We start from the raw sequence: 120749 nt of genomic DNA on the forward strand, positions 1-120749 counted from the left end.
TGAAGCTCCAATATTTTGGCCACCTGATGCAAAGAGCCAACTCATTCGAAAAGACCCTGATGCTGGGAGAATTAAAGGCAAAAGGAGAAAAGGGTGGCAGAGAATGAGATGGTTAAATAGCATCACCAACTCAACGGACATGAATTTGAGCAAACTCCAGGAGATAGTGAAGGACAGGGAAGCCTGGCATGCTGCAGTCCACGGGGTCTCAGAGTTGGACACGACTTAGCAACTGAAAACAACAACAGTGGTCACTGATGTTAACCAGACTTACTGTGGTGATCCTTTCATAATGTATAGAAATATAAAATCATTATGTCATATACCTGGAACTAATATGACATCATATGTCAATTATTCCTAAACAACAACAAAGGGCAGTTTGCTGGGACCTATCACCAGAGTTTCTGACTCAGTAGATGTGAGGTGGGGCTCAGAATTTGCCTTTCTAACATATCTAATATTTCTCACAGGTGATGCTAGTAGTGCTGGTCTGGGGCCCACATTTTGAAAGCCACTTTTAGGTTAAAAAGGCCTGTCAAGTGCCATGAAAAATGAGCCATGCTGATAAACTGTAATCTTTTACTATATCAGGAATAACAGAGAAAGTCCTAAAAGTAGGCATGGGGGAGGTGAATTGAAAGACCTGAGAATCAAAATAGGGTGAGATTTCTCAGCTCTAAAATCAAAGTCTGCAAGATAAGGAAGGAGCATTTTCAAAATTCTGAAGGAAAATGATTTTCAACCTAAAATTCTATACCCAGCGAAAAGTAGTCATCAGGAGTAAAGGTGGGAGACTTCCCTGGTGGTTCAGTGGTGAAGACTCTGTGCTCCTAATACAGGGGGTCCAGGTTCCATCCCTGGATGGAGAACTAGATCCCAAAATGAAGATCAAAGATCCTAAGATCCTATGTGTCACAACTAAGACCCAGCATAGCCAAATAAATATAAATAAATAAATATTAAAAAAAAAAAAAAGCTCAGGCAGCACAGATGCACTAAAAAGAAGAAGAAGAAGAAGAATGAGGGTGGGATAAAGCCATTTTAGGTAAGCATTAAATCTCTAAAATATTACTTCCCAGGCATTCTTTCTCAGGAAGCTACTGGAGGATGTGCTTCATTCAAAAGGAAATAAATCGAGGAAGAGGAAGACACTGAGTCCCTGAAAGAGGAAAAGGGCAAAGTGAATTCTTAAGTACCAGTCCTGAGCAGTCCCAGGGTGACAGGTGTGCTGCAAGACTTAAGAGCAAAGCATCCATAGAAAAGCAGAAGGATGGGGTGCCACAGGACAAATGTCTCCAAGGAGAAACAAAACAGAACCAATAAGATTATATGACAGGTTTGGCCATATGCAAAATTGTACCGAGAAGGCGTTTTACAGAACCATTGAAGGGAGTGGGAAGACAGAGCCAGAGATTCAAAGAAAACGAAGCAAACAAAAAAAAATGAGGCAATTAACTCCAGGAAAAACAAGAAAGTTGTATAAGAAAGGAAATGTAAACAGAGCACACAACAAAAAGTTATATTAGAAAAGGAAATGAAACCAGCATATTTGCCTCAAAAGTAAACAACATTTTCAAAGTCAATAATGAGATCACTGAACATGGATTTAACCATAAATTGTGATATAAACATAATGGGGGTGGGTAGAGAGGAAGAGAATCAGAGCCCTCATCTACCAAGACAAGGAGTGAACAAATTAGATAAATGAACCCAGAACGGCAGTGCACATGTTATTTAGAAATAAGGAAGGAAATTCCAGAAGAAATGGCCAAACCGAGTTGAAAGTGGTTGCCCCTGGGGAGTAGGATAAAGCTTGGGAGAAAGGCCAGTAGGACTTCTGTTTTTATTACAAGCCCTTTAGAAGGATTTGGTTTGTAAGCAATGTGTATGTATTAGCTCGATAAAAATAAATATTACTTTTATAAAGCAACTGTAAAAGGAAGTGTCACATCCTCCAAGACAGAGTGCCTGAGGGACCCTGCTGTAGCCTCAGAGGACCAGGGGTCTCCTGTCCTCATCCCCCCTCCCCCACCCCGCAATGGGCATTACTCATCAGCTCAGCCCTCTTCTCCCAGAAGCGCTCCCTCCATCTCTTCCTGCTCTGCGCACCATCCACAGGGTGGCTATACTCCAGCCCTACTGAGGCTGCTTCTGGGCCTTTGTGTGCACTGTGTCCTCGATCTGGAAGGCTATTCTTTCCTATTCCACTCTCACCCACTCTCGCTGCAATAGATAAAAGGTTTTTTTTGATAGTTATTATTTGGCTGTGCCAGCTCTTGGTTGTGGCACGTGGCATCTTTTTTTTTAATTGTGACTTATGAGATCTTTAGTTGTAGCATGTGGGATCCAGCTCCCTGACCAGGAATCAAACTCCACCCCCTGCACTGGGAGTATGGAGTCTTAGCCACTGGACCACCAGGGAAGTCCCAGATTAAGGACAGTTTAAATTTCAAGTGTCAGTTGAGATAACACTTATTCCATAGCCATCCTCCTTTCCAACCTAGTCTGGGGTTAAATGCTCCCCCTCTGTGTTATCCTGCAGCTGTGTATCTGGTCCTCACTGTCACTCTTTAGTTCCCTGCACTGCAAATGCCCCCTCACTTGTTTAGCTCTCCCACTAGACTGTAAACTCAAAGAAGACAGGAACTCAGTGTTAATCCCTCCAGTTTCAGGTCAGGGCCTGTTCCTGGTAAAATAGTGAATGATCATGCAAATAGCTAAATATTAATATACATGACACATTTAGTAAGGGTTCAGATCTGAGTTATAAATATTCAAATCCAGACCTCCTGCCCCCATCCAAAACATGCCACCCTTTGGTCATATCCATTCTATCCTCTGTACTCTCCCTGTCCTATAAGATCAAACTTCCCAGGCAAGCTGGCTGTGGCCAGTGCCTCAACCTCACTCCTGCCTTGATCCCATAAAGCAATCAAGGCCCCTTCACGATGACCAGGTTCAGCTCCAGTAAAGGCAATTTCTAACCCAGTTCATACTAAAATAAAGGGAGCAGCTTAGAGACCGTCTGCCCAACCCAGGAGGAAATCAACTCCCTCTTAGTTTTCTTGTCGCAGAGCCTAAAACACAGGTCTCAGAGGTCGGCCTGCCGTGGTAAGTAGCTTCAGTCGCGTCTGACTCTGTGACTGTAGCCTGCCGGGCTCCTCTGTCTATGGGATTCTCCAGGCAAGAATTCTGGAGTGGGTTGCCATGCCTTCCTCCAGGGGATCTTCCCCACGGAGAGAGACGTCTGGGTCCCCGGTTAAACAGAGGGGACACGGTCTTCTCTTAACTTCGGCCTGACAAAGGTCTGTCTTTGCATAAACTAAGCGATTGGCTCTACCCAGTCTCTCACCCCCCCAACCCCCCACCCCCGTTCCATTCTGTCTTGTTGACTCCCAGCCAGTATTGTTCAGCCTCTCAGTCGTGTCTGACTCTCTACGACCCCATGAACTGCAGCACACCAGGCTTCCCTGTCCTTCACCATCTCCCGGTGTTAGACAAACTCCTGTCCCTCGAGTCGGTAATGCCATCCAACCATTTCATCCTCTGTCGTCCCCTTCTCCTCTTGCTCTCAATCCTTCCCGGCATCAGGGTCAGTATATCCACTGGGAAAGATGTGAGCCCCCAGCCCGGGTTCAGGAAGGCCTGGAGGTAAGAAGCGTGAGTGCTCAGCCTGGGCCAGGCACACAGTAGGTGCTGGGGAGTACAAATCCGCCTTGCCTCACTCCCGCGAGGTCTGGGGAGCAGGCTGGAGAATTCGCCTCTCTGGGAGGCCTGCAGGTCGCAGGCTTGGGTCAGGGGCGTCCTGCCGCCCCACCCCCATCATACCACGTGACCTCAAAGGGCCGCCCGGGGTTTGGAATGCGGCGACCTCAGCGTCGCCCCCGGAGGGGCCGGCGGAGCTGCGGCGGAGGGAGGGAGGGAGGGAAAAGGAAGGGGCCGCACCCGCGGCTGGGAGGACTGGAGGGGTGGGGGTGGGGCGCGCGCTGGGGGAGTGAGGCAAAGAGGTGGACGGTTTGGCTTCGTCCAGGAAACCTGTAAATACGGGCCGAGAAACTCGATCTGCTCCTGTCGCTTCCCTATTTAGAAGGGACGGAGACGGGCGATTAGTGGCTCCTGGGGGCGCAGGTCACGTGGCTTCCCAGGACTAGGTGGTGGGAGGGGGAGTGCTCCCTAGGAACCGGGATTCAGGGAGGCCGCCATCCCAGGCCTGGCGGCTCGAGCCCCAAATAGTTCCGTTTGTCCTCATCTTACACGCTCGCACCCTGCCAGTGGGGTGGGAAAGTCAAGGGTCCACCCTGCTGCGGGTTCCTGCACTCCACGAGCCCTTCTGAATGCCCTGGCGAAGTGTGTCTGTCAGTCCCACCAAGCCTCAATCGGCTCCGGGCCTCCTTTGGAAAGCCCGGATTAGATGTGACTAGACTCCCTGGTCCCAGACTCCTGTGCCTGTGGTGGCCGTCAGGCTCCGAAGCTCTGCTCTGGGTCTAGGACTCGCCATCTTGGGTGGCAGAGAAAGTGTCCAGGAGCCTGGTGTCCTGCCTCCTGGCTTCCCTGGCTTAGTGGCCGGGGAGACCCACAGTGCCCAGGGAGGAAAGTGCCCACCGGGAGTGGCTTCCAACAGAGCCCACTGTGAGGGCATGAGGGGTGTGGAGGAAAAAAGACAGCGTCTGCCCTCAAGGAGCTTACACTGGAGCAGGGACAACAGTCAAGTAAAGCAGAATGAAAATACTGGAGCACAGAGAAATACGTAAAGCACATCTAAGTCCAGCTGGGACCTGGGAAGTTTTGAGGAAGAGGTCGGACTTGAATTGTATTTTAAAAGGATGAGGCATCATTGCACCGGGGAGGGGGTAGGGCCTCCAGACAGAAAGAACCCTGGGTGCAAAAGCATGGAAGCACACAGTGCCAAAGAACCACAGGTGACCCCTTCCTCGGGACAGAAGCACCAGGGAGTGTAGGAAGGTGTGTGAGAAATGGGGCGGGTGAGCCACCAGGAGCCAGAGCCAGGCATCTGAGTTTGTTCTGAAAGTCCTGGGGAACTGCTGAATCATTTCATATAGCCAGGATCAGATTTGCATCTTCCAGGAGAACTGGGGATGGATTTGGATGCGGGCCCTAGAGCAGGAGAGAGCTTGATTAGGAGCCTGTTGCCAGCCTCCTCCCAGATAGCAGCAGTGGGAACCGGAAGAATGAAAAGGCTTGACAAATACTTGTGAGGGGAACAGCCACTTGGCTTCAGGATGGATTGGGGAGTGGGGAGGAGTGGGGAGAAGGTGTCTTGGATGACCTCAGGTTCCTGGCCTGGGGAACTGGGCAGATGATGGATGCAGAGGGCAAGGTTGATGAGGAAAGTCATATTTATTGAGCACCTCCAGTGTATCAGGCATTCAGTGCTTCCCATATTATCTCATTTAATCCTCACGGTAACCTGTGAAGTAATACTATTGGTTATTCCCATTTTAAGATGAGGAAACTAAATCAAGAGTTTCAATAACGAAGTAATAGGGTTGGGATGATGAACATACCTGTACCTTGCAGAATGCATCATCCCCATCTGAAGCTCCAGTGAAGTTCCCCAGGCTCCTTTACATAGAAAGTATACCCACTACCACTGGCTCCTCCTCCGCTCCCCAGATCCTACATGTGGCATCACCCACAACTGTTCAGTCAGTGTCACCAGATCTTTAACCCACCCCACTTCACCCCCAGGACTTTGCCCGGAATAGCCAGAGCAGGGCCAAACCTTGGGTCAGAAGGCCACAGGGCTCTGCAACCCTGGTGCCAAGATCCCACCTTCTCAGTTACAGTACAAAACGGAACTGAGACACTGCAACAAATAATCAGAGAAAGTAAGAAAATGGATATGGTCCATTTGTAGTAAAAAAAATTTTTTTTCATTTTAATGGAACATTTCAGTGACATCAGAGGGTCAAGAAAGGTCATCCTTGGCCCAACCCGGTGCTCATTTTCTGTGGGGAAAGGGGCAGAGTTCTGGAGCAAGTGTGCCCCTCCCATAGAGGAAACTTCTCCAGCGGTTTCCCTTTCCCAACCCTGGCTCAGGAACACCCAGGCCAACCCAAGAAGCCATGGGAGGCAGACAGGGCGGCACTCCTTGGAGCCCCAGCCTCACTACCCGACTCCTTGCACTTGGGGAGTTGGGAGGGGCATTAAGATCCTGTTGCTTCCGGAATGCCTCTCCCTAGCCTTCCGGTGGAAGTAAATTGAGATAAATGGAAGAAACGGGTAGGTGACCTGAGACAGTTCGCAAGCTTTCTCTTGGGAGAATTGTTAGGCCTAGACAGCCCTGGCCTCAGCTAGCATCCTTGAGCCTAATTAAACAGGGCCCACCCAAAGTCACACAGCCAGCAACTGGCCCAAGGCCTAGAGGTAGGTTATGAGACGGTTTGAGGCAAAAGTGAGGCCTCTCACCTCCCCTACACCCTTAACTGTAGGAAAGATGCTCATCATGACCTCAGAGAGCTGTCTGGGTCAGGGACCTGAAATCTGAGGACAGAGCAGTGAGAACCCCATGGCATCAAGAGTCCAGGCCCCTGCCTGTGTTAGGGTCCAGTAAAGCTGCCACTGCGTTTGTAGTTTCTGGAGGCACAAAGGTCCTTACCAGGCCTCTTGGGGACCTTTCCTCATCTAACCTCTCCACCCTGGGTTCTCTTTGCACCGTTGTGCCTCTGGTCTTAGGTCTGTATGTCTTCTTATAAATGAAACTATCTTTGACCTCAGAGCAAGAGGTATTTGAGGGCCATCTACTCTATATCCTTCAGGGACAGCTAGAGCCCTGCACTCAGAAGGCATCCTCAGCACACAGAGATGAAAGCAGTGTGCCTCCAACTGTTGGCCACAACCTGGTAATGGGTCATGAAATCATGACCAGCATCTTAAAAAAAAAAGTAGAATAAATAAAGTATCATAGTGCACATACACAGCAAGGGTAAGTATTATCCCAAGAAGCTTTTGTTTCAGTTATCTCACGGTTCAGAATATGTTTCTTGCTGTGGGTCACTGAACTCCTGGTTCAGAGCACTAGTTAAGACATAGACTCAAACAGCAAATACAGAAAGAAAGGCTGCGGGCAGCCTTTCTGTGTCGGGCACTATGCTAGATCCAAAATGAACAATACAGTTTTAATCCATCTGCTGGTGGGGAAGGCAATAAGCAAACTATCTGCAAGAAATGATGCTAAGTGCTCTGAGAGAGTAGGTAAGAGGCTATAAAGCCCTGGTGTGAAAGTAGGTATCTGGGAGGGTTTCCCAGAGGAGGTGATGCAGTCAGAGTTCTTAATAGGAAAAGACAGTGACAAGAAAAAAAAAAAAAGGAAGGAAGAAAGAAAAAGAAGAAATGGAAAAAACGGTGACTAGATTCTGGTATCTCTTCCATCCTATTGATAGGAAAAGAACGATAAAGTGATAGGTAAAGTGTTAAGATTCAAGTCTTAAAGTCTAAAGACAACTTCTAGGGAGTCACCTGGCAGTCCAGTGGTTAGGACTTGACACTTTCACTGCTCTGGACCCAGGTTCGATCCCTGGTTGGGAAACTAGGATCCTGCAAGCAGCCTGGCCAAAAAAAAAAAAAAAAAAAGACAACTTCTAGTCCTGCCTCCCCTTCTTAACAAACTGTGAGACCTTAGGTGAGTCAGTTAATCTTTCCAGACCCTGTTTCCTTGTCTACAAAATGGGCATATCTGCTCTGTCAATCTCAAAACAGTAAGAGATCAAACATGACAAAAAATGTATGTTAAAGTACTTTGTAAACTATAAAAGGGGGAGGGATTGTCTCCACGGATGAGGAAATGACAGTGTAGAGAGGTGAAGTGTCCTAACACTAGAGAGCAGGAGGAAGGGAGTGTTGGGGGGTAAGGGTGGGCAGGGCAGGTACCCTTCAATCCTCTGTCCTCAGCTTCTGCCTGCACTCCCCCTCCCCTCACTGCAGCTGAATTCCCCACAAGAGGATGGGGGCAGGGCCCCAAAAGGCCCCCTAGCAACCTATTAAAAGATTTGCCTTAAGAATCTTTTAAGGTTTTTATGAACTTTTTCACAATGGTGGGAGGTAAATACATGAGAACTCCTCCCTTTCCCCTTCTTTTAATGAATTAGGATCTACCCAAACTCAGTGTTTAAAGTTACATAAGCATCATTCAGATCTTCTGTACCAGCTTTCACTTTGGAAAAACTGCATTTCCATTAAAAGTGTTATATAAAAACGTTTTATGTATGTATGTGTAGGAACAGAAGGAACAGGTGCACATGAGCACTGTTAAGGCACACAGGCGCTTATGCATCACAAGCTCACCTGTCCTCATGGGGAGCCAGTTTAAGATGTGACCTGCTTGGCAGGCAACCCCCAGTGAGACCTGGTGCATATTGGGCAATGGGAACTACAGCAGGAAGGCCGTCAGCTGCCCCAACCTCCCAGGGGCCAGAGAAATCTTGATCTTCCAGAGAGTTTCTTCCTTGGCAGTGTAAGTTTCATTCATCATAAACTATGGAGGTTGGAAATAGCTCAGAAGTCACTCAGTGCAATCTCACTGGACATCACTCTCCCCAGCCTTGACTTGAACAGCTCCATTCCTCCTAAGGCGCCCATGTCACCTGTGGATAGCTGTAGCTCACTGGAAGAGACATATTGAACTGAAATTTGCCTTTCTGGAGTTTCCACTTCTTGGGAACAAATGTATATCCTTCACCATCTTGAGTCCAGGAGTCACAGCCAGCAGGAAAGTGCCTGGGGCCTAAAACCACGGAGGGAGGGCAGTAAGGGTCCACAGAGCTGAAGCTTTAAGCTTAGAGACTTCTATCCATCTAAATTGAGACTGGTACTGTGGGGGAGGGGGAGGGAAGCGCCCAAGGGTGGATTGAGAGGAGGGGAAGAAGGGAAGAAGCCTTAAATGGGAGTAAGGCTTTGAGCAAAGCATGGCTCCTTAGGTCTCATTTGTAGTGTGGGAGTCAGACCATCCCGAGGTCAGTTCCAGCTCTGATATTCTTAAAGTCCTCGGCCTACTCACACACCACACACACACACACACACGTATCCCTTTCTGGTTTCGGTGGTTGTACTCTTACGTGAAACGAGGGGGCCACAATTCGTGCGCCAAGCAGGAAGTAAAACAACTGCCCGAAACCTCTCTCTCATCCTGGTCCGACCTGACTTATGCTTGGAGGCTTGCTTGGCTACCCGAAGGGCGCAACCATTCCACCGTAAGCGGGTAGAGATACCCAGACAAGAACACCCCGATACAGAGCAAGGAAACGTGAGCTTTGGAGTGTCCTTTTAAGTAGTTGGGAAGGGGGGTGTGGCCGAGGAGACTGGGAGGCCGCAGCCCGACGAGGGGGGAGTGGCCCGGGGCGTGGCCTTAACGTCTGGAATGTTGTTGGGTCCTCGCACCGCATAGTAAGGAGGGGCCCCGCCCCTTTTCTCGGAGAGGGCCAATCGGAATGCCGGAGCGGTTTCAAGTCTCCCCCGCCAGCCAGCCCGCCCGCCACCCCACCCCCCTCGGGGATTCGCTTTTTCCGTAACAAAACTGCAAAGCTCCGGATGTTCCGCAGCCCCGGCGGCTCACAGGTGGAGGGGCCCGGGGCCTAGGACTGTGCTCCGAAGCGGGAAGCGCCTGCAGGCTGTAGAGAGGCCGGGTCCAGAGCCTGGAGGCGCGCGGGGGTGGGCGCTGCAGCCGCGGGTTGTTTATCTGGAGTACGGAGGGGAGGGGGGAGCCTGGAAACCGCCCCGTGTCCCATTTCCTCCTCTTGTTTTCGCTCCGGATTCTCCATGTTGGACCCAAACTGAGGAGCCCGGAGCTGCCGCCGGGGGATCGGGGCTGGGGGCACCCGGGAGAGCCGCTACCCGGGTCGCCCGCTCTCCATACAGGCCGCCTCCCTTCCCGGCTCAGGGAGGGAACAAGAGCCGGGATGTGAACAGCAGTGGGTCGGAGTCTCGGGAGCCGGAGCCTGAGCCGGAGCGGGCCCCCGCCCAGGCCCCCCAGCCCAGCCCAGCCCAGCCTGTGCGCCCGCGCGTCCTCCCGCCCAGCCAGCCCGGGCCCGCGGGATTGTTAGATGGAACACGGCTCCATCATCACCCAGGCGCGGAGGGAAGACGCCCTGGTGCTCACCAAGCAAGGTAGGGGCAGCAACTTCCCAAAACTTTGCGTCGCCCCCGGACGGGGAGAGGGCTAGCACAGCTCCGAACCCGAGTCTCGGCCCCTGACCTCCCAGGGCTCAGAGTGGGCGATTCCAACCGGTTCCCCTACTCCATCCGCCCCTGCGTCCTGGTGCGCACTCAGACCCGGCAGAGGGCTGCGCCGGGGCCCTGGCTCCCTGCGCCCTAGGGGGAGGGGCGTCATCCGCGCAGCTGTCACCCCTTCCTGCACCCCCTCTCCGGGCAGAGAGACTAAGGGGTGAGCTCTCGAAGCGCGAGTCTACTCGCGTCCATCCTCTCCAGAGTTAGGGGGTGGGGTCGTCACTTTTCCCGCACTGGAGCGCGCGGCTGCCCCAGGACTACGACTGGAGAGAGGAGGGGAAAGAGGGGGTCCCGGGCGACCTCGGGCTAGAATGGAGCCGGGACTGGAGTCCAGCACTTCCCAGCCCCACCCCCCAGCCCCTCACCCCCGCCAAAGCTCGGGGTTGCTCAGGCAGCGGGCGGTGACGGCGTCCGGCGGGACTTGGGACCAAGTTCACCGCCCGGAGGCGGGGGCGGCCGCGGTGGGGGAGGGGCTGAGCCCTGGCTGACCGGACCTGGTCCGCCCGCGGCCCTTTGCTGGGCCAGGGACCTCGGCGCGTGGGGCTCTCCCCCGGCGGCCTCCTGCCGCTTTCGCTGAGCAAACAAGCGCGACCCCAAGGCCCGACCGGAGCCCCTCCCTGCCCCGATGCGCTTCCCCCGGGCCGCAGCCACACGCACAGAGCCGCGTTTGTTTAGCCCGAGAACGGTGTCCCTGGTTACATAATTCGCCGGATGGCATCAGACCCGGCGTGTATCTGAATCGCGCTGCGAAAAAGTGCGAGTTCTCGGTGGGCAACGGCTAGCGGCCCCCGCCTTCCTGCGGGTCGCGGGGAGATACGAGGTGGGAGTCTCGGGCTCTCTCTGGGTGTGGGTTTGGGGACTGGAGCTTGATTAGGCCGAGGCCCTTCCTAGGGACGGGGAAGGTGGGGGTCCGACGGTGGGATCTTTGAGTTTGGTCCTGGAGAAGGCCCCGAAACTCTTTCCCCCTCCCCCACGTTCCTCTTCGGGCCTTGAGGAATGTGTCTGGAAGAGCGGACAGAATTTCCGCGGGGAATAAATACTAGAGCCTTTTTTTTTTTTTTTCTGGAGAACTTCCCAAACTGGGGCCACCTGGCCTGGGGAGGCTGGGGAGCTCACGCTCTTGCGACCAAATTCGGAGCGTCCCTGCTCATCCCTCGATCCCCCAGAACAGGGCAAAAAAGGCCCAGTGCCTTGTGAGGGGCCAGCCCTGGGGCCTCGGTGTAGCCCCACAGCTCCCTGTTAGGCAACATTAGTCAGCAGATCACTTATTTCGGGGTTCCTGGTCCCAAGGAGCACCCCCAACTTGCCTAGAGGCTAAAAAGCTGGGCTGGTGGTTTCACCATTCCCTAATTCCCTTGGTGGAATGCTGAGGGGCGGGAGGTAGTGCGTGCTTCCTGCATCTGCTGGCCTTACTTAAATAAACCTTGCCTACTCAGATCCCAAAGCCCCTGACTCCCTGCTCTCCTGGCCACATCACTAACCAGGCTGCAGCTTTACCCCTCCCCTGGCTGCTCAGCTATGCTGAGGGCTGAAGAGGGGAGGCTTTCTGTTTTTATAACTTCACTCCTGACTGTTCCCGCTCTCTTCCCAACCTCATCTGAGAAAAAGTGCTAGCCAAAAATGAAGAAACGTGTGGATGGAGGATTCCAGAGGGGGCAGTGTTGATGAGAAGGGGAAGAATTGCCCTGGACCCACTCTGGTCCTCCCCTCCTGTAGGGGCTCAGGAGGGTGCCCTCCCAGGGAGAGGACCACACCAGGAGTGGGGGAAAGCTGGACTGCTGAAGAGACAGCTTACCAATAAAAGCTGGAAGTTTGATCCACCAGGGCAAGTGGTGAGGAAGAGAATAGATAACAGCAGAAAGCAAGCAGCTGGCTTCTTGACAGTCTTTAGCTGCTGATGTTGGTTGAATTTTTAGAGTTACGATTTTCATTTTTGTGTGTGTGGTTTATCGTTCAAACTTATCCCTGGAGGAATCTGACTCCTCAAGCCGGCAGCTTGGGGGTCTCTCTCCTCCCCTGTAATTTGACTGCATTCCAGAGAAGACATGCTTTCTTCCTGAACTGCTTGGGCAAATGGCAACCAGCAAGCCAACTTTCTGATTCCTTCATCCTTTACAAACAAATCCTGCATCTTAAATTAAAAAAAAAAGTGGGGGTGGGGAGCAGATGTTTTCTCTCTCTTTAAGAGTTTGGCCCTGTCTCCAGTGTTCTGTCTCTACGCTTCTGCCTCCCTTTGGAAAAATGAGGAAGGAGTACTGAGACAATTTATTAATCAGTACATTTCTAGAAAAATACAAATGGCTCCTTGCTTGGGTGGTTTTTTAGTGAAGTTGTTTGCTGGGTGTTTTTTTCCTTCTTCTTTTTTAGCATTCTGCTCTCAGAGCTTTAAGGCTGGCTGGGTGTGTTGATGATTCAAAAGTAATTACAGTAGGGGAAGTAGAACAAAGTTGCTGAAAGCGTTGATGATGAAAGGACCCAAATTGGACCATCTCCCCAGACAGATGGGTGAAATGGCTCGCTGGTCCAGCAAGGCTAGGGCTGTGTGGAGTACCAAAGTGGAAAAGGAAAGTTAGTATCCCTGGTCCAGCAAGGCTAGGGCTGTGTGGAGTACCAAAGTGGAAAAGGAAAGTTAGTATCCCTGGTCCAGCAAGGCTAGGGCTGTGTGGAGTACCAAAGTGGAAAAGGAAAGTTAGTATCACTTTGGTTAGAAAAGCACCATTTGTGGCAGCCATTGAGGATGTCTCCCCATTGCTGGGAGACTGTGCCTTGGGCTTCGAGGTTAGATGGGGAGAAGCCAAGGAAATAGGTTAGCTTATAACCTCCCCGGGTGAAATGTGAGGGTGGGGCAACCTCTTCCAGAGCTTGAGTGACCCACAGCCCTTTTATGGGAGTTGGGATTGCTTCTGTTTTGTTTTGTGGGACCTGACGCCCCTTCTTTTCAGACAGTTGATGGTGATGCTTTGGATTGTCTTCTCACATGTCTTAGCAACAGGTTCTGGTAACTGACCATCCCTAAGAATAGGATCATGGCAGGTTTTTCTAACTCTTCCTTCCTCCCTACAAGGGAGAAATTCTGCCTTATTCGCTCACGTAAAAGTTCAGACACCTTTCACTGTAGTTGTAGCTAGGCCCTTAACTTGAAAAGTTTGGCTTTCGTCCTCAGCTTGCTGGGTGAGCGTCCAGGGTGTGTGTTTATAGCTGGCTCCTCCCGCCCCATGGGTTCCTCTCCCATCCTGGCCCAGCTTCAGCCTTGGCCTCTTTGTGGCCACCAAGCCTCGCTCCTGTGTCTCCTTTGGAGTTGTTGCCCCACCTTGGAGTGGGGTGGGGGCCTGGGTGGTGACTGACACTTGTGTTTGTTCCCTGCCAAAGCAGCCTAAGGGAGCCCTGCTAACTCAGCAACAATGTTTGTAAATGCCCGCCATCCTGGGCTGGGAGTTTGCAGTTCTGCTGCTGAGTCTGACTTGGACAATTTGCGGTGGAGCTGGACTCAGGCATTGCTGTGAAAACCCCTCCAGAGATGGCAGAGGTGGTCGTGTCCCTGACTCCTGTCTCCTCCCTCTCAACTATAGGGGTCTTCAGCTGAATAGAAGAGAGGTCCCTTTTCATCCTCTCAGTGGGACCTTCCAAATCCCTTATGATCACAAACTTTGTTAAAATGGTAAATAGAAGTAAGTTGATGCGCCCAGCTTTTCTGTGGAGTTAATACATGTGTTCATTACTAAGCAAGAGAAAGTATGTATTTATATATAAGTATATGTCCCTTCCCCTTCTCAACTTTTCTTCCTTCTAGCTTTTGGGTAGGTTGAGCTATTGTCTTATAGTCTCATCTTGTCTCTTGGGATGGAGAGGGGGTTGGGGAGGGGAGGGTGGAAGGCAGGGGCAGCAGTTAAATTGTTTGGGAGAATTGCTGGGGAGCAGAATTGGTTGCTTCTGGCCTGGGTGCAGATCCCTGCTTTCCCTGTTTACAGTGAGACTTGACAAATCACTTCTCTGTCCTTAGCAACTTAGTGACTTTTCTGTAAAATGGAAGTATTGGTCTCTATGCATATGTAATCCCTGGTACTTAGTAGATGATTGAAAAATGTTAACATTCTTCTTTTTTAGACAGCTAGACCGCCACTCCAGTGTTCCTCCATTCCCTGAAGGACACAGTACAAGCAGCAAAATAATCATGTGGGTTTTATTGTTAAAGACAGGTGGCTGAGGGTCAGAGGGAACACTAATGTGGGAGCTTAAGCCTTCTGGGAGGATCATAGCCTTGCTGCACAGACCCCCTCTGTGCCCCTTTGACACTGGATGGGATTTTTTGCAAGTAGAGTATGCCTTGGGCCTTTTGCTCTTTTTCTGGAGCCCAGGCATCTGGGGTGGGAGGGGGCCAGGGAGCCACACACCTCCTGTGGAGGGTCCCTGAAGTCTAAATCTTCTGAACAGTTGCTCAGTCCCTCAGAAGTGGGTACAGTGAAGACTTGAGACAACTGTATGCTACGTTCTCACTGTCTGCATTCGCTTTAAGAGTTAAAGAACCCAGTGAGATTCATATATATATACATATATATATATATATATATTTTTTTTTTTTTTTTTAGGAAATTCTGGTAACAAGGAGAGAAAAATAAACTGGGATTTTGAAGAGAAATAGATGTTCCAAAGCTATGTCTTTTTCTGTGTTTTTGGGGTAAACCTTGAGAAAGCACAAACAGCCTTAAAGTGCTTCTCACCCTGTCTCAGGCTGGCCAGCTCAGGAAGCACTGCGTTAACTCACTTGTCCTGGGGACATGGGATTGGGTGTGGCCCTGTCAGGGCTCCCTCCCTCTTCTGTAGAGGAGGAACAGTTCCCAGCTGAGATGCAGATGAGTTTATTACCTTGCACATCTTAGGAATGAACTAGTAGAAATCAAAGTGGAGAAAATGATTTAGCACTGGAAGCCTCTCTGTACCAGAGGCCAAGCAGAACAGAGTATCTTTGTCTGGCCAAGTGCCCAGCCCTTCAGGTCTTGGTGTGCCTGAACCAGGTCTGTTATGGCAGAATGGGTACTCCAGCAAGCACATGGCCTCCTGGGCAGGAGTTACAGGCATGTTCTGTTTTATTCGTCAGCTATTCTAGGGGTTAGCCTTAAACCTGATCTCTCAGCAGACCTGCTGACAGCTCCTTTTCTTTCCCAGGTGATCCTTGTCCTCCTTTCCTACCCTACCCCCTATCCCGAATCAGACTTTGCTCTTACTCCCTTTTTATTCAAAACCTCTTTTCATCTCTTTTGCATCCTGTAGAATTTCTCTTTCCCACCCACATAGATCTCAGGGAACAAATGGGGCCCCAAACCCAATGAGAGCCAAGCAGATTCATGAGAACGCTCAGAGCGTGTACCACAGATGTTCAAAAGTGTCTCCTGGGTCCGCCGAGGGGGCTTAGGCCTCCTTCTCAGGAACAAGGGCCTATAGTAAGAGATGGCAGGCTTGGGTCTTTTGACTCCGTGATAGAATAGAGCAAGTACCCCTAGAAAGGAAAATGAGGCTCTGGGGTGCAAGTCCCCTGAAGCCTGCAGAGACACTGAGGCGATGGGATGTGGTGGGGAAAGGGGCCTTGGGTTCTCTAACTGAATCACCCTCCGCTCCTGGAAGGGTTAGTCAAGGACCACTGGCAGCCTTTAGACATTGGCTCTTAGCCAGGGACACACATCAGACTCTCCTGTGACACTTACTAAAAATACAGCCTCCACCTGGGTCCTACTGAATCAGAGCATGAGCAGGTGGGCCAGGCATACGTGTGTTCCAAGTGCTCCCTGTGAGTCTGACAGGTGTCCCTGGAGAAAAGCCAGGTGAGCGCAGCAGTGGCCCAACTGCCTGTTTAGCCTTGAGCATGAAGAGTCCCTGGAGGGATCCAGTTTTGCTGTTAACCATCCTGTGGCTCCTAAAGGGGGGTCTGAAAGTTTTCTGAGTGTAAATAGAGTCATGGTCCTCGCTCACCAATAATAATCACAGATGATAGTTAGAGAGCACTTACTGTGGGGCAGGAGTGCCCCAGCCTTTATATCTAGTATCTCACTTAAGCCCCACAGTGACCTTGTGAGGTAGGAATGATCCCCTCTGGACAGGTAAGGAAATCCTCTGCCGAGAAACCAAGCACCTTGTCCATAGGAACATAGCCAATTCGGGGCAGCTAGGACTGACTGAGTCAAGCTTAACCCTGACCCACACAGCCTCTTCTCTGCATTGTGCAGGCCACCTCTCAGGGTACCGGTTCAAGCTTCAGGTGACCTGAAGCCACCTTGTAACTGTGCAGCCTGGCCTTTCCTGATTGGCCTTCAAGCAGACAATCCAGAGTGGTTGTGCCTTAGGCAGGCCCACAAGGCTGTTTGAGTGGCTGAGGTGGGGCAGGTGCCAGGTTTCCTCATGTCCAGCTTAGTGCTGTCAGTGGACATACCAAGACTGCTGGTTGGTCCCACGTGCAGCTAGGCTGTGGGGGGAGCGGGTGAGTGACCCTGTAGGTGGGACAGACTCCCTGGCAGGCTCCTTCCCGTTCATTTGCAGGGGCCAGCCACTAGAGGAAGGAAGGAAGGAAATGGTTGGCCACCCTCAATGAGAGAGAGAGAGTGTGTGTGTATGATTGGTTTTTGTGGAGTCTTGGAAAACGCCATTTCCCAAGATTGGCCCTGCCATGACCTCTGTGTGACCTCTGGAATGGGAAGAAACCTGTGGTCTCTTTCAATGTGGCCGTTTTGAGATTGAGACTGAGATAAGGGTATGAAAGTGCTTTGTGCTGAAGGCAAGCAGCTGAATTTACCAGTGTATTACTCCTAAGGACACACCCAGACCACCTTGTAATCCACACAGCTCTGTGAAATAGGTAATGTTAGTCTTCCCATTTTACAGAGGAAGAAACTGAGCCCCAAGGCCACACACCTTGTATGCAGTAGAGCCAAAATTGAAGCCTAAGTCTGTGACACCTGTGTCACCACCCTGTTGTTCACTGGTCAGAGGAGAGATGGTCGAGGTTCCCTTGCTGTATCTTGGGCCTTCCTTCTTTTTCCATCTCACTCTCATGCATGTGTCACCTAGAACAGGCTCCATAGCTGGGGAGAGAGGAGGCACTAAGTTCTTCAGGTCTTCAGCAAACCAGGAATCAGGCAGAGCGCCAAGACAAGGGCTGAAACAGCCACTGAGAGGATGTTTGTGTCCGCTGGCAGGTTTCTTTTAGCCCCTAACCTCCCACAGGGGTTGCTCAGCACCTCCTTAGGGGAAGAGGAAGGCTCAAGGTTGGGGGATGGCTTCCAGTCCCCCACGATGACATCTCTGGCCTAGCAGATGCTGCACACAATGAAACAAGGGCAGGGGCCAGCTTGTGGGTTCTCCTGGGTGGCATCTCATGTCTGTCCCTGCTGCTGTGGTGGGCCATCCGGTCACTTCCTGACATCCACCCAGAGCACCCTGGTATGGGCTGTGTCTCAGCCTGCTCCTGATGCACCTATGAGGAGATGCTCTGGTCCAGGGCCTGTTCTTTCTCCTGGGAACCCCAGCCTGTTTCTAAAATATGTTAGAGCTGCCCGGAAGGGTGTTTTGCCAATAACTCTTATAAAGGCTGACTCTGAAATTGACCCAGTTATCTTGGTCCTGTTTTAGAAGTTGCCAGGAATCCCTTGCTTCCAGGACTGAGTCGTCCTTGACGGAAGGTCCCTGAAGTTGTGGCCCCATGTTGTGATCAGTGACAAGACTGCCAAAGGGGGCCAGGGAAAAGCAGAAGGGGTTGCCGGTGACCGGGTACCCCTCTCCCACCCCACAGTGGCCTGAAGGACCCAGGACTGAAAGAAGTCCTCCTTTCTTAGAAGAGAGGGAGAGGCAGGGAGCCCTTCTGCCCTGACAAGAGCTAATGAAGGCGTCTGTGTAGGCAGGACAGCCCCACTGCTGGCCACAGGGATGGCGCTTGTACAGAACACGCTGGCATAAGCCAAACAGCATGGCTAAAACTTTTTGAAAGTCCATACCGTCAGCTTCACAGCTGCTCTTTGGAACAAGGGGACCTGGCTGAGCTGGGTGAGGCCCCGCCTGCCTTGCCACCTGGAGAGAGCAGTGTCGGCACCGAGGAGCTGGCTGCGCCCTCCCCGAGTTTCCAGTCTTTCCTGTGTGGGGGATGTCGAGGCACCTCTCACCTGGCTCCCCTGCTGACTTGCCTGATGGTCCAAGAGCCCTTCCGTCCACCTGGCGCTTCAATGCCTCTCCTCAGCCAAGGCACGGATGCCCCGTGCTGGGGACCCGGGAGGACTCCGCTCCACGGGGAGCCCCAATCAGATGCGTCTTGGCCTCAGGTCCCAGGCAGCTGGCCAGGAAAGGCCGGAAACGCTCCACACATGCTCCTTCCTCCAAACGCTGAGGGGAGGGAGGCCCCTCTGAGAGGCCATTTTATAGTGATAGCCAGGCGGCATCCTTTGCTGTGGGGGGATAAGAGATGTTGGCGAGAGAAGTACTTTTGAGGGCTGAACCAAGAAAGCATCCTTCTGCATGAATGGGCTTGTTAAAACGCGACAGCCCAAGAGCTTGCCTTCTGCCGAATCCCAGGCGGGTATGTGAGGAGTTCCTTTCCTGGGACACGAAGCTGTGTTGTTGGCAACGGTGATATCTGAGCCTGACCTTCAGAAGGAGGTTAAAAATAGTGTTGTCCTGGCAAAGCCCTTCTCCATCTGTGTGTGTGTGTGTACATGCACACATGTTTGTGCACTAGCTTCTTAAGAGGCAGAGGCAAATAGCATCCCCACCTGGTGCTTCTCTGGGGCAGACATGGTGGACACAAGGGGAGAGGCCATTCTTTGTCTCAAGTGGAATGGCTTCACCTGCTTTCCTGTTACTTGCTGATGCCAGCCAGGGAGTTTGCAACTGGAAAACAACTTTTGTAGTGAACTGAGGAGAAGGTATGGGGTGGTTTTGACTTTTTGAAGCCTGCTCAGGATTGGAGTTCCTCTGGCACCTTTCTTGCTTTCTGTTCTAGAGCTTCAACCGCATGCTGGGGTGGGAGGGCCCATGGGGTTGCCAGGGTGCAGGCGTTTTCTCCTTAGATAACGCGTTAAAACCAGGATGGATTTAGGTTTATTCCACATGGTGCGCCACTGTGCTTGGTAAGTTTTATCTGTCCTTGCAGTCAGGAGTGGTCTTGTTATCGCAGTTAACGGATAAGGAAACTAAGGCTCAAAGAAGGTGTGTGGCTGAGTCGGTAACTGGCAGGGCCTGGACCCCAGCCCTGGTGATCCTGGGGCAGGGAGAGGGGAGGGGGGGCAGTGCCTTCCCCGTTGCCCTTTCTCTTCACATCCTGCCTCAGTAGGAAGCCTGGCAGCAGTGAGTTGAACGGGTGTCTTGGCCTCCCTTTTCTCAGCAACCTGCACACTTTATTCTTAGGCCAGAGGTCCCCCCGTTAGATCAGTGCTGGTCCTTTCTGACATTCAGCCTCAGACCAGAGGTTTGGAAAAGGGGGCGCAGGCGCACATCAGTAATGGAGCTCTATGGTACCCACTGGAGTCCTGCCCTCCCTCACCGGGGAAACCGTATGCTGTGCAATCCTCCCCGGCCTGTACACCTGCTTGTGCCAGGGTTCCTCTCCTGGGGAGGGGGCGCAGTGCTGAGTGCTAGCTGAAAGGAGTCCTGTGACAGGCTCTTTGACACAAGGCTCAGATCCCACCCTGGGTGTTTCCCCTCGCCCTTAAACCCACTCAACACAGTGGATCTCTGACCAGAAGTCCTGGCTCCAGCTTCTCCCCGCCCCCCATTGTCCTCTTGATCTCCCAGAGGTGTCTGCCAGTCAGAGTAGGTGCCAGGCCGGGGTGAGGGTGAAGGGAGCCTTGGAATGGAATCCCAGAGTCTTGTACTGTTTTACCCCTGAACCCCTTTCAGGGACTGCTCAGAAGGGCAGCAAAGAAGGGGGCCAAACCCCAAATTGATCCTTCACCAGCCCAGCCTAAAGAGGAACAGAGCAAACACTTTAAAAGAGATCTTGAGAGTGCCCCACCGCTTCCCACTTGTTGCAGGAATAAATGCTCACGAAGCCTGAGCTGCTGGGGGCCCGACAGAGTAGTTAAGAGCCCTGACTCTGGATTCCGGCAGATCTGGGTTCAAATCTTTGCTATCCTACTCCCTGTGTAACCTCAAGCAGGTTGCTTAACCTCTGTGCTTCAGTTAGCCTTCTATAAAATGGGGGATTAATGCCTAGGGATGGGTTTGTAGTGAGGATTAAATGAAATCATAATGTCAGGTGTCTTATCGTGGGCCTACACATCATTGATGCTCAGTAAACATGACTGAGTTCCAGAAGGACTGAGTGGCTTGTCTCAGGTGCTCAGCTCCTCAGTCTACCCACCTCTCATAAGGGAGCTTGTTTCTAACTCTTCTGGGCCAGTTGCACAGAAGGCTTCCACAGGTCCTGGCTCTGTCGAGCTGACCAAGGCCCTGGAGGCCCCAGAGTCACTCACTCAGCCAGAGTTCTGAGCACCAGCTACTTAGAAGCTGGAGGCCATTGCAGGCTCCGTCAGGAGGCAGCCATGTTAGGGGGAGGCCGAAGAGGCCCTGCTGGATTCTCAGTGGCTTGTTTGTAAAAGTAAGGAGGACAGACAGCCTGGAGAAGGATTGAGGGAAGTGGGGCCCCAGAGGGGGAGGGGTGGGGAGGGGCGTCTGGGGCACTGACCTTGCTCTCGTGGGTCTGGGGTCCCCTCCCAAGGCTCCTCAGCTCTGTGCTCTGCTCCAAGTGCATGCCCTCAGGGTCAAGGCATTTGTGGTCTCTGAGGCCCAGGGGCTGCCTGGTCACATTGTGTTTTTGAGAAGACCCTCATCCCCTGCAGAGTCCGAACCAAGCTGAGGTGGCCCCAGCCCCTCCCCACAAGCTCCCTCTGAGGCTGAAGTGCTCCTGCCTGCTGGGCCTCCCGCAGTGAGAACCAGCGAGGCCTCTCCATGGCCCCAGCCAGCTGCCCCTTTCACCCCCCCTGCCTCCCAGGATTACTCGGCCTTCACAGCGTCTGTCACTAAGATGCTGAGTGCGTTCTTGATGGCTTCTCTTCAGGAAGGGCTTGGGCTGTGTGGCCTTTTAAGAAAGGCTCGGTGCCCAGGTTAAGCCTCTGATTGTGGTTCTGTGTGAAGAAACCATAAGCCAAAGAAAAAGTGATGGTTCAGCTTTGGTCTTAGAGCTTTGTGTCAACGTCTGCTTGAGTCCCTGGGCTTGGTATTGAACGTGGGCCATACAGACAGGTGGAGAAACTGTCCTTTCCCTCTGATTTCTGCATAGATTATTCAGAGTAGGAAAAAGTCCAAGGAACCTCTTACCTTGCGGTCTTTAAGTACTGGTCTCTGCTCACAGGTTTGTCTCCTGGACGCAGGGGCCTTGGGCAAGGTCTCCAATGCAGCTTCTTCCTTCGGACCAGGATCCCCAGTCCCTGGAAATCTTGCTTTTTCCACCAGGGCCAGGAGCTCAAAAGTGATATCCAGGTTTTTAGGCTAATCACTGGGGAAGCCTGAACATGTTCTGAAAGATTGTAAGTGGTCATACCAGTGTCAGGGGATCTGCCTGATCCAGGGAGGGGAGACGGCTAGACTGGACCGACTGGTGCCTGATCTCAGCCTCTCTGTTGAGCCAGAGCTGAGTCAATTGTTCCGGGGCGGTGCTGACTGCCACTTGACTGATGGTCAACAGCCATTTCCTCATCCTTGGTCCCAGGAACAGAGTTTGGTTTTCCCTCCTCTCCAGGGGCTCAGGCAGTCCAGGAACTGGGTGTTAAATGTCTCTTCCATCACTTATATAGGAGTGGCCTCTGAGCAGGTGCAGCATGCCCTCTGAGGACTCAGCCGAGGGAGCTTGGCCTTGCTGGGATGGCGGTTTGGGTACCACCTTGCCTCCCCTTTCCCTTCTTAAACCCAACAGCGCATGGAAGGTTGTCCTCATTACTACATTCTGTTTGTCCCCTACCCTCGCCAGAGATGGAGGTATTTCCGGTGCTTATTTTCCTGCATTAGAGTTTGCCTTAAGCCTTAAAGTGGAGTGGGGACCCAGGAGAGCAGGCCTGTGGCCGAGGACCGTTCTGGCAGCGGTGGTGCAGTGCCACCTCCTGGCCACGGTACACATCCTGACTTCCTACTCTGGCTCCAGTTGCTGGAACAGTTCATCTAAAAATAAAAGGAACTTGAAAAAGATTTTCCAAAGTCTGATTCTGGTTGATCCTGTAACACCTATAGCTTTTTGTATCAGCTTGACCTTTCTGGGGCTGCTTTACCAAGCCTCCAATTAAGATGGCTTTGTATTTCCAAAGCCCAAATTGTCAAGGCAGGACTTAGCAGTTACAGCCTAGAAGCAGGGACCTCAACCCAGAACCCAGCGCTGGATGTATGTGTCCCAAGAGAGTGACCTTCTTGTGGTCTTGGAGGAGAGGGAGTGGTAAGGAAAGTGGCTGGAATGTGGGAAGGGCATGGGGTGTGAACAAAGCATGTAAGTTCTTGAGACTGAAGCTGTTCTGCTTTCTAGTCTGGGCTTAGTGCTGCCAACTGATCGGGCATTGAAGGAAGCTGATCCAGGACAGGACAGGAGTTCTGCTAACTTGAAGGGGTCTAGCTCACTCCCTTCTCTAGAATTGGTAGTCTTCTGGGAACTGGTGATAGGGAGGATTTGGGGTTTTGTGAATTCATCTTGAGGGATCCCTTAGTGTGCTGTTACCAAAGTGGATTCTGTACCTGGCCCCATCTTTCAGTGCCCCTTCCCCCACTGTGCAATTAAGAGCAAGTTTTATGCAGCTCATTTCCCAAACCAGGGACTGGGGATTCCTGTGTTTCTACTTTACAGAGATGATGGAATAAACATGTACATTTCACTGTTGACTGTATTTGGTTGTTCACCTGGCCCGTGCCATGTGCCCCAGTGGAGCTTACAGACTAGAGGGAATACAGCATGGGAAGTGGGCATCTGTGGATGTCCTGTAGCTAATGTCTCTTATCGCTCCCTCCTTTCTAGGCCTGGTGTCCAAGTCCTCTCCTAAGAAGCCGCGTGGCCGTAACATCTTCAAGGCCCTTTTCTGCTGTTTTCGTGCCCAGCATGTTGGCCAGTCAACCTCCTCCACTGAGCTCTCCCCCTACAAGGAGGAAGCCAACACCATTGCTAAGGTAGCTGGATCCAAGGTGGTGTGGTGCCAGCAAGGATGTGACTGCCATGGGCGAGAAAGGGTCAATGTAACCATAGCAGGAGGGCAAGCCAGCCTTGCCTGCGTCAGATCTCTGACCCAGAGGAGGCCCTTCCTCTGTCCTTTCCATCGTGAGCCATCTTCTTCCTGTTGATTCCCATTTGTGGTGTGGGCCACCTGGATGTCCTTGTGGTTTCTGAGGGCCCCTGTAATCCAGATCCTTCCAAGTTCCTGGAACTGTCCAAGGCACTTTGCATATGTTGTCTCATATGACCCATAGCAGCCTTGCAAATAGACTCAAGGATTTCAGCTCACAGACATGAAAACTGAAACCCAGAGGGTATATGTAGCCCTAAAGAGTTATTGGTTGGTAAATAGTAGTATCAAGGTTTGAACTCAGATCTCTCTGGCTGTAAGTCCTGTGACTGTTGTTTTTATTTTTAACTAAGCAAAGATAACCTCCAAGTTATCTTTCAGGGAACTTTCAGGGAACCAAGGAATTGAAAGTCTGTCATATTTCTTGATAACCCCTTGCAGCACTCTGACCTGTACCTATTAGAGACATTTGGAAATATGTAGGGTGTCTTTGATTCTCCTAATTACCAGAAAATACATCTGGCACCTCAGAGGTGGGGACAGAAATTATTCTTTCCCCCTAGGCCATTGGTATTTCTTTCTGAACCACCAAGTTTTAGCTGTCCTTCCTCTCTTTCAAAGCCAGGCTATAGACATGAACTTCACTATCCAAAACAGGGAATGGTTCAGTGAAGTACAAGGTGACAGTATTAACTGAACTGTTAACTTTTACCAAGAGTTCACAACAATGTGGAAGTGTTGAGTTGCAACATTAAGTCAAAAAGCAGAAAGGAAAATTATGTATCATAAGGGGGAAAGACTGCTAAAACAAGCTTGAAGGAAATGCAGTAAAATGCCAACATTGTTTCTCTAAGTGCTTGGATTTTCATTTTTCTTCAGGGTTTCCATTAAGATCACTTATTTGCTACAACCATAACATTTTTATTATTAGCCAAAGGCAGGAAAACGGTTCTGATCTCTGCACTCTATCTCCCTTCACATTTTAGGACCACAGTATGGGTTCACATCGGCTTACTTGTGTTCTGTAGGGGCTCAACGTGTTCACACACACACACACCTGCCATCTATGCCCCCAACGGAGAACATAGGAAAAAGACAGGTTCTCAAAGAAAAGCCTGGTTTCTGGACTAAGCAAGAGGCTAAGCCTCTGTAATAAGGGGTTCTGGTTTGGATTCTGGCTCTGTGCACCTGCATCAGCTGCGTCAGTTCCCTGTTCCTCTGAGAGGCAATGGTAGCCGAGCTCAGGGACGCTGCCTTCTCCATCCTTCATCAGGCCTGGTGCGGAAGGGAGACTTCGGCCCCTTTCCTGCCCAGCTCTGAAGGAAAGTCACTTCTGTTATGTCAGGGTTTTCCAAGGGGCTGGGATCTTAGGGAGAAGATTGCCCTGCAGGGCTGAGTGGGCTTTAGACGGCCAGGAAAGGCATTAGTGGCTGGCACTGACCACCTCCTTTTCTCCCGTAGTCGGATCTGCTCCAGTGTCTCCAGTACCAGTTTTACCAGGTATGTGACTCTGACAGGGCAGGTGCTCAGAAGCCCTGAGACCCAGTGAGCCCTGCTAACCTCATGTGGTGACATCCTGAGTCCTTGTATCTTGCGGGCTAGCTCCCCACCTGGGAAGCTGTTTGTCCCAGACATTTGCTGAAGGCCCACTATGTGCAAGGCATTAGATGGTTGAGGGGACAGCTGGCCTCCACCCTGTGGAGCTGATCACCAGCCCTGGCTCCCTCTCCAGTATCTGGATCACATCACAGTCCCTGGGGAAGGCTGAAGCAGGGAGTTAGTCTCTACTTTTTCTCCTCTTGGTCTTCTAGTGTCACCTCTCTTGGGTTGAAGTGGGGGGCATCTTTCGTCTCCTCAACGGGCCTAGCTCCTCCCAGAGTTCTGTTGAGGGAAAGTAATCTTTCTTGGTGGCAGATTCAGCACCTTGGCTCTGGTTTTAGATTCCAGGGACCTGCTTGCTCCCAGAGGTGACAGAGGAAGATCAAGGAAGAATCTGCGTGGTCATTGACTTGGATGAAACCCTTGTGCATAGCTCCTTTAAGGTAACGTGGCCTCTGGAGCCCTTCCTCACCCATCTGGGGCTGTCCTGGGAACTTGACTCAGGTGCCATGAATTGGCCTAAAGTTGATGCTGGAAGAGTGATTAGAGACAGGAGGGCCGGCCTCTGGGATTTGGCCACACTGGCATCGCAGATACCTGGAGGCCACTCCAGAGAATGTTGAGCGGGAGCTCCTGCTCTCTCTGGTCACTGCCAACAGGCTGCAGCTGCCCCTTGTGGCACAGGAGCCACCAGGGCTCTGTACAGGGCGGGCCCAAAAGAGGGCTACGGGCCACGAGTCAGACTTGGGCCCTGTCCCTGTCTGTCTTATCAGGCCCAGAGACTCTCAGCTCAGGTAGAATTTGCAGGTGGTGGTAGGTAGAGAAAACCAGAAGGGATATTGCAGCCTGTACTGGGGTGAGAGCCACTTAGTGGGGCGGCAGGAGCTTTCTAGAGCCTCTGAGATCTGACCCTCCCTCCTCTTCCCAGGGGACAGGCCTTGGCCAGGACTGGGGTGTGGCTGGTCTTCTTGTCTCTTCTCATGAGCTGACTCATTAACTCCTCTGCCTTTCAGCCAATCAACAACGCTGACTTCATAGTGCCTGTAGAGATCGAAGGGACCACTCACCAGGTAAGTACTTCCAGGCCCAGGGGCCCGGGGTCCTCCGTGCCTCAGGGCTTGTGTTCCATCAGTTGATCCTTTCCTGTAACTTCAGTCTCTCCATTTTTATTGGTACCTTGCACACTCAAGGCTTTCTCATCTTAAAAAATTCAGCCCCCCAGTCGCCTCAAGTTGCCATTTTTATTCTCTTTGCAGCCAAACTTTTTAAAAAACAAGTATTATTTAATAATAGTAATAGCTATCATTTACTTACCTGCCCTGCCCCTACTGAATGTGACCAGCACTGTTAATGCCTTATTACATTTTCTCTGATCTGAAGAGTTGGTGTCTGCCTGTTACAGGCAAGGAAGCCAGTACTGGCTGTTTCCTTTCCTCCCCTGCCCACCCATTCCATCTAGCTGGTGAATTTTCTTCCTTCCCAGCTCAGGCATCTCCTCCTCTGTATCTCTTTATGCAGCTCCATCCCCTTGGGTCCCTACCCTGGATTCAGCCACAATAAATGCTCAATACACATCTATCAAAAAACACTTGATTCTGAGTAAGAGCAGACTCTGGCCCTGTATAACCGTCTCAGTCCAGGGTTAAGGATCGGTGGTGTTGATAGTCAAACAGAAGAGTTACTTGTAGGGAAATGGGGCTTGAGGTTCCCATGGGTGGTCATCACTCTCCTATGTCCATTAAAAGTTCTCTTCATCCCAAGACCCTCCTCGCAGCTGAGGTGCTCCGCCAGGCCTAGCGCCAGATTCTGCATGGCAGCCCTTTACAGTCTGCTTGAGGGCTTCCCTGGTGGCTCAGATGGTAAAGAATCAGCCCACAATGCAGGAGGCCCAGGTTCAACCCATGGGTTGGGAAGATCCTCTGGAGAAGGGAACAGCAACCCACTCCAGTATTCTTGCCTGGAGAATCCCCATGGATAGAGGAGCCTGGTGGGCTGCAAGTCCATGGGGTTGCAAAGAGTCGGACACAACTGAGCAATACACTTGAGTATATAGAGATGTACAAAACTCACAGAGAAGACAAAGGCATATCTTCAGAGAGACAAACAGTGAACTCCTGGCTAACAAGGAGAGATGTGAATAATGGAAAAGGGATGTGATTTAAATGATTTGGCGGTGGGGGTAGTAGTGGGGTGTCTACGTGCAGAAGTTGGGTTTTCAGCAAAGAGTGGTGAGAGGATGCCAAGCTTGATGAGTAACCAGGAAGGAGAGAGGACCTGTTAAAGAAACGGCAAACGAGAGGAGGCCCAGTTGTGGATACCTGGAGCAGAGGGTTCTTGCTGCAGAGCTGGGAGGGGTCTGGTGAGTGATGGCCAGTCCAAGACACCTCCAGGAGGAAGAGTCAGAGGCACATGCTCTTGAGCAGGGAGAGACGGTGGTAAAAAGAACTTTGAAGGGATGGTTCTAGGAGCACCTAAGTAGGCTGGATGGGAGGAGAACACCTGGATGGGGGCAGGGACGTAGCAGACCCATGAGGGACACGCACCCAGGGAAGCTTTCTGGCCATGATGTACAAGGTGATGAAAGGTGACACGAGGGGTGGGTGGCTGGCAGGAGCAAGCACAAATGGGTGGGAGTCACTAGGGCAAGATGCTGCGGGGTGTTGATCTGTGGTCACGGGAGGGGAACAGGCCACTTTTCCCCTGGTGCCTTTCAGAGAAGCTCTGCAAGGGAGGGCTTGAGGTTTTAGGAAAGATCTGCGACCTTGCCTAATGGGGACCTGGACTGACTATCCTGCCAGAACCAAGGATAGGAAACTCCTGCCGAGGCTGTGGCTGGATTCAAGTAATCCAGGATAGGCTGTTTCCATCTGTGAGGCCTATTCTTGATTACTTGTTTCTGGAGGCAGCTGATGGTTCACCGCCGGAAAGAGATGGCTCCTGGGACCTGAGGTGTTTTTGTTTGTTTTTGAGCTGGGTCAAGGTTGAGACCACCGAGCCAGCAGGAGCTTGGTGAGGAGGTGATGCTAGTGCCCCGGTCTGTGGGGCAGAATGCTGCTGTCCGGGTGGCCCAGAGGCGGGGCTGTGGGAGTGTGGACTGAGCCAGTTCTCCCACTTGCGCAAGTGGTGACGGGGCCTGACGCGGCGCAGCTTCCCCCTCACAGGGTCACCTCCAGCAATCTGCTCTGCTTCCCCTCAGGTGTACGTGCTCAAGAGGCCATATGTGGACGAGTTCCTGAGACGGATGGGGGAGCTCTTTGAATGTGTTCTCTTCACTGCTAGCCTGGCCAAGGTATTGGGGGCAGGAGGGGAGCAAAGAACCGGGAGCAGGGGTGGCAGCCCCTTGCGGGTCTGCAGGAGGCCACGGGGAAACTAGGACCGCATCCACACAGAAAGCCTCCTCTCTCCTCCCAGTATGCCGACCCCGTGACGGATCTGCTGGACCGGTGTGGGGTGTTCCGGGCCCGCCTGTTTCGTGAGTCCTGTGTGTTCCACCAGGGCTGCTACGTCAAGGACCTCAGCCGCCTGGGAAGGGACCTAAGGAAAACCCTCATTCTGGACAACTCGCCTGCTTCCTACATCTTCCACCCAGAGAATGCAGTGAGTGTTCCAGACACACCCACACAGCAGGGCGTGGCAGAGTCCCTGTCCTGAGAGCCGGGGGAGGGGGGAGGAGAGGGAGGGTGGTGAGCTGTGGGCTTTACTGGAGGAGCACACCAGCCCAGGTGAATGGCCAAGCTCCAGGGGGCTCCGGGACAGGGAGACTTAGGCCCCCTCTCGCTCCCCAGGTGCCTGTGCAGTCTTGGTTTGACGACATGGCGGACACTGAGTTGCTTAACCTGATCCCGATCTTTGAGGAGCTGAGCGGAGCCGAGGATGTCTACACCAGCCTGGGGCAGCTGCGGGCCCCTTAGCCTTCCCTGCTGCCAAGCCACGGGCATCCCAGTAGGGGGCTTTCCTACACTGTGCCTTTATGATCAGCTTGACAGAGTGGAAGCTGGAGCATCTCACCAAATGAGGCCTGGAAATAGACGTGATTGGAAAGAGCGTTAGGACAGGTTAGATGCCGAGTGGGCAAATATCAGACCAGTGATACCCAGAGCTCCCTGCTCCCTGAGTTGGGTTCCTGAGATGTGAGTGAGAGTCTATGTGCGCGCGCGCGTGTGTGTGTGTGTGTGTGTGTCTTGCCTTGAACTGTGGCCCCAGGATATAAGCGTTTCAGGTTGGGGGAGAAAGTGAAGGATCAAGAGTCTCCTCGAGTTAGTCTGTCTCCTCTCCCTTCACCCTGAGAGCCACCGAGCTCCAGGCATGAAGACTGTTGAAGGCTCCATTGCCAAACCTATGGCCTTTCCTCAGTCTTGTAAGGTTTATGCCAAGGAGAGAGAGGGGTCAGGGGCTGCCTTCCGGTGCCCCAGGCATGCATCTTTCTGAAGCCTTTCTCTTGCCAGCTGCTGCAGACAGAGAAACGACATTTCTGGGAAGATGAAAGCTTGTTTCCAGAACTGGTAGCCCCAGTGGCAAGTCCTGTGGCCCAACAGCTGCCCTTGCCTCCAGCTGAGTGCCTGACTCGGGTCCTGTCTGCATCTCCCCAAGGCCTGGGCACTGGGCCTGCCTTCCTCGCCACCTAGCCATAGTCTTGAACCTGTGGGGAAGGAGGTCTTCTCCCTGCCCTGGAAGAGGACAGATAACTGATTTCCGTTCTTTTGACTCTGTTTTAAAATTCTCTTTCTAAATACAGAGTGTTGAGCTGTTTTGTTTCTGACAGAGCTGCAGTCCTGGGCCTGAGGTGAATGTGGGAGGCCCCGGGGGTGCGGGGACGAGCAGAATCCCCAAAGCATGAATGTGTGTGTCTCCTTGGCTTATAGGGCAGCTGAGTTTGGGGCTGTGTCTCTCGGTCTGCTCTTCAGGGAATCTCTGCTGGTGCTGCCACAAGGACTTTGTTCCCAAGTCCGGGAAGGGCGCTCAGTGTCCCACCCTCCTGTTCCTGGGCAGGGCTCTCTCCTCTCGTGTCTTCCCCCAGGGCCTGGCCTGTGCCGAGTGTCTTCATCCCTCCTGGATGGCTGGCTGGCACTTTTTCTCTCCAGAGCCTCAGGCACACTTGCATTTCCTGGGCGGAGGGGCTGGGTGTTCTCTGCGTTTAGTTTGCCAATGTAACACACATGCGCCCTGCCAACAGTAACAGGTGTAAGTGAGCTCTTCACTCACCTGTGCTTTGCGAGTCTCTTTGCTTTCAAAGTTTCTTAATAGTGCAATGCTTTTAAAAAAAAAAAAAAAAAGCCACAAAAAGGAAGTTTCCCCAGGATGGAAAACAAAAGAGGAAGAGCTGCTGTAATCGGGAGCACAAGGGGCCCCCCAGGGGGAGCCCCACCTCAGCATCACTGCCTTAACTGTGGTCTCCCCTCCCTCCTTCAGGTGGGAGTTCCTGTCACCCCTCCCCCATTTTCCCTGGAGGCAGGCGTCACCAAGCATTTGTAAGTTGCTTCAGGTGCGAGAAGACTGCCCACTCAGGACTCTCCCCCATTGTCCCTTCCGGTTCCCACACACTAGGCCAGTCTGAGGAGCTCACCAGGACCAGGCAGCGGAGCAGCAGCTTGGGCTTCTGGCTGCCCAGTGTCTTCCTCTGGCATGGTGAGGCCTTGTCTTTCACTTTGTTGTCCCATGAGTGGAGTAGGGCCCTCAAGGCATGTATGGTCATTTCCCCAGCATCATTTCCTGGTGCCTGTGGGATCCTGCTTCATGCAGGTAGGGAAAGAGGGCCCCAGGGCTGGCCAGGAACCACATCTGAAGAGAAGTAGGAGCTTCGGATTCCAAGGCCCTGGCCTAGGCCTCTCTCCTGGTATCACAGGGGGGCCTCTCTCCTAAGCCCCACTCAAAGGGTTAGACCTCTGGCCAGATCTGCCATGGGGTCCAGCCAAGCTTTCTGACTAAACAAGCAATAAGAGGCTCTAGGCTGACCCGGTTCCAAGGATCCTTTCTGCCCTCCTTTGGGTCACCTGGTCTCCAGAAAGAGCCAGTGCCACCCACTTTCCTGTCAGGCTGGCTGAGTGTTCCGAGGGATCATGACCAGGGCCCAGGATGACCTGGTGGGAGTGTCCCGCTGCTGCTGCATGAAGCCCAGCTCCGCAGGCCTGTCTCACCAGACCCCTGCCCCGCCCCCTGCGGTTCCTACCAGAAATGCCACACCCCCTCCCCCCACCCTTCCCTGGAGAGGTAGCTCAGCCAAATATAAGTCTAAGCAGGGTCCATCCGTGTGGACCAGAGCCAGTCTGAAGTCGTTATGTGCTTTCTGGTCTCCAGTTTCAGTGTGTTAGGGGCAAGAAATGATTGAAAAACTTGCTCCTTAGAGGAATCAGGCCAGACTCAACTTGGGAAGAGGGCAAGATTGCAAGAAGGAGCCAGTTCACCCCAGGATCTGTTTCAGGGTTTACTACCAGCCCTTCCTGTTTGAGGCTGGCCTTTGGGAAGCAATAGGCCACCAGGCCTGGCCAACCCCAGTTCAAGCCATGCCAGGAATCTGCCCACCTGCCAAGTTCAGTTCTTTTAAGGTGCCTCTTCAGGGACACAGAGTGTCTCTCTGATTGGGCTTCTAAATCAAAAGCCTGATGTTCGTGTCCCTCTCATAGGGGGAGCTTTGGACACAGGACCAGTGTGGAAGGGTCAGGTAAGGGTCTCCACTCTGCACATTGTAGAGGGGACCCTTTGCGGGCCCATGGTCCCTCACTAAAGAGGTTGAGGTAACTTGCCTTCAGTTAACCTGGGACCTTCTGTTTAATTCCCTCCTGCCTCCCAAAGATTTGGACCATTTTATAAATGTATAAATTCACCTCTGTTCTCAGTGGCCCCGAAGCTTCCCTGTGCTAACAGCATGGGAAGTCTAAAGGCAGTCATTCCCTGGGAAGTGAGTCCCGCTCTGTTTTGCAACCATACCCTGTTCCTGAGGAGGCCTCATTCAGTAAGGCAACTCCCCATCCCCCGCCAAGGTTGTCTTGCATTTCCCAGCCAAGTCAAGTGTCTACAGAAGGTAAACCTGTTTTCCCCTTTAGGTCTTCATTTGGTTATTTGTTAACTGTTGTCCCTCAGTTGCCTTTTTTGTAAAATGAGGTTTTAGTTTTGTCTTCTAAAAAAAAAAAAAAACACCGGTGAATACTTGCATTCAAGCCAGGGAGGGGAGGCAGAGGTCTGGCCCCCTGCTACATTCTCTTAATGCTGTGGGGCATGCCCCTGGAGCAGACTCTCGTCTTTGGGGCCCTGAGCTTCTTTGCTTTTAGTTATCTCAGATTTGACCTGTCTCTGTTGTGCCGCTCAACCCCCTTCAAGACGCCATCTGGAGGATCAGGGAGGTCTGCCTCCCACTGTGACTGGGCGCTCGGGTTCTGACCACCTTGCTTACAAGTCCATAATTTGATAAATTTGTTGTATTCAAAAACTTGAAATGTAGGATGCCATTAAGGGTCTGTTTATATTTTTGAAATATTTGTATTACTTACAATTAATGAATAAAAGTGGGTTTAAAAAACCCATCCATGAATGGATGCTGTCTCCTGTCCCTGCTCTTGTTCATTCGTAACTTACCCCCCACCCTTTGTTCCCTCAGAACCCCTCTGTCATTACGAGGCTGGAGTGCCCAGGCTGGGAGACCAACTGTGGACTCAGCACAGGGATTCTGCCCAAGGTCACAGAACTTGGGCTCCATTAGCTCTTCCCTGGCCCCCGGGTAGAATCAACCCCCTTCCCTCCAGGTGTTTAATAAGCATAAGCTTGGTGTTCTGTTGACTTCTGGTGAGGAACTGGAAGCTCCGGAGGGACTTAGGGATGTAGAGTCTTCCTTCTGTACCCCTTACTGGTTTTCCCAGAGTAGGAGCCCTGGAACTCAACAGTGGTTCCTGGCACCTAGTAAGCACTCAGATTTTGATTGGACTGCCGTATGACCCCCCAAGGGACAAAACAGAATGACCTGATAACACACTGTGGCCCTTCACCCAGACTTCACCTCCGAGAAATGCCTAGAAACTTCTGGGGGAGGCGCTTGCCAGCCTGGACATCCCAGGGGCTCAGCGGGCGGCCCAGCCCTGCCTCCTGTCATCAGTGTAATGCATTCATATCTACAGGATGGCAAATTTCATATCCTCCCACCCTCTTTCCTGCATTATTGATGACTTCACTTTTAAAAAAATCAATTATATCAGGGCGTGGAACTGGAGTTAAAAAGAAGCCTTTAAAAGTCTGCTCTTGTTTTTGCTCTTTTGAATAGGAACAGATAAAGCTTTCCCTCTGGTTTGAATAAGTCGAGCCCAGGGCTAGGATGGCTGTGATTGGCCAGGACTAGGAAAATGCGGTTAAGATGCAAACTCAAGCAAATAAAACCCAGTATCTGCACAGCCATTACTAAGAGAAGGCAGCAGGGCCTGGAGCCTCCCGCACTGGGTGGTTCCTCAACACTGCTTACTCACTGCCAGAAAACTGGGAAGACTGGTAGAAGGCAAGGTAAGTTCTCTTTGGTTTATGGGTGCATGTCAGTCGAGCATGGACTAGAAAGAAACAAGAGATTGAAATTTCCTTGGCCTTGTCTTCTTGGATGAGGCTTAGAGGATTGAACCAGAAGCTTGTCAGTTTTGCAAACTTCCTGCTGACAAGTTGAGGTAATTTTTAAGAGCTCCCTAAACATTAAGGCATATTTTCAAAAACTAAGAAACAGAATACCCCAGCTCAAAAAGATGGTGTAGAGCAAGGCATAAATGAAAACCAGCTTCCTCTACTTCGGGTCCATTCACAGTGTTGATAGGAATTAAGGGCCACTACCTTTTAACCTGGGATTTCAAAACTGCACCCCACCCAGCGGTAGTGTCAAAGGGTACTAAGTTAATAAATTAGGAGTTGAGGAGGGATGGAGAGACGCTTTGGGAGACTTCGGTGTCAGTTTCTAGGTGTTCCAGTACGGCAGAGTTCCTTCTGTGAGCATGTCCTGTCCTGTATTTCAGGGCTCCTGGCCCAGTGAGTGTCTTGATTGCTAAGTCCCTGTTGGGAATTGGGACCGCTTTTGGCTTCTGGACTCACAGTCCTAATTAGTGACAGCTGGTTTGACTTTTAGCAGGTTTACACTTAGCTCTCTCCCAGGAACGAATTGGTCTTTATCCCCTTCCCCTAGTTGGGTCATGGCATTTGCCTTTAGTGACTGAAATCTAGGATCTGCAGGAAACCTGAACAAATATTCCCCAGCAGTTCCAAGCAGCACAGGGTGGGGCAGTGCCAGTTATCAAATTAAATCCTCAAACATTACTGCTCCGCATCATTGCTCTGCTTTAGGCCTGCTACAGCAGTAGACAAAGGGAGATTTTTGTTTGTCTTTTTTTGTTTTGCCAATGTCCACACTAGATAATGGCACATACCCAAACCTAGGTTCATCTACCAAGGCTCAAGAAAAGAATGGCCAGACGTGCTCCTCCTGACGAGGACAATATGCTTCCAAATAGCCAAACCCCAGGCTTTCCTGGTGGCTCAGATGGTAAAGAAACTGCCTGCAATGCAGAAGACCCGGGATCGATCCCTGGGTCGGGGAGATGCCCTGGAGAAGGGAATGGCTACCCACTCCAGTATTCTTGCCTGGAGAATTCCATGGATGAGGAGCCTGGTGGGCTACAGTCCATGGAGTCACAAAGAGTCAGACACGGCTGAGTGACTAATACTTTCACAAAATCCCAGCTAGACCTTTCAGGGCTTTTGGTTTTTGTTTTTCTTTTTCCTGTGTATTAATGAATCAGTCAAGCCCATCCTTTACCTTTGCCATGTGAGAGCATTCATCAGTTACTGTGTATCACGAGATTGCAAGCCCCTTGAGAGCAAGAACCGGACAGGAATTTTCATGATGCAAAAGCTATGCGACCGTGGACATGTGTAAGAGCTTGATAACCCTAGACACGCCTCGAATAGAGATGGTGCATAATGCACTTCTCTTGACCTCTCCCTGTCTCTCCACACCCTGCCTGCGGAAGGGCAGTGCACCACTGGCTGGGTCTGTGGGGGCGGGGGAGGGTCTGTCCACAGGCCACGCCCGCCTGTCCCTGCTGGCACCCTGAACTCTTAGTACTCCAACCAGAGATCAACCCACCCCCGCCCCCACCCCCCGCATTGGAAATCCAAGCCTTAAGTGGTGGACTGCCAGGGAAGTCCACACCCTGAATTCTATGTCCCAGCTCTGCCATTTTACTTTCCCTTTTCTTCTGTGAGGCACAGGGAATATATTAGTCATATGACAAAAGCAGGATGGGATAGTTTAAGGATGGTTTACTTTAAAAAGTCTGGTAAGTGAAAGCCCAAAGAGTGGACTGTGAAGAGGACCTGCCAAGCAGAGAGTCTGGGAGAACTGGAATAAGAATGAGAGAAGAAACTCAGTTTGGAAATACTCTGATGTAAGCTTTTCAGCCCATGTGCCACTGAATTTAGGTAAGTTAGGAAGAGTTGTAGTACCTCAGAGTAATTAGAACAGAGATTTTAAGATCAGGGAGGGATTTCTTTCTGGTGATACTGAGCAAATTATTTAACCTCTCTGAACCTCAATTTTCCCACAATATAAGATGAAGGAAATATATTCAGCTTATGAGAATTAAATGAGAGAAGTAAAATCAGTCAACAGAGGGTTTAACACATTTGTCACCCCTTCAGTAAATAATGATGCCTGTTAGCAGAGCTCTTAACAAGGGAAGTGGCAAGGGCAAAGCAGAACTTGCCCCCCCACCACCACCTCACCGCCAGGTCAGCCAGGCTTACGACATGAACTTGGACAAGTCATTTCCCACATCACTGTGAGACAACAGTGCAGGGATGCGCCATGAGGATGTGGCCGGATGGCTGACGAGATTGGGAAGTGACTTAGGAGGAAAGCGGGCGGGATGCCTGCTCTGAGAGGCGTCACCTCTCCACTTGCTCTGTGATGTTTCAGTCCCGGGAAGACAAGCGCCATGTCTCTGAGCAGCGCCTTCCAGGCTGTGGGCAACGACCCTGGGATCATCACCTGGAGAATAGAGGTGAGCTGGGCGGGACGGGGCACCTCCTGGGCCGCCGAAAGCCCCCAACACTGAGTTTCCTGCTAGTGGCTCGGCAGCAGTGAGAGGCAGCGCTGAAGAGCACAGTCTCCTATTCTTGCACAGAGTGGGGTGGCAGAGGGGAGGTGAGGTGGAAGAAATGCTCTTCACAAGCAAAAATAAGCTGGCCCTTTATCCAGCCATCTGCACTTCCAGTAAATGCCCTGGAGAGATGGGTGGGGCCCAGGCCACCCAGAGAGCCAAGACTACTGGCTGCTCTAGTCAGGACAATGGAACCTGTCTTCCACGGGGCACTCTGGCTCCTGCAAAGTAGGAGGAGGTTTGGGTACAGCATGGATGGGGGCCCTGCTCATCCCTTCTACTCCGGCTTGAGCCCCTCTGGCTGACCCGGAGCGCCACCGGTCTGTAGCTGGGAACCGCCCTGGCCCAGAAAGCCTTACCTCCTCCTCCCTGCTCTGAGCCCAGTGAGGGACTGCTGCATAAAACCCAGAGGAGATGCCCACCTCACTATCGTCCTCAAGAGGGGTCACAGCTGCCTAGCAAGCTGCTCAGAGCCAGGTCACTCCCACTGCTTTTAAGGCTCCCCGTGCATTTAACAACTAATAGGAACAAAAAGTTACACAAATTGTGGGGTAGTTAACATTCTCACATTTGACACACATATTTTATATAGAATATACTCACATAGGACCGCAGGTTTACCTCTTTGGAGACAGTGATGAAAGTCCCCATCAGAGGCCACATGAACGGCTCTCCTGGGACGAGCCAGACATGCTATGACAGATGCATCAGAGCTCCAATCCAGACTCCAGACAGGAGCCCTCAGCACGGAACCTGCACACAGCCAGCCCTCAGCCCCCAGAGCCTCACATAATCCGGGTACTCCACTCCGTTCTCAGACCTCGGCCGGTGCTGGGTGGATGGAGTCAGTGCTGGGTGGATGGAGTCAGTGCTGGAGACCCTGGTGCTTCGGCTCAGAGACTTGAGGCTCTTCCTTGAGGGCTTACACCCAACTGCATAGGACTGAGGGGGCTCACCAGGTTGCTCAGTGTAGTGAGATGAGACCAGGCAGGTGGTAGGAGGAGGGCAGACCCAGGGCTGTGCAGGCGGAGCTCAGCAGAAGCTGGAGGGATGTGCGCGCATCCTGGGGCTGGCCGCCATGACCCGTTGGGGACATCTCCCTACCTTTCCACCCACTCCCCAGCCCTGTCACCTGTGCCAAATAATAGCATGGAGGGAGGAGGCTTGTGGGACGAGGGGGAAGGGATGTAGCCTATCCACACCCCTTGTCCTTCCAGAAAATGGAGCTGGCGCTGGTGCCTCTGAGCGCCCACGGCAACTTCTATGAGGGAGACTGCTACGTCATCCTCTCGGTGAGCACCGTCCGCCCTCTCCCCTGATTCTCACAAGCTCCTCCCCAGAGAGCCAGCTCCGGGGCTTCCCTGGGAGATTTGCCCACAAAATTAATCAGGCCTCTGGTATCCATCTTGATTCTTCCTCGCTGTTGCATGGAACAGGCTTCCAGTTTGACTATCAAAGGCTGTGCTTAGGCCAGGGTTTTAAATTTTGCATCTGAATGGGGGAGAGGCGTGGCCGTCAGTCTGAACATCAGCTTGTGGCCCATAGCCAGGCTTCAGCCTCCTGAGCCCAGACCCCAGATTACAGTGCTGTGGAGGAAGGCCAGGTGGACACAGGGCCGTCTCTGGCCTCAAAGTGCTCACCTAGCCGAGGGAACAGTCTCCCACATGGACGGTGCCGACAGAGCCACGCTGGGAGACAGCAGCTCTATACAGCTGTGAGAGTGCAGGGGTGCAAATGAGCAACAAGAGAACTCTTGCCTGCATTCCAACCTGGCAAGATTTCCCCCTACCTCTGCTTATGTGGAGGACAGTAAGCTGTCAGCATTCCCCAAATGTAGGGAGGGACTCAGGCTGGTAGGGCTTGAGTCACGGAACAGGTCTGCCCAGGGGCCACTGTAGGGGGCAAGAGACTGCAGAGCAGGACACAGAGGCCTGAGCCTGCCGAGAATGGGACACAAGCCACCCTAGGCAGCTACCTTCCCAGGCCAGAGGGGCGAACCAGCCCCTGAGCCAATCTCTTTGACTACACCCCAGACCCGGAGAGTGGGCTGCCTCCTCTCCCAAGACATCCACTTCTGGATTGGGAAGGACTCCTCCCAGGATGAACAGAGCTGCGCAGCCATCTACACTACGCAGCTGGACGACTACTTGGGGGGCAGCCCCGTTCAGCACCGGGAGGTCCAGTACCACGAGTCCGACACCTTCCGTGGCTACTTCAAGCAGGGCATCATGTGAGTAGCTGGGCACACAGCAAGGATGTAGACGTGGTCCACCAAAGAGGAAACCCAAAGGCTAAAAAGTATGCGAAGAAAGTAATCAGAGAAATGCGAATCAAAACAAAGCTGTCCTCTCCACCAGTGTAAGTTAGAGAGCTGGGTGGTGCTGAGTGTTGGCAAGGCTGTGGGGAGATGGGCACCCGGGGGCCCTGCCGGTGGGAACGAGGACTGGCCCAGTGTTCCGGAGGGCAGTCTGCTACTGCCACAAGGGCACGGGAGCCAGAATGTTCACAGTGGTATTAGTGGTGGTGAGAAGCTGCAGGCAGTGGGGCATGTGCCTCCCCCAGGGAGACTGAACAGGAGAAACACTCCGAGACAGCAGGGAGTACCATGCCATCACATTAGAGACACATCTGACCTGTGGACACACCTTAAAAACAGTGGGCTTAAGGAACACAGGAAGAAACAGGCTTGAAATATAGAACAGAATGCCAATTCCTGTTTGTAAAAAATGACATAAGCACAAAACAACAGGCCATGTTTTATCAGAATGAAAATAGAAAGATAGATGTTAAACGGTTAGAATGGATGCCTATGGTGGGGAGGAAAAGGCAGGGAGGGGAGGGTATGCAGATAAAAGGGAACACATACACTGCAAGAGCGGGGTCTTGTAAAGGCCAGTGATGACAGCCTGCCATGAACTGAGGAGTTTGATCACCTCCAAACTTTACACTGGAGATTGACAACAAAAGGATTCCAAGGAGCTCAAGCGTTCTGAGGCTGCTTGAAGGCCAGCTTCTTGCAGGTGAGCAGTCCTCACTGAGGCCCCATTGGGCACAGAGCAGCCTGCTGAACCACCAGGGAACCCAGCAACGGAGGCCCTCTGCTCCCGGGGGCTTTCTGGGCGCCCTTCACGTGTGGGATGCCTAGAGGAGGCTGGGTTGGGGTGAGAACCAGAGGCAGGAGAGTGGTTTCCGGGAGTGAGTTGGTCTTCAGGCCACGGGAGATGGCCTGAAGAGGGCCCTGCCCCAACACACATGATGTTCAGCTTCAAGAACAAAACAAAACAAGCTCTTCCTGCCGTGGGGATTATCACTCCTCTGTCTGGAGGTCTAGTCCTCCGGTGGTTGGTTCCTACTCTTAATATCTCAACTCAAATGTCAGTCCTCCAGAGAAGACAGCCCCAAATGTTCGGTCAAAAAGCCTCCACTAGGGGCAACTCTGTGGCAGGGGTGACCAGCATCAGTGTTTGCCTTGCTCATTTACTGTCATCACCCGTGTGGGCAAAGGCTGCCTCTGTGTGGCCCACCACTCTCTCCCCAGGACCTGGCAAACAGCAGGTTCTCAGTAAATAACGCAACGGCTGTTCCCTCAGCTACAAGAAAGGGGGTGTGGCCTCTGGGATGAAGCACGTGGAGACCAACACCTACAACGTGAAGCGGCTGCTGCATGTGAAAGGGAAGAGAAACATCCGGGCCACCGAGGTCAGTCCTGCCCCCTATCTGTCCTGGGCCTGAGGCCTCTCCGCCTGGCACCCAGGAATTCCTTCTGCCCTATGTCTGTCTCTTCCCTGCAGGTGGAAATGAGCTGGGACAGTTTTAACCGAGGGGATGTCTTCCTGCTGGATCTTGGGAAGGTCATCGTCCAGTGGAACGGCCCAGAGAGCAGCAGTGGGGAGCGCCTGAAGGTGTGGCCCATGCGGTCGGCCCCTCCTTTCCCCCAGCTACTCTTTCCTTCTTTCCTGGCTGGCTCTTTCCTGCCCTTCCAGCCAGATGCCTGCCTTTGAGCAGCATCTGTTTCAGAGATAGGCCACATGACTGAGGCTGCAACTCAGCCTGGGGTTCCTCAGTATCAGGGTAACCCCTGTGTCTGGGATCCAGGCTGTTTCTCTTGGAGCTAAGGGCATCCCCGGCCTTCTTTACAGGCAATGCTTCTGGCAAAGGATATTCGGGACAGGGAGCGAGGGGGCCGTGCTGAGATAGGAGTGATCGAGGGAGACAAGGAGGCAGCCAGCCCGGAGCTGATGAAGGTCCTTCAGGACACCCTCGGCCGGCGCTCCATTATCCAACCGGCAGTCCCAGATGAGGTCATAGATCAGCAGCAGAAATCAAACATCACATTGTATCAGTGAGTAGCTAAGGCTGGCTGCTGATTGGAAGCTGGGGTCAGGGGAAGGTGGCCCCCAGAGAAACAAGCACTTCTGCTTGGCTTCATTTGGGGTGCAGGCACCTGGGTTTCTTTCAGTCTTTCTTTGAATGCAGCTTCTACAAGGAGTTTGTTGTTCCCTGAGCAGCTACTGTCTGCTCTTGTTAGCAATGATTCCTGATCTCTGGGAGAGAATGTTCCTTGACTCAAGTCTATGCATCCCAGGGGTGTGGACAGGATAATGTCAGGGGAAGGATAGAGATAATATTCAGGAAAGAGATGCACAGAAGGCTCTCCCAGACAACAGTGTCCATCACATCCCAGTCCGCACTCATGCCATGCCTGTCGCAAGAAGTCAAACTCTACCCAGAAACTCCATCCTAAGACCAAGCCAGGAAATAACAAACTGACCACATGATGCTTTGTAGAAGGGAATGTACAGGCTAACTTCTCCCCTTCTCCAGTGTCTCGGATTCATCTGGGCAGCTGGTGGTCACAGAGGTAGCGACGAGGCCTCTGGTCCAGGACTTACTGAATCCTGATGTGAGTAGCACTTGGGTGGGCTTGGCTTGGGGTAGCCGGACCTGGCTTCAGAGGCAGGCCCCACGGAGAGGCCTTCCTTATGGTTTCGGGCAGCAGTAACCACTTTTGTCCCTGGCCATCTGCTTCAGGACTGCTACATCCTGGACCAAAGTGGAACCAAGATCTATGTGTGGAAAGGAAGAGGAGCCACAAAGGTTGAGAAACAGATGGCCATGTCTAAAGCCCTGGTAGGAGCTATGGACATGCAGTATTATCTAAAAAGTCTGTTCACGAAACATCAGAGGTGCTCAGAGAGCCATATTAGGTGCTGGAGCACAAAACATCGCAGTTATATCCATGACTTCAAAGTCAGACAGACAAACTGGGATTCAAATCCAGGTCTAGTGTTACTTCCTGGGGTTGTGATGGTTAAATAACATTTGTAAAGCATTTAAACACACTGGCACACACACCTGCCCAATAAAAGGTGGCTGTTATTATTGAAGGCAATACCACACATCAACAGCCCTGTCCTCAAGGAACTTATGACATTATTGTGCAGCATCCTGCAGCTGAACCAAGCAGGATGCATCTACCAAGCAAAAAAAAAAAAAAAAAAACAAATGAAAGTGATGCAAAATCAGTAGAGTACGGAAGTGCTGAAGGAATATACTAGACAGAATTTTAAAAAAAAAATCAGTAATAATCATGACCAATGAAGGAATGCCAAAATGTTCCATTTAGTCCTTTCCTTGAGGCAGCTAGCGTGGTCCCTAGACAGAAGTGAGTTAGAATTTGACTTTGACTCCCAGAAGGGAACAATCCTACCCAGTGGCTTCAAAGGGGTAAATTACCAGTCAAGCCAAGAAACCAGTGCATTCCCTGACTGACCTGCCCTTTGGGGGTGGGGGGTACCCACAGGATTTCATCAGGATGAAGGGCTACCCCAGCAGCACCAACGTGGAGACCGTCAATGACGGTGCCGAGTCAGCCATGTTCAAGCAGCTGTTCCAGAAGTGGACGGTGAAGGAACAGACCGTGGGTCTGGGGAAAACGTTCAGCGTGGGTAAAGTTGGTAAGACTGCCCCCAGATGGTGTTCTCATTGTGGGGAGTCTCTAGAAAGATGGGCATGGATGCTTTTCATTCACCTGGCTTCTCCCAACCCCTTCTCTGCAGCGAAGGTTTTCCAGGATAAATTTGATGTAACTCTGCTGCACACCAAACCAGAGGTGGCAGCCCAGGAAAGAATGGTGGATGACGGCAACGGCAAAGTTGAGGTAATAAGCCCAGTGACCCATGTGCCAGGGCAGGCAGGGCACCGGTCTCCTGGCTGCTTTGCTGCAGAGGAGCGCACAGGATCCTGTGTCTCCTCTGTTTCCCTTGTCATCTCTGGGGCCTCGGGACTCTTCCCTAAGAGGTGTCTGCATCTTCAGGGTTCTCCCACAATTCTTCAGGGAAGGGAAAGGTAGGCATCCCAGTGTGCTGTCAACAGCTCACCTGGCAGACGCATTCAAATGACCTCTGAGCTGTGATGGGGGTGCGCCTGACCAGGGATGACCTACTTCTCCGGATTCAAATCATGCAAATGGGATAAGCCCTCAGTACTGGGAAGAAGCACCAGAGGATAAGGGGTACTGTGAATGGACCTTTGTGCCTCATCCACCTGGATTCTCTGCTCAGCATGGCCCAGTTCCCTCCAGGTGGCTGTTTGTTCAAAGAGGACTCCCCCCATCTCTGGGGAACTGTGTCTCTTCTATGCCCAGGTCTGGAGGATAGAAAACCTGGAGCTGGTCCCCATGGAGCACCAGTGGTATGGCTTCTTTTATGGGGGAGACTGCTATCTGGTTCTCTATACGTACGAGATGCATGGGAAGCCTCATTACATCCTGTATATCTGGCAGGTAGGCCTGGGGCAGGCTCTTAGCTTTGGATCCTGGTGCTTCCTCTGGCCACTGAGCTGGGGCCAGGGGTGGCAGGGACCCATTGCACCCTTCTCACCCCTGCAGGGCCGCCACGCCTCACAGGATGAGCTGGCAGCCTCGGCATATCAGGCGGTAGAGGTGGACCAGCAGTTTGAAGGGGCCCCTGTGCAGGTTCGGGTTACCATGGGAAAGGAGCCGCGCCACTTCATGGCCATCTTCAAAGGAAAGCTGGTCATCTTTGAGGTGAGAAACCTAAGGTAAAACTACACCAGAAGCAGAATGCTCAGAACCAGCAGGTCAGCAGGGAGCTACAGTAGAGGAGAGGAGGGGTGGAGAGTGGGGCTTGGGGAGGACACAGACGAGAAGGAGATGAATCTCTCTAAGACACTGAAGTGCATCCCGACTGCCTAGGGCTTCAAGTCCTCACCCCTGCCTAGTTCATGTTCAAGGTCTTGTATAATCTGACCCATATTACCTGTGCAGGTGCATCACCCTCAGCTCCCTAACCTCCACACTCCACTCCAGTCAGGTGGGTCTCCTCTTTAGACCTCACATGTGCTCTATCATTCCCTGTCTGCCTCCCCCAGCCATGTGCCCCTTCAGACTCCAGTCCCATGTCTTCCAGAAAGCCTTGGCTGAAGCACCACCAGAACTGTATGATGTCACACGCTTGATATACACAAGTCTGTGGTCAAGTCCTAGTCTTGTCATTGATTACCCAGTTTTCTGAGCCTCAGTTTCCCCACCTGCACTGTGGGATAATAATACCTACTTCACAGAGTTATTATGAGGATCAATAAAATGATATAGCTAAGGCACCAGAAAAGAGCCTGGCATATAACCCAGGTCTCAGAATGAAAGCTAACACCATTTCTTAAAAATATTTATTTATTTGGCTGCAGAGGGTCTTAGCTATGGCATGTGGGATCTAGTTCTCTGACCAGGGATTGAAGCTGGGCCCCCTGCACTGAGAGCACAGAGTCTTAGCTGCTGGACCATCAGGGAAGTCCCCTGAAAGCTAACACTGTTGGTACCATAACTCCGGCTCACCTCGACCTCTCCCAGTTGGCTGAGAAGCTCCTTGAGGGCAAAGATGGTGTCAGATACAGCCCTGTTCTCCACAGCGCTGGCCCAGTGCTCAGCGCACACTGTATACCTTAGATCTGGACTCTGCTTTTTTCTTTCTCTCTAGGGTGGGACTTCTAGGAAGGGAAATGCTGAGCCGGATCCTCCAGTAAGACTCTTCCAGATTCAAGGACATAACAAATCTAACACCAAAGCAGTGGAGGTCCCAGCCTTCACCTCCTCCCTAAACTCCAATGATGTCTTTCTGCTGAGGACGCAGGCAGAGCACTACCTATGGTTTGGCAAGGTAAGACAGCTGGCCCAGCAGTCACACCCATCCCTTGGCTCCCAGCCCTGCACCCACCCTCTGGTCAGCAAGGGCAAAGGAACTGAGAATAGGCTGGAGCAGTCCTCAAATAGAGGAGCCTTTTCCTAAAGATTCTTCAAAGGGACCAGCAATGTTCCTCACAATTAGGCCTCCAGTTACACACTCAATAATGGCACTTCGCACACCCAGGAGACCCTCCATAAACAGCTAAACACATGGAGGCTGGATGCAGGATGGAAAAGTCAATCTTTCCACACCAGTTTGGTGCACTGTAATAGGACAGGCATTAACACTGAACAAAAGAACACTAAAAATATGATTTTTGTCAATTCAGATTTCATCTGCAATGAAAAGCACTAGAACTGTTTTACAAAAGAGAATTGAATAGGAAAAGATGCTCAATATTAATAGTCATTAGGGAAATGCAAATAGAAACCCCAATGAGATACCACTACACACATATGACTAATGACTAAAAAACCTATGCTATCTAGTGCTGGTGACAAAAGCAATAGGAATTCTCACACACTGCAGGTGAAAATGCAGATACGGCCTTAGAAAACAATTTGATGGTTTCTTATAAAATATATACCTATTGTATGAGCCCATTCCTGGGTACATACATTCCTGGGTATGTACCCATGTGAAAAAACTACCTTCACACAAAAACCTATACACAAATGTTTAATAGCACCTTTATTTCTAATTGCCAAAAACTGGAAGCAAATCAACTGGAGGATGGATGAGCAAGCAGTAGTGCTTCCACACAATTGGAATGGACTACTACTCAGCTACAGAACACCCACAACTGCCAAGGAAGAATCGCAAATGCATTATGCTAAGTGAGAGAAGCTAGACTCAGAGGCCACACTATGCAGGATTCCATTTACCAGGTTCTGGAAGAGGCAAAACTGTCAGGATGGGAACAGATCCGTGGTTGCCAGAGGCTAAGGATGCATGGAGGGTTTGACTACAAAGGTGTGGGTGGTCGGAGGGAAACTTTTGCAGTGGTGAGGCAACTTCTCTCTTTTTTGTTGTGGCGGTGGTAGTGTGATTCTATGCATTTGTCAAGAGTCATAGAACTCTATGGCAGAAAGGGTGAATTTTCCTGTATATAATTTTAAAAATATTTTTCTTAAAAAAAATAATCACAAGTAAGTGCTAAAATTCCAACTGAAAGTAAAACAAAAGTGACCTCTCAATACCCACCGAGCATTTCAGAGTCTAGTCTGGTCCTTTGCTACCACACTGTTTTCCTCCTTCCCACCCACCCCCACCCCCACCCACCTCCCCCCCAGCCCCCCACCCCCCACCCCTCACCCTGCCTCCACCCTTCCCAGCACCAGAACAAACCCATCTATCTCCCTGTCCTGAGGTCTTTTGGCTTGGTAACTAATCCTGGCTGCTGCTGCTAAGTCACTTCAGTCGTGTCCAACTCTGTGTGACCCCATAGACGGCAGCCCATCAGGCTTTCCCGTCCCTGGGATTCTCCAGGCAAGAACACTGGAGTGGGTTGCCATTTCCTTCTACACTGAGTTATTAGTCTAAGCACTTTATTCCCACATCAACGTGCCTGTGTGTGACTCACATCTGTGTTCTCCCCACCCCGTTCTCAGGGGTCTAGTGGGGATGAGCGGGCGATGGCTAAGGAGCTGGCCGGACTTCTCTGTGACGGTACTGAGAACACAGTGGCTGAGGGCCAGGAGCCAGCTGAGTTCTGGGACCTGCTGGGAGGGAAAACTCCCTATGCCAGTGACAAAAGGTACAGGACCACAGCATCCCCTCCGTTTGGCTCCCCCTGCCTCCCAGACTGGTGAACTGCAGGTGATTTCCAAGCAGCTCAGCTCCTCTACATGGACTGTATTGCAGACTACAGCAGGAGATCCTAGATGTCCAGTCTCGTCTCTTTGAATGTTCCAATAAGACTGGCCGGTTCACTGTCACTGAGATCATAGACTTTACCCAGGACGACCTGAACCCAGGTGACGTGATGCTCCTGGATACCTGGGACCAGGTAAGACACAGCCGGAGAGCTTGGAACAAATGACAGACATCCTCAAGCTTTAGGCTATTTTTTTGTATAGTATCTCTCCCCCAAACCCCAGGTAAGCCAGGGTAGCCCTGGACCATCCCCAAGTCAATCAAACAATTGTCAGTGGTGACCGAAGGAAGAGCCTGCTTTTTTGCCAGGGTTGGAGAGAGTAGAATGTTGTTTAAAACTCACCATCCTGGGAATTTTCCCACTATGCTCTGGGAAAATCATGCCATCCTATCACACACTCCATTCTCTCAGGACCAAGAGCAGTAGGCTGCACACCTGGCGATATGGGCCTTTGGGGGAATAAAGGGATAAAAGGGGACATCTTCAAGGCCACCCCTCTGCCACATCCGGTTTTCTTCAATTTGGCTCAGCAAACACCTCTTCCTTTCTAATCACTGTGCTGGGCGTGGTGTCGCTAAGGCAAAGGGCCCCACCCCACTCTCAGAGTCTACAGGCTGACAGAGGGTGGAGGAGACCAGATGGAGGATCATCATTTTACTGTGATGGAGGTACATATGAAGTGCCTCAGGAGCACAAATTAGGGTATTCAACACAGTTTGGGGGCTCAGAGAAGACTCTCTGGAGGAGATGTCTCCCAGACTCCAAGGAGAAACAGGTATTAATCAGGTAAAGAGGCCATTCCAGGCAAAAGAAAAGCAGGGCAGGAAATAGTCTAGTATATAGGGAACTACAAAGAGTATTATCAGAGTATAAGACAGAGTTAAAGAGTGCCCTAGAGGTGAAGCTAAAGAAGTAGGTATGGACCTTACCAACCAAGTCAAGAAGTTTGGAACTTACCCTGGAAAGCTACTGAAATTTAAGCAGGTGAGTGACATGGTCAGATTGTGCTTTAGATCACTCACTCTAGCGAGTGTAGGAGAGGAGGGAGGGGGTGTGAGAAAAAAGAAGACTGTACGTTGGGAGGCCCGTCAGCACACATGGTCCTAGTCCAGAAAGAGCTGCTGCTGGCCCACAGAAGCAGTGGAGTAGAGCTGGATGGATGGCGACAGATTTGACAAAAGCATGAGAGGTAAACTAGCTAAGTCCTGGGGATACAGACTGCATTCAGAATGATTCCCAGGTTACTGCCTTGGGTGACTGAATGGACACCATTCCCCAAGAATGGAGACACAGATACAAGTTTAGAAAAGAGCTACATGTTGGGGGTGTTATACTTGAGGTGCTTGGAGACAGCCAAGAGGAGATGTTTTGCAAGAAGCTGGATTCAGGAAGCTGACGTTCAGAGAGTTCAGGACTGGAGATGTAGATGTGGGAGATACACAAATCAAAACAAATCTGAGAAAAACTTTACTCTGCTGAGGCTGTAAACTGCTGACGGGGAAAGACGGGGCAGCGCGTACTATCTAGCACTAGCCTCTGGCATGAGCGCAGTAACAGGTCTCTACAACAACAGGTGTTCCTGTGGATCGGGGCTGAGGCCAACGCTGCAGAGAAGAAGAGTGCTCTGTCTACCGCCCAGGAGTACCTGCACACTCACCCCAGCGGCCGAGACACCGGCACACCGATCCTGATCGTTAAACAGGGATTCGAGCCTCCCATCTTCACAGGCTGGTTCCTGGCCTGGGACCCTCACGTTTGGAGCGTAAGAACAGAGAAGCAGGGAGATGTTCTTACTGCCAGGGTGCTCAGCACTGACACCTCAGAAGGATGGCAGGGTACTCGAGGGCCGAGTCAACCCAGGACTGTACCCCCCAACTCCCTTCTCCCCTCTCCCGTTTTTACCTTCCTTCTCTTTCGCACCCTGCACAGCAGTTAAGTCTAGTCAGCAAATTCACAGCGTGCCTCAGGAACAGGCAACGTGAGAAGCAGTAAAGTTTGTGAAGTCTGTCCACACACATTACATCCTGATAGCCAGGGGAACATTGTTGCCTGTGTTACAAATGAGGAAGCTCAGAGAAGTTACTTGTCTACAGTCACAACCAGTAGGAAGAAGCCAGGTTTTCTGACTCCTAGTCAACTGCTCTTAGTATGGAATATTGAGGAGCCACCAGCAAAGAGTGCAGATCATGTTTAAGTACCTTCCAACCCTGCATAGACCTGGAAGAGGGGATTTTCCTTTCTGCTTATCTCTGAAATGTCTTCTGTCCCCTGGCTGTTTTGCTTCTCTCAAGGGTTATAGACCAGACCTGAGACGTCCCTCCACTATAAGCAGCATCTCATCCTGTTTTCTATATCTTCTTCCTAGGCAGGGAAATCATATGAACAGTTAAAAGAAGAGCTGGGAGATGCTGTTGCTATCACAAGAATCACTGCTGTAAGTTTCTTGGAGGAGCTATTCACAGGCAACCAGAGCCAGAAAGAAACAGCAGATGCTGCAGACACAGCATGGCTGAAACCCTATCATGTCCTTCTCAGTATCACTCCGATGGTCTAATGTGATGTGAAGATTGTTTTAATCGGTAGAAAAAGCAGGCTTCAGAGCCGAGTTCCTTATTTTACTGCCTTCCAGAATTTAGAACAGACTTGCTGTTACCAAATCAAATTATTCAACTCTGTCACTCAGGAGAGATTAAATTAACTAGTAGTATTTTTCAGAAATAATAAGCTTGTAACCCAGGTGACACTATTAGTTTCTGACAGTGGCATCCACAGAAACTCAGGCCATTACCCCTGTTTTAACGGCCCCCAGAAGTGGAGCTCCCGGCCGAGAACCCAGCAGCTCTTTAGCATCAGGACAGTGCACAGCACCACTGTCCAAACCATCTGGCGTTTTGCTGTTTGTGCTCTACAAACTCAAGATTTCAAAACTCATGGCAACATAGCATCTTTAAAATGTATTTAAGAGAAGTATGACTTCAATTTGAAACCATCTCAAGGCCAGAAATGTAGAGCCCAAGTAAAAGTACCAAGAGAAGGGATGTGATCACAGTATTTAAGTGAGATTTATGCAAAACATTTACGCCAACTGACTATACAGGATTTACCTTAGACTCATTGAATCAGCTTCCCAAGAACCCCCAAACTAAACTATTTTAGATTTCCAGATGACTCTGACATGCAGCCGGCGTAGGGGACCACTGTTCTAAAAGATGATTATAAAGCATGAAGTGGTAAAAAAAAAAAAAAATTTTAATGTTATAAACATAGAACTTCAATTGCACAGACCTGAGTGGTCTTTTATTGTGTCTACATTCTTATCTTCCCTAGGATATGAGAGACACAACCCTTGCCCTGAATTCTGAGCCAAAATATTACCCCCTAGAAGTTCTGTTGAAAAATCAGAATCAGGAGTTGCCAGAGGATGTGAACCCTGCCAAAAAGGAGGTGAGTGACTGACATGAGTGGAGCTCTGCAGAAGCACCATCTCGGAGTACGGCCAACAGTGTAAATACTCAGCAGACAACTGACCTACCCAGGAACTCAAGCCAGAAACCCAGGGCTCCTTCTTGATTCTTTTTCCTCACCTCCCACATCAACCCATCAGCTAGCTGCCACCCACTGCTCTCCATCTCTCTGCTACCAGTATGGTCCAGCCATCATGGACCACTGCCATAGGCCCCCAGTGAATTTTCACCTCTGTCCCTACAATCTGATCCCCATATAACAACCAGTGGGTTTTTATAGCAGATGATACTCTTCTATTTAACACACCTCGAATGGCTTCCCACTGCACTTAAAATCCAGAGTCCTCGCGATGGCCTCCAAGGCCCTATACAACCTGGCCCCTGCCCACCTGATTTCGTCTTACAGGCCAGTACTGTCTTCACTTACAGCCCTTTAGCCAGTTGCTGTTTTTCTGTTCCTCAAACATGAGCCTTTCTGCTGACTACTGCTCCTGCCTGAAAAAACATCCCTCTCCCAGATCATCAGAAAGCCAGGTCCGCCTCATTGTTTAGGTCACAGCTGCAGGGTCACCTCCCCAGGAGGGCCTTCCCTGACCACCCGACCCTGCCTCCCTCAGCCCCTACAGTCCTTTTGTACTTGGTCACTCACTGTCTCTCTGCCCCACTCCCCGACACCTTCAAAAGCAGGGAGCTTGTCTGTATTGTTCACCATCACATTCTCAGCTTTTTAGCACCTAAACGGTGACTGGCAGATCATAGGCACAACTTAAGTTTCAGCTGATTTAATTAACAGTCATGTTGAATGAATGAATTTATTTTTCCCTTGAAGGGTCTCTGGGCTTCCCTGATAGCTCAGCTGGTAAAGAATGTGCCTGCCCCCAGTTCAATTCCTGGGTAGGGAAGACCCGCTGGAGAAGGGATAGGCTATCCACTCCAGTATTCATGGGCTTCCCTGGTGGCTCAACTGGTAAAGAATCCACCTGAGATGCAGGAGACCTGGGTTCAATCCCTGGGTTGGGAAGATCACCTGGAGAAGGGAAAGGCTAAGCACTCCAGTATTCTGCCTGGAGAATTCCATGGACTATATAGTCCATGGGGTCGCAAAAAGCCGGATACAGCTGAGCAACTTTCACTTGAAGGGTCTCTAAATTTTCCACAGTGTCTTATGTAACCAATTCTTAAGTATCTGGGCAACAACTTCCTTGAAAACAGAAACCATACCTTAATAATTTTACTTGGACTGAAAATATTCATTAATCATTAATAAATAAATGTTAGAATGTTATGCTCTCAACAAGATCCACTTGATTCTGCATTGGAAAACATCTGGCTAAAAAATGGCAGATTAAAAAAAGAAAAATATTAATAAAAAATGGCAGATGAGGGCATAAGGCAAGGAAAACTGTCACTCAGTTTAGCTCTCCATTCAGCCAATGCCTAATGTTTAGCACTCATACATAATACACAACCCATTTCTTGTCCTTCTGGCAAGACTGGTGCCAGGTGGGACTGCAAGCGCCGTGAACCCAGTCAGCGCTTCCGCAGGCCACGGTGGGACTCCACCAGCTGACAAGCTCGCCAATGAATAATTTAAGTCAAACACAGACTTTCTGGAAAATTCATTCTACTTCCCCTTTCAAGAAACTACTTGGGACTATCTCTTGGCCCCTCTGCCCCCACCCCATTAACACTGACAGGTGCCAGGTCTTCTAACTAGAAACTTTGTTTTCTCTCTTAGAATTACCTCTCTGAAAAGGACTTTGTTTCTGTGTTTGGCATCACAAGAGGGCAGTTTGCTGCTCTGCCTGGCTGGAAACAGCTCCAGATGAAGAAAGAAAAGGGGCTTTTCTGAGGCAAGAAGGCATCTGCCTATTGCAAGATCCCAGAAGAGAGCAGTCAGTGCCAATGTAAGGAAAGAATTTCTCTAATTTCTGCCTAATGTCCAGCTACTTAATGGAGAGATAGTAGAGCCTGCCAATCACAGCATGTACTCCATTTTTCTCATCCCTGCATTTCTTAGTTGTCATATACCTAAAATGTTAGCTGCTCACTTTGAAATTTTTATGGTCTTCTGGCTGCAGCCTTAGCAGAAAACACTAAAACTGCAAGAAAATCTGGAGAAGTCAAAAGTAAGAGAACAGAAAAATTGTTTAAAGTGCTTAATTCTGGGGCAAGGGCCTAAGTTTGTTTTAAATTTTAAGGTTGGTATTTTCTATTTAACCCACAAATCATCAAAGTTATTCACATATATACCCTGAAGTCAAAATCTAAATGCTCAAATCTGTATGTGCCAGAAGTTTTTAAGTTTTCAAATAAAGATACCTATAAGAACAAATGGGAGTTCTTTTCAGTATTTTGGGTCTGCCCATTAGGGTAACTATTGTGTTCTATGAGAGAAATGTCTCAGGACTGGGAAGTCAAGAGGCACTGCTGGGCTTCCCTAGAGTGGCTCAGTGGTAAAGAATCCACCTGCTGATGCAGGAGACATGAGTTCAATCCCTGCTCTGGGAAGATTCCACGTGCCATGGAGCAGCTAAGCCCTTGAGACACAACTATTGAGTCTGTGCTCTAGAGCGCAGAAGCCCCAGCTACTGAGCCCACGAGCCCCAACTACGGAAGCCTGCAAACTCTATAGAGTCTGTGCTCTGCAACAAGAGGAGCCACTGCAATGAGAAGCCCGAGCACCACAACTAGAGTAAAAGCCCACAAAGCAACAAAGACCCAGCACAGCCATAAACAAATACAACTATTAAATTTTTTTTTTAAAAAGAGGCACCGCTGAGGGAGCTCTCTGGAGGGTTGGGATCCCTGTTTCTGGCACAAGAATCCCAGAATCTGCCACACAGCTGTCCAGGAAACCTCAGGCCGCACCCAGCTACACCCTACTATCCAGAAGAGAAACAAGGCCATGTGTTATTAATTTCAGGAATGAGGCCAGAACCAGTGTGTATACCACCACAGAGAGCCTTCAAAGCATGCTACAGACATCAACAAATGAACCACATTTTCCAGACAACTCTAAGTTTGAGTCAACAACTGCAGAAGAGTCCATGTGGCAAAAGTAATGTAACTGGGGAAGTTCCAGGATACAAGCGTAGTCCAAAGCATCACAAAGTAAAACTGAACAAGAGAGGCCTATGTCACAGGAGGAGGAGGAGGGGAAGACTCAGACATCTTGGGGACGCCACAATAAATGCGCGGAAGGGAGAAGCAGCACAGTTCTCCCAGACACTGTCAGCCACTTCCATGAGGCTCACCTGTTGTTTTCTAAAACGTGTCACAAGTCAGGCTCAAAAAAGCTAGACCCAGCATGACGCAAACAAGGAAAAGATTCTACTTTCTTTATTACCTAACAATTTTATTAATAGTTTTACCCACAAAGTATATAATTTCATTTATAAACTCAAATGAAAAACAAATTCTGGGTTTGAAGAGGCTTAGGAAGTAAACTTCTTTTTGTAAATGTCCAGGGTTAAGAATAAACACGTCCTCCTGGGCCCAAAATCTCTGGGATCTATTCGGCGTCTGCTGCGTCTTCACCTTCTCCACACTCAAACCGCACAAAGTCTACGACGGACACCCCATGGGGCTGCACGTACTGTCCCAGTGTGATGGAAGGGTCCAGCAAGTATGGCTGGGACAGCATCTTGGTTTCCGCCTCTCCCCCGGGCTCGTCGTCCAGGGAGCCAACAGAGAGGGGAGCCATGCCCACCACGTGCTGCCCAAGGTGGCGGCCAAGGTCTGCGAGGTTTGCCTTCAACTCTGACGTCTCGCAGATGACCAGGGCCCCATACTTCCCCAGCACCAGGTTGTGGAGTGAGGGGCTGTGCATTGCCCCATGGACATAAGAGCCAACATAGAAACCAGCTGGCACCTTCACCCATGCAGCCCGTTTCAGAATCATGTTTTCTCCCAGTTTCCCTGTGAGAGAGCAAAAACAAACAAAAAAAAACATGCTTCCAGAATACAATGCTCATGGTAGTACCAAAATATGCACAGCAGTGGCCAAACCTGGGAGACAGTCGTCTGCATTTATACTGTGGATGTGCCGTAAGATGGAAAGATACCATTTTCAGGACAAAGGAAAAGGGGTTTGGGGGGAGAAGGTGGGAGAAATGGAGCTTACTTTATGGAGCACCAATCAGGTGCCATGCTGGTATTTAGAAACACAGACTCTGGTGTCACACAGACCCTGGCCACATGACCTTAGGCAAATAACTTAATGATATAACCCCATTTACTAATTCATCAAGTCTTTTGTGTTCTCATCTGCAAAATGGAGATCATGTCACTTAACGTGAAGGCAGGGTTACTGGGAGAAATAAATAAGAGGTGTAAAAGAACTTATTACTGTATCTGGCCCTCTAATATGAGTACTCCCATCTGGCTAACATCACTACATTAAACTTAGGCTTAGAGAGCTTAAGGAACCTCTCCAAAGCTACAGAGCTAATGTATGGCACAGCTGGAATTCAAACTCAGATCTGACTCAATTCAGGATTTTTCCCCACCAAATCACCACCCCTCCCCCAAACCACCGTAACTGACACAGACTCCTGATCATCCATTATATTGGGGGGAAAATCCCAAACTAAAAGCCCTGGAAAATCTGAAACCCCATGTCATCTGGTGGTTTCAACTTCCCTTCATCAAAAATAAAAAGATAACATCTTTGGAGTTACTTGTAAGAACCAAAACCAGATTCTAGTTCCACCCCTCCCCCAACACTGTTCTCAGGATGCTATCCCCTCCTATCGGAAGCCCAAATACGTCAAAGGGTAGGAAAGGGTAGGAAAATAACGGGGTCTGGGTAAATACCCCTGAATTAGCCATTGTTACATCTAAAAGTCATAGAAGTCATAAACCAAAAGGGATCTTAAAACAGCTCTAAGCACCTACCCAACAGTCAATTCTGAGAAATTGACAAGGCTGAAACACCCAATTCTTCCAGAATTTCTTAAGAAGTTTCATACACAGCTGGCTGGCTGGCTGGTTTCTCAACCATGACTCACTGAAACATCATACATACCTCAAGACGACATGATAAAAACAGAACTGATGCCTTGACTGGAAACATCAGATGAGCAGTGACTTCCCGCAAGATCCACCCCAGCCCTGCTTCCCTCCTCCCATCAAAGTCGTACAGGAGGAAGGCAAAACCCCTGCTGCTCCCACCACAATGATCCAGATGCGGTTCCTGCAGCCAGTGGTTCTGAAAAAATGTACCTTCACAAACTCAGGATCAGATTTTTTTTTTTAAAGAGAGGACAATTTCCTAAACACCATGCCCTGAAATATTCCTGGATCCCTTCGTAAAGGTGAAACAACCTCTGATGGACTATTTCCTTCACAGTGGATAGAGAGGCAGTCAACCAGAGGTCAAAAGGCCATCTCTGCCTAAAGACATGCCTTGTTTGGTCAGCAGTGATACCTGCTAATTTTAATTAGCTGCAAACAGCTAAAAACTAAGATTTTTTTTTCATACAAATCTAAATCCGTTTAAAGGAATTAAAAAATTCTGATGACAATGGAATCCTATTTCCCTCAAAGTTATCAGGTGGCTTGGTAATGGTTTCCTTCAGTGGAATGTGAGCTTTTCAGGGTGTCCACTGCTCACCAATCTCTAACACGCAACCCACCTCTCGCATTCATATTGTCTGACCTTTGCAGGAACTTGACCTTGTAATTTCTGATCTAGATTTGGAGGAATATCAAAGATACCAGGAGATTCAGTTCTTAATTTCCAGTTTCCATATCCTTACAAATACTCACCAATTGCTAAAGCCAGCTGATCCTTGAGAGAACCCTCTCTCTCAGGTCCTGCTGGAAGTTCAGAGAGCTCAGAGGAATTCAAGAAGCCCTAAGTGTGCAAAGAAAATGAACAAGAGTCATTTTCAGTACAAATGAACATGAGTCAGTCTGTACAGTTCAAATTACCAAGAGACTAAGCAAAAATATAGGTTATAGGTTATTCCTCAGAAAGTTATTTAAGACAGTTAAGTACAAAGAATGTTTTCATTAAGCCAAGGACATTAACAATTGATAACAGCTCCACTTTTATAAATATTTTATTCTATCAACACTCCACCCCCAAATCCATCCCAATCTCTGGCCTAACTTCTTAGAATGTAGCTTCCTAGAAATCAGGAATAATATTTTCATACAATCATAAAATACTAAAGCTAAAAAGTTAGTGGATTGTTGGTAGGGAGGAAAAATGGTGCAAATCCAATGGTAGGGAATTGGATAATAGCTAACAAAACTATTACATATACTTCTATCCTTTGATCTGGCAATCCTATTTCTAGAAATTTACTGTAATACTCTTCCAATGATACAAAAGTACATACGCACACTTATTCATTGAGCAAATATTTCTAATTGTAAAATACTGTAAAGTTTAAAAGTCCAAACATAGGTGGAGACTGGCTGAATAAACCACAGTACAGTCACAGAATACTATGTAGCTGAAAAAAAAGAAAAGATGCCTCCATGAGCTGGTAAGGAGTATTTCCAGGGTATATGAAGTGAAAAAAGCAAACTAAAAGAATATATACGTATTATATCACCATTTGTGTAATAAATATTTGTATGAAAGTGTTAGCCTCTCAGTCATGTCCAACTCTGTGACTCCATGGACTGCAGCCCGCCAGGCTCCCCTGTCCATGGGATTCTTCAAGCAAGAATACTAGAGCGGATAGCCATTCCCTTCTCCAGGAGATCTTTCCAACACAGGGATCCAACCTGGGTCTCCTGCATTGTAGGCAAATTCTTTATCATCCGAGCCACCAGGATGAATTTGCTTATTTTTGCAAAAAGGATAACCAGAAACCAATGAAGCTGGTTATCTACCAAGAGTGGATAGGAATGGGGTAGAAGGGAGAAGGGGGAGTAACATTTGTGTGTGTTGGGGGGAGGTATTACAGTTTTAACTTTCAGAACTTCATTAGTTTTACATATTCAAAGATAAAATTAAGGAGGACTTGGAGTGAAAATGAACACTGACCAAAGAGAAACCAAACAGAAACAAACAGACCAAGCAGAAACAAAGATTCTAACAAAGATTCTAACACTGACCAAACAGAAACAAAGATTCAAAGGAATAACATAACTTCAAAAGGGGGAACACAACTAATCCAAGTTATTTTTGATACAGTCCTTTGACCACATAACTTCAAGGAAGGACAAAAAGAACCTCAAAGGAATCTTGAACTACTTAGTAGGTTTATTACTTGCAGTGATCAGGGATAGTAACTCTGAAACAAAGTGTGTATGCATTGTACAGCAAGTAAATAAGCAAACATACTGAAGTTGCTGGGAGCCAGTGCATTCACTATGAGAGAAGAAAGGTATAAATTACAGAATGCGGGAAGAAAAGGAAGGAGCCTGTGGTGCAGGATTAGAACTGAAACACACACACACACTTCTAGCTCTGCTGAAAGAGCAGAGCAGCAATGACATCTCAGTAGAATTAAGCATACCCAATGCCCAGATCTTCCCCAGAGGAGAGTACGGCAACCTGCTCCAGTATTTTTTTTTTTAATTTATTTATTTTTTAATTGAAGGATAATTACTTTACAGAATTTTGTTGTTTTCTGTCAAACCTCACCATGAATCGGCCATAGGTATACATATGTCCCCTCCCTTTTGAACCTCCCTCCTATCTCCCTCCGCATCCCACCCCTCTAGGTTGATACAGAGCCCCTGTTTGAGTTTCCTGAGCCACACAGCAAATTCCTGCTGGCTATCTATTTTACATATGGTAATGAAAGTTTTCATGTTACTTTCTCCATACTCCAGTATTCTTGCCTGGAGAATACCATGGACAGAGGAGCCTGGTGGGTTATGGTCCATAGGGTCGCAAAGGGTCAGACACGACTGAAGAGAGTTAGCATGTACACACGCACACAATGCCCAGATCTTTGTTTCTAAAAACCATTCCCCCACCAAAAAGGATCAAGACCCCTTGTAGAAGTGGCCAGTTCCATGGATGGGGGCAAGGAAAGTATGACATAAGCCCAGAATATTTTGTTATGCCAAAAAGTAAGGAAATACTTGGAAAATAATAAGCTATACCAAAGAGACAATGGAGACAGCTTGCACAGGCTTAGGTTATACTGGTCAAATCCAGGGATAATTTGAGCATTAAAACGACTAATGGATTATATGATGAATTGTAGCCTACCACATTCAATACACAAGAAGAATCTACAATGGAGAAGGAAATGGCAACCCACTCCACTATTCTAGCCTGGGAAATCCCATGGACAGAGGAATCTGGCGGGCTACAGTCCATGGGGTCACAAGGAGTTGGACACGATTTAGCGACTAAACAGCACAATATCAGGAGTAATTAACATTTATCACAAGATCTCAAGAGAAAGATAAATAGAAGGAAAAGGGTGGTACAAACAAAAAAATTGTTGTGAGTAGTTGGTTTTTGTTTTGACAATAAGGATGGATCAAAGGCATACGGATATGTCAATAATTTCTTCCTTGATCCTTCTACAGAAAAGAAAATGTTCGGTCTCCTCAATTGTGCCTTTCTCTAGGACCAGTATTTAGAAATCCTTTTCTCAGGACATTCTAGATTCCTAAATACAAAGTTTCACCTGATTTGATGGATTTTTATCCCACGGGCATTCATTCATTCATTCATTAACAGAGATGTAATGAGCCCCAGCCAAGTGCTGGGCCCACCCTTCATGCACCAGAGACATACTAGTGAAAAGACAAATTTCCTGTCTCATGAAACTTATAGTCTATTGTGGAAGGCAAACAAGAAATGAATAAATATAAATTTAATATATAAGCACCATAACAAAATATTTTAAATGAAGCAAAATAAGGGGACAGAGCAATGGGAGGAAAGGTACTCCTCTCCTGAGAGATAAGCAGAGACATGAAATAAGGAAGTGAGACATGAGAACATCTGAAAAAATGGAACAGCAAAGACCCTAAGAGGGGAGGAACAAACCCAGCATGCTGGCGACAACCCCAAAACTCACTTTACTGTATGTGGAGAGTTGATCCTTTAAGTTCTGACAATGCAACAGGGTTCCCAGGGCTACTTGCTGGACCAACTGTTGAAATTTTAAATTTCTGGAAACAAAATCTGTCTCACAGTTCACCTATGGGAATAAATTGATACTGTTGTATAAGCTGTTTACTAATAGTCTCCAAAAGTGTCTTAAAGCAAGGTATTGACAGAACAGGCAGCAGATCCAATAAAACAGAAACAAATGTCTGTGGGATTTTAAAGCTACAGTTGCTCCACTAGTGTGAGGCCAGAAACTTAATGAAGTGATCCCTGCTGTGCCAATGAGTCAGCACTGACCTGCACCTTCAGAGATTGGTTCCGTAATGTCCCCAAAGGATTCACTTCAAGTTCACGCCTGCCTGGGCCCGCAAGCCATAATCCTCTCATTCTCTGGGCTCCTCCAATGCCAAACCACTTTTGTGATTCTCATAAGGAGCACGCAACCTTGACCCCTCACATGCACAGTTCAGAGCAGGGTTCAAGCTCCTATGAGAATCAAATGCCACCATTGATTTGATAGAAGACAGAGCTCAGCTGGTAATACAAGCAATCAGGACACGCTGTAAATACAGAGGAAGCTTCGTTCCCTCACCTGACACTCACCTCCTGCTCTGTGGCCCAGTTCCTAAGAGGCCATGGACCGGTACCAGTCTGTAGCTTGGAGGCTGGAGACCCTCTGGGCTATCCTAATAGGCCTTCCCTCACCAACAACCTGTGCATGTCTATACTTAAATGAATTCAGAGCTAATAACTGGGGTCTCACGGGCTTAATTCTAACTAGCTTTTATGGTTCTCATACACCTCTTCTTTAAGAATGCAAAGATCTACCACAAAGCTCGCACTCAAGGAGACAGTTGCTTCTGATATCTAGAACTCTGATACTCACCTCTACTAACACAGTTGTGTCTCCTTCCTGCAGCAGCCCAATCAGACCTTCTTTGGTCTTCCTCCCATGGAGCCTAGCAGCTTTACTCCAGCCCTCCTTCTGGGCCTGCTTATGGAGCCAGCTCTCTGCCTATAAACAAAAAAGATAAAGGGCGGATGACATAAGCACAGAATTTAGAAAGGAATGGGGCTCTAAAATATCTTCAGGTTCCCCAATTCTTTCTCCTTCTCCTCTAACCTACAACAGAAACTAATCTATCATTTACTGGCAGCATACCACCAAATGCCAAACAGTAGACATTGTGCCTCATGTTTACTAAATTTTTAAAAATTATTTATTTGGCTTGTGGATCTTAGACGCAGCATGAAGGATCTTCCATCTTCATTATGGCATATAGGATCCTTAGCTGCAGCATGCAAACCTTTAGTTGCGGCAGGTGGGACCTAGTTCCCAGGCAGAGATCGAACCAGGGTCCCCTGCACTGAGAGCTTGAAGTCCTAGCCACTGGACCACCAGGGAAGTCCCATGCCTGGTATTTTGGGTAAGTTTAATCTTCACAACAACCCTATGGGGGAGATAGCAGTATTTTCTTTAAGTAAAAAAAGAATTCTTAAAGATTAAGTAAGGTATCCAAGGTCGCGGGGATTCTTGTGAGGGTACCAGGATCTGAGCGTTGGTCGTTGTTCTGACTACTATAACAGCCTTGCATGGAACAGTGTGTTAGCCCTGGGACCCTGAGTCAGTTGCTTCAAAACAGGTAAGAGTCAAAGGGTGAGATTGCCATTTAAGTCAGACTCCTGTGTAGGACTGTGTATGGGCCACTGGACAGCAAGTGTGATTTCTACGGTCCCCGGGCGCGACCTCTGGAAAGCACTGGGATCGGGCCCGAGTACCTCACCCCCGCTCCCCTCCACTTCCTTCCCCACACCTGTTTGAGATCCCCGCCACAAGTCTCCAGGGCTTTCTTGCAGTTTATAAAGGAGTAGCCCGTTTTCCTCCGCAGCTTCATGAGAAGCTCCTTGCTGGAAGCCGAGGACAGCCAGGACCCAGAGTGAAAAGTATGCCACTGCTGAGGCGACTGAAGCAGAGGGAGCCCGGCCTGGAGGGAATAAGAAGGGATGAGAAGCAGGAAGAGGCGAGGAGCTCCGGGGGAGGGAGCACGTCGGCCGGGGAACGACTTCAGGAGAGACGGGCCCAGGAGGTGGGGGGAAAGGCAGCGCCGGGACGCTGGACCACGAAGAGGCACCGAGGTGGGGAGAAGGGTGAGATGGAGCCGAACGCAGCCAGGGGAGGGGAAGGGAGCGTGCCGGGCGCACGGGAGACCTGCAAGGAAGGCAGCAAGGGACCAGGGCCAAGAGCGCTCAGCGGGCAGCTCCCGGTCCGCGCGACCAGGCAGAGACGCAGTGACCGCAGCAGCGACATCTTTCCGGTGGCCGTACAGTGCAGCCGGTCGGCGCACCTATGAAGCCACGGGCCTACGGCGTGGCAGCGGGGCCAAAACTCTGCACCAGAACGCGCCGAGCGGGGACAGCGCCACCTGCTGTCTAGGGGGCGCATTCGCCTCCCCTACTTGGTTTCCTGAGACTACATTTCACAAGAGAGTTATTCCCCAGAGGTAAAATAATGGAAAACATGAAACCGAGTTGTCACAAAATAACAACACAAGACACGTGGTAAGACTTTATGTTTATTTCCAATGCTTATTTCTGTATCTATTTATGGCTCACTGACAAACTTGTGAGGTAGGAGAGTGGGTTCAGAAGTTTGACCAAGGTCACCTAGGGAGGAGGACGGGTGTCCTTCCAACAAACCAGGTAAATTATTTGTTGAACAAGCAGAAATATTTGATGTGTGCCTGGAACCATATAGCCCTACCCTCTAAGGTGATCTGATGGTGAGAAAATAGGGAGCAAATGATCACACAAGACAAAGTACATAAAACCCCAGGAGACAAAGAGCTAAAGGGTCTCAAAGGAGAAAAATCATATTCAAACAGGAGGCTCTGATAAAGCTTTTTTCAGGAGACAGGCTAAGAGCAATGAAGATTTTCAGAGGTAGAAATATAGGCAGGGAATCATCAGAATGAAGGAAGAAGTCAGAGAATTTTGGTGTGGGTTTAGGGAACAAAGAGTAGACCTTTTTTAATTTGGCCAGAGGTTAGAACACATGTAGGAAACCAGTAGGAAATGAAATAGAAGGGTAATTTGGGATCACATGGGATACACTGAGTACCAAGCAGAAGAGCTTATTCTTGCTTCTGTTGGAAGCAGCAGAAGCTAATTGGATCTGATTGTGGAAGATTACAAGAGTTTACAAAACAGTTTGAATGGGAGTGAATGGAGGCTAGGAGGCCACAGGAGGTGATGTGTGACCCAAGGAGTAAGTCAAGAGAGGACCAATCAGAGGCCCCATAGTGGGAGAAGAAAAGAGGTGAGGGCAAAGCACATTAGGAAGGAAGGACTGACAGGGCTTGGAAAGGTACCCCCCCAAAAAATCAAAGAGAACCTGGAACTTAGCGATCAGGACTCCAACTCCAAAAAGACTGAAGGAGCTACAGTCCAAAGGTCAGCTCTGCGGCCTAACCCCAACTTCAGGGCTAGGAAGACTTGACCCAGTTAGAGCCACTGTTCCACTAGACTATCTCTAGAAGCAAGAAGTGGGTGCTCTAAGGTTTCTTGCTTCCCAGTGCCCCCCAGCAAAAGCCCATGTTCTCTGGATGCAGGAGAGATCTTTAATGCTTATTTTCCTTTAAAAAAATTTCTAATAGAATCTGGAAAAAATAATCCATTCTGTATAAAAAGACAGTGGCTGGACAGACAGGATCAGGACTATCTCTCTTCAGCCACTGTTTACATCCCACCTAACCTCCCCTTCTCCTAAAATCCTGGCTGCCCTCTCATCTTCCTCTGCTGAGAACAGGAACTGGGAATTTCCTTTGCACTCTAGCCCTCACAGCAAGGGCTCTAGTATCCCTAACAAGCGGCCCCTCCCTGCAGCTTCCCAGGAGGCTCTCAAGAAACAATGAGGGAAGGAGGAAAGACAGGCAAGGGAGATCCATCTTTTTTTGGTCCTTATGTTTATGGCTCTGGAGATATGCCAGTTCCTTCATGAGAACGAGGGGTTCAGAGGAGCAGAAGGGTGACGTCAAGCAGGTCTTGGTCCCCTGTGCCTGGCCCTATAGATGTTGACATTTTCATCCTCATCCCGCTGGGCCAGCTCCAGTTGGAAATGCTGGGGCAGGAGATGCTGAAAGAAGCTCTCTGTCCCGTGCTCCTCTCTCATCTTGGAGGCCAGATAGATGGTGCCATGGGGCCCGCACAGATGTCGGAGGGTCCCCAGCAGCAGTGGGAAGGTGGGCTCCAGGTACACGATATCAGCCCCCAGCACCAGGTCATAGTCTCCAGGGAAGACATGCTGGTCAATCCCCCAGGACAAGGCGCGGACCTGGGCCCGGCCTCCAGGGGGCACATTGGCCTGGACGTTGCCCTGGATCTGTTCTAGGACCAGGGGTAGGTCAGTGATGGTAACATCCCCCCCTGAGAGAGAGGAAGGAGGAGAAATGCAAGTCAGAGGGACCAACCAAGGGGTTTCAGCTCCTGCCTAGAAGGTCCAGAGACCTCGAGGCCTAGAGGATAATGTTTTGACTGCCCAAAGTCCACACTTTGGATTTTAGCTGCCCTAACCTCAGCTTCATCCACTGCCATCTCATTACTCTACATTCTACAACATCAACATTCTCACTGAGCTAATCTTCAACCTCTCTGCCCAACACACAACAATCATATGTCAGCAGAAGCCTGGGCAGGACTAAGCTGGAGGTGGGCTATGCACCCACCCCCTACTGACACAAACCAGCCTTCATGGATTTGGAAAGCTTCCCAGAAGACATGACCTCAACAAGCAGCCTTAAAGGGCAAGGAGGAGTTAGTCAGGTGAAGCTTCTCAAGCAGAGAACAGAGAGTACAAAGGCCTGGTGATGAGAGAGCACGGCGTATGCAAGGAAGGCTAGACCTCAAAGAAGGTGGAAGGGAAACGTGTTAAGACATGAGAGTACAGAGGAAAATCATTATGACATGCTAAGGAGATCCAGGCTTGATCCTGAGGGCAACAGGTTTAAGGGCAGAAGCAGAGGGTGACGATGATTAGATTAGGACTTCAGAAATCTTCCTTCATGCAGTAAGCACATGTATTGAGCATCTACCAAATTCTGAGGGTACAGAGGTGAGCCAGACAAGACCTTGGCTTTTTCCTTGAGATTTGTTATAGAGGCGAAGACAAGTGAGGTAATGCAAAATACTATTTAGTCATAATCATGGTGATTATTACAGAAACAGGAAATATTCAGAATTCATTCTCCCATTAATAGTCATTATGTGCCTATATGCCAGGCGCTGAGAATACAGCAGTGAACCAATCAGACAAGAATCCCTCCACTCCTAGGATTTACAGTCTAGTGGCTAAAGACAATGACAACAAAAATGAAACAAAACACACTGTAAATCAGATGGTATGCTGAAGCAGGGAAGGAGGATAAGAACTGCTTGAGGGACAGGGCAGGGAATGTCACTTTAAACGGGGTAGTTAGGGAAAGCTTCAAACTGGTAGTTAGGGAGCAGATTATGTTTGAGCAATGACCTGTACAAAGTGATGGGGCAGACTCTATGGGTCTCTCAGATTAAAAGGTACCAAATGACGGACTAACAGAAAGAAAAGAGGTCAAGGTAAAACACATTAGGAAGGAAAGACTGACAGAGCTTAGAAACCCCTCCCGCCCCCCAAAAAAACAGCCATAAACGTAAGGACCAAGAATAAGACCTTGAGGCAAGAGTTCACCTAACAAGTCTGAGGACCAGTAGGAATGCCTGTAGCTGGAGAAAAATAAGTGAGAGAAATCATCGTAGGGGTCAGATTCTAGATAGTGCCTTGAAAAGCAACCAAGAAGTTTGGTTTTTAGTCTGAGTGAGATGGGAAGCTATTGGAAAATTTGTAATGGAAGAGTGTCATAAACTTTATGGCTTTAAGAATTGAAGAATGGCTCTAAAGTGATCACTCTGGCTACTGTGATGAGGAAATACTACGGAGGGGCAAAGTCAGAACAGACCAGTTAGGAGGCGGCTACAGTTACCCAGGTGAGAAGTGATATGGCTTGAACCAGGGCAGCAGTTGGCAGATCCTGAATACATTTTGAAGGTAGAGTCAATAACGGGGTTTCTGACAAATTAGATATGCACTATCAGAGAGAGAGGCTGGTTCCAAGATATTTGGCCTGACAACCAGAAGATCAAATTGTCATTTATTTAGGTGAGGAGGGCTGCAGGAGGAGCAGGCTGGACAGGAAAATCATGCTTTTCTGGACACATTAAGTTTGACATGTTCATCAGACAACCACAGGAAGGTATCAAGTAGGCCGTAGGTTATACAAACAAGTCTGGAGATATAAGTAAGAGAGTCAGAGTCATCAGCATGGAAAGGGTATTTAGAGCTGTGAATACAGATAGAATAGGGGAGAGGTCAAAGGGCTGCTCCTGAGCCCCATTGCACTCAGACTTTCGGTTGTGAAGAGGAACAGCAACCACCAAAGGAGAATGGAAAAAGTGCCAGCAAGGTGGGTAGAACCCAGAAGCGTGGTGTCTTGGAATCCAAAGGAGTATTTCAAGGAGGGAATGACAACTGCCAAGTCCAGGAAGTTGGGCTGATACTGACTGCTGTACTTTTTTTTTTCTTTAATATTTATTTATTTGGCTGCACCAGGTCTTAGTTGCAGGATCTTCAACCTTTGTTGCAGCATTCAGGTTCTTTAGTTGCAACATGCGGACTCTTAGTTTCAGCATGTGGGATCCAGTTCCTTGATCAAGGATGGAACCGAGGCCCCCAGCATTGGGAGCTCGGAGTCTTAGCCACTGGACCGTCAGAGAAGTCTGCTGAGTGCTGTACTTAACAACATGCAGTCAAAAGTGAAGCTCACAATCTTGATGGGAGCAACGGGAATGGAGAAGGCAAGTTGGGGGTGGCGGGGGGCGTTGTGAGGGTGTGTTCTGGAACGGAATTGAAGAAACAATAGGAAGAGAGGAACGACAGTGAGTATTAACTCTTCTGAGTTTCATCACAAAGCTGAGCAGAGAAATGGAATGGTAACTGGAGGGATGTGTAGGATCTGAGATAGGAGAAATTATAGCATATTTATATGCATAATACACACAAACACACATATGGAATGATCCAGAGAGAAGTGAAAACAGATAATGCAGGAGAGGCAGGGGAGCAGGGTATCTGCTTGGACAATGTCTTTAAATAGATGAGAAGGTTTGGGGTCTCATGAGGCATGAGGGGCTTGACCTTAACTAGGAGCACAGCACGTCTACCACAGTACCAGGAGAGAAGGCAGCGCAGACAGACACAGCTGGGTGAGTAGATGCTGTGAGAGGAACTTGTGGACATTTTCCATAAGAAAAAAAGAAGCAATCAGAAGAGCTGGGGAACAAAGTCATAGGCTGGGGAGAGAGACATTTGGAGGTATGAAGGGTGAAATGGTAAGGAATAAGATGTTTGGGAGAGCAGAAGAATAATTGGATGAGGGAGAGGTAAGAGGCTAGCGGGACGTCATTTAAGGACACATCTGAGGATAATGACAACAAATTTAAAATGAAACCACTCAGCACAATTGTGTCTATAATACTAGAAGTAGCTAAGATAGCTTGGGGGTGGGAGTGCCCTGGAGGCCTTCCCTTGGAAGTGATGTTTGAGCTGAGCACTGAAGAAGGCATTTGCATTAACCAAGTGGCATGAGGGGTATACACATAGAGTATAAGTACAGCCTATGTGAAGGCTCCAAGGAAGGGGACACCGAGTTAGCTTGAGAAACTGGCAGGAGAGCACTAGGTAGCACAAGGAGTCCAAGAGGGAGAGGCACAGAAAGAAGCTACACAGGGAGGCCATGCCAAAGGGACTGGTTCCATCCTGAAAGCAGCAAGAAGCCACTGAAAGATGGGGAAGGTGTGCTGAGAAGATCACTCTGCCAGCTGGGTGCAGCGAGCAGAGGTCTAGGTGGGGGCAAGGAGTAGAAGCAGGAAGACCAGTTTGATTAACTGTAGCCATCCAAGAGAGTGATGGTGCCAAGGACTGGGGAGCCATCAGTGCAAATGGAAAAACAGGAGCTTCAAGAGATTTTTAGGAGTTCAATCAGCCAGACTTGGATAATGGAGATGGGGATGAGAAAAAGGGACATGTCAGAGGTGGGTCTAGATTCCCCACTGGTTGGATGGCAGTGTGATTCACTATGATGGGGAAGCCTGAGGGAGAAACAGGTTTGGTGGCAGAAGATCACAAGATCTACTTTGGGCATGCCAAACTTCTCCCTAGGGAAGCTCAAAGACACTCGTGAAAATCCACGGGAAAGTTGGCAGTGGCCTGAACTAGAGTTGAGGGGAAGAGGACAGACAACTGGGGACGTATTAAGGACATGTGACTCACAGGAATTGCTGACTGCCAGGATGTGAGGGGAGAGGGCAATGGATGAGAATGACACCCAGATTTCTGAGTCAGCAGCAGAACAGAAGACAAAAGAAGAAGTCAGTCTGGAAGCAAGTGAAAGGTGTTTCCCTTGATATTATACATCTTTTCTGCCATTTTAGCATAGCTGCCCACTTATCCACTCATCCTTCATGGAAAGCTGCTGGTGACATTCCTTCGGTTCTTTCTGAGCCTGCTATGTTCATACTCCTCATCTGATAGACCATCTTCTTGCTGGATTCCCAGAGAGTCAAGGGAGACATGGCTAGAGCATGTCCACTGGCTCTGCACATAGCTCTCCATAACATCCTGTAACATCTTCCCCCATCTTCAACACTAGACCATAAACTCCTTGGGGAGAGGAAATCTGTCTTACTCATTGCTGTATCCCAATACTTAGCACGATTCTTGGCACATATAGGACTCCAAATACATGTTGGTTGAATGAATAGAATAGAATAGAATGAATAGAATAAAAGAGTGAAAGCCTGCTACTGGGAAGACTTTTCTGAATGTGTTTTGTGTTATGTCCCTATGAACCAGGACATGTTAATTTGCATTCCTAGGGAGATGTCATCATAAGTGTTTTTAAAGGAATGTTTTCAGTGTGAGGTTTTGCCTGCCCATCAGATTATAAACCAAGGAACTTTTTCCTTTGTAGTTTTTGATTCTTCACAAAAATAAAGCAGAATTTTTACCTTTTTATTTCCCAAGTCGGCAGTGCCTAATTCCTACACCACTTCCCACAAAACACAGCCTAACCCTCAAAAACTCATAAGCTTGTTCCTCCCAAGCAATCAAAACCTAAAGAATCAAAAATATATTCACAGTGAAGTTATAAAGCACTCATGAGGTTTAATACCTGCAGATCGCTCCCTCTAGAGAGTAATTCCATATAGACATTTTAACAGAAGACCATATCCAAAGCAAAGATTTTTTCTGACAGCATTGTCCAGGAAATCGCAAAAAGGTAGCAAAAACTCCTACTAAGGCCTGCCCAAATTTTATTTTCTGCCCACCCCCACCCCCCAAGTCAATCACCATGGGTGCCAGAACAGCGAATCAGCACTGTCTGGCACACAGGACCAGGCAGGGGCAAAAAAAAAAAAAAATTGTTTGTTATAAAGAAAACACCGTGTTGGTCCCAAAGCACTCCCCTCCCTCTTTCAAGAATCCAGAAAGTGACAAGTTCTCTACATCCCCATTCCCCTCACCCGCTTCCACCGCAAAGCTCACGCACCCTGCAGCGCTGCCAAGATTCCCACGATACCAGTCCCCGCGCCCAGTTCGATCACTTTCTTGCCTCGGAAATCCACATTTTGACTCTCGAAATAGTTGCACAGGCTTAGAGCCTATAGGAGAAAAAACAGAAAATATAAGATTGCAGCGGGGATGGCTCCATTATGGGAGAGCGGGAGTCCGGGGTCTGACCTCCCCGCGGACCCTAGCCCAGGGCCGCCCACTCCTCACCGCATCCCACACGCGCGCTGCCACCCCGAGGCGGGACCCGAAGTTCTCCGTGATATTCAGCACGTGCCCACAGAAGCAGAACCTGCTCTTCTCCGAGTAGCAGTCGGCGAAGAGCCCGACCTCACGTGGGAACACCGAATCGGGCTCTGACTCAGGATCTGGGCGGGAATCTGCCATCTGGCCGAGAGAGTGCCCTGACACCAGCCAGCGCTCGGATCCCTGATCTGAAGCGGGGTGGGGGATGGGGGACAGCGAGCCCCACGGCTGCCCCGTGGCACCGAGCCCCGCCTCCTCAAGTTTGCCCTCCTTCCTCCAGTCTGACTTCCTGGAGGTGGGATGAGGAGCTACCTCCCTGGCTCCGGTCCCCAGCGCACACCCGACGGGATTTGCACAGGGCTTCAGGGGGTCGGACGCAATGCACTGTTCGGAAGGAGAGGAGGGGAGAGGAACGAGGATTAATTCAACTTAGGAAAGCGGGGTCCCTGGACCCCTCTCACCTGCGGGGTGCACAGGGGCCTGCAACAGGGATAGTAACCCAGACCAAACAGAAGAAGGCTAACGATAGAGGCTGGGTGCGAGTCTGGCCTTGCCAGCCCAGTTAAATACCAGCGGCGCGGAGGCACCCTCCAGCGGGGCCCCGCTGCGGTCCTCCCTGCCCAGCCCAGCCGAATTCACTCCTGGGGCTTTAAGGGGAGGCCTCTGAGCATACGTGCCTGACTGCGTCATTCTCGTGCGTCCAGAGCCTAGATCTCCACGTGGGTTCCGTAGAGAAACTCGCTCTGGACATCATGGCGGGAACCGAGACTGGGGACGCAGCAGGAACCGAGGCCCCACAGCCTCAGAAGCGCTACTATCGGCAGCGGGCTCACTCCAACCCCATGGCAGATCATACGCTGCGCTAGTGAGTGAGAGAGGCAGGGCGAGCAGGGAAACGAGAGGAGGGCAGACTTCTCGGATTAGCCCGGAAAAGCGATCGTGTTGGAATGGTTGGGAGGGTTTAGGGTACGCTTGGGAGGATCGCTGGGTGACGTCAGTTTTGTGTGTGGTGGCGCGGGGGTCTGGGTGGGTAAGGTTCGGCAGAGGGCGGAGTTTGCGGGTTGCAGGGGGCGTGGTGTTCTGGCCAACGTCTGGGTAGGATTGCTAGGCTGGGAAGATAAAGAAATTTTTCCTGAGACTACAGTGATGGAGGAAGAATGTAGTTTCCATCTTTCAGTTTCATCTGTGAAATTTAACAAAAGGCAAACTTGGAGGAAAGGATAAATTGGGAGCCTGGGATCCACATGTACACACTACTAAAGTAGATAACTAATAAGGACCTCCTGATAGCACAGGGAACTCTACTCAATCGTCTGTAATGACCTATATGGGGAAAGATTCTTAAAAAGAGTGGTTATATGTATATGTGTAACTGAGTCACTTTGCTCTATAGCATAAACTAACACAACATTGTAAATCAAGTATACTCCAATAAAATCAGTTTTTTTAAAAAAATAGGAACTTCCACACAACCCCACCCACACCTTACTCCATCCTCTTCCCGCAGAGAACTTCAGCAAAGACAAGTCCCAGTGCCTTAGGCAGCCAGTCTCTGGGACAAGGGGAACTTGAATCCCAGAAAGGAGAGATGCACAGTCACATCAACCCTGGAAAGGGAGATAGGCGGATCACAGTCATGGGCCCCATGATAGGCCGATGATTCATACCGGGGGTTAAGGGTGGTTTCCATTGTGCTCCCTAGAGGCCAAAGGGCCCACTCTTACAGAATTTTTGAGAAACCCTCCTCTCATGCATCTCCCACCCTCACCCATCCACCCACACACATAGTACCACTTCCACAGTGGCGTAACCACATTTCTCTCGTCTTCTCTCCGATAGCCCTGTGAAACCAGAGGACATGGACTGGTCTGAGCTATACCCAGAGTTCTTCGCTCCACTGCCTCAAAATCAGAGCCATGATGACCCAAAGGATAAGAAAGAAAAGAGAGCTCAGGCTCAAGTGGAGTTTGCAGACATAGGCTGTGGCTATGGCGGCCTGTTAGGTAACACTCTGGCCCTCTCTCTGGGGCAAGGAGAGGCAGTGCCTAGGTTCTGCCACCTCAGCAGGTTTGCTGGGGGCCATAGTTGGCCTTTCCCCTTCGGACCAGACACTGCTTGCTGTGACATCGTTGTGAAGAACCTCCACCTTCCCTCTACTCTGGGTCTGTGGCCTTCGCCCAGGAGAAGGGAGGGGGCTGCCTCAAAGCCTCTTAGAACTTGAGTTGTCTTGGTCTGGCCCCACTTCTGGCTCTGGTCCCTACATGAGCCGTTTCACCTGCCAGGTGCCGGGTCAGTGAGCTGGTCAGCACAAGCGTCAGAGATTAGTCGCTGTGGCCAATGATCCTGAACTGTCTTTCTCGGGGATTCCACCCCTCTCTCCCTTCCCCCTTCCTCACCAGAACTCATTCCTTCTCCAAGATACTATTTTCAGATTTCTCTTATATCGTCTGTGTTGTCCCAGCCATGCATGCTAGACCTCCTTCTCTATGTCGAGCTCTTCCATGGAAATAGCAGCATGAGAGAGAGGAAGAGCATAGTACTTGGTGGCGGGAAACCACGGTTCCAAGTTCCAGTTCTGCCTCTTCTTAGCTCTGTGGCTTCAGCCATTTCCCACACTCAGTTTTATCATCTTTGCAGTTTACCACATAATGTCATGAGAATTAAGTGAGACAATGTGTGGAAACACTGTGAAGACTTTAAAGCATGTGCGAAGACATGTGTATTGCCAGGCCTTCCCACTTCCGGTTCTGGTGACAATTTTGGGGTGTCCCTCAGCCTTTTCAGCACAGAGCTATCCATAGAGGTAGCTCTCTGGCCACACTTTCCGTTCCTGATTTGGGTAATTGCTGATTGAGGCTTCCTTTCCCATGTTGACCCCGCTGTACATCCTGTAAGGATGAGGTTGATTTTATTTCTGTGTCCAGTGGAACTGTCACCGCTGTTCCCAGACACGCTGATTCTGGGTCTGGAGATCCGGGTGAAAGTCTCAGACTATGTACAAGACCGGATCCGGGCCCTGCGAGCCGCTCCTGGAGGTGGTTTCCAGAACATCGCCTGTCTCCGCAGCAATGCCATGAAGCACCTTCCTAACTTCTTCCACAAGGGCCAGGTGGGGCCGGGCCCCAGGGGGTTAGGCTGGTAAGCAGGTGGGGTGTGGAGGCCAGGCTCTCACCATCCTGTTGGTGCTCATCTGTCTCACAGCTGACAAAGATGTTCTTCCTCTTCCCTGACCCACATTTCAAGCGGACGAAGCACAAGTGGCGAATCATCAGTCCCACACTGCTGGCAGAATATGCCTACGTGCTGAGAGTTGGGGTGAGTCGAGAGCAGGAGGGAGGACGGGGTGAGGGGTCTAATAAGGGGCCTTCCAACCGAGAATTCAGTGGGGGTTTGTTGGGGGCTCACCACCATCCCCATCACCCTGCTGCTCGACCGCTCACAGCGCCCCCTCCAGAGTGACTTTGCCTGTGCAGGGGCTGGTGTACACCATAACTGACGTGCTGGAGCTGCATGAGTGGATGTGCACCCACTTTGAAGGGCACCCCTTGTTTGAGCGTGTGCCTCTGGAGGAGCTGGTAAGTAGGGAGCCTAAGAGAAACTGTGGAGAGTTACGGAAAGATCCTTGCCAGAGTGGTTCTGTCTTCTTTGAATCCAGCTTAATGCCCAGAGGATGGGATGAATGTCTAGGGACCAGGGCAATCTGAAAGATGGGCGAGGACTTACTGGACCCTTCCTTCTCCCAGAGTGAAGACCCCATTGTGGGACATCTGGGCACCTCAACCGAGGAGGGAAAGAAAGTTCTACGCAATGGAGGAAAGAACTTCCCAGCCATCTTCCGAAGAATACAGGATCCCGCCCTCCCGGCAGTGACTCCCACTCCTACCCCTCCTGGTCACTGACTTTGCCTTTGCCTTAGTGGAACCCCATATTTGGGGGACTGGAAAGGAGATCAGGCCCTTGGACCTTCCCAGCCAAGCCTGCTACAGAGAGAGCAGGCAGCAGTCTCTCAAGTTGAAGAGCTGCCCAGGGCAGGACCCTGGAGTTCAGGACTGCCCCAGACGCCTCTTACCTTCTTGCCCTTCCAGTGGCAGCAGAAACCCAAAGCAGCTGACTGGGAAGGTCAAAAGACCTTGGACCAGAAGGGATCCTTGGAAAGAAGTGGAGACTTGCTCTTCCTTAGCACTCCCTTCTCCTAGGAGCTCTCCTTCTCAGCTGGAGTGAGGAATGCAGTTCTCCACTGTCCATCTACACTGCCTGCTAGACTCAGATCACCTGCCTGCTCATGTTTGCTTTATGGTTCTGAGGGTAACATGTATGTGTGTGCACATAACATGCTATGTTTTTGAGGAAAGGCTAGAGTGTGTATCACTCCCATCCTCTCCCTGCCTAAGACTTGACCTGGGGAATTCGTGTTCCCTTTGTTCTTGCTGTCTCTGGAGATCCTGGGTGTGGTGGTGGAGACCCCCTGCCTTCTCCTGTTGACCTTTGCTTTAATTTCAGAGCTGACTGACTAGCGCTGAACCTGCTTGGGGAGGGAGCGGGGCGGGAGTAAGGAGCAAAGAGCTGAACTGGGGAGGATTCTGAGGCTAAAAGTGGAAAGGGGCTGCTGACTAGAACCGCCCCCCCCCCACACACACACACACACAGGAGACTGCGTCAGCTGGAGAGTCAGAACTCTAGCTCCTCAAAGAGTAAGAGGCAGAAGAGGCACAGCTGGAGCTCTCAGATTCTTGCCTCATTGGGCTGCACCTTTTCTGTACCTGAGAGCCCTTGTTCTGTCCAGGAGCCCAGAAAAATCTCTCAACTTTTCTAGTTTGCAATAAGTTTCTTCATTTCTGCTCCTCAAGTCTCATATTCCTATGGCTGGTAGGACAGGGCTTGTTGACCCAAAAGACCAACCCCGTCTCCTCAAGGAATAAAAATGAAGGCTCCTGAAACCATTTTAACCCATGATCCCACCTGCCCTCTGTCCAGTTGGGAGCGGGGCGGGGAAGGGGGCGGCGGCCGTCGCAGGGATAGGGGCAGGGGGAGCCATGTGGCAGTGTAGAAAAATTCTGCTCAGGTACAGAAAATGTGCAGCCCTAAGAGGCAAGAATCTGAGGAGAGCTCCAGCTGTGCCTCTTCCGGCTCTTAACTCCTTGAGGAGCTGGAGGTCGGGGAATTCCTGAGGAGGGCCCCCGGGGGGGGGGGGGGGGGGCGGGGATGGTGGTAGTGGTGGTGGAGCGGGCCGAGCTCCCTGGGGAAGTGGTGGGAACACCAGAGACCGAGTCTGTATCTTGGTCAACTAAACCTCACCAAATAGACTTTCTGAGGAAGAGATCTTTAGGCTGATGGACTAGGGCACCAGCCCAGGAGAAACTGAGGCAAGCCTCGCCTCCCGAGAGGGTCATGGTAACATGAGACCCAAGGGAGCTGCCTTGGCCGGTCCAGCCCCGCCTGCTGTTTCTGGGTGCTAATCCCCAGCATTGACCACTCAGGAGAGAGGATTGGCTGAGGAGCTCGGGGAGGGGGCGTCGCCACTACCGCGCCCAAGAGTTAAATAGAGGCCGGGCAAGATGCTCTGGAGGAGCGAGCTTTGGTGGGTTCCGCAGCCAGACCATGACCCAGACCCTCAAATTCGCATCCAGAGTGTTCCATCGCGTCCGCTGTCCTGAGCTGGGCGCCTCACTGGGCTCCAGAGGCTCCGACTCAGCGCCCCGGGTTTTGGCGGACATCCCAGGCCCCTCCACGCCCGGCTTCCTTGCGGAGCTTTTCTGCAAAGGGGGGCTGTCACGGCTACACGAGCTGCAGGTAGAATGGGGCGCCGTTCCCACGACTGAAAGCTGGGGAGGTTGGCTTCCACAAACCCTAGTGCAGAACGTAGCAAGGAGGGCCGGTGGGAACGGATGCCCATGCGTTACGGAAAAGACGAAGTTGGGACTGGGGCCGGTGGCTCCCGAGACGCGGAGTCCTCTGGATACCCCGCGGAGGAGTGCGTTCAAAACGCCCCTTCTCGCGATGCAGGCGTCTGGAGGCTCGCAGATCCAGAACAAGTGCGCGGGAGGCGGGACTCTCTTAAAGCTAGTACGCTCCTATACCTTCAGGAGGGGCTCGTCCTAAGATGAACAGTCCACGGGAGGAGACTTTAGGGATTTATCCGCCCAGGTGGTGAAAGAGAGGTGCTGAAAGTCAGCTTTGCGCCCAGCTTCTCCGTTTTGCCCATCACACCCAGACTTACTAGGGATGGGGAGTGAGGGAAAGGAGAGGGGTTTGCAGCATCAGAGCCATACACCACTTGGGAGCAGAAGCTCCCCTTTTCATACCCGAAACAGCGCCCTTGGAGTTGGCGCAGGCCAAGCCGGGACCTCCCGGCCCGGATCTCCAGGTCCGCCGCTCGCATTCTCCCAGGTGCAGGGCGCCGCGCGCTTCGGGCCGGTGTGGTTGGCCAGCTTCGGGACGGTGCGCACCGTGTACCTGGCGGCCCCTACGCTCGTCGAGCAGCTGCTACGACAGGAGGGACCCCGGCCCGAACGCTGCAGCTTCTCACCCTGGACTGAGCACCGTCGCCGCCGCCAGCGGGCTTGCGGATTGCTCACCGCGTGAGTCCTCTGGCCCCAAAGCCCCCGACGTCCAGCTGCTTTCCTCCCTTGCGGCCCGGTCTGGAGACAGTCTGGGGAGGTGGAGGTCGTTCTCCCCAACCTTCTGGCAAATCGAGGTTCCCACCCCAGTCCGTTTCGCTCAAGCTCAGGTGGAGCCCGGCTCTCGTGCTTGTTCACCTCTTTATCTTTTGAAGCCGGAATCTTGGGGACTCGCGGAAGGGGCTGAGGCACCAGGATCTAGATGCAAAGGAAGATTCTGTGACTCAGCTTACCCAGGAACCCAGGCCCCTCCGGGGCAGGAAATGAGTAATGAGGAGGGGGGAAGGAAAGCGGGTGCCGGCAGGATCAGGTTTCTGTTCTCCCGAGGGAGAAGACGCTATCCCTCTCCTGGCCACCCCAGCCCGACACGCTCCATCTCCAGCGCCACTAGCCCCGTCGGGTCGCCTCTCCACACCACCGTCTGCCCTGATGCGCCCCCTCTCCGCACCCCCGCACAGGGAAGGGGAAGAATGGCAGAGGCTTCGCAGCCTCCTGGCCCCGCTGCTCCTCCGGCCTCAAGCGGCCGCCCGCTATGCCGGGACCCTACACGGCGTGGTGCGTGACCTTGTGAGGCGACTGCGGCGCCAGCGAGGACTGGGCGCTGGGCCGCCCTCCCTGGTTCGAGACGTGGCGGGAGAGTTTTACAAGTTTGGACTGGAAGGTGAGTCCCAGGACTGGAACACGCGTAAGAGGCACCTGGGCCGGGTCTCGAGGTGCCCTGACAGCGCCCCCTCCCGGCCAGGCATTGCTGCGGTGCTGCTGGGCTCCCGCCTCGGCTGCCTGGAGGCAGAGGTGCCCCCAGACACAGAGACCTTCATCCGCGCGGTCGGCTCGGTGTTCGTGTCCACGCTCTTGACCATGGCGATGCCCAGCTGGCTGCACCGCGTCGTGCCCGGACCCTGGGACCGCCTCTGCCGAGACTGGGACCAGATGTTTGCATTCGGTAATGCACAGACGGGTTGGGCTTCCCAGGTGGGCTGGGCTTTCCAGGTGGCGCTAGTGGTAAAGAATCCGTCTGCCAGTGCAGGAGACATAAGAGATGAAGGTTCGATTCCTGGGTCGGGAAGATTCCCTGGAAAAGGGCATGGCAGCCCACTCCAGTATTCTTGCCTGGAGAATCCCTATGGACAGAGGAGCTGGCGGGATATAGTCCCTGGGGTCACAAAGAGTCAGGGACATAACTGAAGCGACTTAGCAGGCACACGCACAGCAAGGCACAGAAATGAAGTGGGGATGGGGGAACATAAAGCTGTTCCCAGGTGGTGAGGAACACCTTGTCCCCGTCCGCACAGCCCAGCAGCATGTAGAGCAGCGAGAGGCTGAGGTAGCCATGAGGAACCAGTCTGAGAAGTCTGAGGAGGACATGGGACCTGGGGCACACCTGACCTACTTCTTGCTCCAGAAAGAGTTGCCTGCCGCGTCCATCCTGGGGAATGTGACGGAGCTGCTTCTCGCTGGGGTGGACACGGTGAGGTTCTCCCTCTGTGTTGGGAGCCCCACTTCCATAGCTTAACCTCCTCCATCTTGGGGCTATTTCCCTGCCGCTGGAAACCCACTGTGGTCCTCTAGGCCAGCTTGGCTTAGCACCTCCTGGGGTCCAGACTGCCTCATATCCTGCCCCCTATGCTGGGTCCCCACTCTCAACACCTCTAACGCTTCCCCCTGTCCCCGCAGGTGTCCAACACTCTCTCCTGGGCTCTGTATGAACTCTCCCGGCACCCCGAAATCCAGACAGCACTCCATGCTGAGATCACAGCTGCCTTGGGCCCCGGCTCCAGTACCCAACCCTCAGCCACTGCTCTGTCCCAGCTGCCCCTGCTGAAGGCCGTGGTCAAGGAAGTGCTAAGGTGAAGGGGCAGGAGAGGAAAACTAGAGAAAATGCTCGGGGAAGGCTGGGGAAGCATACAGCGGGTGGGAGTTGGGAGAGGGGATGCAGGAAAATGGTACTCTACCCTTGGCCAAGAATGGGTGTGGAATTTGGGTGGCAGGAGAGTGCTATAGCCCGTGCTTCACCTTGTTGTCTCCCTTTTGTGCTCTGCCATCCAGACTGTACCCTGTGGTACCTGGAAATTCCCGTGTCCCAGACAGAGACATTTGTGTGGGTGAATATATCATCCCCAAAAATGTGAGTAGAGCCTATGGGCCCCTCCTGCTAAGCCATCCCTACCTTGGGACTGGTCCTGTTCTCAGATACTCTCCATAAGCCCTTCAAACCCTTTCCTTGGCCTGGGTGCCTCTCTGGGTTATAATGGGGCAGTAGAGAAAAGTAGCTCCGGAAAACTTCCGAATCACAGTCAACCAGAACCTGCCTTCCTCCCTATCCATAGGTCCTGTTCTCTACCACCCTCCTGGCATTCCTGGGCCAAAATTGACAAGTTTGTTTTCCTCCCTCACCAGACGCTGGTCACTCTGTGTCACTATGCCACTTCAAGGGACCCTGCCCAGTTCCCAGAACCAAATTCTTTTCGTCCAGCTCGCTGGCTAGGGGAAGGTCCAGCTCCCCACCCATTTGCATCTCTCCCCTTCGGCTTTGGCAAGCGCAGCTGCGTGGGGAGACGCCTGGCAGAGCTTGAGCTGCAAATGGCCTTGGCCCAGGTGAGTGATCTAGATCTTCTACCTTCCCCAGAGCAGAGAGCTCTAAAGCCATGATCTCTCCTTCTGATAGTCATTTTTTATTGTTGTTCAGTCACTCAGTCATCTCTGACTCTGCAACCCCATAGACTGTAGCCCACCAGGTTCCTCTGTCCATGGGATTCCTCAGGCAAGAATCCTAGAGTGGGTTGCCATTTCCTTCTCCAGGGGATCTTTCTGACCCAGGGACTGAACCCACATCTCCTACTTGGCAAGTGGATTCTTTACCACTGAGCCACCTGGGAAGCCCTCCTGATAGGCATATGGAAATATATAAGACTTGGGAGACCTAATCCTCTGAAATATGTCAGTCCCATCACAGGCCTGGAGGGTGAGGGTTTTTGGACTATCTTTTTCCCTACCATAATCTCTTACCCTCATTGACTAAGACATCCCCTAGTAGCCACAGGCGCCATTCCAACACTGACCATCCTAACACTAATAATGCCTATTACCAATCAAGCCCACCATTGTAGACCCCTCCATAGTGATAGCCTTCTTCCTCCCTTTCCAGATCTTGATCCACTTTGAGGTACAACCTGAGCCAGGTTCTGCCCCTGTCAGACCAATGACCCGGACTGTCCTGGTACCTGAGAGAAGCATCAACCTACAGTTTGTGGACAGATAATATGGTGGAAGCAGACTGTCATTACCGTTTCTCTCATCATAGGGGTTTATTAGGCATGAGACCAAGAGATGTATGTTTCTCTGCAGTCTGTCTGGTTAGAGAGACCATAGCAAAGTGCTTGAAGCAGCCCTGATCAACGTAGGAAGTATGTACCTGGCCTGACCCAGCAAGCCTTGAGAAAACCATGACGCATTAACCTGCTTAGCCCTTCTAGTCATATCATATGCGTCCTTCAAGGGCCAACTTCAATTTTAACTAATCATGCTGGGTGGCCTGACGGAGAATTCAACCACTGGCCTTTTGGAGCTTCACAGTGTTTACCGATGCTGCTGGCTAAGCACTTGCCATAGCCTGAGCTGTGTGTGTATCTGGTCTGCCCCTGGTTGATCCTCTGTTGTTGCCTGTGAGCTCTTTGAGAGGAAGGATGAAGCCTTATTCTGTCTTCATACACCTTGCCAGGGCCTGTCCCTGACTGGAACACCATGTAGACTCTCAGATTCTATCTGGATGATGTGGCAGAAGGGACAAGCAGCTTACCAGGCTCTGTCTACTCTGCTTCTTCCTCATCTTGCCCCTAGCAAGCTGAGTCTATCCTCACCTGGGTTATGATTTTTTTAAAAGCTCTCCTTGGCTCTCTGGTCACTATTAAGTTTGCTTGCCCCACCACTTAGATCCCAGGCAGAGATGTCTTTGGACCGAAGTCCTCCTTTTACATATTGAAGTTTTTTAAATACTGTTTTCAAATTAAAAAATTGCTTTGAATGTTCCATCCTTGACTTTTGACTGACTTATTTCCCTCACTTCCTACAAAGACCTGGAGGTAAGACCTTGACCCAGATTCCCTACTTTGGTTTCTCAGGTCCCTGAAGTGACCACCCGCAGGGCCCCCCGCACCCCCCCCCCTCCACTGCCTCCATAACAATGGGAGGTCTAGATACTTGGGAGAAAGGTTTGCATCACAAACCCAGACACATTTCTATCTATGGGAACAGCCAAGTCTGGCTGCCTGTAAGAGATTGAGGAAGGGTAGTGTTGAAAAGTAGCTTCAAGGGCTAGGCTGTTAAAAGGGGTGGGGAGGGACTTGCAGAGATGGTTGACTGTCTGGTAGACGAGTGCTTTTGGAACCTGGACTGCCAGGACTAAAAGGACACCTTAGCATGGCCACTCTGCCCTCTTTAGAGATGTTGCTCCAAGGTAATTTCCTTCAGAGAAAGATAAGGATACAGACAGAGAGGTGATGTCAGAGAGGATGAACGCCAAGTGTGAGGGTGGCTAGAAGCCCTAGGGCACCAAAGCAGAAGAGGAGTGGGCCGCAAGAGTCCCTGTTCCCCTGAGTCAGCACTCTCTGGCCCCCCCAGAGGCTGGACTCAGTTCTCTACTCGTAATGTATATAGATTAACTCATCTTCCATACAAATAAATCTCTCAGCACCTTCCCTGCAGCGCCTTTTGTAGCCTAGCTTACCCACCCCATGTCAGGACTTGTCCTCCTTCTTCCTGCTCCCCTCCATTCCAATTAGCAGATGGAGACGGAGATTTCACTTCACACTTCCTCCTCCTCTCACTACCTCAGCCCCTGCCCTAGACATGGCTCCCTTCCACAGAAACTCCATTAGCTACTAGCCTTCTGGGGGTTATCTATTTATGTTAAGATCTACAGAGGGGTAAGGGTATACCCCCAACCCTGTTCAAAGACCAAGGTTTGGTGCTTTTACTGCTCCTCCTCTCAGCTCCTTCTCAGCTGCGTTCTCAGTCTCTAACCCTACTCACTATCACTAGCTCAACTTGAACCTAAGTGACCTGATTTGGGGCAGTTCTGAGCTTAGAGGGAGAGTAACTCCCCACTTCCTCTCAGACCCTTTCCCCCGGAATCAGTGGTCAAGATTTTTCACATTCACACTCCTCATGGGAAAGTAGGCCTGCTCACTTGAGAAGGGCAGCAGACCTTCTAACCCTTTCCTGGACAATAATCCTTTAAAGGTGGAAAAAGGAGAGAGGACAATATAGATTGCCAGTCCCAACCTCCATACCTATACCTCCAATGGTCCTCAAGGGGAGGGGAAAATGCTGTCTCACTCAGCCCTGTTTTAGGACCCAGCACGGAAATGGACAGTGTGCTTGTACATTAAGTGCCTATATTCTTGGTTATATCTAAGCCTTTATGTGGGGCCATCAAGGGGGAAAGCTCAGGCTTGGCACAGGAAACCCCACCTGTGTCATACCTACCTAAACCCTATCTACTTGGATAAGAACTAGGAGTCACTTAGTTTTGCTGTCTCCCTTCTGGTTCTCACCAGCTAGTCTGTGAAAGGCAAATCAGTGAAGTCTGGTCCTTCTGTGTCCCCAGGTGGAGAATGTGGAAGGTTATCTTTCTGGGGAAACTATTTCCCACGGGAAAAGTTGGGGCGGGGGGATAGGGCTCAGCCTGTTTTCTCTTCACTTGAATCCCCTCTGAGGTTGGAGGTGATACACTTCAACACTTCCAGGTTACTCACACCCAAGTACAGCTTTGATTCCTATATTCCCAAGCGAGTCTGGGTGCCAGCACCATGGACAGCGGCTGAGACCCCTTTTGGAGAGGGATTGGGGAGGACCATTTCCTGGGCAAGCATATGTGACCTTTAATAGAGAAGCATTCCCAAAACACCCCCAGGGAGAAGACAAAGCAGAGCCTTCCCTGAGAGGAGGACCAATAATAGGAGAGGTCTCTGGATCTGACTTAAGCAATGTTATGAAGTAATTATTTTAATTGCTGATGAATAGTTCACGTAAAAGACACCATCCTTCATATAACACATAGCCCCAAGGCCGCAAGAGAAAGGGACCAGGCATCATGCTGGCATCTTCATCAGTCCTTCCCAAACCTTTTTCAGCCCTCTACGTGCCTGCCTCCAAGCACAAGATCTTCCAGTTAATATCAACTAGCTGGGGCACACCAAGATCAGACCTGTTGCCCTGAACAAGGGAGCTTAAACTGGGGCTGGAGACTCATAACCCTGGGAAAGTCTGTCTGTCTCACTCCAAACGAGTCCAAATTCACTTCACACCACTTCTCCTGGTGAGCACATTACCTAGTAGGGATTGATAGAACCTGCAAGATTCCCTGAACAAGGACTGCTCCAGCCCCCAATGTTTAGGGGATTGGAGGAGCTCTCATTCTTGCAAATAACCACCATCCTTCACATTTGCAATGTCTATTTCCCCTCAAATTTTCCGTATCTATTATGATACTTAACACAAATTTCCAAGACTCTGTGTAACTCCAGTTGAAAAACATTTTGGAATTTGTAAATCAGCTATTATTTGAAATAAATGCACCATGAACTAGTCTAGAAATCTTTTTATGCCATCACTGATTTTCCCTACAATGGCATTCAACCTGTCCCTCATTTATCCTCAATCCAGCCCTATGAGGTAGACAGGAAAACCACGGTGGGGAGACTTTTTTTCCAAATCACACAACACCCAGGTGTCAGGTCCACCCCTGAGATGCTTCTGAGCGCTGCCACCTAGCAGCCAATGTGAATTATTCACCACCAAGTGGGAGTTACACCTCCAACTCAGAAACCACTGCTGCATTTGGGATTTGCAACCTCTGCAGAGAAACTTCCCCACACCTCCCAAACCTCCAGAAAACCCCCAGATGAGAAAGGAGTCTCCAAGTGCATATAAATGATTCTTTATGCCCCTCCCCCCACGCAATGGGGGGGTGGAGCACAGGGAAGTACCCCCGCCCTCATGCAGGGAACGGGAGATCAATGTATACTAGTCTTATTGCCAGCTGCCCTGTGGCCATGGGGTAGGGAATGGGGGGGTCTACAGCCCCTTTCTTCTGGCACTGGTCCCCCTTCACCAAGTCACCATAGTGGAGCTGGGGGGCTGGAGGCCCTAGGAGCTGAGGTAAGGACGGTTCTCTAGGGAAGAAATGATGCTCTCCCCACCTACCCACTGGCTGCCCCAGGATGAGTGTGAGGGGCTGTCAGTGGGGGCTGGAATGTATCCAGGTGTCTCTACCCAGTGGGCAGTAGAGGCCAGACAATGTCTCCAGCTTGAAGCTGTCCACAGAGATCCTCATTGGTGGAGGCAGTGTGCCCCAAACACCTTGTCCAGGTGGTACCTCCAGCAGCCATGACAGCTTATCTCTGGCCGATGCACTGACTCAACATCCCCACTCCTGGAGTTCAGCTCAGACCGTGGTGACCCTCATGACAACCTCACGGCCAGAACTGGAACTGGAACGGGCATCTGGTGGCCGCAGCTGTCCAAGGAGATGCAGGATTGTGTAGCCACAGCGCTGAGGCAAGAGCGTCCGCATGCGCTGGGCAGTCGGGGGGCGGCTGGTGGCCCCAGTAGGGGGGCCCGTCCGTGAGGTCCTGGGGCCCGGCTTCCCTGCCGTCCCTCCCCCTGCATCTCCTCCTATGTCCTTGGTCTTGTCATAATTCAGGACCTTCCACTGCTGGTTTACTGCCTGCCAGCGCTTGAAGATACGGTAGACGGAGGAGCCTTCATGGACGATGAGGCCTGAGCAAGAGGATAAGAAGTCCAGAGTCAAAAAAAAAAAAAAGAAGTCCAGAGTCAATGCTGCCCAGACCTAGACCAGAGGTACTTAAGCCAACATTTCTCCAGGGGGGCAGAGATAGGGTTGCAAAGGGCCTGGAGAAGCAGGGAAGGGAGAGACACCAGGATTGCCCTAAAGGTTCTCAGTGGTAGAAAACGTGGCCATGAAACTGAGGGAATGGGCAGGGAAAGTGATGTGTGTCAGTTGGAGGAAGATGCTGGGCAGGTGAGAGAGAGGTGCCCTCACCTATGCAGACGACATCCATGAAGCCGTACATGCCATAGCAGATCTGAAAGAGCAGATCTTGCCGTTGCCACTTGGCTGAAGGGCTAAGTGAGGACCAAATGAGCCAGGAGATGCTGGCGACGAGGAAGAGTGAGCCCAGAACTATGGCTGCAATCTGGACCTTCTCGATGACCGTCAGGGAGATGGCCTGCCACTGTATGGGAGAAAAGGCTCCAAAAAGTCACAGAAAGAGATGGAAAGCCAGGTTAGGGTTGCCCTTATTAGGAGGATGCACCAGGAGCCTTCCTGAAATGCTTCAGGTAGGACTAATAATCTGTCTTCTCTGTGCCTTGATCAAGTCTAGAATGTGGCACTTCTTATATTATTTGAGACCATTTCCTGTCTTATTTTAGAAAGGCATGACAGACCACTGCTCTGAAATCAGATCATCTAGGATCTGAATTCCAAATCCTTACTCACTTTCTGGCTGAGTAACTTCGGGCAAGTTTTAAAATTTACTTGTGCATCAATGTCCTCACTGACTTAAAATGTAGATACTAATGGTACATAATTATTAGGATTAAAAGAGTTAATACACACCAAGAACTTGACACATAGATCACTCTACATGTATGATTCTAGCAGTAACAGCAGCGCCACTGCCTTTTCCTCTTTTGTTGTCCCAGGGCCTGGCACACAGGTGGCACCCAATAAATGTCTTTGTGAGTAAACGAAGGAAGGGAGATATTTATAGACAGGAGATTATGATAATGGAGGAGAGGGTGACTTTGAAGCAAGAGTAAATGGATGAAATAAGCTGCCTGGAGGGTCCCTGATTCTAACTGCTGAAAGGCCCTTGCCCCAGTCTCAGAGTGCTCCCCTTATACTTCACCTGCAAGGGGTTCTTGGTGCTGATTGCCAGGACCTGGTACTTGAAGTAGCAGAGCTCACAGCTCCAGGAGCCCCTCTCGCTGATCCAGCGGATGAGGCAGGGCTGGTGAGTGCAGCGCACTGAGCCGTCGCAGCGGCAGGGGCTCAGGAGCTCCCCCTGGAGGAAGAGTAAGGAGAGTCCCTGTCAGCTATCGCCACCCGACCACAGTCCTCTCCACTCGAGAGAGAGAAACCTCTTCTCCAGGTGTCTCCTACCTTAAAAATAAATAAATAAAAATCAGGCCTTTCAACCAAAACAAAGCAAGACGCTAAGGCTACAAGCCCAAAAGAAAAAAAATTTAGAGTTCAAGGTAAACTTCCTGGACCCAATAGAAGAGACCAGAGAAGGGACGGGGAGGGGGTAGTTGGCTGGTAAATACTGGGTCTTCTCTGTTCCTAGAGTTTGAGGAGGGTGCTCCTTAAGCCACCCCTTAGGATCTGGAGAAACAGAAGTGCGAGCTTCTGAGCCATGCCTTCCTAACCCATTCCATCACTGTAAAGTGTTTCACAGATGTGGTGCAGACTGGGATAGGTTACAGTCCTCAGGTTCCAAGAATCTGAAAGGAAGATATCCTAAGGTTGGGAGTGGAAGCTGTTCCCCTTTAATCAAAGTAATTTCTCAAGACAGGAAGAGACACCCCCTTGGTACTATCCCGGGACAACTTTGTCCATAACATTTAAACAAAGAATATTCTTTGGAATGAGAAAGAAAGTTGTGGAATGGGAAGTGAAGAAAAGTGCCCCACGGAGAGAACTACTGAGGCAGGTGAGGGCACCGGCTGGGCGCCTCCGTTCAAGGTAGAAACAGAAGCATTCTCCTGTCTGCCCACCTCCCAGCCCTCAGCCTACAGAGACCCTGGGGTGAGAGAAGGGGGGGAGAAAGGCTGTCTCGGTTAAGCCGCGAGAAGGATTTGGGGCCCTCCCAGGAGAAAGCCCCACCCCTTCCTGGAGACCCCTGATCCGCCTCCACCCCAAATCCGCGCCCTGAAGTCTCCAGCCAAGCCCCTCAACCTCACTCCATTTCCGCCCCAGGTCCCTGGGTCCCGCCCAGCCTCCTCAGGCCCCGCCCCCTGCTCCCGGTCTCTCCGGGCGCCCCAGGTGCGCGCCCCAACCCCTCCCCGCCCCGCCGGGTGCCCAGGCCTGACCTGCTCAGGGCCTTGGAAGCAGATTCGGCACTGAGGGGTTCGGAGCCCGCTGTCCAGGCTGCTGCTGAGCGACAGGGCGTCCAGAGCGCCCGGGGGCGGCGGCGGCGGCGCGTGCGGCGGCGGGGGTCCGGCCCGCGGCTCCTTGTCGCCGGCCAGGCCCCGGGCTCTCGGCTCTGACCCGTAGTACTCCTCTTCGTCTCCGTCGCCGTCCCGGGCCGAGCAGCCGGCGAAGGGCGCCCAGCCGCAGCCGCCTCCCCCGCCCCCCCGGGGCTGCGGCTCGGCCCGGGGCCGCCCCCCGCCCGTCAGCACCAGCAGCTTCAGCTCGTTCAGGAACATGCGGAGCCGAGACTTGAGCATCGTCCGGGCGCCGGGGGGCGGGGGGCGGGGGGCGGCGTGCAAGGGGGGCTCTCGGGCGGCGGGGGGAAGGGAGAGGACAAGGCCGGGAAGGGGGCGCGCGCTAGAGAGCCAAGCCCGGCTGGGGTCTACGGGGCCTGCGAGAGCCGTTCACTGCTGCCACCGCCGGGACTCCGGGGTTTGCGGGGCCGAGAGGGCTGGCGGCCCGGGGGCGGCGGGGCGGGCAGCCATGGCCGGGGCAGGGGGCGGGGTGGGGGTGGGCTCAGGGTGCCGCGCCCCGCGGGTCCGGGTCCGGAGCGGGCCGGGCCCCCGGGGTTACGAGCCCCGGTCTTCCTGCGCCGGGGCCGCCCCCCATCGCCGTCCTCCTGGCCCCAGTCCCGCTCCGGCTCCGGCTCCGGCTCGGCCCGTGCGCTCGGCGGTGGCAAATGGCGGCTCCTTCCGGCGGCGGCGGCGGCGGAGACCCCCCCGGAGCGGCGGGCGGGCGGGGCGGGAGGGGCGGGAGCCGGGGAGCCGGTGAGGGATGGAGGGAGGGGCGGGGCGGGGAGGGGGAGACGAGGAGAAGTGGCCGCGGCTGCGCATCCCCGCCCTGCCCCGCACGAGCAGGTGTCCCCAGAGGCGGGGGCGAGTGTGCGAACCCGGGGGAGGGTGGAGGGAGGGGAGTGGCCAAGGAAGGGGGATGTGCACACGGGTTAGAGATTAGGTGTGTGAATGGGGGTGGGGGGGGAGCGGGTGAGGATGGAAGGTGAGTGGTCACAGACGCAGGTGCACCAGGGAGGGAGAGGCTTGTGCAAAAGGGAGTGTGCAAAGAAAGCAAGCTAAACAAGGGTCCGAGGTGAGTGAGCAAGACATGGGCTCAAGCAATAAACACTTTTACACAAAAGACTGAAAAGTGTGCACAGTGTGGGGCTGTGGAAGAGATGAATGTGTAAGGGGTGGAATTGGATTGTATGAAAAACAGAAGTGTGTAATTGTGTGAGGGAGGTGAGTGAGCAAAGGAGCGGAGTGTTAAAGGGGTGAGTCTTTCCTGGTATTCCCCTGACCCACCACCACTGCACTGAAGTGAACCATACCTAACACACACACACACACACACACACACACACACGTACACACCCGCGCACGCGCACACACATGCTTAGCTCTTTGTTGTATGGGGGCTCTCGACCCTGAGAACCAGTTGTACCCTCTTATTCCTTATTTCTACCTTACAGTTACATCCTGCTCCTCTCCTTATCAATGCTGTGGGAAAAGGAATTCCAGGGAAGCTCATTGGGTCAAACACACTGGGGGGAAAATTAATTGGTAAAAAAAAGTAACAGGAAAAGGGAGGGTATGTAATCAGGGACAGACTGCCAAACTAAAGATCCTCAATAGAAAGTGATTAAGGAGAGTAATGCTCTTACAAATCATTCAAATATTTTGGATGCATGGATGAATTAATCAGAAAAAGGGTCTGGAACCCAAGCCAAGATGGAGGATGACTTCTATTTTAAAAACAGTGAGCTTATGTGGAGGGTGAGGCTAAAGTGAGACCTTGCTGGGGTAGGATGAAAGTTTAACACACTCAGAGAAACTTAGCCTTCCAGAGGTTTACAAACCCACCAATCCTAGCAAAATAGTCAATGAAACATTCACCTCACAAGCCCCTTAATCAGTTAGCACCTTGGGATTTTTCTTACCAGAATTCCAGTTGCCTTTGCCAGCAAAGGCCCAGGACTACAACTATCAGAATGCAAACAGGGGAAATCTGTACTGACATGTCTTCCATTTCGCCCTGGAGCATGGTTTATATGAATCTCAAGCTTGAACTCATATCCTCAGCCAGATGATTAAGGAGAATAGAAGTTAGGGCACAAGGAGAGCAAATAGAACAATAGAATGGTTTCAGATTTTAGACAGTTTCTCATAAATGAGAAACCGATCCCTTCTTTTCCTTATTCCCATTCTCTCAAAGGGTTGGGAGACAAAGAAGTTGGAGTCAGTAAGACAAGGGAAGTCAGAGAAACTTGCCTGTTGTCTACCTAGATGTCTGTGAGCAGAGGTTGTTTGGGAAAAGTCTCTTAGGACAAGGGCTAGGAAAGCTTGCCATAGGGGAAAAAAGAGAAACGCAACAACCCCATATAAGGAGTCACAAGGTTTGCAGAAGGGAACACTCACTTTCATGCAGTGTGGTGGTAACTTCCTTGCTCATGCTCACTCCTATGTCTATCTGTATGTGATGTATATAATATCATACACACATGTCATACCATCTTACTGCAGAAAAGAACCTTAAAGGTCAAGTATTCCTCTTTCCGGCTCATCAATAACTTCTCTGTCAGAAGGTATCTGGTCTCTGCTTTGGAAGTTGGGAAGAGGGGACGACATTATCTTGCCACACGTCCTGTTGGATTATTGTACTAACCTGTCTTCCATTAGTCCTTTAATCCCAGTTTTGTCCTCACATGGGCAGTCCCTTGGACTGCAAGGAGATCCAACCAGTCTATCCCAAAGGCAATCAGTCCTGAATATTCATTGGAAGGACTGATGCTGAAGCTGAAACTCCAGTACTTTGGCCACCTGATGCAAAGAACTGACTCACTAGAAAAGACCCTGATGCTGGGAAAGATTGAAGGCAGGAGGAGAAGGGGACGACAGAGGACGAGATGGTTGGATGGCATCACTAACTCGATGGACATGAGTTTGAGTAAGCTCCGGGAGTTGGTGATGGACAGGGAAGCCTGGCGTGCTGTAGTCCATGGGGTCGCAAAGAGTCAGACACGACTGAGCAACTGAACTGAACTGGGCACCGTCTACTCCCTATTTTATATGACCACATATAAAATATGTGACTGTATCTTTATAGATAACCTTATCACTAGTTGAAAAAAAGGTCAAGTGTCTGAGACTCGAAAAAAAATTAAAAAAAGAAACCCCACATACACACAGGAAGCAAGGACTCAGTAAACATTTGCAGAATGAATGAATGCAACAAAGACACAAATGAAAACATGTTTTCCGCTGGCGATGGACGATGGAGCAGAAAGACCACAGGACCACCTCCCGTCCCTCGACCCACCTCCCCGCTTAGAGAGAGTGAGAGAAGGGTAGTGAGACTCAGGCTCGGCCTGCAGCCGAGAGCTGGGAATCCTGGGTGGCCCAGGTTGCCATGGCACCGCATTGGACTCCACCCTCTCTCTTCTCCCGCCCCTCCGCCCCAGCCAGAGTTAAGGCAGCCAGTCACGTGCCCTTCAGCGTAACCACACCTCTGCTCCTCCAAGCAATGTCAAACGGTCACGTGTGATAGCAACAGATCATGTGGTTGCCATCTCTCCTTCGCCTCTTTCCCCTCCTCGCCCCTTTCTCGTTCAAAGCAGCTTCTCGGCTGCCCCTCTGCGCATGAGTAGTCCGGTCACGTGGTCCGAACGTCCGGCGTTCGCCCCGCCCCTCCAATTTCCGCGCGCCTCTTTGGCAGCTGGTCACATGGTGAGGGTGGGGGTAAAGGGGGCCGCTCTAGCCTGCGGCCTGTGTCTATGGTCGGGCCCATAGCGTCCAGCTGCCCAGGACAGACCTCGAGTGTATGGCGCTGCAGGGACCGGCTCCGGGGTCCGGATAACGGGCCGACCCCGCAGCTCCTGACACGGGGCGAGGTGAGTGTAGCCCTTCTCAGGAATGGGGACCATTCTCGCCCTCCACTGCTTCCTACGCGGGCTGGTTATGGAAGGGTTGCTCGAGGGCGGGAAGTGGGGCAGGATGTGATAATGTTCCTTTGTGGCCGAAGGGAGGTGTAATTTCAGGAACTGGGTGTCGGGTCTTTGATGTAGGGGGTGTGTCGTATGGGATTTCCCTTGTGTGGGGCTTGATGGTCCCCAAGGAAAATGCATCTTTGAAAAAGTTATGGGGCCTCACGTGGCTGGAGGGTTTGGGGTTAGTTATTGTGTTACCTAGGGGGCTGCCCTCAGGGAAGTTTGGGAATGCTGTTGATATTGTCTTTGTGATGTCTTTCGTGGGAGTCACTTTGTTCCTGCAGGCTCATTGAGCCTCTGTGATTGTAGGGTCTTCTCTGGTCTGAGAATGGCTACCTCCCGATATGAGCCAGTGGCTGAGATTGGTGTCGGTGCCTATGGGACAGTGTACAAGGCCCGTGATCCCCACAGTGGCCACTTTGTGGCCCTCAAGAGTGTAAGAGTCCCCAATGGAGGAGGTGCTGGAGGGGGCCTGCCCATCAGCACCGTTCGGGAGGTGGCCTTACTGCGGCGTCTGGAGGCTTTTGAGCATCCCAATGTTGTCAGGTGAGAAGATGGAAGCATGGGAGTGGGTCGTGAAAGGAAAAAGACAGCCTAACCTATAGATGTAGAGTGGTGGTCAGAAGAGGAGTGGGAACCCTGAGAAAATAGGGGAGGCCATGTTGGGTCCAAGACCATTGGTCAGTGAGTGACCACTTGTTCTGGCCAGGCTTATGGACGTCTGTGCAACAGCCCGAACTGACCGGGAGACCAAAGTGACCCTGGTGTTTGAGCATGTGGACCAAGATCTCAGGACATATCTGGACAAGGCACCCCCACCAGGCTTGCCAGTGGAGACCATAAAAGTAAGTAGGGTGGGCAGACACTGAGAGGTAGCTTGAGACCATTGTGGTAGTTTCTGTTGTAATTTCAGGTGTGGCACCTGGTTCCCAGTTTCTCTGTACTTCCCCCTTCCAAACCAGGATCTGATGCGCCAATTTCTAAGAGGCCTGGATTTCCTTCATGCCAACTGCATCGTTCACCGAGACCTGAAGCCAGAGAACATTCTGGTGACAAGTGGTGGGACAGTCAAGCTGGCTGACTTTGGCCTGGCCAGAATCTACAGCTACCAGATGGCACTTACACCTGTGGTCAGTAGAATGATGGTGGCCAAGATGGGATCTGGCTGGGGGAGAAGAGTGATTGCCCATAGCAGTTGAGAAGGAGTGTGTTTTTTCATGTGCTTTGCAGTAACTTGCAGGACTCTCATCTGCACTACTTATTCCCATCAGGTTGTTACACTCTGGTATCGTGCTCCAGAAGTTCTTTTGCAGTCTACGTATGCAACACCCGTGGACATGTGGAGCGTTGGCTGTATCTTTGCAGAGATGTTTCGTCGAAAGTATGGGGCCCAAGTATCCCAAACATTTTGATTTCCCAAGTCTTTTATTCATAAACCACACTCATACCCTGCCCGCTCTTCCACTTACTACTGGCTGCCTTGTCCATAGCCAGAAACTCTGAAATGTTCTGGAATTAGGAATTTCGTAGCCCTTTATTCTCCACACCCTAATGTTTTGAGCCACTAAGTAGTTATCTACCACCCTGTCTTTGAAAGACTGCTACTGGAATGAATGTCTCTTTTCACCTTAGGCCTCTCTTCTGTGGAAACTCTGAAGCTGACCAGTTAGGCAAAATCTTTGAGTAAGTGACCTGCAAGGGGAAGAACTTTGCATTCCGAGTCCTTCTGTTTCTGCTGAGCCCTTGACAGCAGCTGGCTCTGCCCCTGGAGATGGGGGCTGGAAAAGGGCCCTCCTGACCAGAATTCTCCTGTTCCCCATAGCCTGATTGGACTGCCCCCAGAGGATGACTGGCCCCGAGATGTCTCTCTACCCCGAGGAGCCTTTTCCCCCCGAGGGCCCCGCCCAGTGCAGTCGGTGGTCCCTGAGCTGGAGGAATCTGGAGCACAGCTGCTGCTGGTAATAGACTCAGGCATGGGCACAGGGCGAGACTGCAGGGGGATATCCCGTGTTTGTCACTCAGTCGTGTCAGACTCTTTACAACCCCATGGACTGTAGCCCACTGGAGTGGGTTGCCATTTCCTTGTCCAGGGGGTCTTCCCGACCCAGGGATTAAACCCAGGTCTCCTGCATTGCAGGCAGTTTATTTTACCACTTGAGCCACCAGTAGGGGGAAATGGAGCAAGATAAAAGGAACCCAAATGCATTGTTGTTACTGAGACTTGTTAATGAACGGGCTGGGTTTTATTACTGTTTTGAATGGCTGTCCACAAGAGGGATAGAGAAAATCACCCATTCTAGGTATTGTTGGGGGTAAGCAGGAGTCTTTTTTGTTTCTTCCATGTTTTCTGACATTTGCGTCCCTTCTCAGGAGATGCTGACTTTTAACCCACACAAGCGAATCTCTGCCTTCCGAGCCCTGCAGCACTCTTATCTACACAAGGCAGAAGGTGACGCAGAGTGAACAACAGAATGGCTGGAACAGAACCAAGGCGAGAGACACCAAATTTCCCTTCTTTTGAACACTTGAGTGGAGAGCCCCACCAATGAGAAGGCAACCTCTGCCTTCATCTCTGAAGCTGTGGAGACTCCTCCTCCAACTTTTTACAGACAATATTTTACTGCCTTAACCATATTCCCCTCCCACTCTTCTTTTTGAGGCTTATCTTTATCCTGTGTCCTTACACCAAGGGATATGTCCCTTGTTCTCCCCTTCTTTATACCTTTATATCGGGATCCTTTTTTATACAGGACAAACAAAACAAAGAAATACGGTCTTTTTTTTTTTTTTTTTTTTTTAATGTTTCTTCCTCTGATTGGCTTTACTGTTTGGGGATTTGGAAAAAACCATTTGGAAGATGGAACTTCCTTGCAGATTCTCTTTAGGTCACAGGGTCAGTGGAGCCCCTCTACTAACAAGAGAAGAAAAGGCATTTACATGGCTTCTTTGATTATAGAGTTTAAATGGTTTTTATTTTTATATTTACTGAACTTCCCCAAACCAGGTCCTCCTTATTACAAGAGTTCTTGGTAGTTTTCTCTCTGGATCTGTCCCTGATTTACCTTGGAGCAAAGATGTGTTGAGGTGGTCCAGCATATGGAAGGGAGAAGAGGGGAAACAGCCAGGAATGACTCCAACCCCCATCCCATCTCATGTAATCCTGGAAACTTCCCATATCCCTTAGGGAGAGAGGAAGGAAGAAGGGTTTTTCTTTATTCCTTATAATCTTTCTCCCAGCAAAACATATCAAGGCATAAAGCCTAACTGTTCAGTCATCTTTAGGGAACATGGCAAAGGCCCTTTCCTTTTTCTCAAAAAGGGCTACAGACCCCAAGTTTTCCCTAAGGGGAAGAAAAAGCTTAGGGAGAGCAAACAGCAGGAAAGATGTCAGAAGGATCCAAAGTCTCATAGAAAGGCACTGGGGTTGGCTCGAGGATCCTTCTGATTCCGAAATCTCATCGCTAGCCAAACACCAAGGATCTGTAGCAGCAAAGAGAAAAGAGATAAGCACGAACTATGAATTTCTGGGGCTAAGATTTGGAGGTGTACAGAAGGGATATAAGGGAACTAGAGAATGTTACCTCTGTGAAGCTAAAGAAGAGTCCAACACCCCCCAGGATTTTCAGGGCTTCATCTGAATGCTTAAGAAACTTTTCTCCACACATCTGACATGTGGGGCTCCGGCTCTTGCAGACCTGAGCGAAAAACACACATATGCATGTTTGGAGGATGCAGAGTTGCTATGATGCTCTATCGTAACTATGGTGAATGACCCTAGGAATTATTTTCCAGTTCCTGATTAGTATCCTATAGACTGGACTCTTCACTTGGCTAATTCTCTAGAATCTGTATCCATCCCCCAACTCCTACCAGCACACAGCCCCAATACAAGTGAGCTGCTAGAGACAGGCAATCACATTAAGCTCAAATCTGCCAATTTGAGCATTGGCCTTAGCCAGTTTTCTATCACACAAACCACCGCCACCCCCCCAACCCCTCCCATGCCAGCTCACTGCAGTGCAGAAAGCATAATCTTGTTGATCCAGGGTTGTAAGGTTGAACAAGCCACAGCAATCAAAACTTCTTTCCAGTTCATCCCGGGTCTTGTTGCTCATGACCCACCAAGAAGCATTGATGACATCTGTCTGGAGGATATAGGCAGAAGGAAATCATTTGATGCTAATCTTATGAATCCCCTAACATTTTGATCCCAGGTCCAGTTTCAATTTCCCTTTTTAAGCAGAGTTAACATCCTTGAAAAGCAAAGGTGCAGACACAGTTACCATCCACTTCCTTCTGGATGGTCCTCACGGTCAGTTAGCCAGACATCCCAAAGGAAGCAAATAGCTCTGGAAGTAGTGGGTCTAAGAATGATCTTTGGGGCCAGACTGAGAGTAAAGAGTCAAGAGGTTAGAGGGTGGGGAAAAAAGTGAGTACTTGAAAGGGCACCTTCTTACCTGTTTGCTTAGGTTAATAGCCAGACATGAGCAAGAGATTCCAAACTGGAAGATGAAGACCAAACCAAGGATGATCATGTACTGAGAGGAAGAGTTATGGAAAAAAAAAAAAGTCCTAGATTCCTTTATGTTCCACCTATAGTAACAATCTGATCTAGTCAAAGAACTTACACAATTATGTCAGTTGAAAACAAAATCATTGGCTTTTGTTTCATAGAGTATGGTATAAGGGAGGGCAAGGAGACATATCCCCCAAACACTGGAGGTCTCCTACCCTCCTTTCTAACTTCCTAGCTAACAGTCCTCCCAAGAGCCCCGGTGCCCCAATCACTTCAGGTCAGGATACAAAGAAAAGCAGTACTTGGTGGTGGTTGACAGCACCTACCAGTCCAGCAACCGCGATGAGAAGAAGGAAGACTCCCACTGCAATGACTCCTCCGATGATATGGATGCTGGACACCAGACCCAGGCCCTTAGCCCATGCAGCCACTCCAATGAGCAATAAGCCTACCAGCTAAGGAAAACAGCAGGATATATCTTAAAAGAATTCCAGTGTGCATCACCGCCAAAGGTCAAGGTGAGAGCGGTGGCTGGACAATAAAGAACTGAGTTTTGTGTGAGTGAGTGAGTGAGTGAGTGAGTGAGAAGTACTACTACCAGGACCAGGACCATCCCTGGGCACTCCTCCCATCAGAGGTCAGAATGGCTGGAATAGGGTTGAGAGGCGGCAGGGAGCGTAAAGTCTATGAATATAAAACGGAACATTTAGCTTCATCCATCACTTCCATTTGGGAGAAGCCTAAATTCAGAAGAGGGAGGGCTGGGCCTTTATCCCCACGATGAGCCTTCACTTCATCACCTCCCCAGCCCTAGATAAACCCTCTGATCACCGGAAGTCTCCTCTCTTCCCACGGAAGTCCCTAGGAATTCCCTCTTCGCCGGAAGTTCCCGGGAATCTTCCCGGAACCCCTAGTACATCCCTCTCCCCATCCGAAGTCCCCTAGACATTATCTACATTGGCCTTTCCGCCCTGGCGCTTCCCCCCACCTCCAAAACCTCACCATGTAGACCACGTTGAGCGCGCAGAGCGCATTCTTGGAGCAGGCAAAGCCTCCGCAAACCATCTCCCCAGCTTTGGGGACCCAAGTGGTCCCAAGGACTTGGGGGGAGGGTCTCGCGGACCGTCTTGGACCCCGACAGCTTCTGTCTCTTTAAATCGAGTCCAGCCAAACCCAGTCCTCTGCGCCTGCACCGTCCCACCCCCGCCTTTGGATTGGCGAAATTTGGGACTAATCTAGGACGTCGGTGTCCTGAATGCCAATCAATCTGCATCGCGTCACTGACCCGCCTGCCGGCCCCTCCTTTAGGTTCTTTATTGGATGAAACTTAAAACTGGGGGCAGGGCTTCGGAAGAGTCTCATAGAGACCGGAGCCTAAATTTCAAAACCCCGGATTGAAAACGGAGATTTCTGTGGTGGCGGCTGCAAGAGGACTTATCCGAGGGAGGAGGCTCTCGGGAAATTCCGGTGAAGAGTAGGTGCTTCAAGGGCCAGGTGAAAGGGCTCCTCCCCTCAAGGGAGGGCCCTCCCGCCCCTTTCCCCTTGTCCCGCAATGACTTCATGATGACGCTCTCGTTTGCTACTATTGCATCACATTCGGGAACACCTAGAGAAGCGAAATACTAAGCTATTTAGCCCGGCCACAGAGGCCCCGGGTTGGGCATAACACCACCTAGCAAATACTCTCATCTTTGCAAGTGCGTCCACTAGTGCACATAGCCTGATTCATATCCCCCCCTGATGGGGTGTAAACATGCTAGAAATTCAGTATGAAAATTAGCAGCCTCGGAGCGGCGCGTTCCGGTTTGTGACAAAACCACAAGACACACGAGTGTGCTGGAGTCTTCAGAGCACATGCCTGATCCTGGGCGGTAAAAAAAAAAAAAAAGACAAAGGGAGGGGCCTGGAATATGAATAAATATCAGAGGAAGGAGGAGTCTTCACATTTTCACTCCAGGGGCGGGCGTAGTGGTTGATCAATATCTGTTTATTAAGGAATAAGTGCTTTGACGCACCGCCTTTTGCGTGGGGATATGAAAAGACAGAGTTCCTCTTTCCACCAAAACAAAGAGGCAGTCGTAGTAGGAACACAAATGAAAAACCTCCCTTCAGCCCTACAGAATGATTTACATTTGTGTGTACTTAGATTCTATGACTGCCTAAGTGGCACCGTCTTACCGCTCAAGTCAGACCGCAGGGCTTCCAACTTTGCACTTAACTAGCTGTGTAACTTTTGGCCAGTTACTTAAGCTCCCTGTGCCTGTTTCCTCATCTGTAAAATGGGGATAAATAACCATACACCTACCTCTTGTGAAAATTGAATGAATTAATATATATAGAATGCTTAGGATATATGTAGAATGGTTACCTGGCACATAGTAAACACTCACTGCTAGTTATTATCTTTTGGGCTATTTTACAGTTTCCAGTGGGTAATCCCAAATCTAATTCTCTTATCTCCAACTACACATTCATATATTAAAATCCCCTGTCCATCACAAATTAGTATTCAGTAAGATATACAGGAGAAGAGGCATTTGGCAGGGCCAGAAAGGTTTAAGTCCTGAAACAAAATGATTACATCAAACTACCCACTGTTTTCCTCTTCACTCCCTCCCCCTACCGCATCTCTTTCTGTCCTTCAGTTCCTCACCCACTCTCTTTCAGGGACTAAATCAAGGACAGGACAGTGGTATCAGGCATAAGGGGAGCTGGTTGGCGAGCGTCTTAGTTGGGCGGTGTAGTGAAAAGTGTATCAGAATTATAATCAGAATACCTAAATCCTTATCTTTGTATCACCTCTTTCTGGCCACTCTGAGCTTCAGTTTCCTTTTCTGCCAAATAGGGATAGAAATCCTACCCCTTGGGCCTGTTGTGCAGTCAATATATGAAAGTGTGTTGTAAACTATTAAGTGTTATAGACAAATCAATTATTATGAAAGTAACTGAACATGGAGCCTGGTGGTTTTGTCTGGTTACAGATTACTATCCTCCATAACTTGTTCTCCCTGTGCCTACTTGGCCCTTTTAAGCAGGAGGTGGTTGCAGTGGGGTAGCCCACTAAAGAAGGGTTACATTGTAAGACGTAAAGTGTGTGAACCCTTTGTATGTGCAGAGTAGGTGGGGAGTACAGCCGTAAGATGGAATGCAGGGCATTAAAGGTGCCAGACTGAGAGTGTGTGGATTCCTGTGAGGGTTTGAGACTGTACACAAACCTATAGGTCAAGAGTTTGGGATTGGAAAAAAAAAAAAAAAGTTTGGGATTGCACCTGGGACCTGACATGCCACACTCTCCCCTCACCAGCACCCATCTTAATTAGCCACCTCCCACAGGAGGCCCTCGGATGCTCATTAAGACCTCTCCATCCACCTGGCTGGGCAATTGTGGCAGGGGCTGGCTGGCAGAGCTGATGGGCCAACGCTAGAGGGGGTGGGTGGTGCAGGAGGTAGTGCTGACCCAGGCTGTGGGTTTGAAACTCACCAGTCAGGAAGTGAAGTCGACAGACGGAAGGGCGGGCAGGGGAGGGGAGTTCTGAGGCTGAACAGAAGGGGCCTTCTGGGGTTTGGGGGCTGTGGGGCCATGGGCTTCAGGGCCAGTGGTTGCTCTTAGCCCAGCAAGACAGGTCTGGGCAACATGCATGCCCAGAGGCAGTTGGCTGTAGCTGCAGTGAGAGCAGAAGTCAGACGACATGAGGTGGCCAGGCAGGCTCTAAACCGCCTCAGGAAGCTGGCAGAGAGGGTGAGCAACCCTGAACTTCGGGACAGTATTCAAGCCTCACTGGACAGCGTACGAGGTAAGAGAAGGATTAGCTCCCAACTTGGGTGTCTTGAGGACCAGCAGGGGCATATAAGGGCTTGCTGGGTCATCCATCATTTCCCAATCAGCCACTTTCTGGTTCTCAAGATGGAGCTTGGACTTGGGGAAAGAATACATCTGGAAAGGATGTAAAAAGACAGAGGAGGTGTCATTCTTCTTCTTTCCCCAACTCTGCTCGTCCTCCCAGGGGATCAAAATACAGATCACTGCTGAGCTGACCTTGGCAATGGAGAAGTGGGTGAGCATGAGGAAGACAGGCCGTGACAGACCCGTGGTAGACTTGGACCCTGCTGGGGGAGTCTGGGGCAGGAAGCAGTTTGGGACAGGAGGTTCCAGGACCGGATAATATGGTCATTCCCAGGACCCACGAAGGATCAGTGACCTCTTGTTTTCCAGCTGTAGAGAGAACACACACATACACGCATACCAGAAATACACCACTCAGAGTATCTCAGGCTCCCAGACACACATAACACTCACACAAAATGCTCTGCACAGCTGAAAGTGCAGAGAAGTCCCCAGGACTCTCCTCGGTCCCCTTTCCTCCCTGTGCTCCTGTTCCTGTCTCCCCCCCACACACACACACCTTCCGCTCTACCTCCTTAGTGCCATTAAAGCAATGATGACAACACAGGGAGGAAGTGCTGCCATGGCAACACCATCCGCCACATCCTCCTGCCCACCCCAGCCTTCAATCCTGTGGTGGGGCCCTGGCAGGAGTAGCTTCTCTCTATCCACAAGGCCCCACCACTAAGGAACTAGTGGAGCTGGAGGTCATCTCTGGTCTGGTGTCATTTAATTTGCCTCTGAAGCTGCAAAGAGCCAATAAAAGCTAGCTACTTTGCTCACTAAAGGTGTCTGGGTGAAGTATATCCTCCATTATACCCTGGTCTCTTCCAGGCTCTCCATGCTGCTGCCTACCTGGGGGTTGTGGTGGGGGGTGAGTGGGCAAGAGACTGTTCTTTCCATCAAGGATGATTCCTGCCAGACCCCTCTGATAGAGGCCAGCAGGAACTTTTGGTTCACTTGGGGAAGGAACAGTTTGGTTCAGGTTCCTAAGGGAACAGTCTAATTCCTTTTTCATTGCCTTTCTTCCACTGGTACCCCTCTCACCATCTCTCCCCCACCTTTTGTCAAGAATTACAGCTGATAACTTCCCTACAGGGGTTAGAAAAGGAGACCTAGCAGGGAGTGGCCCCATGAGGCCTCCTAGGGAGGCCTCCTCCAAGCTCCACCGGCTGCTTAGGGGGGAAAAAAAAAAGTGGGGGAGGAAAGAGGTTTAGGCCAGGTAGAGGAACACAGCTTATCTTTGGAGAGGAGGGAGAGAGGAAGGGTGGAGGCTGAACTCTGAGAAAACCACTCTTCCTAAGTGATTTGTTCCACTCCACTCTTAAGAGTCAGGATTCTGTTCCCACTGAACATAAACGAAAAGTGAGGCAACCAAAGGAAGGAATATTAAGCCCGAAGCAACACATTTTCACCCTCTTTCAGAAAAGGCTGTTGAAGGGTCTTCTGTTCTGGGGATGGTGTCATCCTTCTGCTGGGGGTGGGAGGGGGGCGCTGGTGGGTGCTGACTGAGGACCGCGGAGGGACTGGGTACAAGTTTCAGGGAGAACAAAGGGCACCCAGCATCCTGGTACCGTTCCCCCCCTCATCCCCTACCGGGCCCAGCATGCCGCCGGCTTCTGCCTCCAAGAGCCGCCCACGGCAGCACTTATTATAGTCTCCGCTGCGTCAGGAGGGTGGGACGCCAAATTAGGGGAACGCTGAGACTCCCCGAGTCCCAGGGAGGGGACTTCAAGGCTGGAAGGGAGGCCTCCCTCGACTGGTGCACACCTGCCCATCTCATCCTCTGTCCTCCATCGGCCTAGCCCTTTCAACCTTCTCCCCGGGCTGGAGGACAGTCAGCCTTTAACTCCAGGGTCCCTAAAGGGCTGGAGGACACAGAGCAGGCGTTTTTTATTCTATCTCCTCTTTAACCTTCGGAAAAAAGCCCCACCCCGAAAACCTCAGCAGATTGAATGGAACTCAGAGGAGGCCTGTATCCTCTGCCTCAGCTGACGGGGTCTTTATGTTGGGCAGCTAAATGTTCAGCATGTGTGTAACCAGGTGTGAAGGTAGTGCCTCCACTACCCAGCCCGTCCCCCCACCCACCATACACACCGATCCTCCTCTCTGCTTATCCCCGCTCTTTCTGAGGCGCTCTTGGAGCTACGGTTGCTATGGAGACCGGATGCATTTTGGTATGGGGGGTGGTGTCGATCTGTAGACGTCTTCTTTCTCCTTCCGCCCCGAGCTGGAGCCTTGGGACTCACTTTTCCGCCGGGCTCCTCCACTCCGTAGATCTCTCTCCACTTGAGGCAACCCCTCCTTCCACCCACCCTGCTAAGTTCCATGTTTGTCCCCATCCCCAGGGAACACTTTCCAAGTTCACTTTGGGACAGTTAGGCTCAAGTCATGGTCCAGTCAATGCACTGCGTGTGGAAGGTGGGGGTGGGCGACGGGGCTGGGTCGTGAGAAGAGGAACCTGTGCAAGTACCTGGGGAAAACAAGGGGTCTTGGGAAAGGGATTTCAAGGCTCCCCATTTTCCCACGTCAGCCTCCCCGTAATTGACAGTGAACCCGAATTTGCTCCGTTTTCGCCGGGGATTGCCCACCCATACAACAATTTTTACTCTCTTGCCTAAAGGCCACACCCAACAGTAGCGCTCCCTAACCGAGGTGTACTAGGGGAGGGGGCTCAATGTTGGAGTAGATGAGTCCAAGTTCCAGGAAATCCAGCCCAGGATTTGGGAGGGAAATCCAGTCCTGGATTTTGCACCGCCTTCGCAGACAGCCGTGCTGGTGGAGAGAAGGTGGGGGAGAGATTGGGTGGGGGGGCGGGGGGCCGCCTCCTCCTCACTGTGAGGGGAGCGCCCGGACACAGCGCGCATCCGGACCGAGCCGAGCCCCGGCGAGCCCCCCGGACCCTGCGCCCGGATCTCATGCCCCTCCTCTCCCGGACCCCAGACCTGTGGGTTCCCACCCCCTCCGGCTTCCCTCCGTCCTCCCCCGCCGGCGCCTGTATCTCCATGCCCAGCATCCTCCCCGCGCCCCTGCGAATCCCCCGCACGACCAGCCCCATTAGCTTCCCACCCTCCTAAAGACCCCCCTCGACCCCATCCGCGGCCCCTGTCCCTCGAGTCCCTCGTTCCCCGCCCCTGCCTCCCCCGCACCGGTTCCTCTCCCTCAGCCCCGGGTTCCTCTTTTCTGCCCCGTTTTCCTCCCTCTCCCCTTTTGCCCCCACTACAGTCCTCCCCGCCCTCCCCCGCCCATCTCAGCGCCCCCACCCAGGCCGGGGTGCAGGGTCCGGCGCGCCTCCTTGGAGCAGCACCAAGGTCCCGGGGTTCCAACGGGGTGGGGGCGCAGGGCGGGGAGCATGGGGAGGGGGCGCCCCGTGTGATGGGAGGGGGGCGCAAGCGGAGGCGGCGGCGGCGGCGGCGACAGCGGAGCCGGGCCGGGGGCTCAGCGGGGTCCGGGGGCTGGGGGCAGCGAGCAGGGCGGCCCCATGGCCGGGCCCCCCTGAGGCAGTCCGGGGGAGTCCCCTCCCCTCCCCAGCTCTGGGGTCTCGGGGCCCCATGAGCCGGGGCGCGGGCGCGCTTCAGCGCCGGACAACGACCTACCTCATCTCGCTGACCCTGGTCAAGCTCGAGTCGGTGCCTCCGCCGCCGCCTTCTCCGTCTGCGGCCGCAGCCGGCGCCCCTGGGACCAGAGGTACCGAGACCGCGGATCCCGGCAGCCCCCGAGGCGCTGAGGAGCCGGGCAAGAAGCGGCACGAGCGGCTCTTCCACCGGCAGGATGCGCTGTGGATCAGCACGAGCAGCGCGGGCGCCGGGGGCGCCGAGCCCCTCGCCCTGTCCCCGGCTCCGGCCAGCCCGGCCCGCCCCGTCTCCCCAGCTCCCGGCCGCCGCCTCTCCCTCTGGGCCGCCCCTCCCGGACCCTCGCTCTCCGGGGGCCTGAGTCCAGACCCCAAGCCCGGGGGCGCCCCCACCTCCTCCCGGCGCCCCCTGCTCAGCAGCCCGAGCTGGGGGGGCCCGGAACCCGAAGGCCGGGCGGGAGTCGGCGTTCCCGGCTCGTCCTCCCCGCACCCCGGCACCGGCAGCCGGAGGCTCAAGGTGGCGCCTCCTCCTCCGGCTCCCAAGCCTTGCAAGACCGTGACCACGAGTGGCGCCAAAGCCGGCGGGGGCAAGGGCGCCGGTAGCCGCCTGTCATGGCCCGAAAGCGAGGGCAAGCCCAGGGTCAAGGGGTCAAAGAGCAGCGCCGGGACTGGAGTTTCTGCCGCCGCCGGCGCCGCCGGGGGAGGGGGAGCGGCAGCCACGACCTCTGGTGGGGTCGGGGCTGGGCCCGGAGTCCGAGGGAAGCTGTCCCCTCGGAAAGGCAAGAGTAAGACCTTGGACAACAGTGACTTGCACCCGGGACCGCCTGCCGGCTCTCCTCCTCCGCTAACCGTCCCAGCCACCCTGACTCCCACCTCTGCTGTCACCGCCGCCTCCGCGCTGCCCACCGGGCCTGCACCTCCAATCACTCTGGAGCCTCCAGCTCCCGGGCTGAAACGGGGCCGGGAGGGGGGCCGAGCATCCACTCGAGATCGCAAGATGCTCAAGTTTATCAGCGGCATCTTTACCAAGAGCACAGGAGGGCCTCCTGGCCCCGGGCCCCCTCCGGGTCCGCCGGTCCTGTCTTCCGGCAGCGGGTCTAGGGAGCTGCTGGGTGCAGAGCTCCGCGCCTCCCCTAGTGAGTAGGCCCAGGGCCTGAGGACAGGGAGGGGAGGGCACCTGGAATGCTCAGCTTGGGGTGGAGGAGTGGTGTGCAGGACTGACTGAGAGAAGCTTCTTGGGTGGATGGATGAACCAGGTTCATTTCTCTGCCAAGAACTGGGGCAAAAAGGATAAGAGGTCCTGGAAGTGGGGTGAGTAGGCATTGTGGGACATAAGAGACGACGATGTCAGAGAGACTCAGAAAGCCTCAGAGCTTTCTGGGATAAATAATGCCCTTGGTCAGCGTGGCTGTAGGAAATTGCTCCCAGAGAAGCCCCAGACTCCACTCCCAGCTTCAGCTGGCCTCTGGGAGCATGGAAACGGCTTTGCGTTGCCCAGAGGGTTACTGAAGGAGAAAGGGGTGGGGAAGCCTCAGTTTCTCCTGAGCACTTGGGGTGGGTGGCATCAGAGTGACCTTGCAGACAGTCCTCGCCAGGGACAGGTCTTTTGCTGGGCTGAGAGCAGGCTGGTGAGGTTTCTAGCAGGAAGGGACAGGGTTCTTTCCATTCAGTGAAGGCGAATTGGGCAGTACCGGAGTGCACGGGGGCTGGAACGTGCTGAACACTTGCCTGTGAAGTGAGAGGGGGCGGATAGGTAGCCTCACTACCCCCCACCGCCCACCCCAGCCCCAGAGCGCATTGAAATTCCTAGGGGGCCTGACCGGGAGTGACTCAGTGGGGTGGAACTGCTGCAAAGGCAATTCTTACCCCTGGAGACTTGGGAGGGGTACGGAGAAAGTACTGTTTTTTGTTTTGTTGTTGTTGTTTTTTTTTTCCGGTGGCGGTGGGGGGGTGGTGGTGGTGGTCTTTATTTATTTATTTTCTGGGAAAGAGAGGCGAGGGCGTCTCGGTTCAGCTCACACTCCCTGGAGAGGTGGCGAGTCCGGGAGCGCAGGCGGCCCCCGGGGTTTGGCTCTCGAGCGGGTGGGAGCAGATGGCTCCGGATCCCAGAGTTCCCGCCGCAGCTGCGGCGCCCCGGGAACGTCCGGCTAGTGTCAGGCGCGGGGGCTGGACCCGGCGGGCGGAAGGAGCATCTTTTCCTCTCCCGCCCCCCGCTCTATCCCTCCCCAGGCCGGTGGCTTCTCTCGGCCTGGGAGTGGAGCCCGGTTCCCCATCGTTCTTCTGGAGGGTGCTGGTGAGAAGGGTATGAGAAGGGGGTATAGAAAAATCCAAGCTCCATTCCTTGGGCTGTGGGGAGGAGTCAGAGCCACAGTGCCGTTGACCTTGAAAAGGGGGAATGATATCTTCACTTCAGGTTCGGTCCTATGAAAGGGAGATTGAGGCGGACCCACTCCCTCCTATGTCCCAGTCCCTTTTTCTGGGGATTTACCCTGGGAATCAGTCAGTTTGGTGAGCAGGACACCTTTTCGCCTTCCAGAGGGAAGACCCGTCAACTGTCAGAGCCTTGGTCCCCCAGTCTGGGGCAGGGACTCACGTTTGGGGATGTGTTTTAAGGGAGATGCCCACTGAAGTATTTTTGTCTTGCTGGCTCCGTTGCTAAGCAACCACTGAGCGGCAGCAACAGCTGTGGGGAGAGAGACTAGGATGGGAGGACTGGGGACCACTCTCAACTCAGCTTTTCCACACAGCTCTCCAGCCCAGGCAGGGCAACTACAAAAGGAGAGGGGTAACTGAGGGTTGGGAGCCCTCCTTGGCCTGGAGTATCCCTCTTAAGACTCCTTTTCTGTTACAGAAGCTGTGATCAATAGCCAGGAATGGACTTTGAGCCGCTCCATTCCTGAACTGCGTCTGGTAGGTAACCCAGTCTCCTTGTCTGTATGAAGATTGATCTCCCTGCCACTGGCACTCTCAGCTCTCTCACCTTCACCTCTTCCCTTCCCTCCCTCTATGAGAATGGGGAATAGTTTTCCAGTTCTCCTGAGATTCTACCTTCATAGCACCTTCCTGGGGCTTGATACATCCTCATAACTTTTCCTTCTATAGTTTCCCTTCTTCCTGCTGGTCCATGGTCCTCTTCCAGATTTCTCCTCATTTCTGACTTCTCCCCTTCAGTCCTTCATGTTCTGTTGCCTAGAACTGGGTAAAAATTTCCAACTAGTGCCTAGAGCTGTAACATGTCCCTCACCAGACATGCATCTGGTATGTTTCCTAAACAACAGAACACCTCCCCACCCCCCACCAAAAAAAAAAAAAAAAATGGCACTGAATTGACATTCTTCAGCTTGTGGTCCACTTCTAGCTTGGGATCATTTCTTACAACACTCGTGGCCTGATCCTCGAAAATGCCCTCCTGACTGATGTCACCCAGGCCCTGTAGAACCCTGCTTGGAAGACTTAACACTGCCAGTCCCTTTGAGTTCTCTGGAATGTTCAGACTCAGTCATCCTACCGCTTCTTAATTCCTTCCATCTCTGCTCTACAACCTTTCCTCAGGGTGTGCTGGGTGATGCCCGGAGTGGGAAGTCATCGCTTATCCACCGATTCCTGACTGGTTCATACCAGGTCCTGGAGAAGACAGAGAGTGAGTTCTCAGGAGCCATAGTAAGCTAAGGGTTGGGGTCAGGGATCTGGGCAATGTGATCAATGACTCTGCAGGTATGGTGACCAGAGGGAAGAATGCAGCCACAACAGCTAAAACACAAGGAGCATGGGGAGATTTGGTGACCTATGACCTCTGACCTCCTATCACTCCAACTCTTCTGGACAGGTGAGCAGCACAAGAAAGAAATGTTGGTGGATGGACAGACTCATCTGGTGTTGATCCGAGAGGAAGCTGGGGCACCCGATGCCAAGGTGAGGGATGAGATGATGGTGTAGGCAGGTGGGCTGGGGTCAGCACTGGCCAAAGGAGAGGCCTCTGGTTTCCCAGGTCTCCTTGGGAATAACATCCAGAGGAGTGGACCTGTCTGACCATCCATTTGCTCCCTCACCCTCCGCAAGTTCTCAGGCTGGGCAGATGCTGTGATTTTCGTCTTCAGCCTGGAGGATGAGAACAGTTTCCAGGCCGTAAGCCGTCTTCACGGGCAGCTGAGCTCCCTTCGGGGTGAGGGACGAGGAGGCCTTGCCCTGGCACTGGTGGGGACACAAGGTAAGGAGGGGCTGGGGAAGCACAGCTTTCAGGGGAGTTGCTACTGGGTATCACCCAACACAAGTGAGAGCTTGGCAAGGTGTGTGGACAGGGCCACTTGGATTTCAGTAACCCTCTGGAAGGAGCCTGGTCTCTAAATGAGTCGTTAAATCAAACACAAACTCCCCAAGGTCTGAGAGAGAAAAGAGGACCCTCCAGGAAGGACAGCTGCAGTGGCAACCTCCTTCCTCTGAGGTGTCACCTGCTTGGTATTCTCACACTGCTGTTTCCTGATGCCACCACCAGGCCCTCTTCCCCAGCAGAGCCAGGAAAAGCTTCTCCAGGACCCACCTGTACGAAGCTGGCAGGTCTTTCTGTCTGGATGCCTGTCCTGCAGGTGGCTGTTTCCACCTGTTGCTTGCCTCCTGGCTTCCTGCTGCAGATGAACAGTCCACCTGTTACCATGGACATTCAGCCTCATCCCAGTTCATATGCTGCCAGGTGTCCTCCCACTCAGTTCAGGACTCACTGAATTTGCAGGGCAGGGGGAGTGCCACTCAGAAGCCTCAGCCGTGTCAGACCTTATCAGGACGTTCCAGTCAGCTCTGGAGTATTCTTTGAAGACTCACACACCGAGCTCACCCAGCCTACTCGTGATGCAGCTGGGCCCAACATTCAGAAAAGACTATACGCTCCCCATTGCACCCGGTCATAGGAGGGATATTGTCTCATACCCTACCCCTAGTGGTCCCAGCGGAGAACGTGATGGCACCCCACTCCAGTACTCTTGCCTGGAAAATCCCATGGATGGAGGAGCCTGGTGGGCTGCAGTCGATCACTTTCACTTTTCACTTTCATGCATTGGAGAAGGAAATGGCAACCCACTCCAGTGTTCTTGCCTGGAGAATCCCAGGGGCGGGGGAGCCTGGTGGGCTGCCATCTATGGGGTTGGACAGAGTTGGACACGACTGAAGCGACTTAGCAGCAGCAGCAGCAGCAGCAGTGGTCCCAGACTAGGACTAGAACCCAGAAGAAGGGAAAGCAGCAAAGTGGGCATGGGAGCCCTCATCTACCACTCCTTCTTTCTCGTCCCCTCAGACAGGATCAGTGCTTCCTCCCCCCGCGTGGTGGGCGATGCTCGCGCCAGGGCTCTGTGTGCTGATATGAAGCGCTGCAGCTACTATGAGACTTGTGCAACCTATGGGCTCAATGTGGATCGGGTGTTCCAGGAGGGTGAGCTTGGCCATCCCCTGCATGTGTTGGGCGGCAGGGGGACTTAGATATTCCTCAAGGTCCCACCTCCAGGCCTCCCTCTGTGAGCGACAGGAAATTAGCCTTCGTAGGAGGGAGGAGGGACCAGGGAGGTCAGAGAAGATTTGCTTAATAGCCACAGGTCCTTCTGGGCAGGAGGAGCTGGCAAGGCCACAGGTGGCATGAAGGCCACAGTAACAAGGAAGTTGGAGCCTGTTATCTCCTGGGCACTTCTCAAAGTTGGGCATGAAAGGGTGGTCTTGGATATCTGCCCTGCTCATGCCTTCTTCCCCTCCCCTCCTCCAGTGGCCCAGAAAGTGGTGACCTTGCGAAAGCAGCAGCAGCTTCTGGCTGCCTGCAAGTCCCTCCCCAGCTCCCCAAGCCACTCAGCAGCTTCCACTCCTGTAGCTGGGCAGGTGAGTCAGGGTTTCAGGGTCCAAAGAAGGGCTGGTGGGAATTAGAGGAGGGGCTGGTCCAAGGAGAGGCACAAAGAACCCAAGGAAGTTGTGGGGGTGAGGGCAGATGGAAATGGTGGTGATAGTTTGTAGAAAATGCATCAGACTGGAAATCAACCAGGTATGAAACACCATTTGCAGTGTCCTTGAGCAACTCACCTAAACATCCCAAGGTTGTCAGGAAAATTGTATGGCATAATACTTGTGAAGTCAACCTTTGCAAAATATAAAGCACTGTGACAACGCTAGTGAAGAATTTTATTATCAATGATAATACAAATAAATGGTGATGAGATGAGGGACTATCTCAAATTCCTCATCACTTGATGTAACTCTAGCCTGGTGGGCTGGGGGCCCCTCGGTGGTTCTGAGCCCTCTGTTTGCCTGCAGGCTGGTAACGGGGGCCACACTAGCGACTACTCTTCCTCTCTCCCGTCCTCACCCAATGTCGGTCACCGGGAGCTCCGGGCTGAGGCAGCTGCAGTGGCCGGATTGAGCACACCAGGGTCCCTGCACCGGGCAGCCAAGCGTAGGACCAGCCTTTTTGCGGTATTAGACAGTCTAACCCCCTATCTGCCTGTCCCCTGTTACATGCCTGTCTTCCCTGGCCGCTAAATCTCTCTGTTGGCCCTTCATCTGTCTCTCATGTCCTTCCATCACCATATCCATCCTCTAATTGATGCCAATAACCATTCCAGAATCGTCGGGGCAGTGACTCTGAGAAACGGAGCTTGGACAGTCGGGGAGAGACAACAGGAAGTGGGCGAGCCATCCCCATCAAACAGGTGGGTGGTCCAGGGACTGGGGTTGGGCTGGGGGAGCCGGTCTTCACTGGGTTTTCTCCCACATGTCTCTTTCCATTCTTCAGAGCTTCCTACTAAAGCGAAGTGGCAACTCCTTGAACAAAGAATGGAAGAAAAAATATGTGACCTTGTCCAGTAATGGCTTCCTACTCTACCACCCCAGCATTAATGTGAGTGCCAGAGACTGGCTGGGCTACAGTGGCTGGCCTTGGGTGCACTTCTAGCTCTTCCAGTCTGTGCCTCTAGCAGATATCAACACTGGTTCTGGGAAGTGCTAGTCCTCTTCTTTTTACTTTAGCAAAACATCTGTTAGGCAGCTACCATGTGCCCATGCTGCAGATAGAAATGTAAATCCATCTCCCGAGGACTTGCAATCTAGTGTGAGCAGATGGAGAAAAGACCTCTACCTGGCCTGCCATTCAGGGATGCTTTCTGGGGGAGACAGTGCTGGGCCCAGTCTGTTGGGCTCATCCCAACCCAATCAGCTCCCAGAGCTCTCTCTCCAGTCCCTCTCTGCCCATAATATTGGCTGCCTCCCAGCACTACTGAGGACCCCAACATTCCCTACACTCTCAACCCGTATACTCCTGTAGGATTACATCCACAGTACCCATGGCAAGGAGATGGACTTACTACGAACAACAGTCAAAGTCCCTGGCAAGCGGCCCCCACGGGCCATCTCTGCTTTTGGCCCCTCAGCCAGCATCAACGGGCTGGTCAAGGACATGAGCACTGTCCAGATGGGGGAAGGTCCTGGTGAGTGGGGCTGCTGACAGAGGGGCAGGAGAGGGGCCAGGGCTAGGAAAAAGAGGAGGCGGAAGGAAGAGGGGAATGGGACTGGTTAAGTGGGAAGGTGTGTAATGACAAGGGACCACGTAAGGAATCACTCAGAGACTGAGTGACTCACTGAGGATTTATTTTCTTCCCCATCTGACAGAAGCCACCACTCCTACCCCAAGCCCAAGCCCCAGCCCTAGCTCCCTGCAGCCACCACCAGACCAGACATCCAAGCACCTGCTGAAGCCAGACCGGAGCCTGGCACGAGCCCTCAGCACCGGTCAGTAAGGAATCACCCTCCATTACTGTCTTCCAGATCCAGAAGGGATGCGGTGGGAACTAAAACTGGGGTGGGAACTTGGAGGCTCGACTCAGTGAATAAGTGGACACCCCAAGCAATGACTGGGTACCCAGGCACCAAGCTCAGTCATAGTATATTTAGCATAATGGCTAAGACAAGTGGGTTCTAGAGCTAAGCTGCCTGAACTTGAGGATTCAAGTTACTTGACCTCTCTACATCTCAGTTTCCTCATCTGTAAAATGGAGATAATAGTTTCTACCTCAGAGGGTTGCTTTGAGGCTTAAACTGAGAACATTGTCCTGCACATAGCCAGCCATCAACGTTTGGAATGTTTGGAAATATGAATTTTTTAAACAAATAGCAAGTAACATTGTAACAAGTGGTCCTCACAACAACCTTGTTGGGTCAAGATTATTATCCCCATTTTAGGGATGAAGAAACTGAGACTCAGAAGATTAAGTGACTTGCTCAAGGTCTCAAGGCCAGTAAGTGGCAGAGCCAGGATCTGAGTACAGGTCTGACTCTAAACCACTCATCTGCCCTCCTCCCCAGGATTGATCAAAGGGGACCTCCTAGAGAGGGATGGCTGAGGAGGGGGCCCTAAAATGCCAAATCTAGTTCAGGGGAGACAGGCTATGGAGAAATCAGGGAATCTGTGGAGGGGACAGCTGAGGCAGCTGTGTTCCCCTCCCCAAGACTGTACCCCATCTGGAGACCTGAGCCCCCTGAGTCGGGAACCCCCTCCTTCTCCCATGGTGAAGAAACAGAGGAGGAAAAAGTTGACGACACCATCTAAAACTGAAGGCTCGGCTGGGCAGGCTGAAGGTGAGGCCCTGGTGGGCAGTTTCACTCTCACCCTGGACCCTCACCCCCAAACTCCAGGTCACCCCTGCAGGAGGAGGAAAGGAGCCTGAGCGGAGTGCTTGACTATCATCACCACTCTGTACATTATTTAGTGAAAAATGGATGGATGCCCCTCAGCCCCTGTGCTTCCTCCTATTCCCTAGCCAATGCCTTTTATGGCAATAGGCTCCAGCCCCTGTTCTCAATGACCCCTGTAAGTCTGTAGCTCCTGCTCCCTCTCCTAATGACCCTCTAGTTCATGTTCCAGACCCAACTCTGCTTAACACCCCAGCCCCTGTGCCCAGAAGGCCCCATTATCCCCAAGGACTCAGTCTCTGACTTCAGTGTCCCCCAGTGACTCCTCAGCTCCTGGGGTCTACTCACCCAGCTCCTGTTCCCAATAACTTTCTGTGATTGCCAAGCTCCCACAACAGCCTTTGACTACAGTGATTTCCATTCCTGCCTCCCTGTGACTTCCCACAGACCCATGAGACTCCTCCTGAACCCCAGGGACCCCTCACCCCTGGCCTCTGAACTCCTGTCCGCCTTCCCCATGTTCCCTCAGATCCTGGTCATCCCTTCCCCTCCCAGAGACCCGGCTCCTCATTGGTCATGATACCCAGTCCCTACCGCCCCTGCTCTCTGCCGGGTGCTCAGACCCAGGTTCCAGATCTGCCTACTCTCATGGCTCTTGGCTTCCGCTCTTCTCTGCTCGGGGGCCACTGACTTTAGTTCTGCTTTCTCTCCCCATCTGTCTGTCCTGCTTTGTCTCTGGCACTCTCTGTCACTATCTCTCTCTCCACCTCTCCATCTGCCTCTCTTTTTCTCCTTTCTTGGTCTCTTTCTCTGTTTTGCTCTCCATTCTATCTCTATCTCCTTTGCTTCGGGAAACCAGCCAAGCGCAAAATGTGGAAACTAAAATCCTTTGGTAGTTTAAGAAATATTTATAAAGCAGGTAACAAGTGGGGAGCTGGGTGGGGCGCTGAGCTGGGGTGCAGAGGGGTGGGGGTGCCCCTGCCTTCCCCTGCATGTGCTTGGGCTTCCTGCTCTCCCGCACCCTCTGCTTCCCCAACCACTCTGCTCCATTCCCAGGGGCTTGGGATGGATCTCTGGGAGGAATGGTTTGGGCAAGGCAGCTCCTGTTTGAATTCTGTCCCTAATGACCCCATCCCATCCCCTCACCTAGAAGAAAACTTCGAGTTCCTGATCGTGTCCAGCACTGGTCAGACATGGCACTTTGAGGCAGCCAGTTTTGAGGAGCGGGACGCCTGGGTTCAGGCCATCGAAAGTCAGATCCTAGCCAGTCTCCAGTGCTGTGAGAGCAGCAAGGTCAAGGTAAAGGGTCGGGTGTTGGGCGGAAAGCAGAGGTGAGTGTCTGAGGCGTCCGGAGAAGGGCTCAGAGGAGAGCCTGACTAATTCCAACCCTTTCTGCAGCTGCGCACAGACAGCCAAAGCGAAGCCGTGGCCATCCAGGCGATCCGGAATGCCAAGGGGAACTCAATCTGCGTGGACTGCGGGGCCCCCAGTGAGCACAAGGGGGCAGTGGAGAGACCCGGGAGGGAGTGTGGTTCGCTGGAACTGATGAATGCTGCTGGGTGGCCCGTCCAGCTGCTCGGCCAGGCAGCTGACCCTGCATTCCATCCCCAGACCCCACGTGGGCCAGCTTGAACCTGGGCGCACTCATCTGCATCGAGTGTTCTGGCATTCACCGGAACCTGGGCACACACCTGTCCCGCGTTCGCTCGCTCGACTTGGACGACTGGCCGCGGGAGCTGACCCTGGTGCTGACAGCCATTGGCAACGATATGGCCAACCGCGTGTGGGAGAGTGACACGCGGGGCCGCGTCAAACCCACGCGGGACTCTTCGCGGTACGCGCGCAGAAGAGGGGTGGGGGCAACTTAGTGTGTGCAGCTCCCAGGAGGGTCACCTGGGTAGGGAGCAGAGGTCTTGGGGTGGGAGGTCCCTAGAGCCTTTCCTGTTGATCTCTGGTGTCGCAGGGAGGAGCGTGAGTCATGGATTCGCGCCAAATACGAACAGCTGCTGTTCCTGGCGCCACTGGGCACTTCTGAGGAACCGCTGGGCCGCCAGCTGTGGGCCGCGGTGCAGGCCCAGGACGTGGCCGCCGTTCTCCTGCTTCTGGCCCACGCGCGACACGGGCCGCTCGACACCAGCGTAGAGGACCCGCAGCTTCGCTCCCCACTTCACCTGGCGGCCGAGCTCTCCCACGTAGTCATCACGCAACTGCTGCTGTGGGTAAGTGAACCGGGGATGTTGTAAAGGGGGCTTTGAGGGTTCCGTCTGGGAAACAGGCAGGCGCGCGATGGGCGGCGCGAGATCCCCAAACGCACCCTGTGAAAGTGGGCCTGGCGATCCCGGGGAGCCGGCGGGAGGGGATTGGCCCCGGGGACGCACCGTAACGCGGCCGTCTCCGCCCCCTTTAGTACGGCGCCGACGTGTCCGCCCGCGACGCTCAGGGCCGCACCGCGCTCTTCTACGCTCGCCAGGCTGGGAGTCAACTGTGCGCCGACATCCTTCTCCAGCACGGTTGCCCGTGTGAGGGCGGCAGCACGGCCACCACTCCCAGTGCGGCCACCACCCCCAGCATTACCGCCACGCCCAGCCCCCGCCGCCGGAGCAGCGCCGCCAGCGTGGGCCGAGCCGACGCTCCAGTCGCGCTGGTATAGTTGCGCCGCCGGAGAGACACCCCCACCCCCACACGGGCCGGGCACGACCACACCGGGTGGACCGCTGGACAGATGCACCCACTCACCTCTCCGATCCGCACCTCGTTCCCGTGGGAGCACTTCTTCCCCCACCCCATCCCCGCAAGAGGGCACAGCCCCCGCGCCTCCCAGAAGACACAAACTCACTTCCCTCTCCCCAACGAGGCATGGAGACCCCAGCTTGACACGCCCCCTCTCCACTGTTTCCACACTCGGATTGCTCTGGGTCTACCCGCTGGAGGGACTCCCCCGCCGAGGTCCCTGCTCCTGGCCGTTTGAATGTGCCCCCTAGGGGTGGGGGAAAGGACTAAGTCCTGCCTGTATTCGATTATCCCACGGCGGGAGCATTTACCCAGGCTGGCTCCTGGGGCGACGCCACGCCACAGGGAGGGGTTAGTACGTGGGAAGGCTTAGCCCTGGGACTTGGGGCCAATAAGGGGGACCCTACCCCTCCATGCTAATCTCACTGCCCAGTGAAGGGGGAAGGGCAGCGAGGGGCAGGACCCCTGCTGCCCATGGGGGTAGGGGGTCCCCAACCCTTTCCGTGAAAGGGACCAAGAGGAGTGGAAATCAGGACGTTCCCCCCACATCCACCCATGGATGGAAGCTAAAGGGTCGGGGGAGCCAAAAACCTGGGTCCCTCCTCACTACTCTCTTGGGAGGGAGAAGGGACAGAGCAAGAGCGTGCTAAGGGGGACTGGGGAGGGGCCTTGTAATTTATTGCTTTGTTCCCCAACCAAGGGGCGGGGGCGGGCAGGGCTTGGGGAGGGCGTTTCAGGGTAGGGGAAGCCAAGGGTGGGCAGAGGGTGGGGTGGGGTGGGGGTGCTCTCGGGTTGTGAGTGTCTGTGACCGTGACTGCGTCCCTGTGACTGTGCAGCGCCCGTGGTGATCTGGGGTAGGGGGCACCCCTACAGTGGGACCCCTCCCCCACTATTCTTCCTGTCCAGCCCCTCCCTCCCACTGGAGCAGCTCCAGATCCATCCCTCAACTCCATGATCCCTCCCAGCCAGGGTTAAGATGGTGTGAGGCGGCTGGGAGGGTTTCCAGACCTCCCTGTCCCATCCCCAGAAAGGGGGTGGTGGGGTGAATTTACCTGGCCCAGCCCCGCCTCCCTCAATCAACCCAGCCCTTGGGCCGTCTGTGTCAGTGGTTTCCGGTCTTTTTTTTTTTTTTTTCCTGGCTAAAATATTTTGCAGAGGACCAGGTAATTGGGGAGAGAAGAGGGGCGGGAGCAGCAGGGGATACTACCCCCTCATCATCTCCAAGGCAAGTGGTGTGAATCTTCATCAACAGCAATTAAAGAGGAAGTGATTTTGTCTAGGGGGTGAGCTGCTGGTCTGTTCTTGAAGAGCTGGGTCAGGGAATGGCCTTGGTCAGGCTGGGGAACTGGAGGTGGGAGAGGGCTAGGGCGGGTGCCTCCTGCTGGGGCTGGTGGCAGGGCAGTATCCAGGGGCACGAGGTGGTAGGTCAGGTACTCCATCATGTGCAGCAGTTCCTGGAGTGGAAGGAGACAGGCAAGTCAGAGCAACAGTGGGGACCCAGGGAGTAGAGGAGTCACTAACTCCCAAGATGACTCCTGTTCTGGGCGGGAGTTGGGGTGTGAAGTTTAGAGAAGACGGGAGGGGGCTGCTTGGAGGAATGAGAAGATAAGGTCACTTTGGTTAAAAGCAAGAACTTTGGAGTCAAATCTGTTTTTGACACCAGTACGTCCACTTCATAGTTAAGTGATCTTGGATAAGTTATCTTGGTGGCATCTGTTTATTTGTAATCTGAACAATATTTGTTCAGAGGGCACCTGGTCAGGGCTCCAGCATCAGCCCTGGAGGACCACCCCAGGCCAGACTACTCACTTTGAGCATCTGGTACCAGAAGTAGAGCTTTATAGTAGAGTCCCTCTCCTGGCAGGGAGGGAAGAGCTGGGAGATCTCCCAACCACAGATGTCACTGGTGTCACAAACTCCAGCTCCACTGAGGCAGACATCTGCCCACCCCCATGACATGCACAAGACTGCAAGGACATGGCAGCCTGAGGCCAGCACTGCGCCAGGAGCTGCAGCATCTTGTGGTTCAGCATGTAGCCAGTCCTGCTGTTCCTTGTCTGCAGCTGAAAGCATTCAACCTGGTAGAGGGGCCAGATGGGGGTGCTGTTGGGCCAGCAACCTGGGCACAGCCACACACATGTTGTCAGCCACTTTGATAAACCAGTCTATGGCCCATTGTCTTCCAGTGGAGTTGGTTCTGGCCCCCCAGGCACACTCAGCCTCACGAGGGCCATTCAGCTACAGGTGCGCCAGTGAGCTGATTGCACGAAGGAGCCCAGATCCCACTCACATGGGAGGTCCTGTTTCTGCAGGGTCCTAGGCTGGGTGGCCTCCTAGCACAGCAGCCTGACCCAGGAGAAGGTGGAGTCAGGGTTGCAGATGTAGTTGCAGGTGTGTGGTCTGGGAAGGCAAAGCAAGAGGAAGAGAGGCAAGTAGCAAAGAAGACTCAACTGGGAGACCCAGCCACCATGCCCCCCTTCATCAGAGCCCCTAGATGCCCCCACTCCATCCTCACTTTCTTTTTTGGTAGCAAAAGCTCACTCCCTTCCTCAGAAGCTTGAATGTGAGAGACTGTGGGAAGGAAACAAGGACCCTGGAGAGAATGAATGACCACAGGGAACCAGAGGGCGAGTGGGATGTTCCTTTCAGTTCCTAGCAGTGAAAGGTGGTCAAGGTGTCAGCAGTCCCACATCAGATCCCCACACTAAGGACTCCACTGGCTTCTTTTTGTCATGGGCTGCATCTTGGCCTGTGGGAAATGTAAAAGGTGGTCCTCCAGACTGTGGCAGAACAGGACTCTACAAGTGAATTCCCTGCGGGCTGGAGGGGCGCTGCTACCCCTAACGTCCACGCCAACTTCCCAGTTCCCCTTGGGGTCCTCACCTGGATTCCTGCTGCTATCTGCTCTTCCCTCTTCCAGTTACCATCTGCCACACATCCTGCTCCCCTCCTCTTGTTTGCCTTAGCACAGCTGGGAGTTTCACCAGAAGCCAAAGGAAAGTAAAAAGGAATTTATTATTGAAAGTACAAAATGATTAAATCTAGCAAAGTGTCTAGAACTCTATTTTCTTTATTTATTTTTATTTTCTATTGAATTATATAGTTGATTTACAATGTTGTATTAGTTTCTGGTGAACAGCAAAGTGATTCAGTTACATATACATATATATGTGTATATATACACACACATGTATATACATTTTTTGGGGTATTCTTTCCCATTATGATTTATTACAGGATATTTAATATAGTTTGTTCCCTGTGCTATACAGTAGGACATTGTTGTTTATTTTATATATAACAGTTTGTGTCTGCTAATCCCACACTCCTAATTTATCCCTCTCTCACCCACTTTCCCCTTTGGTAACTATAAGTTTGTTTTCAATATCTATGAATCTGTTTTTGTTTTATAAATAAGTTCATTTGTATCAAATCTTAGACTCCATATATAGGTGATACCATGTGATATTTATCTTTCTGACTTATGTAGTATAATTTCTAGGTCTATCCATGGTTGCTACAAATGGCACTATTTCATTCTTTTTTTATGGCCAAGTAGTATTCCTCTGTGTGTGTGTGTGTGTGTGTGTGTGTGTATGCCACATCTTCTTTATCTGTTTATCTGTACCTGGACATTTAGGTTGCTTCCATGTCTTGGCTATTATAAATAGTGCTGCAATGAATACTGAGCTACATGCATCTCTTGGAATTAGTTTTCTCTGGATATATATACCCAGGAATGGGATTGCTGGATCACATGGCAACTCTTTTTTTTTTTTTTGAAAGGAACCTCCATACTGTTTTCCATACTTGTTATACCAATATACATTCCCACCAACACTGTAGGAGAGTTCCCTTTTCTCCACACCCCCTCCAGCATTTATTATTTGTACACATTTTTACTGAAGGCCATTCTGACCAGTGTGAGGTGATGCCTCATGATTTGCATTTCTCTAATAATTAGCAATGTTGAGCATCTTTGCATGTGCCTATTGATCGTTTGTGTCTCCTTTGGAGAAATGTTTAAGGCTTCTACCCGTTTTTTTATTCAGTTGGTTTCTATTGTTGTTATTGAGTAGTATGAGCTGTTTGTATAATTTTGGAAATTAAGCCCTTGTCAGTTGCATCATTTGCAAATATGTTCTCCCAGTCCATAGGTTGTCCTTTCATTTCATTTATGGTTTCCTTTGCTGTGCAAAAGCTTATGTTTGATTAGGTCCCATTTGCATATTTTTGCTTTTATTTCTATTGCCTTGGGATACTAACCTATGAAAACAATACAATTTGTCAGAAAATGTTTTGCTTATGTTCTAGGAATTTTATGGTGTCATATCTTATATTTAAGTCTTTAAGCCATTTTGAATTTATTTTTGTGTGTGGTGTAAGGGAATGTTCTAACTGCATTGATATACATTCAGCTGTCCAACTTTCCCAACACCATTTGCTAAAGAGACTGCCTTTTTTTTTCATTGAATATTCTTGCCTCCTTTGTCAAAGATTAATTGACCATAGGTGTATGAGCTTGTTTCTGGGCTCTCTATTCTGTTGCATTAATCCATATGTCTGTTTTTTTGTTTGTTCATTTTTCTGGTTTGCCAGTGCCATGCTGTTTTGATTACTGTAGCTTTGTAGTATGGTCTGAGGTCTGGTAGGGTTATGTCTCTAAATTTGTTTTTTCCTCAGTATTGTTTTGGGAATTCTGGATCTTTTATGGTTCTATATACATTTTAGGAGTATTTGTTCCAGGTCTGTGAAAACTGTCATGGGTGTTTTGATAGGAATTGTATTAAATCTGTAGATTGCTTTGGTGGTGTGGCCATTTTAATAATATTAATTCTTCCAATCCAAGGTCTTAGGCTATATTTCCATTTCTTTGAATCATCTTCAATTTCCTTTATCAATGTTTTATAGTTGCATGTAAGTCTTTCACCTTCTTGGTCAGGTTTATTCCTAAGTTTTTTTTTTAATAATGTTATTTTAAAAGGGATTTTTTTTTTTTTTACTTTCCCTTTCTGACATTTCATTGTTAGTGTAAAGAAATGCAACAGATTTCTTTTTTTTTTTTTTTTTTAACAAAAGCACAACAGGACAAATCCACACTTTTATTTTCAAGAAGTTTAAATTCTCGAAGGGTACAGCATCACACGAATTCTGTGTCCAATGGCCTTAGCAGGAAGGTTGCTTCGGAATTTGGCACGAACCATGCCACTGTTTCCATGAGCTCGAGTTATCTTTCCCCAGATTACTCTGGTTTTGTTAGGTTTTCCACCAGGAGTTACTGTGTTGTTCTTTGCTTTGTACACATAAGCACATCTCTTGCCTAAATAGAATTCAGTTTCATCTCGAGCATATACACCTTCAATTTTCAGGAGAGCAGTGTGTTCCCTTTGGTTCCGTAGACCCCGTTTATAGCCAGCAAAAATGGCCTTGGACCACAGCCTTCCAGACATATTTGTCGTTTTAGAAGTCCCGTTCCCAGCAGGCCTTCACAGGGTCCAAGATGGCTGAAAGACGCAACAGATTTCTGTATGTTTATCTTGTATCCTGTATCTTGCTGAATTTATCAGTTCTAGTAGTTTTTGTGTAGTGTCTATAGAATTTTTTGACCTAGTATAATGTTATCTGCATAAATGACAGTTTTACCTCTTTCTTTTCAATCTGGATACATTTTCTTTTCTTTGTCTGATTGCTATGGCTGGGACTTCCAATACTATGGTGAGAGTGGGCATCCTTGTCTTCTTCCAGATTTTAGCAGGGAGGCTTTCCACTTTTCACCATTGAGTATTATATAATCTGTGGGTTTGTCATAAATATGGCTTTTATTATGTTGAGATATGTTCCTTCTGTACCCACTGTGGTAAGAGTTTTCTTTAAAATGGATAGATGTTGAATTTTATTAGATGCTTTTTTTCATCTATTGAGATGATCATGTGGTTTTTGTCTTTTGTTGATGTGGTATATCACATTGATCTTTGTATCCTTGTCCCAAGGACGAATCCAACTTGACTGTGGTACATGATCTATGTTGGATTCAGCTTGTTAATATTTTGTTGAGAATTTCTGTGTCTATATTCTTCCAAGATATTGGCCTGTAACTTTTTTTTTGTAGTGTTTTTGTCTGGCTTTGGTATCAGAATGATGGAGGCTTCATAGAATGACTTTGGGACTGTTCCCTCCTCTTTAGTCTCTTGGAAGAGTTTGAAAACAATCAGTATAATTTCTTCTTTTATAAGTTTGGTAGAATTCCCCAGTGAAGCCATCTGGTCATGGGCTTTTGTTCGCAGGGAGTTGTATTTTATTGTTGTTTTTTAATTACAAATTCTATTTCACTTCTAATGATTGGGTTATTCAAATTAATTCTTTTTGATTCAGTTTTTGTGGGATATATTTCTAGAAACTTGTCCATTTCATCTAGGTTGTCCAATTTTCGGCCCTGTTTATAGATTTTTTACATTTTGAAAATTTCTACAGTATTGGTTATTTCTCCTCTTTCATTTCTTATTTGATTTGGGTCCTTTCTCTTTTCTTTTTGATGAGCCTGGCCAGAGGTTTGCTGATTTTGTTTACCCTTTCAAAGACTCAGCTCTTGGTTTCATTGACTTTTTCTATTTTTTTTTTTATCTCTATTTTATTTACTCTCTGATCTTTATTTTCTTCCTTCTGCTTGTTTTAGATTGTTTGTTCTTTTTCTTTCTCCAGGTTGATTATTTGATTTTCCTTGTTTTCTGAGCAAGGTCTGTATGGTTATGAACTTCCTTCTAAAGACTGCTTTTAATGCATCTCCTAGATTTTGTATGGTTATGTTTTCATTGTCATTCATCTCAAGGTATTTTTAAATTTTCTCTTTGAGCTCATCATTGACCCATTGCTTTTTTTAGTACCATATTGTTTAATCTCTGTGTAATTGTGTTTTTTTTTTCATTTCTCTTTTTTTGTGATTTCCAGTTTCATGCTTTTATAATCAAAAAAGATACTTGAAATAATTTCTATCCAATTAAATGTTTTGAGGCTTGTTTTGTGTCCTAGTATATGGTCTATCCTAGAGAATATTCCATGTGCACTTATATGCACTGTTTTTCCTGATGATTTTAAGACTTTATGCCTATCAAATCAAAGATAAGCCTCCTGCCCCAGCCTATCCCCATGCTCCCATTCTACAAAATTCTGCTATAGCTTCTGATCAGCTTCTGATGGTATTCCTTCTATGACTCTTGTCTCCAAGTACCTTCCAGTCTCTTCAGAACTCAGCAGGTGGTTATGTCATTGAGTACTTCCTATGGGCCAGGTACTGTGCTAAGAGCACAACACACACACTATCTCATTCATTCTCATAACCACCCAAGGCCAGTATAGTTGTCCACAGTTTACCCAGGAGGAAACAGCACTGCAAAAATTAAACAGCTTGTTCAAGGCCCTACTAATAGTAAGTGGAGGGGTGAGAATTTGAATCCACCATTCTGCCTGTAGCTGCACTTGTGTTAGTGTCTTAGATCCCTCTCCTTAAGATGCACAAGTGGATCTGGGGTTGCAGGGTTCTCAAAGCCTACCCATTTGTAATTTTAAATAAAACAATTTAAGCATAACTTGCTCAGCAAGTATAAGACCACTTTCAGCAAGAAGAGGGTCAGCCTCATACAGCTTCCTTCCCCAGCTGAATCTTTTTGTCCACTTTTGGAGACCTGGGAGTTTCATGCCCTCTATTTCTTATCTCATGAGTCAGTGAAGTTATCAGCAGAAATGCTGCACACCTGAGAGATGCAGAGAAAGAAAGTAGGGGAAGCAGGGGGCCTAGATTTGCACTTTGTAGTGAGGAAGAGATGGAGACACCTAACCAGGCCACCAACCACTGGCATACTATGGAGCTGGCCTGTGTGAGTGGCAGCCCTCTCTCTGGGCATGACCAAAGCTAG

General features: G+C 51.1%; 11 protein-coding genes across 22 annotated transcripts; 6 read left to right on the forward strand and 5 right to left on the reverse strand.

Annotated features, from left to right (window-relative positions):
• Positions 1–9518: 9518 nt before the first annotated feature.
• CTDSP2 (CTD small phosphatase 2) lies at positions 9519–29807 on the forward strand. 3 transcript variants are annotated; one of them, XR_009736466.1, is made up of 9 exons: positions 9774–10125; positions 23213–23361; positions 24936–24974; positions 25415–25516; positions 26087–26143; positions 28270–28362; positions 28485–28670; positions 28859–29128; positions 29519–29807. XR_009736466.1 is itself a non-coding variant. In XM_061416704.1 (8 exons), the coding sequence occupies exons 1-8, from the start codon at positions 10062–10064 to the stop codon at positions 28982–28984; spliced, it is 816 nt and encodes a 271-aa protein (XP_061272688.1). In that variant the 5' UTR covers positions 9519–10061; the 3' UTR covers positions 28985–29807. The 3 variants fall into 3 exon arrangements, 2 of the variants coding, with proteins under 2 accessions (XP_061272688.1, XP_061272689.1); XM_061416704.1 differs by having other exon boundaries at positions 9519–10125; positions 28859–29807; XM_061416705.1 differs by lacking the exon at positions 25415–25516 and having other exon boundaries at positions 9771–10125; positions 28859–29807.
• Positions 29808–32593: 2786 nt separating this feature from the next.
• AVIL (advillin) lies at positions 32594–52495 on the forward strand. 2 transcript variants are annotated; one of them, XM_061416668.1, is made up of 19 exons: positions 32594–36091; positions 37408–37482; positions 38224–38420; positions 39781–39889; positions 39982–40092; positions 40330–40532; positions 41015–41093; positions 41222–41320; positions 41994–42147; positions 42250–42350; positions 42837–42974; positions 43080–43238; positions 44188–44367; positions 46005–46150; positions 46258–46402; positions 47844–48032; positions 48636–48704; positions 49598–49714; positions 51473–52495. In XM_061416668.1, exons 1-19 carry the CDS (start codon positions 36026–36028, stop codon positions 51584–51586), a joined length of 2451 nt encoding a protein of 816 aa, XP_061272652.1. In that variant the 5' UTR covers positions 32594–36025; the 3' UTR covers positions 51587–52495. The 2 variants fall into 2 exon arrangements, with proteins under 2 accessions (XP_061272652.1, XP_061272651.1); XM_061416667.1 differs by having other exon boundaries at positions 32594–33554; positions 36007–36091; positions 41994–42350.
• Positions 52496–53058: 563 nt separating this feature from the next.
• On the reverse strand, positions 53059–61134 carry TSFM (Ts translation elongation factor, mitochondrial). Its single transcript, XM_061416693.1, has 6 exons — positions 60984–61134; positions 60589–60759; positions 59661–59789; positions 58743–58865; positions 55507–55594; positions 53059–53655 (listed from the first exon to the last, which is right to left on the reverse strand). The coding sequence occupies exons 1-6, from the start codon at positions 61080–61082 to the stop codon at positions 53249–53251; spliced, it is 1017 nt and encodes a 338-aa protein (XP_061272677.1). The 5' UTR covers positions 61083–61134; the 3' UTR covers positions 53059–53248.
• Positions 61135–61334: 200 nt separating this feature from the next.
• On the reverse strand, positions 61335–68823 carry EEF1AKMT3 (EEF1A lysine methyltransferase 3). Its single transcript, XM_061416706.1, has 3 exons — positions 68640–68823; positions 68410–68521; positions 61335–63196 (listed from the first exon to the last, which is right to left on the reverse strand). Exons 1-3 carry the CDS (start codon positions 68814–68816, stop codon positions 62805–62807), a joined length of 681 nt encoding a protein of 226 aa, XP_061272690.1. The 5' UTR covers positions 68817–68823; the 3' UTR covers positions 61335–62804.
• Positions 68824–69427: 604 nt separating this feature from the next.
• METTL1 (methyltransferase 1, tRNA methylguanosine) lies at positions 69428–73026 on the forward strand. 3 transcript variants are annotated; one of them, XM_061416698.1, is made up of 6 exons: positions 69428–69540; positions 70515–70837; positions 71600–71784; positions 71877–71990; positions 72149–72250; positions 72419–73026. In XM_061416698.1, exons 1-6 carry the CDS (start codon positions 69428–69430, stop codon positions 72572–72574), a joined length of 993 nt encoding a protein of 330 aa, XP_061272682.1. In that variant the 3' UTR covers positions 72575–73026. The 3 variants fall into 3 exon arrangements, with proteins under 3 accessions (XP_061272682.1, XP_061272684.1, XP_061272683.1); XM_061416700.1 differs by having other exon boundaries at positions 70515–70678; XM_061416699.1 differs by lacking the exon at positions 72149–72250.
• Positions 73027–73601: 575 nt separating this feature from the next.
• Positions 73602–79318, forward strand: LOC133247643 (25-hydroxyvitamin D-1 alpha hydroxylase, mitochondrial). Its single transcript, XM_061416689.1, has 9 exons — positions 73602–74465; positions 75063–75253; positions 75751–75953; positions 76035–76235; positions 76585–76760; positions 76967–77139; positions 77339–77417; positions 77690–77887; positions 78438–79318. Exons 1-9 carry the CDS (start codon positions 74274–74276, stop codon positions 78549–78551), a joined length of 1527 nt encoding a protein of 508 aa, XP_061272673.1. The 5' UTR covers positions 73602–74273; the 3' UTR covers positions 78552–79318.
• Positions 79319–81875: 2557 nt separating this feature from the next.
• On the reverse strand, positions 81876–86386 carry MARCHF9 (membrane associated ring-CH-type finger 9). The gene is made up of 4 exons (XM_061416697.1): positions 85409–86386; positions 84226–84381; positions 83355–83547; positions 81876–83071 (listed from the first exon to the last, which is right to left on the reverse strand). The coding sequence occupies exons 1-4, from the start codon at positions 85763–85765 to the stop codon at positions 82737–82739; spliced, it is 1041 nt and encodes a 346-aa protein (XP_061272681.1). The 5' UTR covers positions 85766–86386; the 3' UTR covers positions 81876–82736.
• A 2791-nt stretch (positions 86387–89177) lies between these two features.
• Positions 89178–92256, forward strand: CDK4 (cyclin dependent kinase 4). 2 transcript variants are annotated; one of them, XM_061416702.1, is made up of 8 exons: positions 89178–89391; positions 89772–90033; positions 90197–90332; positions 90450–90617; positions 90759–90868; positions 91120–91170; positions 91310–91445; positions 91858–92256. In XM_061416702.1, the coding sequence occupies exons 2-8, from the start codon at positions 89816–89818 to the stop codon at positions 91948–91950; spliced, it is 912 nt and encodes a 303-aa protein (XP_061272686.1). In that variant the 5' UTR covers positions 89178–89391; positions 89772–89815; the 3' UTR covers positions 91951–92256. The 2 variants fall into 2 exon arrangements, with proteins under 2 accessions (XP_061272686.1, XP_061272685.1); XM_061416701.1 differs by having other exon boundaries at positions 89180–89391; positions 89797–90033.
• Positions 92257–92429: 173 nt separating this feature from the next.
• Positions 92430–95557, reverse strand: TSPAN31 (tetraspanin 31). Of its 3 annotated transcripts, none has more exons than XM_061416707.1 (6): positions 95006–95557; positions 94291–94458; positions 93945–94025; positions 93501–93632; positions 93069–93182; positions 92430–92967 (listed from the first exon to the last, which is right to left on the reverse strand). In XM_061416707.1, the coding sequence occupies exons 1-6, from the start codon at positions 95066–95068 to the stop codon at positions 92893–92895; spliced, it is 633 nt and encodes a 210-aa protein (XP_061272691.1). In that variant the 5' UTR covers positions 95069–95557; the 3' UTR covers positions 92430–92892. The 3 variants fall into 3 exon arrangements, with proteins under 3 accessions (XP_061272691.1, XP_061272692.1, XP_061272693.1); XM_061416708.1 differs by having other exon boundaries at positions 94330–94458; positions 95006–95534; XM_061416709.1 differs by lacking the exon at positions 93945–94025 and having other exon boundaries at positions 94330–94458; positions 95006–95176.
• A 103-nt stretch (positions 95558–95660) lies between these two features.
• AGAP2 (ArfGAP with GTPase domain, ankyrin repeat and PH domain 2) lies at positions 95661–114118 on the forward strand. 4 transcript variants are annotated; one of them, XM_061416653.1, is made up of 19 exons: positions 95661–97797; positions 104309–104367; positions 105010–105097; positions 105284–105369; positions 105517–105664; positions 106742–106876; positions 107201–107310; positions 107740–107898; positions 108048–108134; positions 108218–108322; positions 108746–108908; positions 109090–109209; positions 109927–110055; positions 110969–111028; positions 111260–111408; positions 111508–111598; positions 111721–111943; positions 112073–112328; positions 112517–114118. In XM_061416653.1, the coding sequence occupies exons 1-19, from the start codon at positions 97638–97640 to the stop codon at positions 112757–112759; spliced, it is 2571 nt and encodes an 856-aa protein (XP_061272637.1). In that variant the 5' UTR covers positions 95661–97637; the 3' UTR covers positions 112760–114118. The 4 variants fall into 4 exon arrangements, with proteins under 4 accessions (XP_061272637.1, XP_061272638.1, XP_061272635.1 ...); XM_061416651.1 differs by lacking the exon at positions 95661–97797 and adding an exon at positions 101316–102593; XM_061416654.1 differs by lacking the exon at positions 110969–111028.
• Positions 114119–117926: 3808 nt separating this feature from the next.
• On the reverse strand, positions 117927–118355 carry LOC133247657 (large ribosomal subunit protein eL33). The gene has a single exon (XM_061416712.1). The coding sequence runs from the start codon at positions 118287–118289 to the stop codon at positions 117957–117959; it is 333 nt and encodes a 110-aa protein (XP_061272696.1). The 5' UTR covers positions 118290–118355; the 3' UTR covers positions 117927–117956.
• Between the last annotated feature and the right edge of the window lie 2394 nt (positions 118356–120749).

The sequence above is a fragment of the Bos javanicus genome, chromosome 5 (assembly GCF_032452875.1).
Source record: "Bos javanicus breed banteng chromosome 5, ARS-OSU_banteng_1.0, whole genome shotgun sequence".
Lineage (NCBI taxonomy): Eukaryota > Metazoa > Chordata > Mammalia > Artiodactyla > Bovidae > Bos > Bos javanicus.

Bases quoted from the DNA above. Each gene is read 5' to 3' on its own strand.
- EEF1AKMT3 (XM_061416706.1), bottom strand. From the start codon at position 68,816: ATGGCAGATTCCCGCCCAGATCCTGAGTCAGAGCCCGATTCGGTGTTC. The intron at 68,522-68,639 runs GTGAGGAGTGGG...TTTCTCCTATAG, and splicing joins CAGCGCGCGTGTGGGATGCG to GCTCTAAGCCTGTGCAACTA. The intron at 63,197-68,409 runs GTGCGTGAGCTT...CCTCTCTCTCAG, and splicing joins AATCTTGGCAGCGCTGCAGG to GGGGGGATGTTACCATCACT.
- CTDSP2 (XM_061416704.1), top strand. From the start codon at position 10,062: ATGGAACACGGCTCCATCATCACCCAGGCGCGGAGGGAAGACGCCCTG. The intron at 24,975-25,414 runs GTATGTGACTCT...CTCTGGTTTTAG, and splicing joins TCCAGTACCAGTTTTACCAG to ATTCCAGGGACCTGCTTGCT. The intron at 25,517-26,086 runs GTAACGTGGCCT...TCTGCCTTTCAG, and splicing joins TTGTGCATAGCTCCTTTAAG to CCAATCAACAACGCTGACTT.
- TSPAN31 (XM_061416707.1), bottom strand. From the start codon at position 95,068: ATGGTTTGCGGAGGCTTTGCCTGCTCCAAGAATGCGCTCTGCGCGCTC. The intron at 94,026-94,290 runs GTATCCTGACCT...TCTTCCTCTCAG, and splicing joins ACCAAGTACTGCTTTTCTTT to TACATGATCATCCTTGGTTT. The intron at 93,633-93,944 runs GTAAGAAGGTGC...TATATCCTCCAG, and splicing joins CTATTAACCTAAGCAAACAG to ACAGATGTCATCAATGCTTC.
- METTL1 (XM_061416698.1), top strand. From the start codon at position 69,428: ATGGCGGGAACCGAGACTGGGGACGCAGCAGGAACCGAGGCCCCACAG. The intron at 69,541-70,514 runs GTGAGTGAGAGA...TCTCTCCGATAG, and splicing joins GCAGATCATACGCTGCGCTA to CCCTGTGAAACCAGAGGACA. The intron at 71,991-72,148 runs GTGAGTCGAGAG...TTGCCTGTGCAG, and splicing joins CCTACGTGCTGAGAGTTGGG to GGGCTGGTGTACACCATAAC.
- LOC133247643 (XM_061416689.1), top strand. From the start codon at position 74,274: ATGACCCAGACCCTCAAATTCGCATCCAGAGTGTTCCATCGCGTCCGC. The intron at 76,761-76,966 runs GTGAGGTTCTCC...CTGTCCCCGCAG, and splicing joins TTCTCGCTGGGGTGGACACG to GTGTCCAACACTCTCTCCTG. The intron at 77,418-77,689 runs GTGAGTAGAGCC...CTCCCTCACCAG, and splicing joins AATATATCATCCCCAAAAAT to ACGCTGGTCACTCTGTGTCA.
- LOC133247657 (XM_061416712.1), bottom strand. From the start codon at position 118,289: ATGTCTGGAAGGCTGTGGTCCAAGGCCATTTTTGCTGGCTATAAACGG.
- AVIL (XM_061416667.1), top strand. From the start codon at position 36,026: ATGTCTCTGAGCAGCGCCTTCCAGGCTGTGGGCAACGACCCTGGGATC. The intron at 41,321-41,993 runs GTAGGAGCTATG...GGGTACCCACAG, and splicing joins TGGCCATGTCTAAAGCCCTG to GATTTCATCAGGATGAAGGG. The intron at 46,403-47,843 runs GTAAGACACAGC...CTACAACAACAG, and splicing joins TCCTGGATACCTGGGACCAG to GTGTTCCTGTGGATCGGGGC.
- CDK4 (XM_061416702.1), top strand. From the start codon at position 89,816: ATGGCTACCTCCCGATATGAGCCAGTGGCTGAGATTGGTGTCGGTGCC. The intron at 90,333-90,449 runs GTAAGTAGGGTG...CTTCCAAACCAG, and splicing joins TGCCAGTGGAGACCATAAAA to GATCTGATGCGCCAATTTCT. The intron at 91,446-91,857 runs GTAATAGACTCA...GTCCCTTCTCAG, and splicing joins CTGGAGCACAGCTGCTGCTG to GAGATGCTGACTTTTAACCC.
- MARCHF9 (XM_061416697.1), bottom strand. From the start codon at position 85,765: ATGCTCAAGTCTCGGCTCCGCATGTTCCTGAACGAGCTGAAGCTGCTG. The intron at 83,548-84,225 runs GTGAAGTATAAG...TCTCCCATACAG, and splicing joins GCACCAAGAACCCCTTGCAG to TGGCAGGCCATCTCCCTGAC. The intron at 83,072-83,354 runs GTGAGGGCACCT...CCTCTTGCTCAG, and splicing joins CATGGATGTCGTCTGCATAG to GCCTCATCGTCCATGAAGGC.
- AGAP2 (XM_061416651.1), top strand. From the start codon at position 101,438: ATGAGCCGGGGCGCGGGCGCGCTTCAGCGCCGGACAACGACCTACCTC. The intron at 105,098-105,283 runs GTGAGTTCTCAG...TCTTCTGGACAG, and splicing joins GGTCCTGGAGAAGACAGAGA to GTGAGCAGCACAAGAAAGAA. The intron at 108,909-109,089 runs GTGAGTGGGGCT...CCCATCTGACAG, and splicing joins CCAGATGGGGGAAGGTCCTG to AAGCCACCACTCCTACCCCA.
- TSFM (XM_061416693.1), bottom strand. From the start codon at position 61,082: ATGTCGCTGCTGCGGTCACTGCGTCTCTGCCTGGTCGCGCGGACCGGG. The intron at 60,760-60,983 runs GTCTCCCGTGCG...TATTCCCTCCAG, and splicing joins CCTTGCTGCCTTCCTTGCAG to GCCGGGCTCCCTCTGCTTCA. The intron at 59,790-60,588 runs GTGTGGGGAAGG...TTTTGTTTATAG, and splicing joins GTGGCGGGGATCTCAAACAG to GCAGAGAGCTGGCTCCATAA.